Below are 142817 nucleotides of genomic sequence, written 5' to 3' on the forward strand. Positions count from 1 at the left end.
CGGCTCGTGTTGAGCTTCTTGTCCTCCAACACCCCCAGCTCCTTCTCCTCAGGGCTGCTCTCCATCCATTCTCCGTCCAGCCTGGATTTGTGCTTGGGATTGCCCCGACCCATGTGCAGGACCTTGCCCTTGGCCTTGTTGAACTTCATGATGTTGGCATGGTCCCACCTCTGCGGCCTGTCCGTGTCCCTCTGGATGGCATCCCTCCTCTCCAGCGTGGGGGCCGCTCCACACAGCTCGGTGTCGTTGCCAAACTGCCTGGGGGTGCTGCGGCTCCTCATCCCCAGACCGAATCTTTTCAGCAGGAGGGAGCCCCGGTGATTAAGCACCCGCCGGTGCGCGGGTGAGCCCTGGGCGGGGGGGTGTCCCCTCCGCGGGTCCCGGCCCCCCGCTCCGCTCCCGCCGCTGCCGATGCGGGCGGTGTCCGCCAGGCGGCTCCGCGCCGCCGCCGCGGGAGGAGGAGGAGGAGGAGGAGGAGGAGGAGGCGGCGGCGGCGGCGAAGGGAAATTTCCTGCCTGGCTGCCGCCGCCTCTGCCCGCCGCCTGGGGCCGGAGACCGCCTGGGCGTCCCGCGGCCGGCCGCGCCCGCGGGGGCCCCGCGGAGCCGCCGCCGACGGAGCCGGCGAGGTGAGCGGAGCCCGGGACGGCGGAGGGACGGAGGGAGGGAAGGGGGAGAAGGAGAAGGAGGGAAGGACGGACCCGCCGGGCAGCGGGCTGGGGGCGGCGGGGATGCTGCGGCAGGTGCCGGCCGGGGTGGGGGGGGCCGGGGCGGGCTGCTCGCCGCGGGGCAACCTCGTGGCCGCCGGGCGCGGAAGGGCGGCCGGGCGATGCCCTCGGGTCCCCGCGGGAGACCGGGCCGTTCCCCCGAGTCCGCCTCGGGAAGCCACCGGCGTTTGCGTGCTCCTGCCCGCGGCCGCGCTGCCCTCCGGTCCCCCCCGGGCGGGCGGGGACACGCGCGTCCTCTTCTCGGCGGGATGCCCGCCCTCGGGAATCGCCCCCAGGGAGAGGCCGCGGGAGCCGAGAGGGCAGCGAGGACCTTCGGCTGTCCCCTCCCCGGGGGTTGTTACCCCAGGCTGGGTCTCTGGGCGATGGGAGGGAGCATCGGGGCCAGCGTCGCGCCCGGCTGGCAGCATCCCTGGTACCTCGCCTCCCAGCTGGGACGCGCCGAGTCTTGGCTGCCGGGAGCTTCCCCGGCCCCCAGGATGGGGCCAGAGTGGGAACTTCGGCTCTAAAAAGCCACTTATCTCCTTTCGGGGTCATCAACACCCTTTTCATCCTGCTCTTTCTGAGGTGAGCGGGGTTGTGGGCGTAATGCAGTGTTTGGACGAACAACAGAGGGGTGACGTGGCTGTGTACGAACTCTCTTCCTCTCCTTTGGGCAAGATTAGCATTGTTTAAAACCCGTATGGCTTCCATTTGTGCCATTTATTGGTTTCCTATGATGTTGTCCAGTCGGTTCATGCTGCCGACAGCGCGGTGCCCCAGCAAACGCTGTGATTTGGCACCAAGTGGTGCCTGGAGGAAGGTGGTCATGGGGGGAACCGGTGTCGGTGCTGCCCGGGTGGCCTTGGTGTTCTCCAGAGGCCCTGTCCCTTTGGCAGAGCCGATGGGCACGGCCAGGCTCCGGAGAGCCCGGAGCCACTGACAAGGAAAGCGCCTGGGTGCGTGGAGGTAGGTGTAAATCCTGCAGCTCATGAAAAACTTAATATTTTCCTTATATAGGCTGTCAGGGAGAAATCAGATGAGGCTTTCATGGAAAAAATCAAATGTATTATTTCTAAAACCAAAGGTATTGTGTTTTTTCCCCCCCCGTTGCTTACAGTTTTGCTTAAAATAGTGGGAAAAATAACGACGAACCTCACAAAGATAACAAAAAGACAACTTTTAATTGTCTCCAGCCGTTGGATTGTTTTTGCACTTTAATTGTGGGTTGTAGAAAGGGTTAATGGATATCTGCTGTGAGACTGAACAGTGTTTTTTAATTGGGAAAGGGTGTGTCTCTTTTTTCTTTTTTTTTTTTTTTTCAGTTTTTCTGTGAGGTTCCTCTCCTTGTGGCTTATTTCCATGGAGCGAGGTGATTTGCTGTGTGTTCAGCTGCCTGGCTTCTAAACCACTGCCCGTGCCTGATTTCTACGGGGTAGAGGCCGCTGAGTTAAAAGAAATGACATCGCTTGTCAAGCTTTTTCTTTCCCTAAGATTTTATAAGCTCTATGAGAAAACTTGGAAAGTAGAAATAAAGAGGCTGAGAATTGAAAAATATTTATTATGTGCGCGTCAATCTCGGCTTCTGTAATTGTTGTGCTTTGGGGCCTGTAAAAACAAATAAAGAAAGTCGCTTTTGATGAAAATTAATGACATTCAGCTGGAAACTTGATGACAAGCGGGGGGGTAACGGTCTGTAATTAGTGTCAGTGGTGCTGGGGGCTTGCGGGGCAGCCTGCCTCTGCTCTGTGCCCCCAGAGGGATGGGGGTAAGGATGGAGGTGGGACAAGCGAGGCTGTCCCACCTCCCTGCCACCCGGCTGAGGTCTCAGGGCCGTGCTGGCGGGGATGCCAACATCACCTACGGGAGCTCTATGCGAGGGGGAGTGGAGGGAGTTAAGCTAAAAACGTTTGTTTTCTCAAGGGACAAAAATCAGGTGTTCTAGAAACGTGGGAGAAGAAGGGATAGAATATAACGCGAGGAACAAAATGGTGTGGGTGTCGTGTTTGATTGCTTTAATTTGCTCTGACTTTGCTGACAAATAGAAGAATTACACCGGAGCTGTGTCATACCAGCCATCCTTGCTGGCTGTGCTTTGGCTAACATACTCTGTTCCTTAAATGCATTTAATATATTCTTCCAAGTGAAAAACGAAAACTGAATTTAACTGAAAAGCTTCCCGTGCCCTGGATCCCTTTAATAAACCCAGGCATCTTCGCATACCTCAAATCAGTGAGATGCTGCCGTTTGGACTACAGTAATTTATCCTCAGCCTGTGAGGTGCAGGTGCAAAGATGATAATTTTGGCACACTTGGGTCCTAGTTCGCTTTTGTATCTTGCCTCCTTTCCCCTTTTCCACTTCATATGTTTATGTTTATCTATCTGTTATCTAACGCAATCAGGTTTTTCCAGCTGTACGAGCGAAGGGCTCTCTGCCAGAACAGCTGTCTTGAATCCCTTTTTTTCTTGATCTTATTTTTCTTCTTCCGCCCCCCCGTTGCATTCCCAGATTATACGGCCTGGGCGATGTCGGAAATGCACCGTGTGGGCTGAAATTATGGGAAGCTGGAAAGTGATGGTTTGAGGTCTATGTAAGACCTTCCTCTTCCAGGCGGGTTCTCGTGAGGCCGAAGCAGGGCATAAGTAGAGCCGTGGTCCTCATGCGGGAAGGAGGGTGACAGCAGTGGCTTACGGGGATCTTGAAGTTTGTCTTTTCTTGGCGTCATTCTCATAGGACGGTGTGTGCTTCGTTATAGCAAAACCTGCTCTCATCGTTTGTTGATTGCAAGGCACCTGCCTCACGCTGTGGCCGCTGTGTGCTTTTTTGATTCTTCTGTATGACACGTTGTGTCATAAGTTGGGTTGGTTTTATTTTCTTGAGCCATTGAGTTATGGACCAAAGCTGCGGAGCTGTGTTATTGACTGAACCAGTTTTAAAGTATGTTACAGGAACACTTCCACCGGTGTACTTGGTGACCTTTTCCTCTTTCATTTAAGAGGTTACGTGAAGAAAAATAGGTGGATGTGGGTTGACAAACTGCAAAGTGGAAAAGAGCTGTAGGAAATCTGCAGTGCAATGTTGCCTGGTCACAGCTGTCCTTGGTGTCTTCTGAGAAGTCAGCCACGCACGTTATCGGTAAAGTGCTTATATACTTCTTTACTTCTTCATGTTTGATGATGTCCTGTGAATGTGTTCACCAAGATTTTGGAACAGGTCAGTCATGCTGTAGCAAAGAACAAGAGCCGAGGCAAGTGACCATAGGAAGTTCCATCTCAACATGAGGAGGAACTTCTTTACCCTGAGGGTGGCAGAGCCCTGGCACAGGCTGCCCAGAGAGGTTGGTGGAGTCTCCGTCTCTGGAGACATTCCAAACCCGCCTGGACGCGTTCCTGTGCCACCTGCTCTGGGTGACCCTGCTCTGGCAGGGGGTTGGACGGGATGATCTCCAGAGGTCCCTGCCAACCCCTGCCAGTCTGTGATTCTGTGAAGTGCTGAATGGTGTGTAGGGTGAAAACCAGAAAGATAAAAAGGAATACTGGATGCTTGCCTTACTGATATGAACACAGTCCACCCTGCTCACAGAAGGAGTGGGAGCTTCTGCAGGAGAAATTGTTCAATTATATGGAGAACCTGAGGATTATGTTTGTACGTCCTTTGAATGATATTGTCATTTTGTGAATGTGATACTGTATTTCAATCTCTGTTTCCAAAATACTCTTCAGCAGAGATTTATGGCAGGGCTTAGCACGAGGTGGAGATCCTGTGGCTGAAGGTTGTATCAGAGCACTTGAAGGCCATCAGCAATGAATGAAGATGCTTTTGTGGAAAAAAATTGCCTTTATATAGAAACATTAAGGGGAATGACTCTGTATCTGGAAGTACTCTGAAAATTTCTCAGCAAAAGCAGCTGGCAATAAAACAGATGTTTTTGCTAGAAGATGCTATTCCGTCAGTGTCAGGGGGTCGGTAAGAAGGAACCGTCTGAGGGGTGGTGGCTGGTCTCTGCATGGAGCAGAGGTGGGGGCAGTGTGGGCTCTTGTTCCTGCCCAGAGGATGGGGGAAGCAGCAGCGACCTGTCTTCCGCGGGACAAACCCGTGAGCTGAGGACCATGCCATAAAACCTCTGGTTTCGGGAGGATGATGCTGAGGGGAGACCTTCTCGCTCTCTACAACTACCTGAAATGAGCTTGTAGAGAGGTGGGGGTCAGTCTCTTCTCCCAAGTAAGGCGATGGGACAAGAGGAAACGGCCTCAAGTTGCGCCAGGGGAGGTTTAGACTGGAGATTAGGAAAAATTTCTTCACCGAAAGGGTTATCAAGCATTGGAACAGACTGCCCAGGGCAGTGGTGGAATCACCATCCCCGGAGGTACATAAATGATGGGGAGATGTGGTGCTGAGGGACATGGCTTAGTGGTGGTTTTGGCAGTGTTGGGTTAATGGTTGGACTTGATAATTTTAAAGGTCCCTTCCAACCTAGACCACTCTATGCTGGCATTTTAATTTCTATATAAAATGTAGCAATTGAGGGCAAGGTGAGGAGATGGCTGAGTATACAGGTGCATCCTTGAGTTTACTGAAAGGCGTAAAGGGCTCTTAAGAGTTTTGTCTGGGTTGGCAAGAGTGCTGCGTTCAAAGCAGAGGGAGAGAGGCATAAGAAATCGCTGCCTGTTTAAAATGGAAGGTCTGTTACTGTAATCATCGTGTTCGAGTTTAGAGATAACCAACACAGTTTAGCTGATCCTGGAATGTAATCCATATGCTGCATTTCAGAGAAATACTTGTTGTTTTGTTTGTTTGTTTGTTTTTTTAAATTAGTATATAAATAGTGTAGTCAGAACAGGGCAACGCGGCGTTCCTGGTGAATAACGTCTGCAAACTGAAGCTTTGGCACTTGCTCCACATCCAGCGCGTACTGGGATGCTGCGGTTTTCCAGCCGGGCATCCCTGGCACCTGGGAAGCAGCAGCGGAGGAGCCAAACCTGGGGGCTGCCGCCGTGATGCCTGCGGTGAGCAGGGCTTTGTTTCTTGATAGGCATTTCATTATTGATCTCTGGATACAATATTAATGAAAGCACGATCCCTCTGTAACCCAAAATGTAATTTGGTGCCCCATAATCGAAAGTATTGTAAATTGAGTTGATACATTATTAAAGAGTTCTGAATTGCGTGTTCTTTGTGGAGCACCGTTTATGGGCACCCTGTATGTGATGCTCGTTTTATGGGCTGGGAGCTGTCTTAGGGAACGATTCAGATATTGCTTTAACTGATTTGCGATGTGATGCAGCAGAACTCAAGCTGAATGAAAAGTGGCTGTAGCCACCAGGCTGCTCTGCGCAGGGTTGTTGGTTTTGTTTCTTTTTTTTTTTTTTTTTTTTTTTTGCATCCTTTTAAACTGTAATCTTACCTCTTTTACCCATTGCCTCTGCCCTTCTGCACAAGGATTCATCCAGGAGTAGTCTTTGTCCTGTCTGATAACAATGTGTATTGTATAATCCCAAATGCTGTAAGGGTTAATGTTTAAATTTTAAAAAGTGCCTGTATTTATTCCAAATTTTTTGCTGAAATGTAGATATCTTTTTAAATATATACGTACAACAGACCAGAAAACTTGTGTAAGCTAGAGCTGAAATGAGATACTGATAAGACTGAGATCAGGAGAAACTCAGCAGCAGCAATTTATTGAAGTATTTGTACAGGATTTATTTTTTGAGTTATTCACCACATCGAACGTGTTTTTAAGGCATGTGCACAGCGTTGTGCTTTTTAATTCAGTCGACTTACTGCAGGTGTAATAATTCCATCAGCGATATCCTTTTGCCTGCCAAAATCCTCTGCGTTGTCTGCAGAGGATGCCTTTGGGAAACGGAAGAATAGATGGGAGATCCTCTTACTGATAGGAGAGGGTGATGCTGTTGGACTGTAGTTTGATTGCAGTGTGCTTAGATTTTTTTTATTTATTTTTTTTTTTCTTCCGAAGTAAGCCAGCAAAGTGAAGCGGCAAAGGAAAAAGAGCTTCTCGCAGAGATCTGGTGCTCGCCCAGGCAGAAGTGATGTATCTGTGTTCAAAGGCGTTTCCTGGCTAAGGGAAGAAATAAAACTGGAAATAAATTTGTTGAGGTAGTTTGATGCTTGCAATGACAGCTTATTGTACCTGGGAAATGTGGCCCAACTCAGTCGTGGGTTTTTCTACCCATGCTTTTACCCCCTCTTCAAAAGGAAAAAGTGCTCAGTCCTGAACACTTTGGTTATCCGAGATTTTCTTTTTCTAATGTAAAGTAATAATTTTCAGTAAGAAAGAGAGATCCAAGCAGGTAAAACCAAAAACCAGAGCTGCAAATCAGGTAGAGGCGTGATGATATACAACTTAAAAAAAACCCAAAACAATCCAGGAGGGATGTAAGTGGGAGTTTTTGGATTATTGCTGTTGAGAAGAGGCAGGTGTTTCACGCGGGACGGGAGCCAGGATGCCCCCGCAGCTGGACGGAGCTGGAGCAATCGCGCTGCCCTTCGCTGAAGAGAACGCACACAAACAAGGATGCAGCAACATCAAGAATCAGCAGGAAGAATGCAGTCTCGAAAAGGCTTTGGGTCAATAGTATTATGATTTGTTAAGAAAAAGCAAATAGCAGGAGATTTACAAGGGAAGCAAGCGCGAAGTGTGTTACTCATCTGACTTTAAAAAGATCAGGACAAAATAATTAGATAAGCTGGAGGATTAACTTTTCTGCCAAAGCAAGGGAATTAGATGAACTGAGAGGTCTCCTCCTGCTTGTAGGTTTTGTGGCTCCGGAGGCATTATAAAACAACGCGGAATTAAATATGCGACTAAACGTTCATGACGAGCTCTTACTCTCTTGAGGCCAATGGGTTTCAGGTTTCCTGATGGTTGGTTTTTTTCTTTAATTGTTGTGGTTCTTCAGTAAAATCGATACCTCTTTCATCTGAAATAACCTTTAAAGCAAGCTTAGAGAAAATGGAGCGCTGCTGTAGTTCATGATGGTGCCCCTTGCAAGGGACTGACCGAAGACCAGCAGAGTTGGTTATGGGCCAGCATAGACAAAGGCTGAGATGAAGTACGGGAGCACGATGCTTTTAAACAGCGCTTTCCTGTGGACATGGTGTAACGTGGATCGTAAGGAGGACAGAACGGTTTGGTTGTTCGTATAGAGCTAGTACTTCCCCGGCCTGCGGTCTGGCCACCCAAAGGTCACGGTGCCCCATGGTCTACTGGTGTCCTGTCTGTGTACGCTCAAGGGTGGGACCGCGCTCCGTGAGGTTCATGCTACGTCTTCCTTTATCTTGGAATTTGGTCCCAGAATTTGTTACCTCCCTTGGTTTTTTTTTTAATTAAAATTTTTATCAGCAACGCTCTTTGATCAATGAGAGAAAAAAGCCTGTGTAGTCACGACTTGAAGCCAACGATGAGAATTCGTGGTTGAAGACCTTCATGTTGTCAGTGTATTTGATAAAGGATCCGTCAATATTTCCTTATCAAGAGCTGTAATTCTTCAGCTTCAGAGCAGTTTTCACTGCTGCATGGGATGCATTTTTATTTGTTTCTTAGGGGGCAATTCCCTTTTCAGCCAACCTTTCTGTCTTTTAATTTAGTTTTGGTATAATGTGGCAATTTGTAAGCGCATCTGTGTGTAAAATCTGCAAAGAATTTACCATACCTTATTAAGATACTTTCTTGTCTGATCGGCCTGACTGGTCCTAGGTCTGCTTTCGCTCCTGGTGCGCTTCAGTTGCAATTTGTAGACTTCCAACGCGGTAGCGGCGAGAACCTTTCAAAGTGTACTTAAAATTATGCTTTTTCTTAGCAGATTTTATTGCTGAACATGCCGATTTCTTTACCTGTAGCTGTTTCTCAAATGATTTCCAAACTAGTTGTGCAAATTAAAGAATAAATAAGCAAACAAAACCAATCTTTGTCCAATACAACTGTATCTATTAATCCTTCACCTTGCTTGCTGTTTCTTCTAGTAAATTCCATTTTTATTGTCTTTTGCCCTTTAATCTTGTTGTCTTTGCTGTTCATCCTTTGATTTTTTTTTTTTTTAAATTTTTTTTTTTGCTTTCCTAGCCTTAGTTTGTGCTGTAATGTGCTGTACATTGCTTGGGCTACGGTGCCGTGCCTTTCCATGAGTAGTAGCCTATTGATTTAAACCGGCTACGAATAATGTTTGTATCCCGTGTTCTACGGGTTTAGATGTCTCGGGTACTTCCTGAGTTTTTTAATTTACATTTGAGTTTTGTGAATGCGTTCGGTCATACTGTCCAACGCCACTTTAATTACTCAACAATATTAATTTATCTGCTCCCTGTCTTCCTACCAATCTGCTACAATTGGGCAAAGTTTGCAAGAGCAAGACTGTGGTAAAATATCTTTCGTATTGCAGAAGAAAAGCCAAGTTAAAATGATATATGCTTTTCCTGTTAAATACAGGGATGAGTTTAAATGGATTCACATTATCATTTTGTTTGCAGTTGTCAAAAGCTCATTAATTTTAAGTCAAACTACCTAGCTTGCTGCTTCAAATTGCTTTTAAATTACACACGTGCTGATCAATCTTGAAAAGCCGAATTAAAAACTCGGCCGAGGGCACGTTTCAAGGCCACAGATACAACACTTAATTCTAATCTGTTTTTTCCCAGGCTAACCTCCCACCTCCAGCACCTCGCCGGTTCCCGGCAGAACTGGGAGGAGAGGAAGTTTCAGCGACTTAAATATTTCTGGGAAGGCGGGGAGGAAAGGAAGAGGTGGAAACGGGGAACTATATTTAAATAATGACCTATTTGCATTACTTCGTTTAAACTGTTGGAAACAAACTTAGGAAGGCGTGGCGTTGAGATATTGGTGCTATCATAACGTGTGATTTATTTATTTTTTTCTTTTTTTTCCGAGGAGATTTGCTCCCACTCCATGGTAAGTCCCTCTCTGTTTCACCCGAGCACAGCATAGCGTGACCAGGGATACAGAATGATGTGCAGGAGAGCCCTTAGCAGTCAGATTCCTTACTTTTTCCTTTTTTGCTATCTTTAACCAGCAAACTGCAGAAGTTATTTAGAAGTTATGTGTACGTGCGGCTTGATAGAGTTGTAATTTTTTCTGAAAAAGCTTGAGAACTGCTCTAGATAAACTATTTACCCTTGGAATTTGGCCTCATTTACCAAGATCTTCAGAGGAAGAAACCTGAATAATTACCGAACTCTCTGTAAACAGTGTTTTACATTTCCAAAGGCCCTTGGTTAGCAGTTTATTCATTGAAATGAAAGCTTAATGCCTTCCAAAAGAGACTTCAAATTTCGCCTAGCGTAGCTCTGCGTGCAGTTAACATCTCCAGGCTCAGTTCTGCCAGGCTGCTGCTGTCCCATCAACAGGGCTGCACGCTGCATTTTCCTCCAGTAAGGTTATATTAAATGTGATTTCTATTTAAATATAAAAAAAAAAAAGTAGCAGGTTAACTGTGCACAGTATCTTCTAGAATTTTATTTATTTTTTTTTTTGGTGCTCAGTCTGTCCTCATCTACCAGGCTCTTTCCCATCACTTTTAGCAGCTGTAATGTCTATATTCCTGATGTTGGTTCTGCTTACAAAAAGAAAAAAAAAATTAGGAAAAAAAATTGGTAGTGACTGAGCTTCCGTGGCATCTGTATCCTAGAAGGAGAGAAAGCCAGCGTGAAGGAACTGCGGGCAAAGTTTGAAACAGCTTGCACCGTACTGTTCCCTGATAATATCCCGACTTCTTTGGGGCATTACGCTTTCTGACTGATATTTCGCTGCAAGTGATGTTTTCGAGCTGTCAGCCTCTGTGGGAAACGGAGGTACCTCCTCTTCCTCTTTGGGGACTGGGTAAGAGAGAAGTGAAACCCGGGGGCCGTCGGGAGGAGGAGCGCGCAGAGCCTGGGGATGGCGGCCGGTTTATCCCCAGCCTGCCCCTCTCATCCATGCGGCTCTCATGGCTTAAGTAACTAAGACTATGCAGGATGCTTTGGTGCTGAAGATGTTCTTTAAGAACAGTTATGCTCTGTGTGCTTCTAGTGAAATTGGACTTAAAGGTGGCTGGCCATGAAATGCCGAAAGGAGGAAAAAAAGGCGATGTTAGGAAATTCCCTCTGGCGGAGGGCTGTGATTTTTATTTCTTTACAAGAGAATGAGATTGAGATGAACGATGTGCAGTGCTTGTGCTTCCAGCAGTAGATTAGCAAAAGAAAAATCCTCTGGTTTTTGAGGTGGTGCATTTATTTACCTTCGCCCTTGGGGCAAGGTAGGACGCACAAGCGACTTGGTATTTTTGGAGAAATAGCTCATCTTGGATTTCTTGGCGGATGGATAGATAAGAATCCTCTGTTCCCGTCCAGCCTGGCTCTGGTCTGCCGAGATCTGTCCCCTCCAGAGAGAAACTGTCCAGCCCCTTCCGAGCGATGTGGTGTGACTCGGGGCCAGACCATCCCCGAGCTTCGGTCCCCAGGGCACCTCCGTCCGAAGGCTGCGCTGCCGCCCCGCGGGACGCTGCCATCGCTGGGAGCTGTAATCGGAACCAGCTCCAGAGCGTGGGAAAGGAAGGAACTATCCTGCCGGATGGCGGTTTGCAGAAATATGCCCAGCTGTCGAGGGGCCGGGGGGGAAGAAGCGAGGTTTTGTCAAGTTTTCAGCTAGAAATGCATTCACAGCTGCGTACCGGTTTTTGGAGGTTTGTTATACGCTTTTATTTCTTGCCTTCATACCCAAATTTCTATCTATTTTGAACTCCTTAAGTTTAATGACCTCTACAAAACATAGTCTCCTTCTTCAAGACTTCCAGGCTCTCCTCTTACAGCTGGACATGAAGTCGTTGCACTGTGCTGTTTTACAGCCTCGTATCTACCCAACAGGGCTTTGGCCAGCTTTTAACATCTTAAATGATGATGTTATTATGCAGAGCTGTGTTCAAGGGGTGGTGGATTTCTGCTTATTCCATTCACGTACTGCTCAAGGTGCAGTAATGTTACTCACAGCGTTGGTGGCAGGCTCTGCCCATGCTCCGTCCCGCTGCTCTCAACCCTGCTTGTATGTGAGTAATTAATATCCGCATCACTGATTGGATCCATCAGGCTTGGTTTTTCTTAAGCAAAATATGTTTCTGAAGCCGTCCGTGACCCAGATGCGTGACAGTTGCTTCCCCAAAATACGTGTGCTCTGCCTGGGCATGAAGAGCTGCGTTCTCATCCTCATCCCTGGGCTTTCACCCCTGATGCGAAACCCCATAATAACCCTTGCGTGGCTAATAACGGAAACACCGTCTTTGTGACAAACACAAAGAAAGGGCCTGACGTGGTTCAAGTGGTTTTCAGGGATCTGGGCTGTATTACAGAAAATAGCGTATCCTCATTTACTGCTCTCTGTGGGTGTGTTTTATTATGGCCATAATATAGAGGCTGACGACTCAAGGTCATTGGGACAGGCAGACTGGTTGGGATGCGTCAATAGATATCTATTAGTAAAATTTGTGGTAGGATCACTTTGAAGATACTCCTTTTATAAAAGTACATTTATGGAAAATGCTTGTATTGTATTTCGCTTTTAAAAACACTTAAAACCCCAAACCTAAAAGGCTTGTCCTGCAAAGAATGGTGTGCCCCTTTGATGGTACTTTAGTGCTCGGGTTCATATGCCCCCTTATTAAGAGGATGGACAAATTGAAGTTTGGTAGAGAGTAGGTGCTGTATCGCAGCTCCTCGCGTGTGGAGCATCACGGTTAAAACTGGAGCTGGGATATCCTGCCTTCCTCCCAATAGCTGCATTATCATAGAATCATAGAACCATAGGGTTGGAAGGGGCCTCTGGAGATCATCCCGTCCAACCCCCTGCCAGAGCAGGGTCACCCAGAGCAGGTGGCACAGGAACGCTTCCAGGCGGGTTTGGAATGTCTCCAGAGACGGAGACTCCACCACCTCTCTGGGCAGCCTGTGCCAGGGCTCTGCCACCCTCACAGGAAAGAAGTTCCTCCTCATGTTTAGGTGGAACTTCCTATGCTCAAGTTTGTGCCTGTTACCTCTTGTCCTGTCACTGGGCGCCACTGAAAAGAGCCTGGCCCCATCCTCCTGACACCCCCCCTTTCAGTATTTATAAGCATTGATAAGATCCCCCCTCAGTCGTCTTTTTTCCAGACTGAAGAGACCCAAATCCCTCAGCCTTTCTTCATCAGAGAGGTGTTCCAGTCCCCTCATCTTCTTGGTAGCCCTTTGCTGTCCCCCCTCCAGCAGTTCCCTGTCCTTCTTGAACCGGGGAGCCCAGAACTGGACACAGCACTCCAGGTGCGGCCTCACCAAGGCAGAGCAGAGGGGGAGGATGACCTCCCTCCACCTGCTGGCCACACTCTTCTCGATACACCCCAGGATGCCTTTGGCCTTCTTGGCCACAAGGGCACGTTGCACATTATTCCCATGGCAAGGAGGGTGCAATGTGCTCTGCAGCCTCTCAGGGTGATGGTCCTCATGGCCAGCGTGTGGGTGGGAACTCGTATTATTTTTCCCTGTTTGGGAGCAGGTCCAGGGTCCGGCTGGTGCGGGGGTGGTGGGAGGCTGTGCCCCCCCAGCTTCTGGCAGAGCAGGCTCAGCCCTCGGGCTGCCTCGCCGCCATCGTTCGCTGTTTGCATGCACACAGCGCTGTATTTATCTCTCTGAGAAATGGGTGTTCACGCTGGTTGTGTTTTAACGCTACTGCTTTTGCCATGATCGGAATGGAAACTTGATGGTTGGGTCAGTTTTCAAACCCGTATCTGTGTATGAGGCCTGCTGCTCTTGACACACTTATCAGCCCCAAATGTCCTCCTTAATACTGTGTTTTTCCAAGATTAATTTAACGTATTCATGTGTTTTCAAAGGCAAATTATTTGTGAATGTCACATAATTAAAGGCTCTAGGAGCCTAGATACGTGGCTATTTTAAGTATTACTGTGAATGTGAAAACTTGTGTTTCCCAGTTTATAAACTCGGGTACGTGCGCTCCCCAGCGCTGTGCCCCTACACGAGCAGGCTGGTCTACTTAACCTGTCTTCAGTTGTTAGAGGGGACCTTCTGCAGGGATAATTCGGACAACCTGTGGGCTTCTGCCCTGTGCTGAGGGCACTTCCCGTCTTGAGATGCTTGTCCTACCTTGTCCCTCTCTCTGATGAGGGAAGGGAGCATTAACTGGTTGAGTCCTAGTGTTGGGTAATGTACATTTTATATATCTATTTATGCCTATACCTATATAGAGATTGATTCTTACCACTAGAAGAAACTTACCAAAGCCAACAGAACAAGACTAAAATATTTTAAATGTGCCATTTCTAGTATGCGAATAACAATGATAACCCGATTAAAATATTGGTAGGCAAAGCACATGGACAGTGTGAGTGGGAATAAAGCAAGGTGTGATCTTAAGATTTGATTTGAAGCCAAACTTCAGCCTGTTGATGTTTAGTTTCCAGGGGTGGAGGGGGCTTATGTCAGGAAACAGGGCTGTTTGGGGAGAGGCAAGACGAAGAAAACATAATGTGAATTTTAGAGAGGGCTGTGGTGATACCTGGGCCGAGTGGCAGATGGGGGAGGATATGAAAAACCCCCAGAAAGAGCAGGGTGTGATGGGTGGACGCGGGCTTGTGAGTTCTGGGCTTTGCTGGTCATCGCCCTCTTGGTGTAGCTAGCTGTAGGATAGGCGTCGCAGCTGGTGAGGGCGATGGGCTCTCCTGTTTCTGCTTTGAATGACAACCGGGATCCAGAAAACACGTTGCAAATGTATCCTTTCGTGCATTAAAGTCTTTGTTATAAAAATTATTTTTATAGCAAGGTCTGCCCTTGTGTTTTAATGAATTGAATCTGGCTGTGCTGTAGCTTTCACTTAGGTAAGCACACTTCCCAATTGCCTCGCGTTTCAAGACGCTCCCTGGCTTTGATGGCAGTTATTGACACTTGCTTCAAAATGCAAGAATGAAATGGAAAAGCTGAAGTTTTTAAGAAAACGTTGTATTTCTTGAGTATTTTTCAGCGGAGGCGATATGAGCACATCTGTTGATGCTGCCGGGTAGGCTGCTGCTCAGCCCTGACGCGAGGCGCCACAGACGCCCATTGTGTCGGGCGACAGGAGCGGCTCTGGAGCTGGCTCGTCACACAGCGCCCAACACTGCGGCTATTCACGGCCTCCCCTTCAAGGGGCTGACAGCAATCCTCATCCCTCCATAGAAACTAGAATTCTCCTCTGGGATAGAAGCAACAAAGCTCCAGGGGGAAAATGACCGCGTTGAGCACGGGTTTGATTCATCCTGTCAACGGCAAGGCAGGAGCGTAAGGAGAAACCTTCTTCCCTCGGCCAAGGCAGGTGGTATCAGCTCAGGGGTTACGGCTGTGTTTTATATAAATTTATCTTTCTCACAAGTGATGTTTGTGGGGTTTTTGTTTTTTTTTTTTTTTTTTTAAATCTCATTAGGTCAAATCAAAAGGGCACAATGCTTTCCTTAAAGATTCCTTGTAGTACTGGTCTTTTTCAAAATTTATTTATTTGATTTTTTTTTTCTTAAACTACTGTATTGATTATATGTGTATTGATGGATGGTATCTATGGAATATAAATGCAGCTTCAAAATACTGCTGTGATCTCCGGTAGAAGGAAAGGGGAACCTTTGCGGGTAGTTTCAGCGTCTAAAAATCAATAGTAAGAAATGATACAGCGTGTAAACATCGGGAGTACTCCCGCATTTGCTGGGAATTGCTGGCATGCTGGAATTTGCCGCTTAGGAATTCACAGCAGTTGAGCAGTAGCTAATAAATTTTCAGAAGTATTAAAGAGATTCTGTTAATTTTCGGGGCCAAAAAGAAACAAAACTCAGAAACCGCAGAGGCATTTGTGTAATTTCTAACTCTATATTTAAGAACTCCCAGGGGAACCTCTTAAAACCACCAGGTGTTTTCTAGCTTTTTAGGTCTTTATTGTTTTCTAGCTTTTGAGATCTCCCTGGAAACTTATACACAATTGCATCACATGCCTCTGCTCTTTGATCAGGATCTCTAACGCTGAAACTGGTGTTTAATTGCAACACGCGCTCTTTGGTAACGTGAATTTGTGAAATAGTGAATCCTTAAAAAAGCTTCATACCCAGGTCATGGTAGATACGTACTCAAACTCAAGCGGTACCAAGTGGTGGCAATTGGTAATTGTTGTTGTAAAACTAATTTTGGGATTTTGGGGGACGGCAGTGTTGTTGTTCTGTCTCTGTTGTTTTGTTTGTTTTTTTTCATTTGGGTATTTTTTTTTAGTTTATTTTAATTATGACCAAAGTTAAATAATTAAGCAAGGGTGATGTTTATGGCAGCAATTCCCTAGTGTTGCTGAGCCCCAAAATAGGAGATTTCTCGATCCCGAATCCCCGTAGCCCATGTTGCTTCTGGATTGTTTGGCAGCTGTTCATTTTCTTTTATTTTTTCCCAAGGCATGCAAGCAGGTATTGAATACATTTATGCTGTCATGTCTCTCTGTAGGAAGAATGGGCAAACGAGGCACTGCCTGTTTATAAAGTTTCTGGAACGCTAGAATCATTTGTGTGCTTTGTTTCCAACAAACAAAGTCAGGACAATGGAGAAAGGATATTGTTATTGGGCCTCTGGGACTTTACTACTGCATTTTATTTTGAAATAGCTTTTAATATTTCTGACCTGATATCCTGAGCAACGTCAGAAAATTCCAAGTGGACAGCTAGCTTTCCTTATTTTGGAAATGTCTCTGCTTTCCCTTATTTTTATTTTATTTGTTTTTTTACCTTGAGATGCAGGTTATTTTCTTAATGCCAGAACAGCTCATCTGCTGGTGGTGCGCCATGGCATCTGAAAAGTTCAGCAAAAATTAATTCTCAACACAAATCAAACCAGCTAACGTAGTGCCGATGTCCTGCCAGAAGGTGAAGCGGAAAGTAAAAAAGGAAAATAAATTATGCCAATAAATAGCATCACGAGAGGGAGCACTGAACATAGGGTTAGGTGATGGTTGTTGTTTGAGATTGTCTTGAGTGTCCGTCCGTGAGCTTTTGGCCAGGTAGGATCAAGTCTTCCAAAAAACATTTCAGATCTTCCACTTTCGTCTAAATGGACGAGGAACCTTTGTCGTGTTGGATCCTACAGGGGACTAAGATTATGTCATGGCCTTGTGGTCAGAGATCTGAACCCAAACTCTTTCTCCTTCCACCCTTGAGTAACACTAGGTGTCATTATGCCTTAGATAACTGTTAAAACTTTATTTTAAAATGTTGTTTCACGTTAACTGAATGCCCTGGGGCGGGCAGGGATCCCTCGCTCCAGCCTGAAGGGAAGCACTTGAACGGCACTTCGACACAACAGTCCAGTTTGATGCTGTCTGGGATTAATTTAGAAGGTTTGGGGCGTTTTCTGGGGTTATTTTTGCAAGAGAAGAAACAACTTTCTTGCCAGGAGCACTGCGCGTGGGTGGGCTGTGTCTGGGCGATGTTGCACTTCAGTTCAGTTCATCTCTTGGGTGAGACCTTCTCTCCATTTATGTCCTCAATAACATGTTTACTGTTATCATTTCAAGAAAAAAAAATTCTGCTGGTTTTTATTTTCCTTTTACAATGTTTCTGTATAACAAACGGAAGGAATTTACTGCATGTTCTTGCTGAGTTAACCTCAGTTGCCGGTAGCCCACGAGGAGCAGCCAGGAGCCAACTGAGTTTGTGCAGACCCTGTTTCGGCAATACTTCTGCTACCCTTGAAATGACAAGTTGACTCATATTGTGAAATAACGTGTGGTATTGTGAACGTACTGAGTATATTATTGCATGGTATTAAGACACTACCAGGGATAGGTATCTGGGCTAATGTTGTGGCATTCTTCTGTGTTTCCTTTCAAGGCTTAGGCTACGTCATTCTGAGAGAACGGGAAATTACTATTAAAGAGGAGGTAAGAGTTGCCGTCAAAGTTCGTTTTTCAGGATCATTATAGAATTTGCCACATGACTCGAAGAAATCTCATTGGCAAACGCAGGCTTTGGAGAAGAGGAGCTACAGAAAGGTGCTTCTCCTTCCAGTAAATGCAGGAGGAATGGAGAGAGAGAAATCCTTCCTTAAACGCACGGATGCATTTGCTGCCATCAGTAAAAGTGACTCAGGCGTTCTGCACATTGTCTCTAAAAGATGAAAAAAAAAAAATAATTGTAATAATTAGAGGAGCTTATGATGACTCGGTAATAGTCCTCATCTTCCAGCATTCGTGTTGTTATTTAATTTCTGAAGTCTCTGGGCTGAGGCGTGCCGCTTTTCTTTGGTTTCCCCCCCTCAGCTGTAGTTTAGCTAGTGAGAAGCTGCTTAACTGGCCACAGCTCTGAGGTCTCGGCTTCCTGAGGGCCCCGAACTTTAGGTTGAAGGATGAGAACAATCAGAGGTATTTAAAATTAGGCCCTTTCGGTTTCTGTCCCCTAAAACAGATCTCCCCGGGGGTTGTGGTTGCAGTAAGGGGCCCTTCACACTCCACAGGGAGATGTGACAGAGAAACACGCGTGACCCAAGAGACTGCGTGTTGGTTTTCTGCCACATCCCTGGCGTGCCGACAGTCGTTCTTGGTGTGGTTCATCGGTCTCTTGAGCAATTCCCGTCATTGTTGCTGGTTTCTGGACCTGCCTGCCAGGTCCCATCACCGTCTCTGCCCCTCCTGTAGCCTCAACGTCGGGCACGTAGGAGAGAAGAGCACCCCAGCAGAAAAGGCCTTTCTGAGCTGATGGATTTCTAGCTCTGTGGTGTTTATAGTTGAATTCATCTGTGCAGGTCTGTCTGACCACCAGCATTGGAGAGAAAGATTCATCTGAAAGACAAGCTCTGTTATTTCAGCCTTTTGAAGGCAACCAAGACACAGAGGGTGTTTTCTTCATGGTTAACATAGACAGTCTGTGCCAACGGCTGGGCATAACTCTCCACTATTTAAGGACTGGAAGAGACTGAGGCAGCAGAAGAGCCCATGGAGAGTCAAGTCTGCCTCTTGACTTTTAAACGCTTTCATATGTGGACTTCACTCTGGAAAAAAACCATGTGTAATACATGCATTGGATGTTACGGGAGTCTGGAGGTGGCAGGAGTCACAGTGCTGGTGATCATCCGCAGCCTTGAGCAACGCCTGGAGGTCTCGGAAAATATATCAGTGTTTGTTACATGTTTCAGCTTGGAGTTGTAGAACTCCTTCTTCATTATGTTTTTGTAAAATAGTGAGAGTCCATATGAAATCTGGTATTTTTGAAAGGAAATGTATCTGTTTTCATTTCACCCTCCCACCGGTGGTTTTTGTTTTGTATCTGGATTGCTGGTTGTTTATCCAACCTTCAAACGTGGACATCAGACATACTCCTGGAGCCAATAGTAATAATGACTTAAGGAAGAATGAAGTTCACCGTTTCTGTTCGGATAATCATATGGAAGAATAGCTGAAATAAGCAAAAACTGAGAAAAGTTTGAGTTTTCATCAGCCGTATTAGGCAAATAGTGGTTCTGAGTTTCTACAGGAAGGTCTTCGGATAGCAGCGTCCAAGCGAAAAGGTCAAGTCCCTGGAGGACGTGCCCCATATATTCAAATGAAGAAAACTTTGTATAAATGGAGGTCAGTGAGGAGTGGTGTTCCCCAGGGGTCAGTTCTGGGTCCAGTCCTCTTCAATATATTCATCAATGACCTGGATGAGGGGATACAGTGCACCCTCAGCAAGTTTGCTGATGACACCAAGGTGGGGGGGTGGCTGACACACCGGAAGGCTGTGCCGCCATCCAGAGAGACCTGGACAGGCTGGAGAGTTGGGCAGAGAGGAGCCTCATGAAATTCAATAAGGGCAAGCGTAGGGTGCTGCACCTGGGGAGGAATAACCCCCCGCACCAGGACAGGTTGGGGGTGACCTGCTGGAGAGCAGCTCTGTGGAAAGAGACCTGGGAGTCCTGGGGGACAACGGGATGACCATGAGCCAGCAATGTGCCCTTGTGGCCAAGAAGGCCAATGGCATCCTGAGGGGGCATTGAGAAGAGTGTGGCCAGCAGGTGGAGGGAGGTCATCCTCCCCCTCTGCTCTGCCTTGGTGAGGCCGCACCTGGAGTACTGTGTCCAGTTCTGGGCTCCCCGGTTCAAGAAGGACAGGGAACTGCTGGAGAGGGGACAGTAAAAGGCTACCAAGAAGATGAGGGGACTGGAAGAAAGGCTGAGGGATTTGGGTCTCTTCAGCCTGGAAAAAAGATGACTGAGGGGGGATCTTATCAATGCTTATAAATACTTAAAGGGTGGGTGTCAGGAGGATGAGGCCAGCATCTTTTCAGTGGTGCCCAGTGACAGGACAAGAGGTAACGGGCACAAACTTGAGCATAGGAAGTTCCACCTAAACATGAGGAGGAACTTCTTTGCTGTGAGGGTGGCAGAGCCCTGGCACAGGCTGCCCAGAGAGGTGGTGGAGTCTCCGTCTCTGGAGACATCCCAACCCCGCCTGGACGCGTTCCTGTGCCACCTGCTCTGGGTGACCCTGCTCTGGCAGGGTGTTGGACGGGATGATCTCCAGAGGGCCCTTCCAACCCTATGATTCTATGAAATGCGAACACGAAAAGCTCCCTGAGGGCAATAGCTTTTATTTATCCCCTCAGCGTTACAGAAAACAAACTTGGAACCAATTTTTCCTCTTTAAAGCATCACTGCGAGTCTCTGGAGGCTGCTGTCCTCCTTCCTGCACGTTTACAGGTCTCCAAGGAAGGGTCCTCTTTAGTCAGCTCAGTATGTGAAGTTGGAAGTTTCTCCTGCACTAAGGCGGAGAAAGAGTTTGTTCTCATCTGTCCTCAAAGAGAAAGGCAGAAAAGGCTATGGGTTAACTTGGCATCAAAGCACATTTGTAATGAAAATTGGCAATTGCAAGGAGGGGGAAGGTCATGTCTCCTGTCAGATGATGAAGTAGTTACTTGAATCTTCCTGATTGATCGTGGAATGGTCAGGGCTAAAGCAAGGCTGTGCTAGAGCGAAAATGAAGGTGATACTTAAATGTTTCCTGCTGTTGAGGTTTGTGATTGTGAGAATCCTGTTGAGATAAAACTTAATGCCTCAGAAACGGGAGATGCCATCCACTTGACTTGTGTCATCTCATTTGGAACAGGTTTTTTAGGCACTAGTTGATGGAAAAATATATTCTTTAAATAATATTTAATGCAATCTGTCGTGTTTGTGAAGTAAAGTTGAATTATATGGTCTGTGGAAGAAGGGATTGAAGGAAATAACTTATTAACCCCTATTGGTGATCTGACGGTGTGGATCCTGCTCCCGGGCTGCAGATGAGGGTCCCGACCTGGGACCGCCGGTGTCCGGGATGGGTAAGGGGTTAATGCTTCAGTTTGCCTGACGCTGGAAAAAACTACGCTGAAATCTGTGCAGATGGTTCACAATTTACTTGAGCACTAGGCAGAGATGTCCGCAGGACCTGCACGCGGAGGAGCTGCTTTGCTCGTGGCAGTCGGTCCTTCTGGTCTGTTTATCTTCCCTCTTGCCCACAGGGAGCCGTTACGTGAAGGAGATTTTTGGACGGGAAAAGTTACAAACTAAACAGAGAAGACAGAGAAAGGCTGAAGTAAATGAACTAACAGTGTTCTTGTTTTGTCGATTTGAATGAAGGCTGTTGCGGTTGTACGAGTGTCGTCTTCCAGCAGAAATTTGTTAATAGGCTTCTGCCTGTCCTCAGTTACTTATTCATGCCCCTGAGCTGCCACTCACTGAAGATGTGTAATGCTGTTATTTGCGGGCTGTAAATCAGATCAGGGAAATGTTTCCTTCTGGAGGGCTCTTGGTTTCCTATTTTATTTATTTATTTTAACCTAGATAGTTTCTCTGGCTGGCTTGCAGCAGACAGTTATGCCAACACCAGTGGTGGAGCAGTGCAGAGCATCTGAGGTGGTTCTCGGCTATGGAGAGAGGGCAGAAGAGAAGGATGGGGGGGAGAAGGGAGCCTTTGATCTTGGGCATTGTTTTTGTTCCTGTTTGTGTTCATGCCCGTGCTGCACTCTTGCTCTGCCGATGCTGTGAGCTGCGCTTCCTCTCGGCGCGATGTTGAAAAGAAGATCCCCTGTGGCTGTACGGTGTTTTGGGTGGCTGCATCGCAACTGGGGGTCGTGTCTCGGAGACACCACGTAAAGACAAAAATAAAAAGATTGAACAGGAGTAATAATAAATGAATTATTATTACTGCAGTATGAAACTCGAAGAGAACCGTGTTTCCGTAAAAGCCCGGTTGGCTGTGAAGGAGCTGCCCTTTCCTTGGGCGGTGGCAGTAGGTGCCTTGGCCAGTAGTGCCTGTAGGGTAGAGAGACTTGGCGTTGCCCAATAACCCCAGGTTCTGACTTTGATTTGTTGCTTCCCTTGGATATCCCTGTGTGAGATCATGCTCTTGTACCACTTAGCTTGTCACGTTTGTCCTTGGTGTGGCACTTCTCTGATTGTCCCGGGGGAAGTCGCCTTGGTCTCAGTAATCCTTTCAGAACGAGCATATTATCAAACGCTAGCGGTATTACCGGACGTTGCGAAATAAAGTTGTTTTCAAGACATATATGGACACATATTAATGCAGAGCTTAGTCATCAAGTTTTTCTCCCGTTAATTTCTCAAATAACTATTTAAAACTCTTCAATAACAAATACATCTTGGCTATTTAAAAAAGGAAAAAAAAAATCCTCTGTGTATATCTCTGTTATCTTCTTCAGAATTACAATTTCTCCTCCGACACAGAGGGTAAATCCAGAGCTTCTAAAGCAGAACCCTAAAATGTTTGCTGCAAACACACATCCCTTGTTAACTAGTATTTACATAAAACATGCTGACACCACTTTGGGGAGATTGAGTAGGATGCTTTCTCAGCTGTTGAAATTTGCACACGAGATGGAAGATGTTTTGATTTAAAAAAAAAAAAAAGAAAAAGAAAAAAAAAAGGGTTAGCTGAATATTTTTTTTCATTGATTCCCATGTGTCAAAATCAAAGCAGCGTTTCTCCAGGCATTTTGCCCATTTTCTTTTTTTTTTTTTTTTTGTTCCTCTTGTTTGGTTGTTTGGATTTTTTCCCTCAAGGTTGGGATTTGGGTGGGTTTTTTGTTTTTTGTTTTTGTTTTTTTTTTCTCTGAATGGAGTAATTCAATCTCTTAATGAGATGAATACATGTAAAAATGCCTTTTAGACAAAAACGAGCATAATATTACTAGCTTTAGATTCCTGTTTATTTTTAGTAGTATTTGTAAATTCATTCTTTTATTTATCAGTATAGGCAATGGTGAGCTAGGGGCGGCCGGTGGGAGACCTGTGAGACTTCACCAATAACATCCTTCTGCTGTAAGAACAGTGAGGAAAAAGATTACAGTTATAATGTCTATTTTACTTCTACGCGTTCCTCTACCTTGTGAGTTTTCTGATATGAAGCCCTTTCTGCGATAACATTTTAGTATGGGGTTGCTTAGTTTATTTTTGAGCGGTATTTCAAAAGCCTCCTGTGAAGGAGGAGAACTCCCAGCTTTCTTAATCGGTGTTGAAATGACTTCATAAAAGCATAAAATAGAATCTTATCTTTTTTCCCTGCAGTGAGAAAAACCCATTCCCTTTCTCATTTCTTTGTTTTTATTTGCTCCGTGTGGATGCTAGTGCTTCTGGCCACTCAGAAACTAGAGCAAAATCTTTTTTTAGAAACTAGAGCAGAATTTTCATAATAAACCTGATCTCGTGCAGATTCAGAGCCTCCTTTGGGGAGAAGCGAGGGAAGAAAGCTGGAATTAGGGAGGGTTATAAGCAATGTAATTTCAAGGATCCATGTTCTGAAAAGCCTCCACGGATTTGCTACTGCTGCCTGGATTAGGAAGCCCTTTAATTTGCTTTTAATTAAAATGATTTTCATTTATTCTGTGCCTTCTTCAAAGGTCCCAAGGCACCTTACAAACTTGTGATTATATGTATAAAATGCAAAATCCATATTCATGCGATGCTGAGGTTTTGCGACGAAGTTAAGGATGAAAGAGAGTTTTACCCTTCTTTTTTTCTCTTAGTGTTTGTAGAACCTCAGTTCCCCATTACAGTGCAACTTCTCAAGCAGTCTGGTTGGACGTGTTTGATCTCAATGAGATTGCAGTCCAAAGTGTAAACATCGACCTTCCATAAATATCTTATCTGAATAATATATTTAAATAGCCAAGGCTTTATTTTTGCAACCTCATTAAATTGGAGGGGGCGAAAAAAAATCATGTAAAAACCTTTATTTTTTTAAAAAAGGGAAATGGACCTATTGCAGAGAATTCCAAACCAAAATGCAATGAAAATGATGTATTAAAATGGAAACTCTTATATAGCTCATAAGTATAGTTAAGTTCTGATAATTTTCTTTTAAATATCTTAACACAATGTAAATATTCAGAAATCAAGAAAACCCTTTGCTAAAGGTGACTGTACTGCATGACATCTTAATTGCTTACTCCACAATAACTACTGAAGAACAGAAGAAATAGTCATCAACTGGGAAATACGCGTATTTTAAATTACTTTTGTGATGGTTTCTGTCTTTTTGTTTATTTGCTGTGGAATTAAACCTGATGATCAGCATGAAAACCTGAAGGAGTCCAAGGAATAGTGTGGATAATGCAGTCTCAGGGGGGAATTTGATGTCCCAGCTAAGGTGACAATGATGGAGCTGGTGCTGGGAGAGAGGGAGGCAGGAGCAAAGATGCACAAATGCGAATTTTTTCCAGAGGAAAAAATAGAAAACTTGCTTTTATGTTGCTTCTTTTTGTTTCGGAAGAAGCATAAACTGTAGTGGAAGAGATGCTAAGAAGATTTTTTTGTTTGTTTGTTTGTTTTTTTTTCATGCTCATGAATTTAGACAGCTCCAAATTAACGTTGGGACATTTCGTAAGGACCCGCAGCCCGCTGGAGGCAGAAGTCCTGTCTGTGCTTTTGCACGACGTAGGCAGTTGTGCACATTCATGAGTTACCACATATTAAAAACTCATGGTGTAACTGAAATGGAAAAACAGAACAAAGTCCTTTAAAAGCAATTTAGACATATTTATTTCACAATGAAATTGTGTCTTGAAAAAAATGTGTCTTCCACTGTTGAAGAAGCAAACCTGAAACTTTTGCTTGTTTACAGGGAGACAGAAGTTTCACTGTTCAAGTTCGGGTAAGCAAAATGCCATTTTTGACATTACACTGTTGTTTGAGGATATTACACCAGAATCGTGAGCAGCGTATTTTCTTATAATACCGTTTTTGTTTTCTAGATGAATACAGCAGTGTTCGCTCGTACGGAGGAGTTATTCATGAGGAGTTCACAGCACTTGCTCAGGATCTGGCAGGAGGGTAGATGGCTGTGCTCAGCCGTTTGACCAAGGATGAGATATTTTGGAGGGGTTTGGCTGTTAACTTTTGAGAGATTAGAATCTTTGCGTGGATATCTAATGTACGATTTTAAAAAAAACAAAACAAAACGGATGTAATTGTCTACAGCAGGTAGAATTCTGTAGCCTGCTGGCAGACCCCTGCTGAGGCCGTCCAGGTGGGGTAGGAGTGTTGCTGGTGGAGACACTGCGGTTGAGTAGCAAGATGGGATTTTGGGGGGTGAACTTTTGAAAAGTTAGAGTCTTTGCATAGATATCTAATGTATGATTTATAAAAAAACCTGATGTAACTGTCTACAGCAGGTACAGTTCTGCAGGCTGCTGGCAGACCCCTGCTGAGGCTGTCCAGGTAGGGTAGGAGTGTTGCTGGTGGAGACACTGCGGTTGAGTAGCGAGAACTGAGTGATCCCGGTGAACAGCTTCAACTTGCAGCATTTCCCTCCCTAACGGTTGAATGATTCAGTTTGTGGCTTATGGATATTTATTTTTCCGTGTGTTTGGTTTTTTTTCCACCATTATTTCCCAAACCTGTCCCCCATCTCCGTCTCTACAGTCAAAACCGTGAAGTGTCAGTATTATTCGCTGGTATAACTGGTCAATAAAGATGACTGAACATGTGAAGGCTGATATTTGGCAAAATATTAGTGAAACTCGTTGCAAGGCAAAGTGTTTCCTAAGGGTGGGTATGCCGCTGCCTCCCCGCCGTGTCCTCTCCTGTCCTCTGTGCTTTATGGTGGAGGCGAATTTCTGGTGGTTGAGTCTTTCTTCAGACCTGGAGTGGCCTGTTTCCAATAAGAAGTCACTTGCAGACGTGGGCCTGAGGCTCCATGGATTTGTGTTTTCTGGAAACACGTTAGGCAGTAGGAAAGTTGTATTTTAAAAGTACAAATGACAGTTGCAAAGTAAAGCTGCAAAGGCCTTGCTTTTCTTTTTTTTTTTTTCCTTTGTTTTTAGTTGACTCTTGATGTGCATTATAAGCATCTTATGAAACCACTGTGTTCTGCTGCTCTGTCAATGGATTTTAATAAATGACTGGTTTGGGAGTGTGTTTGTCTGAGACCAAGGAACGTGCTGCTGCAGGGTGATTTCTTGTGAAACTGGAGGCCGTTAAGGCAATGGGCTTAGTGGCAGCTATCCACTTATAGCTTTATGAAGCGCCAATTTATGCATTTGTGGTGAAAACCACACCAGTTGTATATTCTCAATGACTTTGCGAGGCATCTGTGTTGCATCTCCTGCGCTTTGTTGTTTCATTTAAGCACAGACGTTAGAAAAATGACTGAATGGAGTTATGTAAAACTTCCAGTGCAAATTGTTGTTTGCTTTGAAATGAGGATGGTGTCGCCTTGTTTTGGCTCCAGGGAGGTTAGATGAAAAGGGCTTCCTAGAGGAACATCAAATACCACCATTTACAGCCGAGTGTGACCCCAAATGCTTTGTGAGAGCTCGCTGCTCTCCATCCCCTTAGTAGTGCTACCACCGTGTGGCATCACCGTGAATTATGATCCCTGGGAAAGTGGCATTTATGCCGCGTCAGTGCCCGTGGGAGGATCTTGGCATCAAATAAAGTGCCATCGTGTTAGAAATCCAGCTGAAGAGACGTATCCTGCCATCCTGATGTGCTGCTGCAGGACCAAAGGGGGTCGAGAAGTGTCTGTATAGTGTCTAGATTTAGCGAACAGCCTTACGGGCTTCCCACAGAGCAGTATTTCCCTCCCTTTCGGCAGCGCGGTTGTATTTTGAAGGCAAGGGGAAGGTGTGCGGAGGGGAGATTCCTGAGATAACCCGTGTAACTGCTGGGGGTTTCGTCTGGATCTGGTCTGGTGCATCTTCACCTCTCTGCTATGGCCAGGAGTTTGTCTGTGAGTTTATCTAAAACTGGATACGCAACGAATTCCTCAAAGTTGTTGTCATCTCGTGCATGCAGGAAAGGAAGTTCCCTAATGAGCTCAGGGTAGAAGGCATTTTCATAATTACTGTTGTAAAATAATAGGAAACACTCATGACTTAACTTGACAGTCCCTGCAAAACCTTAATCTAAGGCCCAGCTTTCCATAGAAGGTTGGACCAGGTGGTCTCCAGAGCTCCTTGCCAACCTCTCAATTTTAAAAACACTGGCGTGTTTATTTGAGGACTTGCAGCCTTTTCAGTAGATGCACTTAATTAATTTTGGGTGGAAATGGGTGCTTAAGAGAAGTGGGGCACCTATTCAAGGTTTTGGGCGTTGTTTTGTTTTGTTTTTTTGAGAGATGGGGAAAGGAGCCCTTTCAATGCATGCATTAGTGCAGGTTGAGTAACCAGCATATTAGAAATAAAAGCAGTTGCACACCCGTCCGGGAATGTCCACGTTGAGCTGTTTGTATTTCTGCTGCGTTGAGGTGTAGTGACATTTGCAAGTTCGTCTCTCTTGAGTGCTTGTGGCAAATGGTCAAAGCACTAGTGATTGGAGTCTGCTGAAATAACTGCAGCTCTTAAAGCATTTTTTTATTCATCAAGAAGCAATTTTTGATGTGTTTTTTTTTTTTTTTTTAAGATGTGGTACAGGGGTTGGATGTTAGTCAACATAGTCCTGATTTTATATTCTGTATACATCTGAAACATCCTAACAAACATCCTTTGTACGTCAAAAACGTAGAAGGCATGCGAAGCCTGACCTTTGAACACAGTGCTTTTTTCCTGTTTACGTTGGCCAAGACCCTTAAAAAAAATTATTTACTTTGTCATGAAGAAGACTACCAAAATAAGTTTACATCTGTGGAGGCTTATGTAAGGTAGATAGTGAACCTTGGCATGTTCTGCGTGCTCTTGGGCTTCCAAGAGATCGTTCAGGACTCTTGTGTGATATCATCGTCTTATCATCGGAGCCACACAGGATCCAAATGAACCGGCTGCTACTGGGCTCTAGCAGGGAGCAAACTCTGAAGTCTGATTTGCACAGCAGCTGTTCCTCATTTAATCTGAACAAACATGAGAGCGAAGGTCTTTATACATATTTTTTTCCCCTGGAGACTTTTCAGCCGTATATTCCTATGTAAGATCTCGGCCAGTGACCTGGATGATGGGATGAAGCGCAGCCTCAGCGGGTTGGCAGATGGGCCCCGGTTTGGGAGGAGGGGTTGCCATGCTGGAGGGCAGGGATGCTGTGCAGAGGGACATCAAAGACCTGGAGGAACGTGGCATGAGGAGCCTCCTGGTGTTGGCCAAAGACAAATTCAAGGGCGTGAGGACGTAAATTATGTGCCCAGAGGAGAGGGCTTGCAGGGTGGGGACATTTTGCATATGTGGATGAGAATGCCCTGATTAAAAGTCGTAGAGTGGTAAGAAGTCATGGATCTTTAATGATTTTCTTCAGATCTTTCTGTTGAAGCAGGGAAGGGTTCCTCTCTGCAGAATAGGAGGAGGAACCTCTGCAGGCATCAGGTATCAAAACAAAAAATTATTTAGATTTGGATCTTCATAGAAGGAAAGGGTTGGGAAGCTGCACAGAAAAGTATGCAGATAAGTTTCACATTAATTCTGCGGGGGGAATAATGTTGGTTTAGAAAGGCTGCTGCTGAATGAATCGCTAGAAGAGCTCCTGTGGCCTCTTTTGGGCAATATTTAGAAAAATGCTTAATTATCAGTGCTGGGAGGTGGAGGGACACAGTCATAGCTCTCGGCCATCGCAATAGACTCCCATGGGTGCAGTGTGTGGTTTAACCGAGCACCAAAACCTCTACGTTTCGGTCGTAAATCACTCTCTGATCTAGACGGCACATGGCAGCAGCATGCGGGGACCTCCTTGCTTCCATCGCTGCTTCCGCAGGTGGCTTTGCAGATCGTTGGGGTTTCTGCCAGCACCGTGAGCCATTGGGGCCCCTGGCTGCAGGGGGTTGGTCCCCAGGGATGGGTAGAAAGCTGGAGGGGCCTTTTCAGAGCCAGCAAGATCTTCTCAAGATCTTTTTATCTGGTGAATTTAGAGACAACCAGTTGTGTATATAGTCAGCATTTGCCCCATCTTCACCAGTTTGCGTTGCTCATGATTGAGTGGTGTGATATCTTTCCTAGAAATCTGACCAGGAAATGTTAACTTTGACCAAACTGAATGACTTTAAACCTGCAGATTTTGTCACCTCCCTATTTATCCTTTTTCCAGATCCCTGAAGAATGGCATTTCTTTTATTTCTGTTGTCCAGGCGCCAGCGCAGCTCCTTCTGAAACACCGTTGTGACAACCAGTAAGTAGTTAGAGCAGAAAGAGTGAAGGGCAGAAAAATGGTTCACCTGCCAGCGGGTCTCCACCGGTGTCCCGTGGTTAAAATACAACGAAGTCAAGAAATTCAATTTTCCGTTTTCCAAAAATGACCTTTTGGATGTTTCTTCCATCGACGACGTTATTCTTAGTGATTACTGTTTGTGAAATAAGGAGAAAAAAACCCTAACTCCCCATTTTTTGTTATAACTTGTGAAGCAAAAGTTTTGCTTTGTTATTGAAGAATCGAGATGTACGGTGTTCTAGAAAATACCCCCTGTGGGTTCATCTTTCACTAGCTCAAAGGCATTTTAAAGAAGGCATTGCCTTATCTCAGTAATGCATCTTGGAAAGTCGTTTAGTGAGCAAATTGCCAGATAATTGCACTGGTGGTAATTGCATATTAAATTGATCTGCTGTTGAGAAAGATGCTGAAAATGAGCTGTTTTTAATCACGATATCAAAATATTGGTTCTGTTCTATTAATGAGCATGCTATGAAATAAGAATTTGTATGTATTTTTTTTAAGGAAGCGACTTAAGCTGATCTGGTTTGGTTTTTATTTTTAGTTAATGCCTTTAGTTGGTTCCCTGAAAGAATCACAGTTCTGTGCCTGTGTGTGTCAGAGGGAAAACAACGTTTCTGGGATGTTGATGAATGACAGCACGAAAGACTTTTCCATAAAAGACACTTTGAGGTATATTTGTGTAGATTTGCTGAAATATTTTTCTCTTTCCTTCGACACTGCTGTTTTCCTAAGAGTTGCCCACCAGCGACAGCGTGCGCTTTGCTTTTCAACCTGTTTTCAGCAGCCAAGCGTCTGCATTAGTTTGTCATTGTACGTCTGCGTTTTCTTTTGCTGACCTGGTCAGAGCAGGTGGTGACTGAGCAGCCGGGAGATGCAGAAAGGCGAGGAGTTTGCCTCTTGCCATGAAGTTTTAAAGCTTTCTTGGCGGTTTCGGTGGTGGCTGGAAAGCTCCTGTTCAGACATGGGAGGGTTCATCTCATAGGATGTTTATGACTTAATTTGCTCTTCTCCCACAAATACACTTTTCTTTATAGTCTTTACTTGACCTATGGACAAAAGGTCTCTTGGAAGCCAGTCTATTTTGATTTTCTGCGTTGTTGGGGTTTAGGGTTGGTTGTGTTTTTTTTTTTTGTTTTGAGGTGCTTTTTTGCAGAGTAGTATTGACTTAGTGTTGACCTAAGTTTAGTTACCGTTGGTGGTGTTGATAATTAGACTCGGCTTTCTGTTGTCCTCTGATACGGCCAAAAAAGACAATGAAGTAGGTGCAAAATCAGTTGGAGCCTGGAAATAAGTTACAGTCCCTTTATTTCGTCTTGTTTATTTTTCAGCAACGCAACTGTGGTTCTTTGGTGGCCTTTCAGGGAAGGTATGTGGTGCACTTGAGCATGAAGGGAGAAGAATTGAGGACGTGATTTCTTTTGAGAATTGCTCCGGTGCTACTTCTGATAAGGCTAAGATAAGTTTTATGAGACAGCTAACTCGCACTAAATTGTACATTAATGACTTCAGCTGGAAAAGCAGATCATAAGCACGAAACATGCCTGCCACAGGGCAGGTTCTTGTAGCTAATGCCTGATGCGATGGGGAAGGAAGGGGTGTTTCGTTCACAGGGTGCGGAGCTGCTCGTAAATGCAGCTTGGTACCATTTCTCTCCATCACTGCATAATGTGTATATAGGATGTACATATATATATATATCTATTTTTTTTGCTGTTGAGAGAGGTGTGTGAGATGGGGAGAAGCCCTCGGCACCCCGGCAGTGCCTCCTGCGCTTGAGGTCTCTGGGATAATCCTCACCACCACAGGAGCGGGCGGTTCTGCCAGGCGTGCTGCGCTCGGAGCTGTATGAGCAAATTATCCTCATTTTCTCTCCTCGATGGAAGGGGCTGACTTGAATCTAGCAAAATCAGAGCTACCCGTCGTTGGTTTTGCAGCTGCCAGTAAGGTTTCTTACCAAAAATTCAGCTCAGCTCTTCCATCTAATGAGGCTTTGAGTTCTTCAGCGTTTTGACGCTTCATCAACTCAAGTTTCTGCTGCCTTTCTGCATGTTCCACCATTAGCAACTGGAGGCATGTTCACGTCTAAAGAAAAAGGCTTTGTTGTGGCTGCTACGTGAAACACACAGTCCCACAAAGCACGTAGGTGAACTCTTAGCTCTCCTCTTCTCACCACCCCGGTCAAAACCAGTGTGAGTGACACCCTTGGTTGGTGTGGCTTCCCAGAAAGCCATTTCCCTGCTTTCGGACGTCTAATAGGCTTTAAATTAGCTTTGCCAGCTCACAGAGCGTGACTATTGGTTCTTTCAAATGCCTGTAAAAAGACAGTTTTCCAGAGCCTGCTGAACTCGGAAAACGGAATATGGTTACAATTGCCCTGACTGGGAGATAAACACCTGGCTGCTGTTTCCAAAGGCACCTGCTACCTCAGGTTTGCGCGTCTTTTTCAAACGCGAAATTTCTGTTCTTTTTCCTTCTCGTGAGATGTTTCCTGAGGCGTGTGGTGGGGGCGGGGGGAAGTAGTTGGAGATGAGCTTTTGAATTTAACCTCATGCAAAGAGGTTGCGGGAGCCCACTCCTGGGGTGGGGGGAGCGGGGACACCGGTGGGACGGGAGCGGCGCGGCGCCGCCGCCGGCCGATAACCAGGTTTAAAGCAGTTGAGGCCCAGTTTCCCAAGCTGGGTTTTCCCATGGCAGGGGGGAGGCAGCCGGCGTGGGAGTAGGTGTGCGTGTAGGCAAGAGGGAAAACTGCAGGAAAAAAATTCCCGGTGACTTCCCCTTCCCTCCTCCCCCAGTATTTGTAAGTAGGGTGTGATGAGACCGAGGGCTGTATGTTAAGTATTTTGTTTACCTGTACCACGAGTAGATTTTTCTCTGTTATTTCCTGGGGTAGAAATACACGGCCAGGTTCTCAGTAGCTGCTCTGTTGGAAATAAAAGAGGGGACGTCACTTTGTTGTGGCTTCAGCCAGTCATTGATCAGCCGGAACGTTTACTTTTCCAGTCACAGGAGGAAAATTTTGCTGTTATAACGTGGCCAGAGCCTCTCAGGTTATTCCATTGAATCTGAGGGATGAGCACTTATCACATGCTAAAGCCGCAAGCAAAATATTCATCAATCAGGGTTTCCATCACCAGGGTGAGACTGTACAAACACACTGAATTTATTCTATAAAAAAGCTCACCCTTTTTTTTTTTTTGGCTGATATATTCTGGAAGACGCGTTTGACAGCCAGCAGCATTCAACTGATCTGAAAAAAATGGATCCCGTGGGGCAGCGGCGTTTGTTCTTGGGCATCTCTGCATCAGTCGGAAAGCAGGTAAATAAAAGGAAAATAAAAGTAATCAGTTTGTATAACGCAATTTAATGAAGTGTGCCTGTATTTCTAGATTGGGGTTGTCCGTGGGACCACAGAGGGGAATTACAGAAGTGTGTCTCCTCTTTTGCCGTGCCGGGGTAAATCTGCCCGGATGCCGCTGGAAGATGCGCGTTGGGGGTGCAGGGGACAGCGAGGGACCGGCAGGGACAGGAGTCCGGACTGGGACAGTGGAAACACAGCTAATTCGCAGGTCTTGCTGAAATACAGCTCAGCTAGCCTATTTAGAGTGAAGGACTGAAAATTAATCACAATTGCTTTTAGTAGGCTGTCCATTGATTGTATAAATTACCTGAAATAATCTCTCCAGGACAATTAAAATTTAAAAAAAAAAAAAAAAAAATAGAAAGGGGACTCCACAACAGCAAAATGTGAGTTACTTGGGTGAAAAGAGCTGGAAATGTAATTTGGAGGATCTCCTTCCTTTGTCTCTTGGGCCTAGATATAAATTATTTTTTTTTCCCCTAAAATGTACACGTGACCCGTCTTTATGAAGCCAGTGCCATGGCTTGGGCTTGAAAGTACAGCGGGACATTTGTGCTTTGAGTGACTGTGGTTCAGAATGTACGGGGCGGGGGGGGAGGTGTGTGTGGGGAAAAAAACAGTCCAAGGTAATGTTCCCTGGACCAGGAAACGCAGAGAACTAGGAAGGTATTTTAAATATTCGCTGCTTTGAAAGATTTCTTGTTTTGGAGAAGCTCACTTGTTGCGGTGTGGCAACCCATTACTCAAAATATAAGATGAAAGTGCAAAACAAAGAAACAAAAAAAGTAAAAATAAGAGTACCTGCGCATTTTTAAATGATGCTGCTTTCGTACTGGAGATTTCGGTGACGGTATTTGAAGCCTGTTTCATCAGAAAGGGTTGTTGGAAGGAAGTGAGGTTGACTAGTTTAGTTTCATATCCTCCGAAGCTAAAAGTGGCGCTTCAGTAATTTTTGGGTCCTCCTGTGTCTGGCAAACTAAAATTAAGTGTTTATGTTTCTGTAGCCTAAGGGAATCTGAGGTCAACTGAAACTTTTGGAGTTGTCTTATTAAAAAGTTTCTGTTTAATTAGCTGTTTCATACTGGCGGTGTATTTTTATTGTCAGAAGTCACGGGAACACACTGTTCTGATGCATAAAAATCTGGCTTGATACTTGTAAAATTGCCCTGCCAGTGACAACTTCGAATTCTTTTCCATTGGAAAAGAAAATCTCTATGGTGAAATGAGCCTGGAGGTGCGTGGTGTCTGCTCGGTTGTTCTGCGGGTAAGTGGAAGTGGGGGGGGGGCAATTCTGAAATAAGAAATTATTTCTGTAATATTCCCTGGGAAAAGCTGAGAGCAGCCACGCGCCGTGCAAGTGTCTGGGTTGGATTTTCGACCCCAACACAAGCTGTGTCTGGGACCTCAGGACCCCTCAGTGTCCCCGTAATCCCATGGGAAGGGACAGAGCCCTTCCTGGGAACCTCGTGCTGCCCGGGCGCCTCCTGTGGGGTGAAACGTGTTTTTTCGCCCCTCCTTGCATTCTCCCCCCACCAAATACACCCCTGCTTGTATTTTATCCTCAACGTGTAATGTGAAATAAGTGACCTAAATGTCACCTAAGTGGGTAACGGGATGCGGAGCCTGTCTGAAGCGCAGGGGAGCGTGTGTTTGTGCATCCTCCACGTGAGGCTGGGACCCACCAGCGGGTTTCCAGGAGCAGAAGCAGATGGCTCGGGCAGACGCACAGCTCTTGCCAGCCTCCTTTCTTTTTTTTTTATTATTTTTTTTTTTTCAGACGATACCATAATAAACACTGGGGCAGGGAAAAAAAAAAGTCATTTTCTTAATTCCAAAAAAAAAAATAAAAATCTGCCCTTTCAGAAAACAACCGGTTTTACACTGGGAGAAGCTTATTTTGGTGGATGCTGCTGGTGCTTGGCAGCGAAGGGCAGGACGTGTCCCTGCCAGGCAGTGCCAGGTTGTGGGCTCTGCTCTTGCTGCTGTCTGCTCTTGTGTTGGGGAAAATAAAGCTTGCAGATTTGGAACTGAGCGTCCTGTCCAAATGCTGGATTTCTATTTTTTATTTTTTAAGTTAACATACTTCTTTACTTCCAAAATAGAAATATAATTCTCTTCGGTCCAAGGTACAGTCTCAGTCCAAAAAGCTATTCCCATGGTAACAACCCACATCGGGCCAAGGGGTATTTTCCACCCAATAATATTTTTGGATGAAATAGGCCAGCGTCTCTAAACGTGATGGTTGAATCTACAACTTTGTTAGGTGTTTCACTCCAGGGAGGTTCCAAAATGGGAGCCTCTTCTGTATTTTCTCCACGCGGTGTCTTAGAGAAAGCTGTCAAGGGCTGGTGGGGAAACACTCTGCCTTTTTTTTTTTTTTTTTTTTTTTTTAAAATCCCCGTCCTCAAAGGAAAACATTCCTTGACACCAAAATCCCACTTACAGAGTAAGGAAGGGAAATAAGCGTTTTGAGAAATCCTTGCAAAACTATGGTTTTGTGAGCTATAACGAAATCTGCTGTAAATACCCCAGGCAGCACTCGAAACTTGCTGGTGTTAAATATTTCCCACGAGCACGCTTCTACATTATTGCAATTGTTATTCTGCTGCTAATCGCATACAATTTTTCTTCTGTTCCTTAGTAAACATGTGTGAGAGTATCAGTTCCTTTTAATAGCATGTCTTGAAAAGAATTGATAAGAATTTGAATGCTCGCTGGCTGTGGATGTTCAGTGCTTTGCCAGGGGTTTAAGATACACGTACGTTTTATCAACAGTTGGTGCCATCCGGAATTCTGGTGGTGATTTTTAAAACACATTCAATAATAAAATATCAGTTTATTCTGCAGCAAGTACGACAGTGAACGCACACCGCTGTTGACGCCAGCTGTCAGTGGAAAGCAAATATTATGTGGGTTGTTTATTTGTAGGCAGCAGAAGCGATGACAGCAACCTACAAGGAAAATCAATAGCTGGATTTTCCATCAGGCACTGCCTCTTGCCAAACCGCCCCTCCTGGATGAAACCGCTTCAAATCAGCGTGTGCTTGCGCGCTTCTTTGTTAATTAATGTCGTCGGTATTCGAGTAAAAAGAAAAAGTGGATCGTGTATCAATAACGGATGGGGCAAATGGCAAACACGGGCGCGGGGGTGGCTGGGTGGCGGAGCATCGGTGTTTCCTACCCCAGCGCGATGCACCCAGGAGGGGTCACCTTCCTCCCTGCCAGCCTCTGCCTGGCCCTTCGGGAAGAGGTCTCATCATCTCTTGATTTATTTCTCATCCTATTTTCCCAAGTTACCGTGCATCTGCCAGTTCCTCTTCCTTCCCTGGGATGCGTTCAACCTTGCTTGAAATTTGCTGCTTGGAATTATCGGCTGATTAAACGCTCCATTGGCCATTTTTTGATTGAAGTCCTGCCCCCACCAACATCTTACTGGTCTCCTTCCATTATAAAAGAAAAAAAAAAAAAAAAAGGAAGTTAAAAAAAGAAGTTGAGAAGGACTTAGGAGGACTTTATTCACGAATAAGCAATGGCAAACTGTAGCCTTTTGGCCCCATCTGCTGATGCTGCAGTGGGGAGTTCTGTACAGGCTGTAATTTTTCTCCCAACTTGAGCTGAAAATGGAATTTAAACCTCTGCTGCAAGGTGGTGTTTGTACCTGTGAAGGTCCCAGAGGAGCCGCCAGCCTTTCTGCTGGCACCAGAGTCACCCCGACTTTTCCTTCCCTGGGTCTTCCTGAGTTTGCTTGAATACAAACGGTTACAGCTGCGTCTCAGGAACCGTCTGGCATCCATCTGCTCCCATCCAGTGCAAGTTTTCCCTTCTCTTAGTCTTCTTTACAAGTGTTGGAAATGCATTTTTCTCTTCTCTTTCACCCGCTGCTTTCAAACCATATTTGAAACAAGTGATTTACTGCGCTCGGGGTCAGGCAAAAAACCGGGACTATAGCCAAAGGAAGGAAGAGCTGTCATTAAGCGTGGAGAACAAGTGCTTTTTGAAGTTCATTGAGGTGTAAATGAACTTATGCTGCACCCGTTAACATCAGTGAAACTGAATAAGCTCTTTGGCAATTGCAGTGAGGACACGCAACTCTCCAGATCCAGACTATCTCAGATATTTTTAGTTGTTCCTTTAGTCATCAGCTTCCACTTTTGTCTGTGCCGGGCCCCGGTGGGAAAATACAGCAGCTCTTTTCTTCAGAAGGGTCATGCTGTTCTAAGGAGATATGCTTTTTCTCTTCTTTTTTGCATAGAGGGAAAAGGCAGGTTTTTGAGCTCTTAGAATTATTTTGGTGAATACTTATTCCCACCAGAAAACTGTAGCTTCCTTCTCAAAGTGGTGACTTTTTGAGAATTACTAGATGTTAAACAGGTCTGAAATGACGAACCATTGCTCACGATAAGCAGTGAGTTGCTCCTCTAACGACATCTCTTCCATCTAAGCTGCAACGCTGGGCAAAAGATGAAGTAGCCACCTGGAGAGATGCCTCCACCTTCTAGCAATCTGCTGGGGTTTGTGTGGAGTTGGGTTGCTACCGAGAGTCCGAGTAAACTAAAACCATTCTTGGCAATTTCCAGTGAATGATGGGATTGCTTTAAAATTACTTTACTTTAAAAACTTGGCTGAACGAGGCCAAGTGTTATATCCAAGAACTGCCTGGTTTATAGGTCTCCATGTGGTTCTGCCTTCTTGCATGTCTCTTGAACGCACGGAATGAAGCAATTAGATTATGGGGCTCTAATTATACTCTAATTATAGATTATAGTGAAAATGTATATAAAGGTTGTAAAAACTCCTTCTTAGCTTCTTTCTGGAAAGAGATTCTGCTCATCCTTGAGGAGGCTTTTTAACTGGAGGCAGGAGTATGGTGCTTTCCTGAAGATGGTGGTGTTGGTGTGCGTGTAGAGGGGAGTATTTAGAGGAGGGAAGAGGTTCCTGAGGGCATCTGCAGATGTGAGGTTGGGTTGACCTTCTTCCTTTTCCCTCTGCTGTTGACTTGGACTATACTCATCTGTATCGCGTTAGTGGCAGTAAAAACCGTGGTGGTGGTGGTGGTCGGAGTGAACTCTGCTCGTCAGATGAGTTCGATTCAGTTGTATGCAACAGCTTTTTGTAGCTCCTTACATCTACAGGTCAATGTTAAGGTGATGAAGAGGAAATTCAGTTTTTTAGTGGAAAGTCTTGGGAGCTTGGACTCTGATGGGGTCAATGTACCAGGGCTGAAGCTCTCCCTAGCTGAAGACCTATATCGTATTGTGGCTGAACCACAGTACAATGACCTTTATCATTTTTAAAGAACTTTCCTGTTCTTCTCCACGTAAAATTTTTCAAAATAGTTTGAGGCTGCTATACCAGTTAATGACCCCCTGCTGACTATAAACAGAAGTGAATGGGAGCAAACACCAGTCACAGCTGAACCTGCCCTGGAATGGAGCGAGAAAGTGGCAGAAACTCACTGTTTCCCATGTCGAGCTGCAGCAATAACCAAACGTAGTCAACTGCCGTCCAAAACCTACAGGCAGGCAAAGTTGGGATGAAAAGGGGAATGTCACGCACAGAATAATGTACCTGGCATGTTGAAATGGTATAAACAAGGTCTGGAGGAAGTAGAACCTTTCATTTTCATTTGTTCTTAGTCGATGGGGTCAGAAAAAACCTTGGTATTGTAAATTGGGGAATATCTACCTTTCAGGTGGCCAGTCACGATGATACAGGTACAGGGTTTGTCTCGGTACAGGGTTTGTCTCCTTCAGAAAAGCAGCTGTAATATCTGCGTGATGTTCATCGATGTGGACACAATCTGTGCACGACTGAAATACAAAATAAAAAATATTACCGTTATTACAGAATAACCATTTGGGCTTCGCTGTCTGGCTTGGCAGTGTTTGAACATATGTTTGCTGTCAGCTTGGCTTGCAGATGAAAACCTTAATGTTTCAAACCAACCGGCTCTTGTGGGCTTAAGGGGAGGTGTAGCAGCCCCCAGAGGCTGGTCTGTGGTGGGATTCAGCAGCGTATTCTTGTTTTGGTGCTGGGCGTTCCTTTTCCTTTAGCTTCTTTAGTATTTTCCCGAGAACGTTTGTTAGACCCTGTGATTATCAGTATATGCTTCTAAAATGTTTCTGTGTTGCTTATTATTTGTTAGTATTTCTGCTGTATAACAGGGTTTGCTAGGCGTACTCGCCGTGCAGAAGTGCCTTTGCCCATTAAGCCGAGGGGGGGTTTATGCCGAAGCCCAGCCGGACGCATCGTGCTGACAGTGCTGGATGAGCAGAACAACCCGAACACACGGTTTTAGCCAGCTTCAACTCAATTGATTTGACCTTTTTTTTTTTTTTTTTTTTTTAAAAACGTAAGCATTAAAAGGAAAGGAGGCAGCTTTTTTTTTTTTTTTTCCCTAATTTTTATTTTCAATCTGTCTCTTAACCCCCCCGGCACTTGTACTGGAAGGGCATTTCATTAAACAGTCCGGTTTGTTGTTACGTGGCAGATTGGTACAAGTGACACGTTGCTGCGAGGGACTGCACATGCAAAGCACTTCATTAAGAATATATAATCAGGTTTAAAATCATTAGCTATTCTCCCGATGACTGCGCTGGTGTCATCTCGTTATTATGAAAGGAAGAGAACAAAATGGAAAAACACAGCTTGGTGGGGGCTTCTTGGTTTGTAGGGGGTTTTTTGACTTGTAAATTAGTCAAGTGTCTCTCGGCACACAACTATTTAAAGTTCGGCATCAGGAATTGTTGGAGAAGTTAGCGCTTACTCTGACTTTCCTTAATTTAATAAAATATTTGCTATTGAAAAGGTACGGCTCTGGGATGTAAATCAGTTTGAGTTGTATTTTCATTTTGGACTTTATAGTCTGAAAGATGAGTAATTTGTAAGTGGTGGGTGGCAATGTCTGTGTACGTATAGACAGGCTATGGATCTCGAAGCAGTCGGACTTGCAGGATGAGAAAAAATTGTTGCAGCCTCATTGTCTGTTGTTCCCTGGAGATCCATCTTCCCCCCGACGATAGCTGCTCGAGGGAAGGACAGCCCTCGCGTTTGGGGACTTGGGGATGTCACAGAAGGGACTCAGCACCTTCCTCCGCCGCAGAGGTTTGCCCTGGCTGTGATTTGTAACCTGCGGTTTGCTGCTCTCGCCAGATATTCCCATGTAAGAGTGGATAAACCCGTCAGTAAATCAGACCGCGGTCTGCTCATTTCTCTTCCATGGGAGATAGAGCATGTTTCCAGAGCACCAACCTGTTTTACTCTTCCAGAAGCAAAGACAAATGTAGTACCCAGCTGATAAGAGGCTTTGTTTCTCCCAAGTAAAGCCCCGTGGGTGATGGGACTTTGTTCCTTTGCCTGCCCGAATTTATGAGTTGAAGCCTGTTGTCCTACACGAGACCTCTTAGTAATGGTGTGGTCCAAAGTCTTCTGAAAGGAGAAAACACGCTGCTTGGGGTGCACCAGAAGCAAGCCTGGCTGGCAGCTAACATAACATGAATAACGTGGATAAATGCGTCTCTTATTCCGATTCAGCAGTAACTTTGCTGGAATAAATGGAGACTGTTCTCAAGTGAATATTTTAGTATGTCCAAGTTGCACAGTACAACAGGAGCAATGCAGACCTTGTCTTGTTGGTGGGAAACTAGAGGGTAAGACATGAATGGGGGTTAGTTTCATCTCTTTAGATGCTTAGGAAAACGTTCCTATTTGGAGCCTATGTGAAGCCGCTGGAGAGAAACCTCCATTTAACCCTTGTTGCAGAGGGTTCTGCTTGGTGGCGCTTCCCTGCCGTTTTGTGTATCAGCTCCTGGCAGTGCCTGGAACACCGGGGTGGTTGTAGCTCCGTGGTCCTGCCCCAAACGCCCCAGCAGAGGACAGTGGCTCTCTGTCATATTGATGGGACTTGGTGGGGGAGCTGCACCCAAAGGGCTCCTCTCCCACTTCGTACCATGACCAAGTGGGAAGCTACAGCAACCCACAGCAGCTATACCGCAACATCGCCATGGCAACCAGCGAAAATAAGGGCCCCTTCTGGGAAAACGAGAGACTTCAAATTTTGTTGCAGCCAAGAATTATTATCAGTGTCTGATTGCAGCGGTAGCACGTCCTTGTTTCAAAGCTTCTCGTCAATAAAAACAAATGGCAATGGCTATTTCTCTAATGCTCGGGTGAAGGGACTTGTGAGCCTGTACTGTTGGCTCAAGAAAAATAAACGGGATTAAGCCAAAAGTATAGGAAAAAATACAGCATTAATTACACTTATAAAACTATTAAGGGCAAGATTAAAAACTAAAAAAAAAAAAGTCTGCTGCACTTCTCAGTTCTGCGCGTAGCCTCCATGAAATGTGCGTGTATAAAATCAGAACACCTTGATTCCGTAAGTGAAGTTTAAGGTCTAGGTTTTTGCTTTTATTTTAAGACATTGGAGGAAGTGCACGCATCCAGTCGTTTTGTGATTGTAAGAACCCTAGTTTTAATATTGGGCTGCTTTGCCAGCCCTCAAGGTATCAGTTCTTTCTAGTTCTTTATACACAAAACTCTCTGAAATTCTTGGGTTTTGGGTTTTGTTCTGGTTTGGTTTTTTTAAACAGGAAATTGCTAAATTCTTTATTTAACAAAACTCAAAAACATGTAAATAAAAATGGGGAATTTGATAAATACAAAAGTAGTGTGCTGTTGAGTCAGAGCTTATTTTGCATAGAATTACCATTTCATGTCCTCTTTAGCTAAGAAACTGAACTATGTAAGAAAATACCATATGATATTACATATGGCATTTTAATAACACCTATTTTACATAGCTTCTGCTTAGCCTAACTGATAAATGTGGAACGTAACATTTCGAAGACATCTCACCACTTCTAATGAAAAGTTGGGTTAGCTTGGCAAGCTAGACCATGCTTTTTTTTTTTTTATTTGATTTTATTTTTTTTTTTAATTTATTTTCCCTTTGAGAAGAGGGGTGAGTCCTCTGCAGTGGGGGGGGGCTATTGCCCCATCAGCACGGGTTCATTGCCCATTCATCAGCTCTTCCCAAGCCAGGTCACCGTGCCGGCACGGAGCGGGGCTTTGCTGGGGCCTTCCTTCTCCTCCTCCTTTAATCACGTTTAGTGACAACTCCTTCTTAAACATGGGTTCAGGTGAAGATTACGGATCTTCTCATGTTATTTCTGGCTCCTGCATTTTAACCATTCATCTGTGTTGATGAGGGAGGGGAGAAAAACGGAGAGTAGATGAGAGCCGGCAGCCAGCAAATGGAGAAGGTGTAGGAGCCAGGAGCGATGTATGAAGATGCCACCCTGCCTGGATTTCTGTGTGTCTATTATAAATGAAGGCTTAGGTGTTTTAACTGATAAAGGTTGATTTTATTCTCGTTCATAATGTGGGGAAATACATGGGTCTCCCAATGCTAGCATCCACCGGCTGGGATGGTTGGAGTCTTGGGTTTATCTTCTGGCTTCACACAAACTACTCGTGTGTGGTAGTTTGAAAACCTACATCCATACGATTTTAGGTACTTAAAAGCACTCGAAGTTGCCCAATGAAATTTTCCAAACTATCAAGGCACCAGACTTCAGATCTAAGAGACACGATTGTTAACCTCCTACAAGGGTACCTGTATACCTGATTTGAAGACCTGATGTGGTGTCTCACACGTATGATATTTAGAAGTAAATATGAACTGGTTTTAAATTATAGATATGGATACTGTGAGTTTATCTGTGGGAAAACTACTCTTCTCATAGAAACGTTAGACTTTGAGGGAACTTGCTGAAATATTTTTAGCCCTCTGCATAATTTGGGAAGTACGAGTTCCACTGTAGTGTATAAAAAGAGTTTCCAAGATTTACTGTGAATTCAGGAAGATAACAAGCAATCATTACTCAGAAAAACATACTAACTTTTTTTCCGTAAGTATAATCTTAGCATTAGGTTGTTTTTAAGAAATATATTTTGGTCCATGAAATCTGCTTTCCTAAGGTGGAGAACTTGGAGTTGGCAATAAAGACCTGACCTCTGCCCCCTTCCTCCCATTACTAACGTTTGAAGCCTGCAATGGTTTTCCTCTGTTTGTTTATACGTGGAAAAAAGTTGACAGTGGGATCTATCAGCTCCATATGCCATTTCCTTCCTGAAAAAGTGGAATTTTTTTTTTTTTTTAATCAGAACGTGTAGATAGGATGAGTATTGAATATGCATAACTTCAATCATTCAAAGCTCTTATTTTAAAAATTATCATTGCTGCTGTGATATTAAAGCCAGGGATTAAGTTGCCTTCATTGCAAAGTAATGTCGCCTAAACCAAATATTGACAATTAAAGAATATTTAAAAATACAGAATGGGAAGTTCTCAGGTTTGATAAAAGAGTGGTTTGACTGAGTGATGTGTAATTTGTGGATCTTGGGCTCAGCTGCAGAGATTCAGCCTTGGGTATTACTTGTCCAAGTAATACCTAAGCAAATAAAACCTTTTCCTTTTTTAATCAAAAGTCAATATGGTCAAACCCTGCCCATAATTCCCATTTGCAGTCCAATGTACTTCCCTGTCACTAAGAGACGGGAAAAGAATCTCCGTCCACACTTCTAAAAGAAAGTTATTTAATGATTACTGTAATCTTAGGTTGTGCTGCGTTTGAACGAGCAAGTCTCCAAGGTCATTTTACAAGTGTTTTAGCAGCAGATATTAGACTTTTCTCCAGTGTTTGAAGTTATAATTTTTTTTCCAAAGAACCGTTCCCAACTTTTAACATCAAACCGGAACGTTTTCAGATGATCTTGAACATTTCTGAGAATGCCCTGTCAATTTGCAGTTGAGTCTCCAGAATTATTCTAGATTATCACGTTACTGATGAGACTATGTAAAATACATGGCTGAAACAGCCCCAAGGAAGAATTAAAGATCATTTTAACGCTTTTGGCTTAAATTTCAAGGGCTTTGCTGGGTTTGCATGAAGAATTTCAATAAATATGTATTGGCTGTGTTAGCTTAAATGGTAAGAAAAACGCCGTGATGGGAACGGATTGTAATCCTTTGGTTACCAAGAATGGAATAGAGAAGTATTAGAGGCTTACTGCTTCCATTGTCAGGGGCGTACGTGTATTAGGCTGCTTTTCACAATGCGATACAGCCTTTCCCCTAAGTCGATGTACGTGTTGCACATAGGGAATCCCTATTTTGGGGTATATCTAAGTGCATTCCAGCAGATGCACTCAAAAATTCTGCACAGCTGCCGTTTTATTGACATTATTCACAATTAAAATAATATAACTAAGTAATTTAAATATGGTCACAATTAAAATAATTTTTATACGGTATATTTACTGTCCAGTTATTCTGCAATGCCAATGAATGTTCAAGTGTTTCCTGTTTGAACTACCTGGAGGTAACCACGTACATTCACCTGCCTTGTAAAGCAACAGATTGCCTGGCTCTAAGTTTTTGTCCTCATTTAAAATGTAATCTTTTACCTTGTCCCCAGCTTTCTTTGGTGCCTGGCTTTCCTCGTATGTGTGACGCCGCCTTATTACCGAGCAAAATTTGGCATATTTTTAGATAAGCAATATATTTCATGTTGATTAAAAGGAATTAAAGATTATAGGCATATAAAGACAAATAAAAATCCTGAAAATGTCTTAGAAATGAGTGTTTGCGCATCACAAAAATATTCTTTGGCAGTTATTTACGTATAAAGACTCATTGTTTTGCAAGTAGTTTTCATTGCGATGATGAAATGAGCCATAAAACTGTACTTTCAGACCCATATATGCATTTTAGAAGTGACATGTGAGCATGTTCCTTTTTTACAGGGTCATAGCGAAGTTGGGTCCCGCACGTCGCAGTTCAGAACGCTGGTGTGCTGGATGCCAGCTGTTACATTTTGGGGGCCGTTTAATTTCTTTGGGATTAATTTTGTTTGTGTATTTGAAATACTAATCCTTCTGAGGCAGTATCTTAGAATTACTGAAAGTGATAAATTTTGCTTGGAACCATCTATTTAGCAAGCTCAAATGCCAAGAGAGCTAAACTGAAGATTTATTGTTTGTCACTGTAGTTACTGTTGAATAAAAAAATGTTAGCACCAAGTGCCATAGATAGATAGACTTTTAGGAGAGAGATCTAAGCTTCACTTTAGCAGGTCATTATGTGTATCGTACTGTTGTTCAGTTTTCTGAGCCAACAGGATATAAATATCCAGGAAGGAAAATAGAAGGTCAAGTGTAAGCCTCTCACATCAAAGGAGGCCATCCGACACCTTCCCCCTTTCATTCTGCAAAGCTCTGATGAGAAAAATGTATTATTTTTAATAATGCAAACAAACCAACCAAAAAAAAGTCTAAATTCACTGGGGCTAGGAGTAGTAGAAGGTGGGATTGAGGAAATGGGTGGATTGAGGGGTGTCAGGGATGGTGGCACAGCCCAGGGGCGAGAGCAGGGGCTGACACTGGATCCTTATGCTGGATTTCCCTGGGGAGGGTTTTTTAAGCTACTTTTTGATACAGCTGTTAACGTAAGCGAGAATGTGCCATGTTAAATATGTTGGTTTGGTTTTTTTTTTTTGCTGCAGATAATGCTTATTTATCCAAGGAAGCTCAAAATGTTATGACACTCGCATGATTGTAACTGCAGTGGGAAACAGAGCTTATTTTCTAAATATAGCGATGATATTTAATTTATAATTCTCTCCCCTTCTTTGGGGCAAGAAAAGCTCGCTCTGCTGCTCAGGTTTCTGAGTCGGTGAATGTGAGTACTGAGTGTGTAGCCAACAATGGAAGTAATTTGTAGACATGGGGGCTATACATAAATTGTCTATGTTCTTCTCCTACCCTGCTGAAATGCTCCGTGATTCTGAGGCTGGGCAATGGGGCAGGACGCATCCATGCCCAGTTGGGAAACCATGCCCAACTGGAAGGGTGGCTGGTAGACCTGATGGCTGTGCTGCCGTCCAGAGGGACCTGGACCCCATGGAGATGTGGCCCAGCAGGAACCTGGTGAAGCTCAACAGAGACGTGCCAAGTCCTGCCCCCTGGGGAGGAATCCTGCCTGCGGGACGACAGCTGGAGCAACGCCACTGCCTATTTAAATCTGCTGTAGGATCTAACTTTTGAAAGCTGCCCTTTGGTCGACTGATGTTATGCATACTTGGCTTTAGCCCTGTGTGGCGCGTTAGCGTTTTAAACCTAGTTTTTTAAACAAGAGCTCGTGCAAGAATGGCTGGCATTTAAAATTCAGCTGCGTGTATGCAAATATTCATTGTGGCTTAATGACTTTGCTCATTTTGAATAAATCAGATTGTGATATTTTTTTAGTGCTATTAAAACCTGCCATCAGAATGCATGCGTGCAATATACTGCCTGTGCTTGAGTTGGGAGTAAAGCCGGTGGGAAGGTCGGTGATAATAAGCTGCGAGGTCTGCTGTTGTCCAGGGGAAACCTTCTACGTCCCCCAGTCAGCTCCTTCTGTCTTCTTGACGTCTCTTGGACTGGATGATCCAGCAGTCCTCTAGGATGGCAGTTGCACAAAGATGAATGTAAATATTGAAATGTCCCAAAATGCGGTAGGTTGGCTTTGCTGTCAATGCTGATGGTTGCTCTTCCCGGCTTTCTTGTTAATAGATTCATGCGTTCCGGACAATTTGCACCCTTCGGCACAATTTTGTCCTTTATGGATGCATAACATAGTAGGCTGAAACACTGTATAGTCAAAAGTAAGAAATAACGTAGCAATCAGCGTTTTGGAAGCAGGTCTGAAATAGATGAAGTATGCTCTTTGCTGAATATTCAGACAATATAAGCCTTGCGAAGGCTGCGCAGCTATCTTGCATATTTATGAGACGATAGTCTGCCCTTGCTAAAGCAGCGTACAGGGGGACTTCCATAGCCGTGACGTCTCTGGCATCTCAGCAGATCTCACAAACACAAAATGTTTGGCATAAATATGTTGTTTTAAGCAGCAGTGAGTAACCTGGATTATTTTTCCGTAAGGTTTTCAAGAAGAACCTTGCTGCAGTATTATTAGTTCACAACAAATACTGCTGTTGAGCAGAAAACCTATTTCTGTGTTGAAGGTGGCTATTTACATTTAGGTGGTGTTAGAGAAAGAAAAACCCTGATGTAATTATTTAGTGAAGCCATGAGACCAAAATGAATAACATGTCCCCGGTTGCCTGATCTAATGATACATTTTCTCAAAGGATGCAGCAGCTCCACCGCAGAGAGATTCCTGTATTTTGGGTAAGTAGCACAGTTTTTGGAGAAGGCGGGGAAGCCACTGACCTAAATACATGTTTATCTGAGAACTATTCCGTTCCAGGGAGGTTTTAAAATAAAAGCCGTCTTAATCTTAGCCCTTAAAAGTAGGGGTTAAAGGGGCTTAAAAGCCCTTAAATCAATAGGGGTTTGGAGATTTTTAGGGTTACAGGACCCAATAAATTTGCATGGGCTTTTCTTGTGTTATTCTGTGTTTATTACATAGTTTCTTTAATAAAATTGCAATTTATCATTGTCGTGGATGGTGATATATTAGTAGTATGAACTTAGAATTGAGGTACAGAACAGATTTAAAGTGCACCATCTTTGACTGAACAGTATACCTAATTTTCATTAATTTTTTTTAAATGGATATTTCAGAGGAGATGGTTTTCTGGCTGTTACAGTTCAAATTTCTTTAAGGCTCAGAAGCAGTAGGTAGAGAAACATTTTTCTTTACTCATGAGGTGCTGCCAATAATTTTTTATATACTGTGACCAGTGATTTTTGTTTTCTCTTCCTGCTGTTCTTGCATCTGTAAGTGGCATCCCTAATGTACTAAAGAGGCTGCAAACGTGCCCTCTGGTGCATAATTTATTTTCCTTCCACTTGAACTCTCTCACCGCAGCCTGTCGGCTGCTCGCTCGGGTCCAAGCTCCCCGTCCGTAACCTGCCCTTCCCCGGAGAGCCCCGCGGCTGCTGGCTTGTGGCTTGGAGGAGGAGTGGGGATGGGGGAGGTAGCGGGGGCTGGAAAGGAGGAGGCAGAGCAGCCGTAGGTGCCTTTGCAAAGGCCTTATTTCCTCTACAAAATGACAATACAAAAAAAAATTGGAACATCAGCTGGGGATTCCATCATTGCCAGCTCCTGCAGCCTTTAACGGGCTGCCCAGGGCAGTGGTGGAGGCACCATCCCCGGAGGTGTTTAAAAGCCGGGCAGACGTGGTGCTTGGAGATATGGTTTAGTGATGGTTTTGTCAGAGTTGGGTTGATGGTTGGGCTAGGTCTGAAAGGTCCCTTCCAACCTGGGCAATTCTGTGATTCTATGATTCCTTCCCTGAGCATGAAGAACTATTTGTTGTGCAGGGCATGGCTGTAGGATGCCGTTAATAAAATATTTGTGAGGATGGAAATCAAATTAAATAATAATTTCAGCAAATTGCACTGCCTGCAAAGACTTTTTCAGCCACCGAGGATGAAGAGAGATATCTTGGAGGCAGAGTAACTTTTTTTTTCCTTGAAGCACGAATTGAGTGGAAAGGAGCAGAGGAGGGTGTAAGGCAGAAACCTGGACTGTCAGAAGGCACCCTGTCCTGCAGATGCACGGAGAGGAGGTATATGTTTGGGGACAGAAGTGTTGTCACATCACTTCAAGGAGGAAAAGGGAAAACAATGCAGCCGTCAGCCCTTATTTAAGGAAGTCTTTCTGTTGACTTGCGTGAGAAATCATGAACTTCAGGCTGTACTCCGCAGGGCAGACACTAGGAGCTGCTCACAGATACCAGGACTCTCAACCCTGATTTTTGCAAATATGTTAACTACAGCACACTTTTTGTCATTTACTGCCCAGCTTTGTTCCTCATTAATTATTAACTAGTTAAGTTCTTACAGATCAGCCCCTAAGGCTGTTGTCGTTGACAACTGGGATGCTCAGATGATGGTACTGGATTTTTTCAGATGGGGGCGGGGGGGGGAAGTTTAATAATGTTCCGGGAATGAAATTTATATTTGCATTCAGAAGAAAAAAATTAGAAGCCATGCAGCATTAGACCAAAGAAGTTACAGAAGAATTATCTGTGTGCTTCTTGATGCATAAAGGCTTCAGCCTTAAGCTTTCTGCCTGAAGTGCACTGCTTTGGGGCAGGTTAATTATAGAAGGCAAATGGACTTTTCTGCGTTTGTCCGTATATTTTGAATTACAGTTGAGAATGTAAATGATTTCTCTAATTAAGAGAGTTTAAGGTTTCCAGTCTTAAGATCCTCGGTGCCCAGGTGCTCCTAATGGGCGGGGACGTTATTACACACTGACTTTCTGCATCTGGGAGAGCCAATAATTTCTAGCAAATTGGAGATGAAAAGGTAAAAAAAAAAAATTGCTGTTGTCGACCTACATGTGCTCTGCAGTTTGGCATCATTTGAGAGATAGTGTTTCTATCTTAGAGATACTGCAGAGCCTTTTTAAACATAGAATCATAGAATGGTTTGGATTGAAAGGGACCTCAAAGCTCATCTCATTCCAACCCATGGGCAGGGACACCTCCCACCAGCCCAGGTTGCTCCAAGCCCCGTCCAACCTGGCCTTGAACCCCTCCAGGGATGGGGCAGCCACAGCTGCTCTGGGCAACCTGGGCCAGGGGCTCACCACCCTCACAGCAAACAATTTCTTCCTGAGATCTCAATGTGGTTGGAGGCAACTGCTGCTGAAGAAGCAGTGACGGAGCTGGCGGTGCCCTGGGCTGCTGGTGATGGCTTGGGCTGGTACCAGCTCTCGGACACAGGGCAGGGGGCACCCAGCCCACCCCGCAGAGCAGTTGCTGTACTGGAAGAATTGTGGGCAGGGTCTATTATCTTTTCTGCATTTAAATCGCTGCTAAATAAGTTTGTGAAGTAGCAGCCCTGTGCATCTGGAATGGAAATAGGGAAAATTGTTATCCTTTATGCATACGAGCAAACTTCTGGTTAGACTTCTTGGATGAGGGATGTTAGGAAAGGGCACTGTATCTGCAGAAAAAGGGGAGCGGGGGCTTTGCTGCTGCTCCATAGGGTCTTTGCCTCCGCAGATGGAACGGGATGCCCTGGTGGGATGCGGTGTGGGCATTGATATGGGACTCAGTAATGGTTTTCTTCGTAAGAATCCCTTGCTTGTGATTCCTCCTGTCTATTCCCTCGTAGACCAGAAACACTTGAGTGTATTTGGTGTTTATTTTTCCCTAAAACTACTTTTTAAAAAGGTGGTTAAAATGCTGTAAGTTGATATTTATTGGTCGGTTAGGTCTTGCGTACCTCCCTTGTGAATAGTAGCACAAAAGCGTTGGTCTGTACCAGCTTTTCTGAATTACTCGGAAAGTAGGTTTGGGTTAGTATTTATTATTTTGCTAGCACCTTAGCTATGCTTAGGGCCGCAGGGTAAAATGTGATTGAGGATGATATTTCATTGCTTGGATGCTGTGATCCTGCTTTTAGTGCCAACTAGCAGAATAATGGAGATGCCATCACAGTGTTTATGCCGAAGATAAATTCACTTCTTCCCCCACCTACTCTGTGAACAGGATTGCTGTACCTCTGCCGAGAGCAGATGTGTCACACCAGCTGCCTCAGCAGGGTACCCGACATGGAAGTTAAAGGATTTTGTTCAGTTCACTGCTGTCAGACAGCTCAACAAGCTATTGCTTCAGGAACTCCTTGGGTTCATAACGAGAATTGGATGGCTGTCTTAGCTCTGTATCAAACACAAGTGCAAAAAATGTAGTGATTTTTTAATAGAAAAAAAGGCACACTTACAGGTACTTAGCAGCTTCTGAGCAACATTATGACAACTGTTACTCAGCCGAAGCAGCAGCGTGCTTGGTGGCGAATGAAACAACAATTAAAAAAAAAAAAAATAAAAAATTGGAAACCTTCAGTTCTTGTTTCGAGCTGTTTTCTCTATTAGAAGAACAGAACTCCTGAAACTGGAAGCACTGTTTCTGAGGAAGCTGTTGCTTCGCAACGCGAGAGGTTTAGAGCGCGCAGCTGGCGAGCGGCTGGGTAGGTGGATGGGCGGCAGCACGAGGTTTGCAGGGGCCGCTTGGGCAGGGGAAGGGCCAAGCCCAGGAGGAGCGGGCGGAGTTGAGAAATAAGAACAATTCATTCAGTGGGGCAATAGGGAACACTGTCAGCAGTAATTTTTCTGAAATGTCTTATATTAAATTTCTTTTCGGTGTTCTTTTAACACGTATCTCGGACGATTTCACTTTCACTCCGTATATTGGACGTTCTGCCATTCTCCCACACAAGGGAGATGGTTAACTGGCTCGTTTGGGCGTGTGTGCTATTTATTTTTTTTTTTTTAATTTTGGTTTGGTGTTTTCCCCCACGTGAATTCTTACCAGTCGATCAGAGCATCTTCAAGCTGAGGCTCAATCCCGTTTCTCGCGGGAATGCACACTAACTAGGAAAGTGAGCAAGAGCCTTGCGTTAGAGATGCTGATACTTCCTCATTCACCCCAGAGAGACCGGAGTTGGCTGCGGGAGAAGAGTCCCCACTGCCAGCTGTAATTTGAAGGGGTGACAAATCATCTTTTATAGCTCATCGGGAGCCTGGCTTGGCAATATGAATGTCATTGCCTTGAGGAACGAACATGAATCCATCAATTTGTAGGGCTATAAAAGCGAGATGATGATGATGAATGGGAGGTGAGTCAGGCACTCGGAAAGGACGTCTCCAGCGGTGTGGCCGTCGGTAGTTCGGGCAGCTCTGTGTCTGTTATCAGTGCAACCAGCAGAGATCATGATCATCGTTGGTAGACTTTACTCCAACTCTCGGTATCTTTGATTTCAGAATCATTTATCTGAAATGGTCTTCAGCTGTTGTGTAATTTGAAGGCGATATCTAGCATCATTTTTTTAGTGTATACAAGTTTACAGCTCAATTTTTAAGCTTAAATGTGCAAGTAGTAGTGCTAAGAAAAACTTGTGCAAAGCTTTATCTGTTTTTCTAAACTTAATTTAAAGATTTATTTTTTTAAAAAAGCTTACTGTCTGTATCATGCAGATTAAACTGAAGAGTGCCTGTGTCCTTTAGTAATCCGTAGGTACAGGGAAAATGAGATACACACAGCGTGGGATGTTTCTAGACCCAAAATCTTGCCTGTTATTTTGTTATCGGTACCTCACCTCCTCCGAGCTATCTATTTCTTGGTCCCGTTGCAAGGAGGCTTTGCTGATAGGGTGTCTGTTCGTTAATTCAAGAGTATTTTAAAGCCAATTAGATAACAGAACAAAACATTTGGCGTGTTTAATTCCAATGCACTGGGGGTATATTGTAATCTGCAGGAAAAGGCTGAGTGGTTTAAGCCACTCGTTTGAATACAGCCCAGGTTGGCCAGTTGCTAAGTTGGGCTTGTAAATCCAACTCGTACCAAACGAGGTGTTCCACTGAGCGAAGGCTTCTCTTCGAAGTCAACACAAATTGTCCAACAGAGCGGCGAGAAGGAGAGCAGGGTGGGGGGTGAGTGTGTTTTGAGTGAAAAGCCCCTGTATGAGAAGAGCAGAGTTTCGACACGCTTTGAGAGCCCAAGAACCGCAAGAGCGAGGGCTGTGTGCTTCCTCCCTGGGTGAAGCTTCGCGAGGAATCTCTGCACATTTATACTTGGGGGGGGTTGGTTTTCCTTTGCTGCCGGCATTTATAGAAATGTAGTAAATGTCGAGCTGTAATCCTGGGTCAGCCAGAGGAAAGGAAACATGTTTTTCCCCAGTGATAAAACATTGGATCTCTCTCTGCTGCATTTCAACACATGTCCGGGATCTCACTGCTTTTTCTTACATTAATTCTATAAATAAATAAATAACCAAACAAATAAACTTACAATATTTATTTTAAAAATGTCTTTTTTAGGAAGTTTGCTACCATTGAGCAGTGCAAAACCTATACTTTTTAGATGACCTGTACAAAACTGAAAAGTCTGACCGATTCCTTGCAATCCTGTGGCATTTCTTGGCTGTGCCGCAGGCTGGTGCCAGGGGAAGCTCCGCGGGGCTGCCTTGGCCGGGCCGGTTCCTGGGGGGTCATCAGCAGAGCCCTGCCTGCTCTCCACTTGCTGCCTGCACAGAGATCATTTGGTTTGGCATTTTCTTGCTGATCGTTCTTTTCTTTGAAGAGATGGATAGATTTTTAAGGTATAATGTTACATTAAAAAAACAGAATTTTGAGTCTTGACTGCTAGAAGTTAATATAAGCAGCTGCATGCTCTGTGCTGCCCTTCAGAGATGTTGAAGTACTTTATTATCGGACTCTATTTCCTTTTTTGGTCTTAATGGTGGCGGTGGGTTTTTTTTTTCATTTCCTTTTAAAACAGAGTTGACTGATTTTTGTCCAATGATCTGAACTTAGAAAATGTTCTCTGAGCTCCCACTTACCGAGTTGGGTTTTTTTTTTAAGAGTATGTATTGTGATTTTGAATGGTATGCAGGTGTTTTAAATGGAAATGCAAACGTTTTAAATATTTAAATTGCGCCTTCCTGCCCTGTCCCTTACTCATTTTTCTCCTATGAAAGAGGTTAATTTTTGGCAGAGTGCTGGAGGGGAGCGGCTGCCTGCGCTCCGAGGATCACACCTGCCTCAGGGAGGACATCTCTCCAAAGGGATGACAGTGATTTGGTTTTTCTGTTTTAATATCTTCCGAAATATTTCCATTTCTCCAAATCTGGGACAAGTTTAAAGTTCGAGAAGGCTTCAAACTTTGAAAGATGCTCCAAGGACCAAGCTCAGCGCAGAACTGTTTTCTTGGGTTTTCTTGTGTTTTCCCCGTCCAGTGCTGATCTGAGCCAAAACGATGGAAAATTCACTGCATTCCCACAGAGGAGGTTTCACTGGTGAATTGCCCTCGTGGTCCAGCGTCAGTGCGTCGGAGACGGTGTTACGGGGAGGAGGTGGGAGTTCTTGCTGCAGCTAACCTCCCCAGCTGCTGCGGAGCAGAGCGTTGGAGACCTTGTTACTAATGTAATTTTTCTATCTGGTGGCTTCTCCTGCCTGCATCAGCGTTTTCCTCTTGGGGTTAACTTTTTTTTTTCCCCTAGCTGTTCCTCTTTTATGATACTAATTCTTCTTTTTTGGACTTGAGCAAAGATAAATCTTCTCCCCCCACACATTCCCCCCCCTCCCCCCCCGCCGCCAAGAAACCTTAATCTTCTGTTATGCCGCGAAATGTTGCAGATAGCTTACGCAGGAGGGATTTTATTTTCTCAGGGCAGAAGAACAGCATGTGTTAACGCTTTCAGCACCGGTTGTGGCGATGCTGAAGCTGTGCCCGGGGTGGCGATCTGCCCTCCTGCAGTGAATCTTCAGGGCGTGGGGGAGTCCCGGGGATGCAGGCACTCAGCGTCCCGGGGATGCTCCCCGTGGTTTCTGTGGACAGGCTTGAGTGCCTGCATCCCTGGGACGCAACACGGGCTCCGAGAGCTGCTGGCAAAAACCACACTGCAGGCTTGGATTTTACATTTCTAATAACTCAGAGGCTTGCTCATTTAATTTTAATAGTAAATGCAGTTTCTATTTATTTCTTGAGACTCTAGGCTGTAAAGAACTTTACTATCCCTAGAAATTTGCATTGGTAATGATTTTTTTTTTTTTTGAGATAAATGGCTTCTTAGCAGGCCTAGAACTTAATAATGGATGAGAAAAATCAGATGCAATTCATGTCCCAAAGCCTTATTTTGAAATTAAGCTGCTGCTGTTGATACCATAAATTTAGCTATATAAAGTGAATATATCTGCTAACTTAGGGAATGTCACAGGAAAAGAGAAATACCGAACACCGGTGACAGATGCTGCAACATATATATATATATGTATAATGCAGGCCCAGCTATTGCTTTAGTTGTTAGTGCAGGGGAGCTGGAAGAGCAGAGCGCTGCCGTCTGTCCCCAGGACGGCGATGCCTTTCAAATAAATAATTGGAGTATCAGGCTTTTGATGAACGCTCAGCAAGCAACTAAATATAAAAGCAGATGTTACCCTTGAGTCTCTGGGCGCGTTTCCGTGTGATGTTAGTAAGATACGACACCAGTCACAAAGCAGGTGTTACATGAAATTATCTGAGGCGTAAGTTCAACATCTGGCATAGCTTGCTTCATTAGTTTTGTAATTGTTTCTTACGCATTTAATTTGCCGCGTAGCCTGGCTGGTCAACGGGACGTGCTTTTGGTTGGAATCTGCAAATTGTCGCAAGTAGCGTGTGGCCATCTATTTCCTTAACCTTTGGTTTGGTTGCTGTTTCACCATCACTGCTGTCAGCCTCAGGAGACCATTAGATTGTATGAAGGATAAATATTACGGGTAAACTTTTAGTAGTTAAACTTTTAGTGCTTCTTTGTAAAAAATGAGTAGCTGGAATATACTGTGTTCAGTTTGGGTCCCTGCTGTACAACAAAGATGTGGACAGAGGGTCCAGAGAAGGGCCACCAAGACGATCCAAGGATGGGGAAGCCTGCCATGTGATGAAAGGCTGAGAGAACTGGGTTTGTTCAGCCTTGAGAAAAGAAGGCATAGAGACCTTCTCACCGCGTTCCTGTATCTAAAGGGTGGCCTCAAAGAAGATGAAGACTCCCTTTTTACATGGAAAAGGCGGGGGGTAATGGGTACAAGTTACTCTTGGGGACATTCCAATGGGACACAAGAGGAAAATTTTTCACACTGAGAACAACCAGCCATTGGAATGGTCTCCCAGGTAAGTGATGGATCGCCCAACATTGGAAGCTTTTAAGATCCAGCTGGGCAGGGTGCTGGGCATCTTGTCTAGACCATGCTTTTGCCAAGAAAGGTTGGATCAGATGAGCTTGAGGTCCCTTCCAACCTGGTATGCTAGGATTCTATGAAAACTGGAGATATATATCTATATATACACACACAGGTTTCCTAAGTGAAAGCTGCAGAGGAAAAAAAAAATGCTACAAAGAGGATGGATTTTTGCCTGTTGTAAACTGCAGTGTGCTGTTTTGAAGTTGATGCTTTCTGTGAGCCCCTGGGATGTACCAAGTGAGCGTGGTCCTCTGCTTGCCTCCTGTGATGAGTGGCTTAGTTTGAAGATCAAGAACACCTGTTGCTGTAGCTTTAAAAATAATCCCCAAAGCGACATTTACTGTGTTGTTCTCTTGAATTTTGAAAGATTCTGGTTCATGCTATTGTCAATGTTTGGATAGAGCTGGCTCAGTGTGAGGAAGCTGTATCCAAACACCTCCAGAGAGGGGTGTTTTCCCAGTGCTGTTTGGGTTCTCGGTGGTGGGGAATGCCAGCAGCTTGGTGGTGGTCACTCTTGCATGGCTGGCAGAGGGGGTGTGGATGGTGTATCCTTGCTCTTGACATGGGGGTCCACATCGGCCAGCTCAGAGGTCATAACAGGAGTTGAGAAGCGGTTTGGGCATGGTTATAGGAAATGCTCTGTTCTTAAAGAAAGGGGAGAGCCTGCGGTGGGGGCCTTGGGGAGTGGTGTCTCTTTAGGCATTATTGCAGCTTGAAGAGCAACTGTTTGTCTGCAGGACAGCAAGGTCCAGAGCTGCGCAAGCTCTGCCAAGGAGGCTGCAAAGAAACAGTCCTTGTAAGCAAAGAGAGATGTGGAAACCCACCTGCAGTGTGTGTGTGTGTCAACTGCAGGCATGGCCCAGCTACTCCTGAAAAGGCTGAGATCCTGGTCCCAGTCTGAGGTGCCCTGCCCTGTATTTACTGGTGCCGCCCTGAAGTCCCTTGGCTGTGTCTGCTTGGAAGCATGTGGGCACCTCAGATTCACTGTCTCAGACGTTGGTTGGGCTCTGCTTGTGAGTTTGATCATTGAACTGGTTCAGATTGAAAAAAAAAAATAAGCCTGCCTTCCCCCTTGTTTTAACCTGATTGGTTGGCAGTACGATGTATGGTTGTGTTGGCGTAAGTAGGAACAAGTTGGGTGGTAGGAAGACAAAAGGTATAAGAATATATAAAGCCTTGTGCTGTCAGACCCTTTGTGATTTAGAGCAGCAGTCAGAGGCTGATAGAGCCCCTGGGGCATTGTCTCTGAGCTGTGCCGGTGCGTGCTGGGAGGAGGAGGAGGCTTCATAGAATCATAGACTCATAGAATGGTTTGGGTGGGAAGGGACCTTTAAAGGCCATCTAGTCCACCTCCCCTGCCATGAGGAGGGACATCTTCACCTAGATAAGGTTGCTCAGAGCCCCGTCCAACCTGACCTTGAATGTCTTCAGGGATGGAGCATCTCCGACTTCTTTGGGCAACCTGGGCGAGGGTTTCACCACCCTCAGCATAAAAACTCCTTTCAGTCTTGGCCAACCCCATGCCCCAATGAACCTGCTGGTGGAGGGTGTCAGCCATGTGCAGGTGTGGTGCAGAGCTGATGAGAGTAATTATAAGCCTTGAATCACATTTGTACCATTTTTTTTTCCTCCAGTTATACAGTTCCTAAAAACTTATATTGCAGCAGCAGCAAGAACTACTTCTGCTCGCAGTACATATCGGACTCGTTAACTGCAGAGCAGTGGAATCTCAGGAAGGATTCTGAGCAGGGAGGAGGAGAGGACGAACAGGTTACCTGAAGCAGCTGGTCTGAGCAGCTCGTGAGCTAACTCCAGTGGTAAACCAGGGGAAGGTGCAGTTCTGAGCTCTCTCCATGCCGGCTTTGTGTTTGGGCTGGAGCTCCTGACCTGTCTCACCAGCGAGCTGACCTCCCACGCCAGCCAAGGGGAACCTTTACTATTAACTTTGGTGTTGATGGGGTCCATTTCAATCTTCTGTTTTAAATTTTACCAAGCAATGGAGGTGACCATGAATAATATAAACCCAAGGCTTGTCTGCTTACCTTTTTTTCACAGATCACAACTGGTTTGCCAGGTCAGCCCTGGTCACCTCTCTGGTGCTGCCTCCTGCCCGGAGGGGCTGGGGGTTCACAGTGGGATGTGGGGCTTTCAGCCACCGAGCTCTGAGGACCTGGTGCGGAGGCAGAGAAGTGGAAGAAGGATCGGGAGCGAGCTAGTGCGCTAATGACGGGACAGAGAGCAGTGTCTGAGTTTCCCGTGTCTGGAGACACCGTGAAATCCACCTTTCAACTTGGGAGTGTTGAGCATTGCTTTCGCTGCAGGGACATTGTTTGGGTTTGAATTTCTGCAGTGCAAAGCCGCGCTAGACTTCTGATAAACCCATAAGGTTTCCAAGCCCTGCTGGGCTGAACAGCTTTAAGCCATAGCACTGCTTCCTTCCTTTCTGTATTCCGCCTTCTTGATGTGTTACGAATGAATCCTCAAACATCCAGATGTCATGTTCTCCTTTTCTGCTTTGTCTGAATTTGTAGACAGGGCACACACTTGTGCTTTTGTTTTTTCCCCTTCCTCCCCTTCTCTCCTCCAAAACAAAACACTTTGCTGCTGAAACACAAGCATTTAATCTGGCCATTATGCGGTATATAATTCCTCTCTATGTATTTTCCATCATATATAATTAACTTTTGTTTTCAAGATGCAATTTTAAATATTCATATAGATCTATTAGAAGGGAGCATCTGTATGATGATATCTTTTCTGCAGCTGAAGAATAAAAGGACCACTGGGACGGAACAAAAGGCAACTTCTCAAGTTAATTGTAAGATTTTATTGGTGTTTCACGCCGTTGCTTGAGGGTTTCTCCTGCGAATCAATCGCAGACTGCCTAATTTATGCGTGAGCCCTGGTTGAAAGGCGTCGCGGATTGATTTGCTGACAATGCACAGGGAAAGGTGACCCTAATTTGTGACTTAAGTCTCCAGCACGGGCCTGTTGGGAGAGGGGGATGCTGGAAACCTGCAAAAATGCAAATGCAAATTTTTGTGTTTGCTTGAAAGGTTCTCCATATCTATTCAGTAAAATGTAATTAATTTGGGGTGCGGGTAGTAATTGTCTAGTATTATAAAGGATATTAATGAGACTTTAAAATCAGTTGAGGTGTTTTTCCTGAAATGATTTTCCTGTAAGGTTTTATAAGGAAGTGTTGGAACTTTTTTATTAGTCGATGGTGATTTTTTGGATTAGTGCCCTGCAAGCACTGGGCTGTTCGATAAGGCTCTTCTCCTTCTCCATGTTTCTGTGTTAATGAACTCACTCCTTTGGCGAGCTCGCAGGTAAAATAGTAAATAATCCAAAATAGAGCCTTGCTGCGGAGATCTTTATTTATCTAATATAAGATCAAGAAGGATTGACAATGAATATTTATGCAGCGAGAGACACATTTGGAGATGAAATAGCAATGTAAAATGGCTGTGCCGTAGACCTAATGGTAGACAACAAGTACTTTTAAAATAATGTGATGGTTTTTCTTTCATTTTCACCATAACAATGTTCTGCGCTTTAATCTCGACTCAGTCTTTCATGGCTTGATCCTCTGCTTGGGCATTGGGCAACTGTTAACGCTGGGGCTGGTGCGAGCATCCCCCGGGGACCATGGCCGTGGTGGGGCGGGCTGGGGCGTGGGTGTGTGATGGTGGCACCGGTGGTCAGGAGTCACAGCTGCCCTGCCAGGTGGGGCCACCACCAACCCCGGAGTCACAGCCGCTTCCTTTCTGCCTACTGCTCTGGGCCACCATGCCATGGGGACGGTGGCCAGAGCGTGGGCTTCCTGCTGACTCAGCACGGGGTCCTGCCTGCGCTGCCCGTGCCACCGCTGCCCCTCTCCTTAACCATGAGCTGGAGCTCGTCCTCGCCACAGGACAAGGACGTGCCACCACTGCCCCATCCCTGGAATAATTCCAGGCCAGGTTGGACGGGGCTCTGAGCAACCTGATCTAGTTGAAGATGTCCCTGCTCATGGCAGGGGTTGGACTAGGTGGCCTTTAAAGGTCCCTTCCAACCCAAACCATTCTATGATTCTTTGCCCAGGCTTTTTATTTTAAAGTTGTAACTCATTATCTGGACGTAATTTCTTCTGTGCTGGGTATCTGTCTCTAAAGTGTCTTTTAGGATTTAGTCTCTGATCTAGAATTTCTAGCAATCTGGGGTAGAAAAGGGATCGACGGGGCAAGGCGAGGTTAGCAGGGAGAGCCCAGGCAATTTATAAACCTCCTCTGCCAAAAATAAGCCGAGGCCTTTTCTCCCACCCTGTCTTTGAATAGATTGCCTCCTCTTTTTGCGCTCCAAAAGCTGGGGTTTATTCAAATGCTCGGCAAAACTCTCTCCTGCGCTGGGGAATGGGGGCCAGGGGAGCGCCGGCTCCTCGCTGATTATAAGCTTTTCTGTATATAAAATTGTGTGACCGGCTCATGATACCGCTAATAGACACGAAATATTCTATTAGCTATTTCATAAATTCTGCGATCAGCAGTAGTTAAAGCATATATTGCTCGCTTTCCGTAAGTTGTTTTGCTAATGACTAAGAGCAAGGCCTAGTTCTTAATTTTCATGCGTGCGGCCCAGCGTTGCAGAAACCGCTGCTGCAACTGGGCACGTTAGCAAAAAGGAAATGGTGAAAGTGGTCATAAAAAAAGGGAATAAGTCGAAGCCCAACTGCACGGTAGAGGTAAGAAAACGTCAATAAACTGAAAATAGTTTGTTCTTCCTGTAAAAATGTCATACGACGGAGACTCGCGTTAGAGGATGACCTGACGAGCCTGCAGAAATATTGGCATCTAAATAGTGCTGACAACTAATTCAGCTCTTTCTTTAGCTCAGGAAGCACCCTTTAGCTCAAGAAGTACTTTCACAGCACCTTTTGTGCTTTGTGTGGCAGCAGTGGGTTGAGAATGGCGGCTGGCGTGTGACACGGAGCATGGACAGCGGGTAAGGTAAGGTTATCGGGCTGGTGGCACCGGGACGGGCACAGGTGGAGGGATGGTGGCATCGAGCTCCAGGATTAGCCTTTCTGGTTTCCAGTTTCTGCCTCTTCTGCTCTGGCTGAAGCTGTCCCGCAGTGGAATTTGGGCTCAGACCTGGCGTTTCAGGTCCAGGTTGTTAGTGCAGCGAGGAGCTCCCTCCCCAGAGCTGCAGTTTGAGGGCAGGACCCCACACCGCTGTTAAGACGCGAAGGAGGGCATCTCTCCCTGGGACCAAAAAGAGAAGAATCAACTTCTCGTGATTTTGCTGGTTTCTGAAGAGACTTCTGGTTTTGTGGAGCTGACGTCGTTCTGCTCCTTTACAGCTTGTACCTTGACGAGATGACTGCCCGCGGTCGGGCTTAAGTGTCACTGTTGGAAATGGTCCTTGAGGGGTTGCGCATATGAATGCTGAAGGTAAGTGAAAGAAGGTAGGGAAGAGCGGTGGCTTAGCTCTCCTTCCCAGCAGAGGATGCTCAGCACCTGCCCTGCCTGGGGACCAGTGGGGAACAGGCAACCAAACCCAGCAGGAGCCAGCGCCGCGTGGTCACGGGGGTGCAGGGAGGGGAACAGGGGCTGCGACATGGGAAGGGCAAATTTTGCCTTCAGATGAAGTTGGGTATTTTCAAACTAGGTGGCTTGTGTGAAATCCTCATCTGAGAACAAGCTGGAGCCATCTCTGGGTTTGTGTTTGGGAGTCTGCAGGGGCCAGGAGACGTGGTGTGAGTGGGCAGAGGGCATTACGTGAGCCCACTGTGGGAAGGAGATGAGGAGGAGCTGGAGGTTTCACAGGCAGGTCAGCTTAACTCTGTTTCCAGGAAAAATGCCAAAACAATTAAATATCAGTAACCCCCTGGAAACTGTTGGAAAGATGTGTAGGGAGTGACATGTCCTGTCAAACGGGTCTTTGTCCTGTGAGAGTGTAACATGTCTTACGGATTCCGTCAGAACCTGTAGATGTCGTAGTGGGGTTTTGTCCCTGCCTCAGAGACAATGCCCTCGCAGAAGCACATTAGGAAAAGATGGATGTGATGAAACCGGTGCTTTTAGAGCAGCTATTAATTGGAAGAACTCTACCCTGAAGAGTGCAGGTGTGTGGCCTTCGCAGCAGCCTGGAGGTTATTATGTATTGTGTCTATTAATGGCTCGGCTTGCATGGGAAGTAGGGTATTAATGGCGCTCAAAGCAATCTTGACTAATTAGGGAAACATTGTGGAGAGGACGGCGTGCAAATGCAGAGCGGTTGCAAAGTCTGAAGCAGGAGTCATCAGCTGCACCGTGCGTGTGGGTGAAGTAGTTTGTCTCCACAGGAGAACTTGGGAGAGGACCTGCCTGATCCATCCCATGTCACGATGCATAAAATATATGAACTGGTGAGATAGTGAACGGATGGTACCTCCGTGTTTTGGGCTGCTGAGGCCTTACCCAGAGCATCAGGACTTTGGGAAGGATCACGGGCTGCGAGGGTCCAGAAGAGAGTAATGAGATTTGCTGGGGTTTGGAAGTGTTGTGCTTGGAGAGGCTGAAAGAATTGCTGCTGTTAATGAGCTTACAATTATATATATTATATATATATAACATAATGAGTTATGGTTCAAGGGAGATACCTGTCTTCAAGTGTAGGAAGCTCAAATGGGAATAGTTTGTAATCCGTCTCTGCGGGTGGGGGGAGAAGGATCAGTGGGCTGACTCTACACCAGGAAAAGAAAATTAAAAAAAATAAATAAAAAGTGAAGGACTGTGGAGTACAGAGCTGAGGGATGCTGAAGAACTGGAGATTTGGATGCAAGCTTCAGACTACCGTGCCAAGAACAGGGTGGGTACGGTCGGTCCAGCCTGTGGTGAGGAAACGGCCTCGGGGACTCAAAAAGGACCTTTTGCTCCACCATATTATTGAGCACTTTGCAGCTGTATTGGTTGTATTTAAAATTAATCCTCTTGCAGTTGTGTAAACATCTAAATAAAACGTGACTCATATTAATTAATAATACCGAAATCATGGGAGTTATCTTAACTTCCTCCTTAATGATTAAAGCCTCAGTTCATGACAAAACAGGTATGAATCTTTAAAAGATATTTTCTCAGGGGATTTGTTTAGTTAACGTAGGGATTTGTGTTTGGGTGGTTTATTTATAATTGAGGGAGCTACAGGAATTTCATTTATTTTTTCAGAAATATTTAAACGCTTTTCCGTACATTAGGTGAGAAAGTTGTGAAATAGCATCCTCAGTGCGTTGACTTTGGAACCATAACTCCTGGTTATGGCAGTCTGGGCTTGAGAGGCAGACAGACAGACAGACATCCATAACGGTACTCATCACATCTGACGATAATGTTGTGTCTACAAATAGTCTAGTCATTGCATCAGCCGGTGGGGGACTATTTTATAAATTATGATGTGCGTGCTGGCTTCATCCGGATTAATTATACTTCATTTATTCTGGTTAGTGTGGACTGGCTTACCCTGGCTCAGTTAAATCACTGCGGGTCTCAGTGCCGGCCGGTGGAGGTGGGTTACGACTACTTCAGAGATGCGCCTGCTGAGGCTGCTGTTCGCTGCGGAAGCTGGTCAGAGAACTGCAAAAATCTGGCAAAAGAGTTCTTTAAAAAGTGTTGGTGGGTAAATGTACATCTGTGCGAGAGAGACCAAACCACGACAATCATCTGAACCTTTTTTTTTTTTTATTGCAGCATGGAAATACAGTTTTGAATTCAAAAATAATTTTCATATCTCTCTTCCTCTGAAGTTGTAGTTCCTTCTCTTTTATCTTGTATGCTCTTTTCCTAGTTTTTAATTTCTGTGATGTACAAACTGACTATTCCAAGTCTGACCTGTGCAGTTTTAAATATGATATCCCAAAATCTTCACGGCCCTTTTATTGCTTCATTGAGAGCCACTCGGGACAGCACGACAAAGAAGTTTCTTTTTTTTTTTCCTTCATTTCCAGAACTCTGGGGCTGCAGATAAGCCATCTGTGGAATACATGAGCAGGATACCCGTAGGTTTCCAAAATGAAAGCTGTGGTCAAATTTTATTATGTTCCTGGGCTTAAACACATCTAAATGTGTTTAAATACAGTTTATCACATAGCATATCTTCATAACTGCTTTGAAGCTAATCCTGGCGAGCGATAGCACCAAAAACCCCAAGCAAAGAGACGCAAACAGATCGCTATCATTCCCAACGCTGCTGCCTCCTGGTCCTGGGTGCGTTTGGGGAATCCGATTGATTGAAAAATCTCTCACCATTTTTAACGTGGCAAGTGTCACTTCGTAATGGTGGCATGTCAACCCCACTGTCAACACTGTCATTTAATCCTGCTCAGAGCGGACCTGCTAATGCAGTGCTTAATCTGCAGGTGACAACCAGTGATTTATATTCACCGGAGATCCCGGCATTGCTAATTGGAATGGATTTGAGCTAGCGTTAGCCATGGGAGACTGGGCTTTGCGACTTGCTCACGATACTGAGAAAGACAGATAGGACCAGCTATAGCGGGTCAGTAGAATTAAAAAATTACTATTACAGAAGTGGTAAATTTTGTCTGTGTTGTTATGTGTCTTTAAACATCACTTTTTTGAACAGACAACGTATTTTCTCTATAAATCCTTGATTAAGCTGTATGTAGTCCATGAATGCGTGGGCCATGGGGATTGCTAGTGCGCTCACCTGAGAAACTGGCCTCTGGCACATCGGAAATGCTCGTTTCTCGACTGTCTGCTGTAAATTTTTGTCACACGCGTACCCCGTGCTGCGTACGCTGACCTCCTCTAACATCAAAATGAAAGCAAATGCAATAATTTGTCTACCTGAATTGGAGACGAAGTGACTAAGCAAGTAGGACAGTCTATCAAGCTTGATTATTCTAAATGGGAATTCATTTTATTCAGTTAATTGGTACTTTGCCTCGCTCAGGCTCTTATGTGTAAGTGATTATTCTAATTTGTACTTTTTTTTAATCTAATTATTTCCATCTCCTTTAAATGATCTTTGTTGCAGGTATTCATGTAGAATACATGAGGAATTGTTATTGTCAGATATAATTTTTTGAACGGTTATATTAAATTATAAATGATTTTAAATATTAGATATTTATCCATAAATTCTCTTGCCGTTCCTGACGAGATCAGAAACAAAGCTTGTTATTTATATGTAGAAAAGACCCAATAGTGAGTGCGCTGTAGACAGTCCCATAAAAAAAAATACATTTTTATGATGAAATTCAACTTTTCATCGCGCGGTGTTTTCAGCCTTGCCTCTGAGGAACAGCCGTGCAGCGGAACGCGCGGCTGAATTTCGAGGAATGCTTCCCAGGCAGGAAGGTCCCTGCCCAAGTTTCTCACGGGGTTGCACTGAACGCACGCCCAAACATCTCAACAAATACCTCAAGTCCTTTTCTTTTTTATACCTGGTATGTTCATTTTTTCTAAAGCTTCTAAATTGTAAAGCAGGTCAAAATATGGGACTTTTACCAAAATTCTGGAAATTTGATTTGGGGCTTAAAGTATAACTCCAAGTAACAAATGGTTATTGTCTGGTTACCCCAAATGAGAGGAATATCGAAAAGCTGTTTCCAGCTGATGCCCAGTGGAACTAAGCACAGGGGCCTTTGATGCCGGCTGCCCAAGGCGGGGACGGAGAACCTGGACTTTCTCCAGTTGTTCTGTAAAAACATAGAATCGTAGAATGGTTTGGGTTGGAAGGGACCTTCAAGCCCACCCAGTGCCACCCCCTGCCCTGGGCAGGGACACCTCCCACCAGCCCAGGTTGCTCCGAGCCCCGTCCAACCTGGCCTTGCCCAGTACTGCTTTCTTACCTGCCTTATGACGTAATGGTGCAATAAAGTCCTGACTAAAAGTGAAGTCACGCAAGAGCTATTCCAGTTAAACTGTAACTCGCGCTGCCTGGGAGGCGGGAGCTGCTCCTGGTGCCTGGGGTTCCCAGCCTGGGTGGGGGACAGACAGCACTGTCCCGGCTCCAGGTAGGGCAACCCCCAGGAGAACACAGACACCGGGGCTAACGGCTCTCCAGAGCGACCAGCTGTGTTTGAGGGGTTATCTGCAAAAAGCAGGCAGACCAAAAGGAGAAAAGGTAGAGTAAGGAGAGAGAGGATGGCTTCCCCCCTTCCTTTTTTAGAGATTTTTTCCTTCTTTTTTAAACTATCAGTCTTTTGGGGCAGGCACTTGCTGTTGTCATGGCCAACGTCCCAGGTGCCAACGCATTTGTCAACCTACAGTGACAATGCTTTCATGTCTCTCATTTTTAATCGTTTTTTTTGTGAATTGGTAATGCTTGTCCTTTAGAATATTACTTTTTTTAGCATGACAAATCTGGGGCATGACCTGAGCTGTGTGAGGCTAAAGCCTGGGGGCAAAAAACCAACACCCAACAGTCTCTCCACCGTCCTGGGTGTTAGATGGCATGTTCCGCTGTTTTATTCCTGCTTTAGGAGGATGCAGGGAATGGGTATCTATTTAACCCGCTCTGAAGTAGCTCGTGCATCAGGCTCCTTGAAAAAAAAGTCAGTGTAGGAGCGTTGACAAAGGTTTTATTGGCTTGTTTTCTTAAAACCCAGGTTTTATTCTTAAGTTGTCAGGTCAGATGAGGATTCGGTTCCACAGCCAAAATAGAAAATTAGCGTGTGTACTAATCTAGTAATCCCTGAAAATAATGCAGTTTTCTCGGGTTTCTCCTGGCTCCTGAGCCGATCCTTGCTCGATTGCGTTGGATTTGAAGTGCTCTGTCTCCTTGGCAGGACTCGAGTCAGCTCTTCAATGTTACAGTGATTTTTTTTTTTTTAGATATTTTTTTAATTATTATTTGTGTCATGGTATCAAGTTCCCTGTCGGACATAGAGGCGTTTATCTATAACAATGCGGACTTAAAACTGGTTGTAACAGGAATCTCTGGCACCTTTTTAAGGCTTCGGATAACCAGAAATAGCTAAGAATCGTTCACTACAAAAAATATTGTTCTATGAAGTTAAAGTTTAAGTGCTTGAAGCCATTTACCCACACGTATCCATGAAATAAAAGCTGGAGGTAGTTAGATATAAGTAGATAAAAATGCATTGTATCGCACGCGGTTATGAAAGCAGTTCCTATTTCTTTTTCCAGGCGGACAGCAGTTCCCTTACAGCAATCCGTGTAATAAATGACAGTGAATGCCTTTACCCGGATCTTTTCCTTTCCGATTTTATCTACGAGAGGCTTCTCTTGTAGTACAGGGTTATCCTTTCTTGTTCAGCGGTGCTTTTCTACCTGCCTGCTCTCTCTGGAGAGGAGTTGTTATTATTTTTTTATCTTTTTTTTTTTTTTTTTTTTTTTAGCAGACACTATCATGACATTGTACCTCCTTGAGGATGGAAGATGCTGCTGTGCCCATGGCGGTGGAGTTTTTTGTTTAAAAAAATAATAAACAGATAGTTGAGGTCCTGTATGTCAGGTACATAGAGAAAAGCTTACAGTTATTTTACGTTCTTGCCTCTTGCTCTCCTCCCCATCCCCCCCAGTGTGAAGAGGAGGACTGGGTTGTATGGAGCGCTTGGTCATGCCAAGCTTGGGCTCTTGCATCTGCCTCTGTGCTGTAGCACCTAAAATTTGCTATGAGTTTTAATCCTTATTTTCTTTAGCAAGCAGGAATACAAAGTGCTTTGGCCAAAAATGAGATCCCGGAGTTTGCATCATCTCTGTAGATGTATTGATTTCTGATTGAATTGCGAGGCATCGACCGTATACTCAAGTTATACTTTATCGTGTTCAAGAGAACAGATAGAAGATCTCTGGCGTGGGGTTTGGATCTGTAAAAAAACCCCTAACAGTAGTTTTGGGAGGAACGTTAGTGTTCCTTGCACTTTCCAGTCTTTTGTAAACCTGCCAGCAATTTTATTACGTTGTTTGGGTTTGGTTTTTTTTATTAAGGAGCTGGCTGTGTTTTCGCAGTGAGCGGCTGAACTCGGCGCTGCACTGAATCCCGTCCAGCAAAGCCGCTGGCCGCCGCCGCCAGGATTCATTAGCCCAAAGGCCATCGGATTGGAGCCGCCTTTGCCAAGGGTGTAAAGCGTGAAAGTTGAAGTGCAGCATTCGGCACCTCGTTCCTGGCAGTGCCTCTCCCTGTTGATGCCGCCCTTATTCTGGCTTTGCTCCAGATTTCCAAATCCTCTTCCTTCCCTTCCCCTCCTGTCAGTTTACGTGAAATGCTGCTGCGTCTTCTGAGCTTCCAGCGTACTGGTGCTCCATAATGCTGACTTGTTAGATTTCGGAAGGTTATATATCGTGCGAAACACAGTGTAGCCGTACTGGGTTTTATAATACAGATTGCTCCCAAAATTACACCAGATTCCGCTGCGGGTCTTTGTTTTGCTGAACACAAAAATTCCCGATGACTTGCAGGTTTTCAGGGCAGGCGATTCTCTTTAAATTTTGGCATTTCTTTTGTTTTTAAATACAGGCTGTTGGGTTTTTTTCCTACGACATCTAAATATTAACTTCTTGCTCAACTCTTACAATGGATAGACAAGACTGAGAAAATGTATTTGTTTAACTCAGCCCAAGTCGGTATAAGAGTTCATATATAAACTTCATGTGTAAAACTTTATACCTGATAGCCCAGGGATAAAACTTCATATCATTGGTGGCAATACGGTCCCTTACTATGGCGACTCTTGTGCTAAGCTATAAATGGGTTTGATTTTATCTAGTTAGACCTGGATAAAGAGATTTCTCGAAGCCGGAGTGTTTTGGAGTAAGAGGATGGGTCTCCTGCCGACAAAGCTGGGTTTGGTTGTCAGACCAGGTCTGCATGTGATTTAACACTGATATGTTTTGCAATAAGCTATTACATATAATTAGTTGTTTAATCCTAATAAAGGCTAGTTCAGGGTTACCCTGGCTGTTGACTGAGCCTGTTAGTGTAAGACATCAAGGCTGCTTTAAATTATAAACAGTCGTAGAAGGGATTGAATGAGTAAATCTGTCAGTAGAAAGCTGGACTGGGGAAAAAAAAAGGGGGGGGGGTTTAAAAATGTAAAGTTTGATGCTAATGATACTTCTTACTATTCTTTCTTCACTTGTTTATTTTAAAGAAAAAAACTCAGCTACATCCATTGAGCTTCCAAAATGTAAGAAGGGAAGCAAGAATAAAGTAATGCTATTAAGTGTGTGCTACTGTGTGAAACATTTATATGCTTTTTTTTCCCTCCAAAAATGTATTTTGTTTGTTTTGTTTTTTTTTTTTTACTTTCATGTTCATTTTTTTTCTTACTCCTGTGTTCTCATAACACTCGGAAGAATTTAAAATAGCATCCTAAAGGCAATGGATAGAAGGCATCCTACAATCCCTTCTGGGAGGGGTTGCCCTGACCGTGCTGTAGCTGCTTTCAGCGGGCAGAAGGGCTGCTCTGTGTCTAACAGAGCCTTGACAAAGCAAACCAATGATGAAGTTAATAGCCGATGAGATTACTCGCTGCCCTTCCTTTAAGGGCCTGTGTGCTCCCTAAGGCAGCTGCAGTGCCTGTGCCCGGCTTGGCGAGAGCCTCCCTCCTGCTGACATCCCTTCGGAGCACGAGAGAATTCATTTTTAGCTCTGTTTCCTTTTTTAAACAAAACACCAGGCGTGTGCTGAGTTCGAATTTAGTCCCAGGTATCGCGGAGAGGCTGGGAATAAGGTTCACTTCTGAGTAACACACGTGAGAATGACAAAAAGGTGGTGTGAAAGCTGTTGTTACAAAAGTTTAGGGTTTTTTTTATATATATATATATATTCAAGTTTATCCAGAGATTATTTCTGGTGGATTATCCCATTTTATGTTGAAAGGAAGGATTTTCTAATGATTAGTCTAATGACTGCCAAGTTCCTGCATTTTTTTTGTCTGTTGTTAGGCAGCACTATATAATATCCTGTGGAAATTGTAATATTGAATGTATTATACTGAAACATCGGGGAGCTTTGTTGTGCAGTATTACGATGGTTAGAATTTTAGCAATGGGAGTAGAGCCACCATCTGGATGTCTTCTGCCATTTGTGAAATACAGAAAGTAATGTTTGTGTGTTGTGCCAAAGAAAATATTTTTAAATCAAGCAAGGAGGGCTAATGGCTGAGATGGCAGCCTCTCATAATTAATATGTTCATTAGGGACTGGATAAATGTACAGCAAATTAATACCAACATTTATTTTTTCCACAAAGACCTTGATTTAGAGGGACTAGAGTATTTCTAGACAAGCTCATTTATCTGCAGCTATTGATTTCCCTGAATTTCTCTATAGTCTTCAGAGCAGCAGCACATTCTCATCGCACCTTTTCTCTAACCTTCTCTACATTGGAAGTGATTTTCTGGTCTCATGAAACCCGAAATTCTCTGTATTTGGAAGGCTTTGGTGAAATGCTTTATAGCTCGCAGACGCATGGCTGTGGCGCATGTGTTCTCCAAAGGAATTATCTCCGAAGCATGGAGTGTCTATAGGAAATCAAGGTAGGGTAAGGAAACTCCAAAAAGGTGCTTGTTACAGGTAATTTAAACTTTGTGGTTGTTACGGGTCTGCTTGGTGGTAAAAGCCCGCCTGGTCGCCGGCCGGAGCCCCGCTGCTTCTCCTCGTGCTCTTTGCAGAAGGAATGATACATGCAGTTACGGCAGCAACCACCAAAAATGCGTGGCCAAGTTCTGATTTGCATTTATTCTCAAGATTCCAACTGCTGGTACTTAGCGGTTTTTCTTCTTTTATATCAAAATGACTTTCAGACTCCTTGCCTCAGTGTCCTCAGCTGCTGTGCTTTACTGATGCAGAGTAGCTTTTCTGGCCTGATTTCTGTCATTGTCTTTGAACGATGGCTGAGCGTTATCTTCCTGTTCTTGGATTAGTGTTGGACTGGTCGGGTTAGTTCTTGGATTAGAATTCTTCGTGAATTCTGAGTGCGCGCAACTGCTATTTTCCTTTTCCCTCTGCATCAAAACTGAAAGTTAAATGATAAGGCAATGGGAGAGCATAAAGTAAGTTTGAAAACTTTCGTCATCTAAAATAAACATTGCTTTCTCTTTTAGCCTTGTTTTGATGTAAGGAGAAAACGTAATAGGAATTTGACCTGAAAATATCTCTTTTGCTTTCATTTTCTTTTAGGTCCAGGATGGAACATTCCTGCTCGCTCCTGCTGCTCTGTGTTAGTTTTCGGTTTGCGCAAGCTTTACCGCCCAATGGAACGGAATTACCAAAACCAACAACAACAACAAGTAAGGGCATCACTTAATTTGTAGGGATGGGAGTGGGCGTGGAAGGGGACTTCGGGTGAGGTCCCCCTGGTGACATAGTCCTGGATATTTTTCCAGGACTTTGACCCCACTAATGAGCTTGCCAGATGACCTCTGTATTTGATCTCCATATGACTGGTGCTGTGCACTTTACTTTCTCTTTTCCATGTGTGGGAAATGCACAGGACAGCTTTGGGAGAGGTAGAGAAACACAGGGTATCTCCTCCTGCCTGGGCTGCAAGCTCTCCATGCCCCAGGGTTTCCCATCATGATGGGACCTGGATTCAGATAATATGAAATAAAGAAATTGTCAGTTAGACAACAGGATGAACATATTTAAAAACCATAGTTCCTCATGACGTTTAGATGTGTTCTGTGTTTTCAATTGATATGAGCTAAGGCAATACTTGAGGAGATGGACAATAGTGCAGGTGTCCTGCATAAGATTCAGTCAGGTGAAAAATGGAAAAGCCTTTTTCAAAGACCTGAGAGCAATCTTGTACTCACTGGTCTACCACAGCATCTTTTATTCATCCTCATTTCTATTTTTGGAATTTCTTCCTCTTGCTTCAAGCCCTACTACAACTACGTCTTAACACATTACAGTCCTGGAGAGGGGCTCCTTCAAGTCAAATAAGGGTTCGTCGGGTTTTTCTATTTCAAATACTGATTCTACTATGATGTTCTCTGATGGGATGATATATTTCATTTGCACATTGTCTGCATCTTTCATAATCCTAGCTATCTTCGAAATCCCTGTGACAGTGCATGGTGTTTGTCAGGCAGTGGTTCCCTGTCTACGTGGTGTCAGTGAGTGACACCGTGCTCGCATCAGAGGGGGAATTTGCTAAGAGATAGCTGCTGCCTCGACTTGTCTGAGAATGTTGGAATTGTTCAGCCTGGAGAAAAGAAAGCTCTGGGGGGATCTTATAGCAGCCTTCCAGTATCTGAAGAGTGCCTACAAGGAGGCTGGAGAGGGACTTTTTACAAGGGCATATAGTGATAGAACAAGGGGTAATGGCTTCAAACCGAAAGAGGGGAGATTGAGATGAGATATTGGGAAGGAATTCTTGGCTGTGAGGGGGGTGAGCCCCTGGCCCAGGTTGCCCAGAGCAGCTGTGGCTGCCCCATCCCTGGAGGGGTTCAAGGCCAGGCTGGACGGGGCTTGGAGCAACCTGGGCTGGTGGGAGGTGTCCCTGCCCAGGGCAGGGGGTTGGACTATATGATCTTTAAGGTCCCTTCCAACCCAAACCATTCTATGAAAATCTGAGGCTGGAGAGCAGTGGAGGTGCAGCTGAGCACTGCTCTGCCCGGGCACAAACAGACCAGGGTTAGGGAAGCATGCGGCTCTACCATTAGGAATGACAGTCTTAGTGTCGTTTTGCTTAGGCCTTTCAAAGTGAACACGTTGCTAATATAAACAAAAATTTAGCTAAGTAAAAAATTACTAATAAATGGCTCTGCTGAAATATTGTCAAGTAGTTTTCAGTACCCTGCTCTGTGTCTGGCGCCTGAAGCAGGAGAAGAACAAGGTACTACTCTTGGTCCGAATATGGAAGAATATGGGAATTGGGAAAGGGAAGTAACTTGTTTGTTGTATCACTTCCCAGAATTTTAATAAAATTAGTAAAAAGGGAGTTTCTCCATAGGTGCTGTTCGTCTTCAAAGCTTAATTCAAAATTGTGTTGAATTTAAGTATGGTAACATGGATAAGAGTAATCTTATCGTGTGTCTTTTAATTAAATCTTAATTTCAGTGATACGATTTAGAAATGATTAGTACGGCTAAACTGTTTTTTGCTAAATATCAAAGCCTTTGTTACTTGCACTGCTAAGCAAAGAAGAGTTTTGTCTGACAGGCAAGTCCGCGCACACTGAAATTGTGTTGCTGTATAGAAAGTTCCAAGATAATAGGATTATCAAATACGTTTGATAGCCATTGAACTAATACAGTGTTTTTAATACAAAAATAAAGATTTTTGATTGAAATATCAAGAAAAGTCCATTTAAAAGAATATGAAAAGGACTGAGGGATACTAAAAAAAAAACCCCAGCTTTCCTTTTGCATGCTAATCTGGTGAATGATCCGAAAAGATAAGATGCTTTTGATTCTGAAAGGAATAGTTACAATTTACTGCATGTCATTATTTTAGCTGACTTGATTTTTTTAAGCATTTGTTGAATTAAAATGTTGGGTTTATTCTTATTTTAAACACGGATGCCTAGTCTGTATGGCACAGTTTTTCAGCACTGCTGCCATTTTGCTTCCTACAAGAGTACCACGAAATTACTGCCCTGAAATTTCCCTTTCATTAAAATCCGAATATTCTGGGGTTTATTGCGTTGCCATTTACTGGAGAAATTGCGCTGCCGTTTACTCAGAGTGCTCAACTGTATTAAATAACTATAAACCAGGATTTATTTGTTTGGATTTGCATAAATAAATGTCTATTTCAAGTAGATAAAACTTTAAGCTATCAAATATGCGTGACAGACTATTTATACGTGATTCTGTCTATAGCATTCAAATAATTTCTGGTTACTCAAATATTAGTTAGTAATCCGGTATTAATCATGGTGAGGATTCTTTTACTTCCTCTTGTATTTTTACTTGTTAAGTATTTTAAATGCGAAAGCAGCCTGGGAGTTGCAGCAGTAAAGCTTTTAAGTCCTTTCTAAATGTTTAAATTTCTTTAGTGTTTACTCGATGAATATTTCATGGGTTTCATGCCCATCTTTACAATTTGTTTCTTTCCACTACCGATGTATTAATGTGCGGAGGTAATGAATTTATCAGATGAGTGGGGGGTTGAAAGGCCTCCCACAATGGTGCAGCTTTTGATGCCCTACTTCTTGCTGGTTGAAACTTTCAAGAAGTTCGTGGGTGTCTTTGAAGGGAACTGAAGCGATGTATAGAAAGAATGAAAATGAAGCCTTGCGATACGATAGCCAGAAGTGGACCCAGGCACGGGGACTTTCACGCTGGGCTCGCGGTGCTTCTTTCATGTGGAAAGTGAGGCATCATCAGAAAACTGAGTTTTGAGGAAGGAGGCTGGCTCGTTTTACTTCGTATTTAGAAGCCAAAGGGATGCTTTGCCGGTAGATACTCAATTTCAAGAAGTAGTTTGAAAAGCAAAACTTCAGAAATAGGTGGGTTTGGATTTGGGCTTGGACTCGATGACCTTCAAAGGTCCCTTCCAACCCAAACTATTCAGTATTGCGATGACGGGGGGGGACCGTGCTCAGTGTGGCATTCGGTTCTGGGATGGCAAATGCAGGCACGATTCTTGCATTTGCTGCTGCTTGCCTTCTCGCGTACTGCAGGCTATGGACACTGGTTTGTCTCCCCTACCTGTCTTTTTCCTTTGCCCGCCCTTTACTTATTTTTATTTAATTTAAGTTTCTTTTTCATATGTACCGAACTCATCTCCTGGTTATCAGCTGCGTATCTGCTTCCTCTCCGCAGCCAAGGCACAGCGAAGCACAGTGATTTTCTGCAGGGTTGGGGTTTTCTCTTCCAAAACCAGCATGAGCAGGCTTAGTCTGGACTTTGATATCCCCGTTGGCATGGGTGGACTTCTCCTGCCCAGTCATCGCAGCAGAAGTTCAGCGGGACCTCAAGGGGACAGGGTGACTTGGTGAAAACGAGAAAGGAGGAGAGGTCTTCTTTTGTTGAGTTAACTTGGAGGTTTTCAGTGTGTAAAAAGCACACACTGATGTGTAAGAGGCTTAATTATAATAAATAAGTCGCTGTCAAATCTGAACAGAAAGTTCAGTGAACAGAAGTTAAGCACTTGCAGAATTGCAGAAGTTTTTACCCCAACAACAAAAAACAATTTAAATACTCTGCTACTTACCCGATACAGAAATTTCAAAAATGCCTGTGTCCACAAAAAGTGCTAAGGACTACCCAAATGCATCGCTTGAGTGTGTCTTCACCTTAGCATCGGTCCAAATGGTGGCATGAGGACAGCCTGCGCCACGCGCATGTCTGCACTGTGAGTAACATCCCAGTGCCCCCAGCAAGGCGGTGACAGGAATGGGTCTGTGTCCCATGGCTGTGTGGGCTTTGATGAGCTGGGCCATTCCCAGCAGTTGTTCTTGGTGAATTTTGAGAGTTACCTGCTCTGTGGGGTGCGTGAGGAGCGTGGAAAGACTACAGTAAAAATTGAGGATGCTTTGTTGCCCTTTGAAACGTGAACAGGTGAAGGAGTGATATGGAACATACTCAACACTCTCATGCATCATAGATTATCTGGTCTGAAATATCCCCTAAATTACTGTGTGAGGTCTTGCGTGGCCACCAGGCAAGCTGCCCGCAGAATCTGATGCAGACTGGACTGAGCTCTTCAGCAGAGACGTCCCGAAGAGCTCCTGTATCCTGCACTGGGGGATGCCTTACTCTGACAGAAGTTGGGTGTAAACACCGACATTGTGGTAAACTGGGAAGTGTTTGGGTTTGTGCCTGCAGGTGACAAAACAACTCTGTTAAAATTTGACCAGGATTCTATTCATAATCATATATTTTATAAGGTGGCACTATTTAAGATTACGGGCGCTGTTTGCCATGTGATGGGTAAGGTCTGTGTCAAGATGTTGTGACAGCAACTCTTCATGTGAAATAGATGTCGGAGGAGGCTGGGGTCCTTTGCAAGGCTGGATATCTGAAACAACACTTCTGACCCAAAGCAGAGGCACGTGTCGCTGCCCAAAAGCCTCTGGGGTCAGATTTGACTGAGCACCGTTTAAAGGACACTTGTGTGTCTGCTGAAGGGACAGCAGAAATGAAGGATGCACGCTGCAAAAACCCCACCTGAAATCGAACCCAAATAATGGGTGAGAGCAGTTTAGTTTTAGTTTTGGAGAGGCGGAGGGTTAAGTTCTCTGTTTTTTGAAAAGAATGCTCAGACCTGTGAATAAATAGAGCTTGCTGTGGGATTTCTCCTGTGATCAGGTAAACAATCTCTCGTCTATTCTTTGTCAGTCGCCAGAATAATTTCAGGTACCTGACTTGCTATCTAGAGCAAACCACGCACCTTACCTTGTTAGCTTGCTTTTGTGGGGGAAGAAAAAAGTGGTTTAATCCCACTTTTATTCATGGGCCATTTTACCGTTCAGGTCCTACTTGCAAAGGAACCCATCCAGGGATGAAGAAAATCAAAGTTTAGGAGAGAGTCGGGGGGGAGGATCACAGGGCAGCTGCTGATGTGCGTACGCTGCTGTTAGTTCCCTTTTTTTTTTCCTGTGGGTGGTTTTGTTTTTGACACATACAGAAAGTGGGAGCATCAAAACCCTGAAGGAAATGATGAGAGGTTGCCAGAAAAGAGCCGTTCAGACGGCTGGGCCAGTGGGACAGGGAATGAAGCTGGGAAGAACCCGTGAGTCAGCCTCGGTGGGTGGCAGGGGAAGCACGAGGGATTGCCACCATCCTCCTGGCGATAATCCTCCTCCCTTGACAAGATGAAAGTCACTATTTCATTGTATTTCTAAAAAAATACCTTTGGGAAGGTTTTTTTGTTTTTTTTTTTGTGTGGCTGTGAACAGAAAGGCCCTGTGGTTTTGGATGGCAGCTGTCTTTGTGTCGGAGCAGTGGAAAATTTTCCCTGGCAGTGGCTGCGGTAGGGATGTGCTTTAGAGGACATCTGCCTCTTCTGCGTGCATTTACTCCTATGTTTCAGCTGTCAATTTTTGAAGCAGCACTGATTAAAAAAATATTTCAGGTCTGTCTTTCACTCTCCCCTTAAAATGCCTCTTCATGTGTAGGCAGTTGTGTTGGCCAAAGATCTTTCAGCCTCTGAGTCCACAGTGGCCTCAGCCCGGTTGTAACTTCTGCTTACAATTTTTAGGCTACATTAGTAAAATTATCAATGTAGGTACTAAGAAAATACAGGTGATAAATGAAAGTTTTTAAAACCACACCGTGCCTTACACACAGGCTCTGCAGAGGCGATGCCGTTGATGTGCCACTGCAAGGCTTTGAAAACAGACATGCCCGTATACAAGGAAAATGGGACTTTTTGTGGTTTTTGACCTAATTTCCTTGTGAAATGGTAGGAGGAAAGGTGAGATCTTGGTGCAGAGAATTGCATCAGTCACTGCAGGGGTGCTTCTCCTTAACTAAGGAACTGTAGACAGTAGTCTGGTAGGAGGTTGAACTTCTCCTCTCCTGGGTTGGGTTGAGGCTTTCTGTGGTTTTCCAGGAATCAGTTTTCCAAAGACACCCCGAAAACAGCAGTTCTCCTGAAAGGAGGAGATGGGGGATTTTGTATTGTGTAATGAACTGAGGGAAATTTTAATTCCCTTGTGACTCAAACTTGTTGTTTTTTTCCCCTTGTGTCATGGGTCTTGACATGGAGCCAATGATGAGAACTAACACAAAACCTCTAAATCCTGGAGGATTTCAAGATATTCGGTCTGAAGCTTCAAAACTTCAAAAGTGGGCTAAAGTGGCTCCTTTCTGCCTGTGAGGGGCAAAAATAGATATTTTTGTTTGCTTTTTTTCTTGTGATAGCTTAGTTTCTATACAGAGTGCAGTATTTCTAAATACCACACAGCTGTTTCTGGTGATGCACGTTCATCCAGACACTCCTTCCAATAGTGACTTTCTGAAACCCTGTCAAGTGATGGTTTCTGATGACAATTTTATCATGCCTGTCACTTTTATCTTTATATACCACTTAAATGTCAAGCTTCATATATTTTATTGCCTTCCCTTTCTTTGTACTATTGTATTGACTTGAGATACCCTCTTTCCTCATATTCCCCAGGTGCACCTATGCCTCTAAAGGATGTTTTTTCCATGCCCTTACACCCTGTTTGAGCATCCAGCTGCTCATAAGATACAAACCAACACTCAAATGGTTTTGCAGCGATCAATTCTGGACAGCCAGTTTATCCATATGAGCTCTTTTCTATACAATTGCAGGTGTTATGTACTCCTAGATACTTACTGTAATCTTGTGCTTTCATGATATTTTACGTCGAGGCTTGTGGCAAGATCTCTTCAACGAGTCTTTGCTGCAAGTAAGCAAAAAAGAAAGAGTTGAGGGAAATTGTGAAAGCAAGAGAATTACTACTGCAGTTCTCAAAGACCGCTGTAGGAATGATGAAGAACTTGTTAAAAGGGTGTAAATGTAGTTTAAAAAAAAAAAGAAGAAAAAAAAACCCACCACGCCACCAGCAACAAAAATTGCCTTAACTCTGTAAGAGTGTACATTGGTAGAAGCCTTCCGGTACCTGAAGGGGGTCTACAAGAAAGCTGGGGAGGGGCTGTTTGCAAGGGCATGTAGTGACAGGACGAGGGACAATGGTTTAAACTAGAGCAGGGCAGGTTTAGATTAGACATTAGTAAGAAGTTCTTTCCACTGAGGGTGGTAAGACACTGGCCCAGGTTGCCCAGAGAGGGGGTGGAGGCCCCATCCCTGGAGACATTCAGGGCCAGGCTGGATGAGGCTCTGAGCAACCTGATCTAGTTACAGATGTCCCTGCTGACTGCAGGGGGGTTGGACTAGATGGCCTTTAGAGGTCCCTTCCAGCCCAACACATCCTATTATTCTAAAACTTACAGAAAGTGCAAACGAAGGAGGTGGAGGAAGGCTGGTGTAACGATGGAGGAACTGGGGGGTCCAGGCTCCCAGGGGACCATCCCAGTAGATGCCATAAGGGTGGGCTCCTGCCTTGGGTGGCTCCTTTGGCTGGAATTGAAAGATCGGCCTCTTCTGGTATCCTGTGGCATGGGCAGTAAATCCCAGGTGTGAAGGCCTCATCCTTCCCACTTCCCGAGGTCTCTACCACTGCTGTCAAACCGACCTGGATTTATTCGTCTGGTTGGAAAGAGAAACAGGTAGCAGGGCTGTATTTTGCTTGCTGAAGGCGGAGGCTGAGAGTTTTGCTTTCTTAAACAAAACGTGTTGGGTTTTTAATGATTTTTGTCTGTTATACATTGAATTGTTCAGTAGAATTATAAGGTTACGGAAGCATAGTGGAACTGAAATGTAGAGAGTCACATACATAAACCCACTATTAACAGAAGGATGAGACTCACAATTTATACTAGATATAATAGATATATTTTTTTAATCTCCATTCGGAGTATTTGTTAAAAGTCTCATCTTTCCTACTTGTTCTTATATTTATATATAATATAATATATATATATATATATAATATAAGCCATAGAAGATGCTGCAGTTCGCACTGTCCCCTCCTGCCTCCGTCATGCTCAGCGTGTGCTTTACAGCCACGTACAGCCAGCAGCGGTGTTTCGGGCTGGTAAATGAGCTGTGTTTAAAACACATGTTGTATCTCTGGAGTCAATAAAATCTCCACGAAGGGTGGCATTCTTGGGTGGTTTCTGTCCGGCTGAGAAACAGCTGATGCGCAAAGGGTACTGCAGCAAACCTTCCGAATGGGCTTCAGACTTAGCACCTTGTACCCATTAAACTTACTCTAACTGCAAGTAAATTCTTTGCTTTGCCAGTCATGCCAAAAAACACCCTTGATGTTCTCAGCAGCAGATAATTTGCAGGTGCTTTTGAAGGGGGGGAAAAGAAAAATGGAAAAGAAAAATCGAAGTTTCGATTTCAGCTTTGCATGTAATTAAATAATTTGTGATTTGCTTTTTGTAAGTACAAGCAGATTATCGCGTAGAAGCCCAGATTTTTGATACCCCAGGCACGGTTTCTGTACCAGACTGGGCAATCGGCGTCTCTAACGTTTCACGTTGGCTGTGTCCAATCCACAGACTCTACAGAGGAGAACAATTTACACAAGGACCTGCTGACTTCGATGCTGATTCTGCTCCTGGTCTTCATCATTTTCATCCTGTTGGCTGGCTATTTTTTCAGGTAGGTGCGTGGGGAGCTCTTGCATGCAGAACTAGCTCAGTCTTGTTTCGATATGATCTAACAAGGAAATGAAAGGCGTACTTACGGTGAGGCAGGAGCCTCCATCGCGGTGTCAGAGGAGGGTGCCGCGGCGGTGGTGGCTCTCGCCGTGAAGATGAACAGAAAGAGTTTCTCCAGAATTACATGGTTGGTAGGGGCTGGTGTGGGAAAATGCCTGTTACCTTTCAGCATAGTTCCTGGGGGTAACGTGGTGTGTGTATTCCAGGTTCAGAAGACACAGGAAAGCTGTTGTGAACTCCGGGGACAAAAAGATGCCAAATGGGATCTTAGAAGAACAAGGTATGGAGAGATTTGCTTTCCTTCTCAGCGTGAGTTTTGTTTCTGTAGGCACATGTTTGTTTGCTAATTAAGAATTAAGTTATTCAGTTATGTTTGCTTTTTATTTATAACATAAATTATAGGATTGGTATTGAAGGGAAAATAGGGTTTTTTTTTAAAAAAAGAGGTCCATATTTAAATGTGTGTATATATAATCTTAACTTTCAGTTGTTGCTTTTAAATAATTTTTCACTGTAAGTTGTGATACGGCAAATGTTTCTCCTGCTCTTTATATATGTTTTGTTAGGAATGCCAGCTGAGAGGGAGGTTTGTGGCACTGCAATCTTTGTATTTAGAGAAAGAATTGCCATATTTCTTCCTAAAGGGTGAAAGAAAAGGTCCTTAACTCCTTGTGAAATTATGGGCTGGTTCCTGAATGTAAAGCGAAACCAGCGAGGGGATGAGACAGGGCAGTGTTGTAAGCCAGCGGTGCTAAAATAAAACACTCTCAGGAGCTGAAAATGTTTTCTGCTGGTTTTTCCATGCGCTGGGTTTATTTCTGTTGGGTGGGTTGCTCTGTCGGGCTCAGCTGAAAGCTGGCAAACGTGGAGGGGCCCTTCATTTCTTGCTTATGAACTATTTTAGCCATAACAAAGAGAAAAACTTAAATGATAAAATGAATTGCCTCTTTGTGCTGGTTCCACATGGCTACGTAGGAACTGAAGAGTGAGTTAGCAAACGCGGTGGCAGTCATAGAGAAAGTCAAACCTCTAAATATACCCGTCACCTTCCTGTTCGGTCGGGGCTCGAGTGTAGGAGCCCCGGGGAGCGTGGTTTGGAGGTCCCCGCGGGGGCCCGGTGCTGGGTAGTGCCCTTGGGCGATGAATGGTTAATGCAGCCACCAGAGAGTTTGCATTTGCAGGTGGAAATCGCCCCGTCATTATCGGCGGGTAGGGAAGTGGTCTGCCTTTCTGGTTGTCTTCGGTTGCAAATAAAACTTGTCTTCACCGAGCAGCGGGTTTAATCCCTCCATTGCTTCCTGCCGTCCTGCCAGGCAGCCCGTGGGGATGCTCAGTTCCCGAGTGGCCAGTTGTATGCTTGAAGGGCCGTGAAGGCAATGGTGAAGGTGTCCTGGGGCTTTATTTCCATGGTGCCAGCCAAGGTCTAGGTGGCAAGGAGTGCCCGCAGCAGTCCCCGTACCAAACCATTGCGTGCTGGGGCTGGGGTGATCGGGGCAATGGAGAGCAGCAGCTCATCTTGGTGCAGAGGTTCTGTTGTCTGCCCAGTTAAAGATTTATTTTTTTTAGCATTATAATCTTTATTTCCCCTTCACAAGAGACATAATCCAGCAGCATCTCTTTGGTGATGGGTGCTAAAAGCCGTCCCTGCGATCCCTGCCCTGCGGTATGCTCTTCCTCAGCAGAAGGAACCTCCTTTTCTAAATAAAACTTGGTCACATCTTTATCCGGTGTAAATACAGAAATCATGAGTTTTACTAATAGTGGTTCTACTTGAATTTATTATGTTCCCAAAGCAACTACTTGGCCTGTGGTTTTGTTGTTTGGGGTTTTTTTATTTTATTTTATTTAAATCAGCTTTATCACTGATTGAAGTCTCGTGTGAGAAGTATGTTTTGGCATCTTCCAGCATAACAATTAATTTGTAGCTGGAAGTAGCTTGTTGCTCTGGACATGCCTGTAACACGTACTCTCCTTGTACTGACAGAACAGCAACGGGTGATGCTGCTCAGTAGGTCTCCCTCGGGCCCAAAGAAGTATTTCCCTATTCCAGTAGAAAACCTGGAAGAGGAGATACGGATGCGATCGGCGGACGAAGGGAAGCTCTTCCGGGAGGAGTTTAATGTAAGTTCTCCCACGTGGAGTGGATGGCTGCATGGCAAAAAGCGGGGGGCAAATCAGAACGCCTGCAAATACTACCAATTCTTTAAAAATGTTTTAAAAATGTTCGGTGCGTGATGCTGATATCTCAGCACTTGCGGGGCGAACGTGCTGGTGCTGTTCCTATGCGCTCTGTCACGCGTGGTAACCCTTTATCTGGACAAAATCTGGAACATTAACTGCTTTATGATATGGTGATGCCAAATTGATAGTATATAAACTGTTTGACACGTGCTAACACTTAAAGGAGGTCTTTAGTGTTTGCCTGAAAGCTGAAGGAGAGGAAAGTTGAATAAGAACCTCTTTAGCATTGATTTTCTTGGTGGTGGTGGTGGAGGAGGGTTTTTTTGGGAGTCTGAGTGTCTCACCTCTATGGGAAGTACTTAGAGGAGGAGACACAGTGTGGCCTTTCATATTGCCCTAGTGAGGTTTGAGTTTTTTGGGGGGTTTTTGGTAATTTGACCTTTTGCGCTTTGCTATCATCCCACCCCTTCCCTTTTTGCAGCACCCTGTGCCCTAGCCCATACGTTTCTATGAAGTGTCTCAACTTTAAGGGTTTTTCTTTAAAGCGTTGCCTTGGTCAGAAAGGAGATTTTATTTCCTACCCGTAAGCCGAGCTTTAGTCACGTGTGGTCGGTCGTGTAGATGAGTCTTAACCGGAGCCTGCGGTGAGGTGCTGCAGAGCCGGTTTCTACGGAGGAACCCGGTGCGCTGAGTCTGCTCTCACATGTCTGCATTCGGGGCCTTTTCCATACTTTTATTATTTCTTTTCACTTCCCTTAACAGCAGAAGCAAGTTGCACGGAGCAGTAGCTTAAATGTCAAAGACGGAGTTGTCAAAGCCGATGCACGCATTGATTAGACAGTCTGTTAAGTTACCTTCTTAATTGGTAGCACATATATATCTGCAATTTGTTTGATGATATATTTAAAACACATAATTTCTTTGCCTTATCAGAGAGGGAGCATTGTGGAGATATTTATCGAAGTCGACAAAACGAATGTGAAAACTAATTTGACGAGATGCGCGCTCGTGAATTTTGACTCTCCTGATTAATTCGTTCCGCGGTTAGGAGCGAAAGAAGCCATCTATTTTTATTCTCAAAACCTGTGTTGCTGGGATCATTTTCTGCACCGTGCTGTGAGCGTGTGATTTTCTGTCTGCACAAAAGTCTGAAAACTGGGGTCCGGCCCCCAAAAGTGAGCAGTCTGAGCAGTGGTGGGGGGTGATGGTATAGAAAGTCTGTGTGGCGCTTGATGTGGGTTTATTTCCTTACTCTTATCTCCTGTGGCTGCTTGTGTGCATACAGGAACTGTTTGCTCAAGCCTGAGAGGGGAGGAGAGGGTGAAAGACAGCTGAAAATCGGGGTGATGGATATTGTAGGATAAACCAGGAAAGCTGACAAACAGCAGCCTGTTATTGCAGCGCTGGAGGGAAAGGGGTGGAGAACTCGGGACCCTTTGGCACCAAGGCATCTATGTGACAACCTCACCTTCAGAGCGTCCTCAGCTCCATCCTCCCGCCACTTGTATTCGCCCCTCGAAGCCATAGCTGCTAAATCCTGCAGGTTTTTGGATGGGTCCAAAGCTGTTGGATTTAAGCAACATGGTCTAGTGGGAGGTGTCTTTGCCCAGGACAAGGGGTGTTGGAACTAGGTGGTCTTTATGGAATCATAGAATTGCCCAGGTTGGAAGGGACCTTTCAGATCACCGAGTCCAACCATCAACCCAACTCTGACAAAAGCCATCACTACCCCATGTCCCTCACCACCACGTCTGCCCGGCTTTTAAATCCCTCCAGGGATGGTGCCTCCACCACTGCCCTGGGCAGCCTCTTCCAATGCTTAACAACCCTTTTGGTGAAGAAATTTTTCCTAATATCCATCCTAAACCTCCCCTGGCACAACTGGAGGCCGTTTCCTCTTGTCCCATGGCCTGTTCCTTGGGAGAAAAGCCCGACCCCCCCTGGCTGCCCCCTCCTTTCAGGGAGCTGTAGGGAGCGAGAAGGTCTCCCCTCAGCCCCCTTTTCTCCAGGCTGAACACCCCCAGCTCCCTCAGCCGCTCCTCACAGGACTTGTGCTCCAGACCCCTCGCCAGCTCCGTTGCCCTTCTCTGGACACGCTCCGGCCCCTCGGGGTCTGTCTTGTGGTGAGGGGCCCAAAGCTGGACACAGCACTTGAGGTGGGGCCTCCCCAGTGCCAAGTACAGGGGGACGGTCACTTCCCCCCCTTAAGGTCCCTTCCAACCCAAACCATTCTCTGATTCTCTGGACGGGAGCTGCTGAGCTGCGGTGGGGCTCCACTGCAGCCGGGGGCTGGGGATGCTCAGCGGATGGGCGTCTCTGCCCGCTGCGGTGCTTGCTTCACATGGCCTGGTCTGACACGTCAGGGATCAGGCATCTCCGGGAACGCAGATATAGGGTCTCCATCGCGAATTTGAAACAGATTTAGGCTGAAAATGGTGAGTCCCATGAGCCAGCGGTGGCCAGGCACATGCACCAGATAAAGAATCATAGAATGGTTTGGGTTGGAAGGGACCATAAAGATCAAGTTCCAGCCCCCTGCCCCGGAGGGTAAGAAGAAGTCAGGTCCCAATTGATTTTTCTGGTGAAAAGAAAAATAAAGCAAGTGCTGATAGACAAAGACATGTAGCAGATAGAAAGGATTTTTGAGCGCAGTTCTCGTAGATTTATGTGCCTAATGGTGTTCTTCAATACTTCTGGTTTTATGCTTAGAGCCTAAATTACCCTTAAGTAGTAGCTTGCACTTGTTGCACTTGTACAGTAGCCAAAATAGCAGAGGCTGCTTCTATTCTCAGTTGCCTCGTTATTTTTTTTATTATTCGATTTCTTAGTGAGCACAGAGCACTAAAAAGGATGTGTTCTTTCTTCACAGGAAAAAAAGAAAGTAAATTAAAAAATAAAATATTCCTTTCTGTATGGTCCCTCCAGATAAGTCTTACCTCTATTTATCATCTGTAACACAAGGTGAGCTTGATGCTCGAAGTTTGTGATGGCTACCTTATTGCCTCGATTTTCAGAGTCAAGTTTGAAAACCTTCCTGTTAAGCATTCGCTTTTGAAATTTTGACTTTTTTAAAATTTAATTTTAATTTTGACTTTTGCTTTTTGAAATTTTGATTTTGACTTGAGTAAGATGTCCCTGCCATTCATTCGGTGATAAAAAGGAGCCGGTGCTGGGGTAGGTCGAGCCTGTTGGAACCGTCAGAGCTGTTCGGATCCCTGCCAGGTGGGAGCAGATAAGGCTGCGGTGGCAGCAGATGACCCAGCGCCACCGAGACTCATGGGCTCCTCGTGATTCACGGGGTGCTGGGAAGGACGTGATGAAGCGCATCCTCGATGAATCACATCCTCCCCTCTGAGGATGGGTGGGAGCAGCGAAACGGGCTGTGTCCTTGCAGCGGGGTCCAAAACCCGCTTCAAGCAGGGCAGCGGGACAGTAGGAGGTTTCTAGCGGAGATGTCAGGGCCTTGCGGGAGTGAGGAGCAGAGGATTTTTTTTTGCCAGAGATAATTACTTTTCATGCATTTTTCACAGGAAGACGCGGAACTCGTGTGTGTGTTTATTGGGAATACGTTGCCTGACTTTTGAAGTTTGAAGAAACCATGTTTGAAGTGTTAATTATTTCTTTTTATGCAAAACGTAAATTAAGTTTCTGTGTTTTCTAAATTGTAAATGTATTTTAATTAGCAAAAACATGGCCTTCATTCAAATAAGGAATTAAGCAGTTTGCTAAAAGCAGCTTTCTTCTTCAACTCTTTTTTTTTTTTAACCTCCTCTCTCCTTTCTTTTACTTACATTCACACGTTTAAGCGAAACAACAAAAAGCAAACCCACAAATGCACGTTGCCATTTCCTCTGTGGTGGAGAAGTCCTCCCCGCACCCCCCCTTTTATCCTATGTCACCCTGACAACACGGATTGCTGCTTTTAAGGGGAAACTCCAAGCCCTGCTCTCTGCCAGGCAAGCGGGGGTAGTTGCTTTAAGCCGTACGGTCGGTTACTGGTTTTTTCCCATCCCGTACATGACTCAGACTGGGCTGTGGGAGATAGGAGAAGGGTGGGAAAAGGTGGTTGGGGGGATTTTACTGCTGGCATTTTACCTCGGTGGGATCCAACCTTCTGACACTGGGGTTTTTTTAGGAGTTCAGTACAAGAAAGTGAATGAGACTCAGTTCTCGTTTACCCCATTTACAGTGAGGGCGCAGCTAAAAGCTCAGGGCAGGAGCCTCTTGCCATGTCCCTTGGTGGATGTTGCCTTTCCCAACTCTCCCCTTGCCCCCATCTCTCCGCCACAGCCCAAGCTTGGTGGTGGTGGTATCTCAGCAGCTTCTGCCATGGTGGTGGAGGGGTTCCGCATCAAGCACCTCCTTGTTTTCATCGTCACCCTCTTCCTCTCCATTTCTTCCTTTCATTTGATTGCTCTGCAAGAGTTTTTTTTAAGCTTGAATATATTTATCTGCAGTCTTAGATCTTGCTGATTACTTGCAGAATTTGACTTGTCCTCATACAGCGACTTTCAGCGTAAAAGAATTGGGATTTATTCCTTTTTCCTTCCTCCTTTTCTGCCAGCACTGGGCCCTCACCTGTGGATCTGGGCAAGATGTTTGATATTTAATGTTCTTAGCCGGGAGCTTATTAACAATCAGACTCTATTTATGTTATTGAACCAACTGTTATTGCTAAAAGTAGCTGTCGGAGCCGGGCTGGCGCGAGCGGCGCATCCGCGCGGCTGGGTCACGGCGCTGTGAATCACCGTGGCAGATGGCAGCTTACAGCAGCAGCTCGAAGTTTAACAATTTTCTAAATAACTGTGATCTCTGGTGGAAAAAATACCCTTTTTTTTTTCTTTTTTTTTTTTTCTTTTTTTTTTTTCTTTTCCCCAAAACTGCTGAACTCGTTTTCTGTAATGAAATCTGCCAGGACGTGGTTTCCTGTTATAGAGTGATGAAAGTTCTTCCGGGAAAAAAAATAAAGTATGTATAATTCTGTTGGATGCAAGGCAACATGTATAAATGCAGATTTTTCCTGAGCCCCGTGCAGTGAAGAGTTAGCTGTTTCCAAACACATTGACTTTTGTATCTTTTTCTTTCCTTTTTTTTTTTTTTCAGTCATTAACACCTGGATATGTGCAGGGAACATTTGAAATGGCCAATAAGGAAGAAAACAGGGAGAAAAATAGATATCCTAACATCCTGCCGTGTAAGACATTACCTTTTCTTTTAAATCACATAATTAACTCTGAGCATGCTGGTAATGGTGTTCGTTTGCTGCAAATACTCAAGTAATATAATTTCACTGATCACAGACGTTCTTCATACGTTGTACGTGCAAAACGTGTCTGTTCTGTGGCACGTGGCTAGTATTGATCATCTCCTCTTTGGTTTTTGTGTAGCGTTATCAGGTGCTGCGCTACAAAGCCTTAGCTCTCCCGGGGTTCTACCAAATTACACTTGTGTCAAGTGGATATTTTAGTGTCTCAGGTTAGTTTTGGGCAATCAAATATGGTGAAGTTTGGTCTTCCAGTATGGCAGAGCTGCAGTCCCGGTGACCTCCAGGTGTGGGAGCAAAGTTAGAGGTTTGCGAAGAAATTGGAGCAATGCAGGAGAGCGCTGCTTTGGGAAGCGTGTGCTTAGCCTGGCTTGTGAGGAAGTAACTTCTCAGCCTGGAGAAGAGAAGGCTCCGGGGAGACCTTATAGCAACCTTCCAGTCCCTAAAGGGGCTCCAGGAAGGCCGGGGAGGGACTCTGGAGCAGGGAGTGTAATGATAGGATGGGGGGGAACGATTTCAAACTGCAAGAGGGGAGACTGAGATGGATATTAGGAAGAAATTCTTTGCTGTGAGGGCGGTGAGTCCCTGGCCCAGGTTGCCCAGAGCAGCTGTGGCTGCCCCATCCCTGGAGGGGTTCAAGGCCAGGTTGGACGGGGCTTGGAGCAACCTGGGCTGGTGGGAGGTGTCCCTGCCCAGGGCAGGGGGTGCCACTGGGTGGCCTTTAAGGTCCCTTCCAACCCAAACCATTCTATGATTCTGTGATTCTAACATATTGCAGATTGATTAACATGCAAGTGTGTTTGTAATGTGTTTTATTTTTCTTCCAGATGATCATTCCAGAGTGATTTTGACACAAATCGATGGAGTCGCACCTTCAGACTACATTAACGCCTCATATATAGATGTAAGTTGACAGTTGTCCACTGTTGGCCAAGCTGCAAACTTTGACTGTGAATTAAATAAGTATTTTCTTGCTAGTGTACATTGGCTTTTCATCTTTTAACTGCTATGATATTTGTTTCCGTAGGGTTATAAAGAAAAGAATAAATTCATTGCAGCACAAGGTAATTTATTCTCATTTCTCTATTCTGTACATCCGATGGCCGTATGTATTTAATTATAGATGTGTTTTAAAGGTTATTTTCAGCTGCGGAACGTGGCCAAATGCGAGGTGGGATTTAGAGGCTATGGTTTAGATGAAATTAAAGCGAGCGTGAGGTAACTCACGGCCTTTAGACCTGCAGATAGTGCTCTGAGCAGAGATGTGCCTTCCTCCCTCCACCCCTGCTTTGCACCTCTTCTTTTTTCATCTGTTTGCTGGGAGGTTGGAAAATGGTGTCCCTTGATAGTACAGTCTGTCTAAGCAGCCCTGATACAGAAATTAGCACGTTCACATGAATTCTTATGCTGTATTTAGTTGCAAATTTTGTGAACTTTGTCACCGTGATCCCAAACACGACGAGATAGCTGCCCCTGCCCTTAAAAAAATACCCCTGTCCTGCCCAGAATGGTGAGCTGCTTCCCCAGAGTGGTTCATTGTCGTCCTTGGCACGGGGGAGAGCTGCAAAGTAGAAATCCCAAACGATGCTCCTGCCGTAGCCGGCTTAAAAGAGCATTAATAATACTTCAAGAGAGGAGGTATCCGAGGAGACTGGATAGCAGCCTTCCAGTACCTGAAGGGGGCCTGCAGGAGAGATGGGGAGGGACTCTGGATCAGGGAGCGTAATGATAGGATGGGGGGGAACGATTTCAAGCTGACAGAGGGGAGATTGAGATGAGATGTGAGGCAGAAATTGTTTGCTGTGAGGGGGGTGAGCCCCTGGCCCAGGTTGCCCAGAGCAGCTGTGGCTGCCCCATCCCTGGAGGGGTTCAAGGCCAGGTTGGCCGGGGCTTGGAGCAACCTGGGCTGGTGGGAGGTGTCCCTGCCTGGGGCAGGGGGGTTGGAATGAGATGATCTTTAAGGTCCCTTCCAACTCTAACCATTCTATGATTCTATGATCTTCTAGAAATGTAGATTTGAGTGCATATGATTGTATAAATGAAAATATGATTATTTTTTTTTAAGAAATATGTGGTATATTTGAAACCTGAGCAGTCTGTAGTAAACACAGATCTGGGTGAGCACCCAGTGTGCAGGGGCTGGGGGTTTTCATGCTGGTCTCCATCACCCGTCTTGAGCAAAAGTATGTGCTGTCTGCAGGACCCAAGCAAGAAACAGTCAATGATTTCTGGAGGATGATATGGGAGCAGAAGTCGGCCGTTATCGTCATGTTAACCAACCTGAAAGAAAGAAAAGAGGTAAAGAGCTTTCAGTTAGCTCTGGGATGTCTCTGTGAGAGCGTGCTCCAAAAGCAGTTGTGGCTGCTCAGCCTCTGGCCAGTCGCGCCTCTGACCACTTCCTTCTCCAGTCCCTCTTAGCACATGTGAGCTGCTGCTCATAAATGTACTTTTAATTTCCAAAATTCAAAGTTATACGCGTATATCTTGAGGAAAAAATTCTGATAGCTCATTTTGTCCATCATATATATAGGCAATAGGACGAGAGGAAACGGCCTCAAGTTGCACCAGGGGAGGTTTAGGACAGAGATTAGGAAAAATTTCTTCACTGAAAGGGTTATCAAGCATTGGAACAGGCTGCCCAGGGCAGTGGTGGAATCATCATCCCTGGAGGGATTTAAAAGCCGGGCAGACGTGGTGCTGAGGAACGTGGGGTAGTGGTGGCTTTGGCAGCTTTGGGTTGATGGTTGGACTCAATGATCTGAAAGGTCCCTTCCAACCTGGGCAATTCTATGATTCTAAAACATCACAGTCCCCACAGTTAGGCACCCCCTAACAAAAAACAAACAAACAAAAAAACCAACCAAAACGCCAAAAAACCAAAACATAAACCAAAACAAAACCAAAAAAAACCCAAACCAAAGCTATTTAGGTCTGCCTAGGTTAAAAAAACAACTTCAAAGCTATTCTCACCTTCTCTGCATAAATTTAAGCATCAATATCACAAGCAAAGCGTTAAACCCGTGTTGTGCCAGATGAGAAACTCTGCAAGCTCATACACATACTTAATAAACTCATCGTTTTATGAGTTACCGACAATGAAAACAAAAAACTGTATGTTTGTATAGGAAAAATGTCATCAGTATTGGCCTGACCAAGGGTGCTGGACTTACGGAAACATCCGCGTGTCAGTGGAAGATTGCATAGTTCTGGTGGACTACACCATCCGCAAGTTCTGCGTCCAGTCGGTAAGTAGCGATAAGGCTCTTGCTGGGTCTTTTGTTTTAATTTTTAAAGCAAGTTGTCACAATGTCAAATATTTTGCTTAAAAGAAATTCAGGGAAATTAGTTAAACAGATTTGCAAATGGAGAAAGGCGTGATCCCTCTCCTGCGCAGGGGAGAAGCTCTGCAGGAGGGCAGACGCAACATCCCTACAGGTCAATGGATTGCAAGGAGGTCTGCTCCATTTCTTCTTGCCTATAGCCAAGGGCTACGGAAAGTCATTCCTTGTGACTGTCGGGGAGGGAGCACAGGAGCAGTGTCTTGACCTTTTTTGGGACAGATGAGTGAATTTGGATATGTTTGGGTATTTGGAGTAGTCTGTGATTATTAGTTGGCCAATGCCAGCCAGCGTTGCAGCTTGATTTCTGTTGTAGCCTTGGTCTCCAACACAAGTTAAGGCTTTAGATCACAAGGGTGATGGTGGGGATGACTTTGCTCTTGTCCACAGTCCGTAGCCTTGTAGTAGCAAATTGCTAGAGATCTTCACCCCCTAAAGGGAGGGCTGCTGTGTGTGCGGTGCGATGACGTTCTAATTCACATTGAAGACTGAAGACAATGCGGGCTGGTGAGAGGTGGTAAACCACGGATAGCTGTGTAGAACTACATGGGGAGCTCAGAACCCCTCAAAACAAGGATGGCTTCGTTCAGCATTAGAGATTCGGAACGGAGAAGAAATCTGCTGATTGAGCATGCAGATCACTTTGGTATGAGCAGTGATCGCTGATAAGGCACGGCTGATAAAAATGCTCAGAGAAGCTGCGCTCAGAAAGCAGAATGGGAAGGAAGGAAGGGTACAGAGCCGTATGTGCTGTGGGTTAGCGGAAGGGCTGGAATGGACCCGGCTGCATTTCACTCAGTGATCTCTGCCGAGTATGTGTTTGTAGGGTTTGGTTACCCACTGATGGAGATCTTACAAAACCACTCGTCTTTCTCCAGTTTGAAAGAAACGGCCTTGACCCTGGCTAACAGACAAAGCCTGGGAGACAGACACGCTTTCTAACCTCAGGGACAGCTTGTGGTTAACGAAGGCAGGTGAAACGATGCTGAGCGCCGCTGTCCTTGCTTCTGTAGTAGCTTCTCTTCGATTCTTGAAGAGTAGGTCAGATCACGGACCTGTCAGTAGTTGGCCATGGGAGGTGCAGCCCTTCTGTCGTTATTCATAGGCGATACGGCAAACGCTCGCCTTTGGCATCTCATGGCGACGCAGGTCCTGAATCTTTAGAGTGAATTTTGTGACTTTCGTCTGAGGCTGCTAAACGAAGTGGCACAAGGATTTTATAAGCAAAAAAGGGGTTTAGGATTGGATCCATGATTAACATCAACTGTGAGTCTTACTCTTTGCAGTCCTATCCTGGGATTATTCCAGTTTTCACTGCAAAGATGCAATTTAATAATATATAGTAATTTTACTCTGTGTTTGTATTTTATGTGCACTGTAAACTTCTAATCCGTGAGTCAGGCTGTCAGTGTTGCAGGAATTAAAGTCATAAATAACCAGAGCAGTTTGTTTATAAATCTTTGCATGGAAAATGAAACGTCAAACTCGGAGTCTGTGTGTTCCCTGCAGCTTCATGACGGTTGTAAAGCTCCGAGGCTCGTTACGCAGCTTCACTTCACCAGCTGGCCTGATTTCGGGGTGCCTTTCACACCTATCGGGATGCTGAAATTCCTGAAAAAAGTCAAAACGTTGAATCCTGCCCATGCTGGACCCGTTGTGGTTCACTGTAGGTACGTATGTGCTCTTCATGCCGTTCTCTTAGCTTAGCCTGGAGTTATATGTACAATATCAAGGGTAAATGGTAATTTTCTATTCGTAGGTTATGAAGTTTGTGTGCGTATTTACGTGTGTGTATATATATAGACGCGCATACATATATATTTATACATATAAAGGGCAATAATACGCTAAGCTTTTTGAGATCCCAGGGTAAAAACTGTTTCAAAAGATTTCTCTCTGCTGTCACTTTAATCCTGAAACACAAGTTGTTGTTTTGGTTTGGTTTTTATCCATGAGTGATATCCAGTGTTTGGTATAAATATGTTCTTTGTCAGAAAAACAGACTTGTAATACAAATCTGTGACCTTTGCCACTAAATGCTCCTCTGAGAATTCAGCCCCCACTTCTCCCACAATAAAATTGCAGTTTGCTGTGTAAATTATCCATTAAATGCTTAGAAAGTTTTGAATAAAGACTTGCATTTCAGAGACTTAAATGCTGCAATTTTAAAAATGTGCTGCATACCAACACAGAACATATTCCCACTCCTTCGGTCACACACACGCCAACTTCCTGCCATTAAAGGCTTGTGCTAAACTGTTTGAAATCTTACGGTAATGAAAGCACAAACAAACTCCAAATCAGTTTTAAAAGAATAATTGCAATCTCTATAGCAACCGTAAGCTCAGAACGGAGCAAGAAGTGTCTTTTCAGGAGCAATTATCATAGCGAGGATAGAATAAAAAGAAAAGAATAGCAGCTTTGTCTTCCTGGGTCTTTGTTTTTCAGGAAATAGTTGTAGGTTCATGTATTTGTTTCTCTTTCTCTCGCTTGTGTCAGACATCTAGAAATACTCTCCAAGAGTCCTTGAAGTGTGTTTTATTGAAAAAGAGCTGTTTGTCCTGACCGAGCCAGCCTTTTTGTCTCTTCATTTCCATCCAGACCTTGCCTTGCCAGGATTCATCTTCCCTCCCGGGTGTCATACAGAAGAGGCTTAAAGGAAAGCATTAAACAGAAAAGATTTTCGTGGTCTCACGTAGTCTTTCCTTTGAGAAACCCACAATATTTTTATAGCCTTTTGCCATATGTTCTGTGGAGACTCGTACGGCGCTTGGGCTTTATTTTGCACCGGCAGGAAATTCTGTACTTAGTTTGATCAGCCGAAGTAGAGATAAATTAAAGGAAAATATAAAATATAATGGTACAACAGAACGTAGTAGTGCCGTTAAGTGCCAGTGCTGGGGGCAAGAGCGGTCCTTCAGCCTGTGTTAGAAATGAAGAATGAGAGAGGTGACACTTAATTTCCGTTGCAGTTCAGGATATGACACTATTGAATTGTTGAAAAAAGGAAAGGGAAACTCATCGATAGTGAGTAACCGTCCATTTTTAGTGGGCTTTTGTAAAAATATCACCCAGTCGTTCTGAGCAAAAACTGCTCAATTGGAATCTGTTGGAAGTTAATAAAACACATATTTAGCATTTGGAAGTAAAAGGATTGTAGATAAAAGGGGGGGGGATTTCTGCCATATTTTTTTTCCAGAAGTTTTCAGAAATATACGTTTTCAATGAGCAGAGAGCTCTGCTGAGGAACAGCTGAGTAAGGGGGGCCCCAGAGGAGGTTAAGGATGGATAAAATCAGAGAACTTCTAAGGCAAATGTCAAGGTTGGTGACATTATCAGCTTTATCAGGAAGAAGCCAGGATTGAGTTGAGCACTGATCTGAAGTAAGGTGTAACCTCGGGGCAGAGGCACGGGGAGGGAACAAGGATGTGTAAAAGAGATCGCGTCTGCAAAGGGAAGAGAACTCAGGAAGTGGGGGACAGGCTGAGCGTGGGGCTCGGTGGGTAAAAGCTCACAGGTTGGAGCAATGGAGGCCAAGTGTGAACTGGTGTTGAGCAGCCCACGCTCAGAAGCGGCTTCCAGGACGCGTCAGGAAGAGGAAGATCTCTGTAAACCGAGAGTCGGGACAGTGGGACTCGAGGTGGACTCGTCCAGGGTGGCAGAGGTCAAACATGAATGAAAGGAAGCGAGAGGGCAGGGTGCCTTGGCCACTGTGGGGTGGAAGCTGGGGGTGGTGGCCTGTGGTCAAAGGCCACAGAGGGGCCAAGGGGACCGGTGTGTGGGAGCGCTCGACTGGGACGTGGTTGGGCAAGGAGAGAGGGGAGCCTGCCAAACCGATGACTGAACGCAAAGGAATTTGGAGGCAGAAGGTTAATAGCAGGCTTGTTCGCTGTGAAGAAGTTGGGTGACATTTCGGTGGAGGGCCGTGGTGCTCCATGGGTTCGCTGGTCTCCATTGTCCCTCCGGCCCTCTGGACTCGGAGGGTTTGGGGGCTTTGGTTTCACGTGGTGTTTGCTGTTCGAAGCGTGCGTAGCCACGAACCAAGTTGCATTATGCACGCGATACTTTTTTTTCTGGTGTTATTTAAAGCCTAATGTTCCCTGGCTGAAAATTGATGTGTATCTTTGGGCACGATGGGATGGGGGGAGAGGTTTTTGTTGCGTTTCGGGAGGCGGTTGTGGACACTACGGCAGTTGCTGTACAAAGCAAGGTAACAGAAGGTTAAAGGAGAGCTATTAATGCCTAGCACAGGATGCCATGCCCTTTTCCTTTGAAAGGAAGAGCCGAAAGTCGCTGGAGTTGTGTAATTTATAATGATCGTGCTCCCTCTCGTGGCTGTTGAAGGATATTAAAAAAAAAAATAAACAAAAAAAAAAAAGGTCTTTTGGGATTGGCAGTGTTAGGAAGTGTAGAACTTGTAACAAGCAATCATTAGCTAATTGTCATGCGACAGTAACCATGCAGAAAAGAACTCAAAATTAAGAAAAAAATATTTAAAATTTCATCTGAGACTGAATTATTCTAGTTGGGCAAGCACAATTTTTTTCCGAAGGTCTTTTCTAATATGATTTTGCTGTCATCATTTCTGAGCTGTTAAGAGGTGACTTTTCATGTTAAAACGTTAGACCACGTTTTGTTGCTATTGTTGCTAAGATAAAAAATGAAATTTGGGTTTTCACAGTGAGTATTTCCATCCAGTATAAACAGCATAAGTTCGACCCGTGTCATTGCTGTAGCAGTTCCTGCAGACTTGGTAGTTCCATAGAGATTTTTGTTTGTTTGTTTTTGTTTCCTTTTCAAGCGCTGGGGTGGGTCGCACAGGCACGTTTATCGTCATAGATGCCATAATAGACATGATGCACGCGGAACAGAAAGTTGATGTTTTTGAGTTTGTTTCAAGAATCCGTAATCAGCGTCCGCAGATGGTTCAGACTGACGTAAGTGGACTTTACTCAGTTGAAATTACAACTTTTCAGGGTCAAAGAAGCATGTGCTTCCATATTTCCACTCTGATATGCATCCCAGCATGTCCCATTCTGTTGCGCACCTGGATAATTAAAAAATGAACAAAGCCCAGTAGAAGGATGGGGCTGGGGAAGAAGATAGAGGCACGTTAGGGCTGTGAAGACCGCTGTAAGGCACATTATCTTTAGGTATCACATCCAGGTTTTCCCATGCACGGGAGAGTGGAATTTTAGAGAATGTGAGTGATATAACAGGAAAACTCTGGTTTACCTTAAGGTATATTTTGATCATTAGTAGATTCTAGACCAAATGAGCTGATGAAAGTGCCAGAATTCCTGGTTTCACTTGCTTGCTTTGCAATATGCTTATCCGCCCCTTTGCTCGTTCCAGATGCAATACTCCTTCATTTATCAAGCCTTACTTGAATACTACCTCTACGGTGACACGGAGCTAGATGTGTCATCCTTAGAAAAACATCTACAAACATCACAGAACGCGGCGCCAAACCTTGTCAAAATAGGGCTGGAAGAAGAATTTAAAGTAAGTCTGAAAGGCCTTTGCCAAATGTCCTGGCTTGAGGGTGTTTCAAATCAGCATTTCTAAGTGTGGAAACACTTAAGCCAAAAAGATACTTCAAAAGCAGGAAGAGCGTAACCTTAAAAGAAAAGGTCCATCAAAACGGAACAACTTGTTTTATTTTGTGCTTGTCTGAATGGGTCCCGCGGTGTCGGTGAATGGGGCCTGGCCTAACATCCTGTTCTGCAAATGCTCATTCAAAGCTACGTCGTCTTACGGACCGTTTCCTATATGCTTTCAGTTTGTTTGTACAAGAAAAATGGAATTATTCTTTCGGTCCGGTACTAGATGCCAGATCAGATAATGCTGGAAGAGGGCGCTGGGTTACGTGCACCTCATTTGCATCTCAGCGGGCTCATTAACTCAGTCCTGACGGACGGCCCAGAGAATCGCAGAGAATTTCCCCATCTTGTGCTGAATATCCAGACCTGCCAGGGAAAAACAAGAAACAAAGCCTTTCTGTTCAGTGGAGAAACCCAAAATGCAGAGAGCAGCCACGCTGGCAGTTTGCGATCATTGTTTAAAACAGACTTTATTGTCCTGAGGAATTAGTTACAACTTTTCCATGACTTCTGCTATGCTAAAATATTTATTCTATATATAGGTCTAAAGCATTAAATGACATATAGGTGTTAACTGGAGTTCATCCTTTCCTTTAAAGGATTAATTTAATCAGAATTTAGGTGCTGGGAAAAGAAAATGACGCAAAAATAAGTCTGATGATATAGCAACAAGTTCAAAAATTAGAAGCGTTGGTGTCTGTCAGAGGGAATGAAAACATGGAGTATTCTACTTTTTACAGAATTCCTAAGTTTGTTTTTGCTGCCCGCGGGCCACCAAGGCGGCATCGCAGTGCAGAGAGCAACGGTTCGTTCTGCCCGGTGTTCTGGAAAGCATTTACGTGGCCCAGGAGCGCTGAGCCCACCTACGCCAAAAAAAGCAGAGCTGTGTTGTACCCGCTACGAGTCTCTGGCAGAAAGTCTATGGATCACAGTGTTATAGAGTAGCTGAAAAGTGATTTCTCACAGGTCAGGGTTGGTTTTTTTTAGTAGTTTTTTGCCAGTACTAGAGATTTTGCTGCAGTTGAGGTACGCTGCTGAAACTCAGTACCTCTCAGATACAGCAAAGTGCCTGAAAATCTGCTTGGAGTTTGAAAATTAATTTAATTTTAATGTAAATTGAATTTATATTAAATAGTTGCTGAAACGCAACTGTGTAACTATGATGGCTACCTGGGAAATCCCACCCCAGCAGAAGCGGTTTATTATTCTTGTGTTATCTCGCGCAATCTTGCGGGTGTGTAATCTATACTAGGAAAAAAACTGCTGGGGCAAGAGCAGTGTTTCTCTTCTGTGTCCTGGGAATGCTGTCAGCACAAACGGAATAAATCATAAGGAATATCGGTCTCTTCACTAGCAAAAGCTTGAAACTGGATAGAGCCGAGTTGCAGGATTCGGTGCACAGCAATCCGTAAAGTCGTGCAACCTCGTTACGCCAGAAACAGGGTGTTGTGCTGCGGGGAGGACACAGCCCAGGACGAAAGGACCAGAGTTTTAATACTTTGAATGGGATTGTAATAATAGTAGTATGAATGAGACGAATGTGAATGCATACGAATTCAGTTTGTGTTTTGACCATAAAGGAAGCGAAGTCTAGAAAAGAGAATTTTTTCAGTACTCGAGAACAATGTGGAAGCGAAAAGCCTGGTGGTGCCGTGCTGGAGAGCCTCTTGGCTTCGCTCCTGCTGGAGGTGAAGGGTGCTGGGTGCGCTGGTCAGGCCGCCCCTGCTTACCTAAGGGCTGGCAAGAAAACAATGTAATTAAAAACAAACAAACAAAAAAACCCAACAGAGACACCCAAAACTTTAAAATCTGCTGTCATTTTACAGCCCTTAAACTTTATGGATATGCTCTGGTCATGTGTTCAGATTCTTAAATATTTATCAGCATGAAAAAAATTACATAACTGTTACTCTTAATGATAATTTATAGACAGGACAATGAAATGGCTTTTGTCTCGCTTTGTGTTGCTGTTTTGTACCCGATAAAGACGCTCGGGAACGCGTTGAGTGCAGGGTACGGTGAGGGAGAACCGCTTCTCTCCCAGGGGGTTCTCACCCTCGCTTGTGTGTTTTATTACAGAAGTTAACAAACGTCCGAATAATGAAAGAAAACATGAGAACTGGCAATCTTCCAGCAAATATGAAGAAAGCCCGAGTCATCCAGATCATCCCGTGTAAGAGCTCGGCTTTTTATATAGAGAAACAAGTGCTATAAACACAAGATTCTCCTAAGTTGTCGTATACGCACTATATCTGTATGTTGACAACGCACCTCGTATCGGAATAGAGCTCTGTTGGGATAACTCAAGAATCAAGGTCCTGCCCGGAGCTGGAAACTGGAATACTGCAAAATTTTAACTTCTCTGCCTGTAAAATTCAAACATTTTCAAAAGCTGTTGTACTGTCCAAAGTGGTAGTTTTTGGTTTTGCATCGTTTTTAGCTAGAACACATTTTTTTGGGTGTTTCCATTGGCCTTCCCTTTGTTTTCATCCTGCTTTTTGCAGGCATCTCTGCTCTGAAGTTTCTAGAGAACGTGGCGATGCAAACAGCAGTATCCTCTCCTTAGAAAAGTAATGCCTGTATAAAGTGTCTGCAGGCGATTTAATGAATTGGTTGTTACTTTATCAATGTAAAATATATTATGATCAGATATTTTTCAGGACAGAATTGAACAATTTAGCAGTTTCACCTTTTAACCCAATGTATTTTCTGTGTGTTCCCTTGCACACTTTAATGTCTGCACCTAAAAATGAAAGTTCCAGCCCTTCCTGGCCCTATCCCGTGTGAATGGAAAAGCTGGTGCCCTCCTCCCCACACTCACTAAATCCTGGATAAGAGCTTTGAGACACTCTTTGGCTTTCAGAGCACAGATTTTGTTGGGTTTGTTCTTTCACAAACGTAAAAGTGGAGCAGTCAACGTACGCTTAGCAAAAGTAAGACTGGAGACTTCTTTTTTTTTTTTTTTTTCCCAGATGATTTTAATAGAGTGATTCTGTCAATGAAAAGAGGGCAAGAGTATACAGACTACATCAATGCTTCCTTCATAGATGTACGTATGCACAATTTTCATGTATTTAAATTGCAAGTCAAATATTTTGCTGTTGCTGATACGTCTTTTTAAAGGGACGCAGTCAACTTGGCTTACGAAGAACGTTAGCTTTTTTGTTTGGGTTTGGCTTACGAGAGTTGCCAAACACTTTTCTTCTCTGGTGTTTTCAATTTCAGTTTAAATGGTTGTGTAATTTAAACATTCTTGTTAGATTTATAAACTAAGGTTTTTATAAAATTGTAACAAACAGGCAGCAAAACAAATGAGCTATACAACTAACATCCAACAGTCCTGTTATCTGCATCAGGTCACTGGATACAAGCATGTGCTCTTGTGACTTAAAAAGGAAATAAAAAGCCCACATTTAGCATGGGGAAAGGCTGCCGTAGTGTCTGGGAGCCAGGGTTTACCTGCGCACACCTGCGTTAATCCCTAACTTTGTTTCCTGTTGGAACCTGGGCAACATCTTCCACTGTGTCTTATTTTTATTTAAGTAAGAGAATTAATTATATCCTTAAGCAGTAAAACCCCATTAGTGATTGAGGAGTGTGGATACTACAGCTGTGAAGATCACGTCAGTGTGTAAATAGAAGTGCAGCTCAAACGATGAGCGAAATGTTATCAACTGCAACTATTAGCTTTACTACAGAATTATCATAATCTCATTGTGAAATCCTGTTACTGCAGAATTTCATGCCTCCAGCCGCTACTAAAAAGTCATAAAATAATACTCAGGACATTTCCACTACCCTGGAGGGGTTCAAGGCCAGGTTGGACTGGGCTTGGAGCAGCCTGGGCTGGTGGGAGGTGTCCCTGCCCAGGGCAGGGGGTGGAACTAGATTTATCTTCAAGGTCCCTTCCAACCCAGACCATTCAGTAATTGTGAATTCAGGGGATTTTTTTTCTTGCGTTTCTGGCAACAAGCAAGAATGGGGTGGGCTCAGTGTCACCAGATCTGACATGAGCATCACATTGCCAAGCAGTGATCTTCTTGCCGACTGTCACCTTCCCTCCCGCCTCACTTGCACTCGCATGTCACGACATAAAGGCCGCCTCGGCTCTCTCCGCAGGGCTATCGCCAGAAGGATTACTTCATTGCCACCCAGGGACCGCTGCCGCACACGGTGGAGGATTTCTGGCGGATGGTGTGGGAGTGGAAGTGCCACACCATCGTTATGCTCACCGAGGTGCAAGAGAGGGAGCAGGTAGGTGTCCCGCACCTCCACAGCAAAGCAGTTGCTGGTAACGCCTGTAGAAGATGAGCATTAATATTAGATAAATTATTTGCTGCCTACAAATTCTTGTGATATGACTTTTTTTTTGCCTTTCCTAAAAATGAGCTCTTGCTTCACTATGGGCCAGTGTGGGCCAATGTCGCTGCTTTTGCTTGAATTGTCCGAAAACCCACCAAAACTACTGAAAATTATGGTTTGTGAAAGGGCGCGGTTCACATTAAAAGCACAAAATTTCTAGTGATGCCTGACATGGAACAGCGGTTTGGGATTTTGGAGCAAAGCTTTTGTGAAAACGTCCCTCCCTGTCGTGCCGGTATAAGCTGCAGTGGCTTATTCTGAACCTCTCCTGGTACATCGTTAATTAACGAAGAGGGTCCTGTCTACCCTCTCTGGCTGCAGTTTGAAGATTCAGGGTTCAACGCTGCAACCAGCGTGACTTTAGTGCTGTGAGATGGTTTTTGATGGTGGTTTTGGGCGGCTCTTTAACAGCATTGCGTTGCTTTCAGGAGTTACTTCTTTTATTCCAATCTATTTTAAAGCAGTACTTGCCACTTATGACTCCTAAGCCCTTTTTTTCTTAATAGTGTATATTATAGAAATATTTTATTACTGTATGGTCATTAGTCTCTCCGTTACAAAGTGTTTAGGGCACATTTATTGTACTGTATGTCACCTCCTATCAGAGATTCATGACACTGTAGATAATTGGAAAAAAATTCAAGGAACTTTTACCATTCTCTCTCAATTTCGCAGGAAAAATGCTGCCAGTACTGGCCATCAGAGGGCTCTGTGACTCACGGAGAGATAACCGTAGAAATCAAGAATGACAGTCTGTTAGATGCCATAAGCGTAAGGGACTTCATAGTTACGTACAATCAGGTAATGTTTTTAAATTACATGAGATTTTTTTGCATTTGAAAGCATTTACAAAAATGATTGTGTAACTTAAATGCTGGAATTTCTAGCAAAGGATAAATGTGGTTAATCACCACCCAACATTGTATATAACTTACATGAAACATTTTTGCTTAAAACCCCATGAAAATTTTGGTCAGTGAAACGTGTCCTAGATCAAAGCGGGGTGTGGGGGTTTTGGTTTGGTTTGGTTTTTTAATGTTTTGTTGTTGCTGCTGTTCATGTGTTTTCTCTCATCTCCCACATCTGCATAAAAGAAAATTTGATTCAATATTTTTAAATCCTATGAAGCATTTTAACAGCACGTGTGCTTGCCTCTGCCTACCGGCTCTTCCTTCATCTTGCTCTGCCACAGGCATGATCCACTCGGAACTGGATCTTCTGGGCACGCACCTCTTCACCTACTGAATCATTTCTTTAGGATCTGATTTGCATTGCTCTTTCTGAAAAACAACAAAAAAATTACTTGCCATTAAGAATATAATTCATTTAACTACTTATTGCATTGCGTATAATCTGTCCACTTAAATAGCTGGCACATGCAAAGCAAAAGGACTTTAAATTTATAAAGTCCGCTGTATTGCCTGAAGAAAAAAGGTGGTGGATTAGGTGTGAAGACACACCGTGCTTCACCAAGCAGAGAGTCCTTGTCAAGGTGTTGACTTCTGTCGCATTAGCGAGTATTTAAAACTCAAATAACAGCATTTTAGGTAATATCCAAACACTTGCACTCCAGTCCAGCATCCTTAGAAGGGTTTGCTGCTGCAGATCTAAGAAATGTGAGTAACTTTTGGATTGTGCCCGAGTCCAGCTAGACTTACATCAGTGGCATTTGAAGCAATGTTAAGTTAAAAGATCTCCTGCAGAGCTGGGGGGAAGGAGGACTGACCAAGCCTTTTTCCTCGTAATGGTGGCATCTTCCAGGCTTCCAGTACAGTGTCCTGAGACTTCACATCAGACTCCTCCACCAGATGTCCCCTATGGGCACGTTGAAAGCACCTGGCATCAGCAGAGACCTCATGTTTTCAACTCTTGGTGGTTTACAAGATGATATAATATACATATATAGAATCATAGAATGGTTTGGGTTGGAAGGGACCTTATAGATCATCCAGTTCCAACCACCCTTCCAAGGGCAGGGACACCTCCCACTAGACCAGGCTGCTCAAAAGATATCCTACATATCATCATGTAGTAAAATTGCCAGAATATCCATGTTGCATCCATACACTATGATAATGCAGTCATGGGAAAGAGCACGCAAAAATCTTGGGGTCATTAAAGTGAAGAGCCTTTGTGCATCCCGGCCCGTCTAGAACTAACTGCCTTAACGCGGGGTTAATAGTTATTGCGACTTTTAGGGGTGCTTTTAAGCAGCAAGCGTAAAGACAAGGCAAATAATTGTTACATTTCAAAATAGGAGGTCGTGTTGTGCAGCAATGGGTGCATTTCAGGAATTGGGTAGTTTTAACGGCATTTTGGATTTGGCCTTTGCGCGACGAAAGCTTTTAACCTCAGGATGAATAGTCTTTTGAGCGTATCCTTAGTACCCCCCAGTGAAACAGCTGTGCAAATCAGAAGGAAAACTGGCGGGGTAAATTATCAGCATAGTGGATGGGGAATTTAGAAACGACCAATATATTACGGACCAGGTTGAAACCAGCCCCCTCGACTATCGCGGTGCAAAATTTATGCTGGGAATGTTGAAGGTAAGAAGCGTGTTTCCATTTCGAAGTAACGCCTGGATAAACCCGTTGTTTGCGTGCACGCAGGGCAACCAGGAGAAGCAAAGCAGGCTCGTTCGGCAGTTCCACTTCCATGGGTGGCCAGAAATCGGGATTCCGGCGGAAGGAAAAGGGATGATCGACCTGATTGCGGCTGTCCAAAAGCAGCAGCAGCAAACGGGCAACCACCCCATTACGGTGCACTGCAGGTAGGACTCGCCTCTTCTCCCCACCATTAGCCACCCGGTGTGCTTTCCCTCCAGCCTGGCTGCTTTTACAGCGGGTTTCGTTTCTGAGGGAGTAGACTGCATCCTTTAAAAAATAAAGAAAAAAGAAAAAACTAGGGTTACATAAAGGATTTGTGACTTATCTTTTGCTAAATTAACGTACATCTAATGGCTGGGAGGAAACACGTACCTTATTAACTTGCCATGTTATAATTTTGCACCTGAGTTTTGCTAAACGCTGCGATTAGGAAAGTAAAGCTGTAGGTTTATTGTTGTGGCGTGTAATATACCCCAGCAACACAGTGCTCAAATGTTCTCTTGGGACCAAAATGTTTTTGGTTTATACAAACTATCAGCAGAATAAAATATATCCCTAATCTAAGCAGGAGGCAAAATGTATCCCTGTCCTTGAAAGCAGAGAGAAAAGAGTATTTACATTGATGCTCAGAGCTGGCTTGGGTAGACTTCACACGTGATAACTAGAATATCTCTTTGTCCTTTCCCAAGTTTTTTTTAACAGTGCTTTTTTATTGCGGCTTTTATATTTTCTTTTTAAGAGGTATATATTGGTCTTTTCCTCTGTTTTTTTTAGTTATATTTTTTCAATGTGGGTTTTTTTATCAGTCTTTTGTCTTTTCCCTTTATGTACTACATGATGACTTAAAAAAAAAAAAAGTAGCAATAAAACCAGTATTCTGCCTTTTCATAATTCATAAATCGTACCTTGCTTTTAAAATATTTTGATCTCCATAAATCGATAAAGCCTTTTCTGTTTTCTGGTCAATACAAAGTCAAGTTGTCAGGGACAGGGTCGGGAGGGGTTCAGAGCCCCCAGAAGAGAAGTTCCTCTGTTTTGGGTTGGTTTTTTAAATAAGTTACGGACCCCAAGGGGTCACCACCCCCCGAGGTGGCTGCGCTCGAGGGCGAGGGTGGCATTTTGTGTTTGATTCTGCAATTTGACAATTTTTAACAGCCACTTCTTTTGGATTGCTAGGGAGTTAAAATTCTGAATGATAATGAAAGTGGGTAAAATATCCAGGAGTTCAGCCAGTAAAATAAGAGGTAAAAGTAACTAATGTCTTTGATGTGCACAAATTAGATATATAAGGACTATCTGAGGTTTATGTTGCTTCTACTTTTCTGAGCTTTTAGACCTGCAGCTTCTCTGAAGCCTTAGCTTAATCGTTTGCCGTGCATTTGTCCTAGATCATTTTTTTCAAAATTTACTGCAATCATTATAAAACGGATTAAACAAGAAAATAAAACCCAAAGCATGCAACGTATTCTAGGATTTTTAATGTTGAGAATTCCCTCCTGTCCCTACTTGGCCAGCCTGTGCATCACAGCTTTTGAGTTACCTCAACTTCTCCGTCAAGTCATACTTGAGTCTTCAAATATAAACGGAACTTTATGAATAAGTAAACACCTGTCATGTCTAAGACTGATTTCTCAGAACGTTCACATGAACTGTGAAAACTTCTGTTCATTTTTTCCAACTATTTACGAACAGTTTAAGGAGCTGCTAAGACAATTCTTAAGTAGAATCAAGACACAACCCTAAATAGTTTAGAAGGGTTTTGCGAATTGACTTGCCAATGGAATCCAAAGTGGAGCTGTTCTAAATCTGAACTCCCTTCCAGCGTGTGTCTGCAGCTGCCTTCTCTTCAGTTCGTGGCTACCTACACGTTTTCTCTCTTCTTTTCTTCTGTTTTTTTTTTTTGGATTTTTTTGGTTTTTTTGGTTTTCTTTTATTTTTTTAAGGAGTTTACAGAAAGAGAATCATAGAATCACAGAATCGCCCAGGTTGGAAGGGACCTTTCAGATCACCGAGTCCAACCATCAACCCAACACTGACAAAAGTCATCACTACCCCGTGTCCCTCAGCACCACGTCTGCCCGGCTTTTAAATCCCTCCAGGGATGGTGCCTCCACCACTGCCCTGGGCAGCCTCTTCCAATGCTTAACAACCCTTTTAGTGAAGAAATTTTTCCTAATATCCATCCTAAACCTCCCCTGGCACAACTGGAGGCCATTTCCTCTTGTCCCATGGCCTGTTCCTTGGGAGAAGAGCCCGACCCCCCCTGGCTGCCCCCTCCTTTCAGGGAGCTGTAGAGAGCGAGAAGGTCTCCCCTCAGCCCCCTTTTCTCCAGGCTGAACACCCCCAGCTCCCTCAGCCGCTCCTCACAGGACTTGTGCTCCAGACCCCTCACCAGCTCCGTTGCCCTTCTCTGGACACGCTCCGGCCCCTCGGTGTCTGTCTTGTGGTGAGGGGCCCAAAACTGGACCCAGCCCTCGAGAAGCGAGTATGCAAAGAGTAGTGCTGTGTTCCCATGAGACAACAAATATTTTTCTCTTGCATTTCAAATGCAGTTTAGTTTTCCATGCTTCCATACTATAAATTCTTAAATTAATTAAAAAAAAAAAAAAAAACAAACCCCAACTTTTTTGGGCTTTAAGGATTTGCTAAAAGCATGTTTTCGGAAGAAAGGAGAGTGAGCCTAGTACAAGGAGCATTAGAAATGCAGTGGAAAGCAACGCATGCGTCTTCTAGCCGTAAATGAATAAGCCGCGTGGGTGACGACGTGTGTGTACAGGTTTATTTCATGACCTCATGCCCTCGTCTTTTGCCAGCTGCAGACCTATTCTGAAATGCTGGAAACCACAGGTGGCTACTAGAGATTAGCTAATGAGAAATAAATCTGAACCCTTTTTAAAAGATTTTGTATTTGTCTTTAATCTGATAAAAGTAGCTGTCTAAAGGGAACGACACATCTCATACTTTGTGCCTCTTCATTTTTCCTCCAAGACTTTCCATGTATCCAGCTGAGGGTACGTGCGTTTCTACTTAATCTTTTCCTAAGGCTTGTGTTTAGCAGATTTTTTTTTGTATTTGATAGAAATAAGGTAGAAGCAATGACAAGTGATTACAACTCACCTACTTAGTGTTAAAACATGTGAAAATTTTAAATTTAATAAATGTAGTGTTTGCGTTATTCAGCAATCCGGTGAACCTTCCACTCCCTTTTACCAATTGCCACTTTCCTAATCCCATTCTGGTTTCGGTAACTGTTCCCTGTCAAAGCCATTGGCTTTGCACAGCTACTGCTTGTTGTTGGTATCAAATAATCCCTAATTACTGTGATTAGGAGAGAGAAAGAAATCTCTTTTTTAGTTTCTTTTTTTCTCTAGCGTTAGGCATAATAAACCAGACAATAATTACTGAAATATATTTTGATTCCATGGAATCATGATCTGAAACAGATATAACGACAAAATGCACTCAGCGAAACACACTGAAACAAAAGAAACAAGTTATTTTGCAGTAAATTAGGTTGCTTATTGTTGTCAAGGCAGAACACTCGACTTAAGTTTCTTGTATGTACCATAACCTCGTAGGTAGTCTTGCGTTAGTTTGTCCTGACATTAATACATCTGTTAAAGAAGTGGCTTAGATCCTAAGAGTCATTAAAAGCATTACAGTTGGATAGGACGTCTTCCATCAAGTTGCTTTGGAGGAGGAGTAGTAGTAGTAATAATAATAATAATAATGCTTTCATATCTGTCCACCGTGCAAAAGTATAAATCACAACCTACTGGAGAAGCCTGGGTTTGACGGCACAGTGCTTCTTTGCCATACAACCAAGTTTTGCAACGGAAAGTGTAAAGATGGTGTTCTCCCCCATCACGAATAGAACGGGGAGCAGGGTGTGGGAGCTCCCAGCGTCGTCTGGCTGGAAGACGACTGCAGCTTTGATTGGGACTCGGACCCAAATGACCGCAGCCAGCTCAGCATCTCCCACTTGCGTACAGAAGCTCTCACTAACGAGCCTTATTGGTTCCAACCTGGCTCCGAGCTCATTTCCATTAATTCTGGCTCCCTTCTAGCATAGCTGAGGTGACAAACTCAACTCCTACTCCCAACAAAATGAGTAGAAGTTGGCTAATAATAGTATTTGGCTATTCTCTATCGCTATTGTTTCTCTTCTAAGATTTTTTTTATGCTGCTGTATGTTAAGCAAATGTGTTTGCGTTGCAGTGCTGGCGCTGGAAGAACAGGTACATTCATAGCACTCAGCAATATTCTGGAACGAGTGAAGGCTGAAGGGCTCTTAGATGTATTTCAAGCTGTGAAGAGCTTAAGACTGCAAAGGCCACATATGGTGCAAACACTGGTATGACATTTAACAATCGGGATCCTTGTCAAAGGATGTGTGTTTGTAAATATTCTTGTGGGAGGAGAACAAAGGATTTTTTTCGCGGGTTGAAATAAATTATGTATGATGGCTCTGTATGAACAAGGTATTATCAGAAATCTGTATTTTTACAGATTGCTTTTATAGCATCTCTAAAAATACAACTTGGGTAAGCATTCTGTGTCTTTTAGGAGCTGGAGACAGTTAAACCAAAATCTTTTGAGTGTTGCAGGTGACAAAACATGACGCAAATGCCTTTTAAGCTGTGTATTAGTTGTCCTTTCCTACCTTCAAATGCCTGGGCTTAAATTGGCTCACAGCTGGTCACTGAAAGGGAGAAATGTCTTTGACTTCTTTAAAGTCATCTACAAATAAAATGTGCAGCTTTGTCCACACACTTTTCCCTACTGAGTAAGAACTTAGAAAATATTTTTTGACGTATGTTTTTTGAAAAATATATAACAATGCTGATATTTCGTATTTTGATGGCAGCTTCCATTCGGTGGTTTGAAACTTCTTTAGAATCAGTAATCTCAAAACACCCTTTTCAGGTAGATGTTTTCTCCATGCTACAAATAGGAAGGAGGAGGTTGAAGAAGTAGAATTGGATTATCCACAGTCACGCTGAGACAGGGATGAAATATTTTTGGGGGGGTTCTGGCTCTGTGAGTTAATAATGTTAGTTAAGGGTGTGATTGCCACGGATATTCCCAGCTGAGCCTGCGGAAAGGCTTCTGCTAAACTCTGCTTTCCAGCGCGAGTGAATTCCAGATGCCAATTCCACTTATTATCGGCGTTGTTACAGATTTTGTAATGCAGCAAACCATGTCGAAGGCGTTACCGGCACGCCGAGATCGGGATGTGTCCCAGGTTTAGGATGCAGAGGAGCAGCCAGCAGAGGAACCTAGGCAGGGGATAAATACGCTGCAAGGGGAGCTCCGTTTCACACCCATGAATGTAGACTTTTTTTAGTGTTCTGGACATTTAAAGTTACATTAATAGAATCATAGAATCATAGAATCATAGAATTGTTGAGGTTGGAAGGGACCTTTAAGATCATCGAGTCCAACCTTTAGCCTACCCTGACAAGAGCCACTTCTAAACCATGTCCCTCAGTGCCCCATCTACCCTTTTTTTAAACACCTCCAGGGATGGTGAATCCACCACCTCCCTGGGCAGCCTGTTCCAATGTTTAATAACCCTTTCAGTGAAAAAATGTCTCCTAATATCTAATCTAAACCTCCCCTGACGTAACTTGAACCCGTTTCCCCTCGTCCTATCACTTGTCACCAGGGAGAAGAGGTCAGCCCCCATCTCTCTACAACCTCCTTTCAGGTAGTTGTAGAGGGTGATAAGGTCTCCCCTCAGCCTCCTCTTCTCCAGGCTAAACAACCCCAGCTCCCTCAGTCGTTCTTCATAAGGTTTGTCCTCCAGACCTCTCACCAGCTTTGTAGCCCTTCTCTGGACACGCTCCAACACCTCAATGTCCCTCTTGTAGCGAGGGGCCCAAAACTGAACGCAGTACTCGAGGTGGGGCCTCACCAGTGCCGAGTACAGGGGGATGATCACTTCCCTAGTCCGGCTCACCACACTATTCCTGATACAGGCTAGGATGCTGTTGGCCTTCTTGGCCACCTGGGCACACTGCTGGCTCATATTCAGCCGGCTGTCAACCAACACTCCCAAGTCCTTTTCTGTCGAGCTGCTTTCAAGCCATTCTGCCCCAATCCTGTAGCACTGCATGGGGTTGTTGTGACCCAAGTGCAGGACCTGGCACTTGGCCTTGTTGAACCTCATACCATTGGTCTCAGCCCATCGGTCCAGCCTGTCCAGATCCCTCTGCAGAGCCAACCTACCCTCAAGCAGATCAACACGCCCGCCCAGTTTAGTGTCATCTGCGAACTTACTGAAGGTGCATTCAATCCCTTCATCCAGATCATTGATAAAGATATTAAAGAGAACCGGCCCCAGCACCGAACCCTGGGGGACACCACTTGTGACTGGACACCAACTGGATTTAACTCCATTTACCACCACTCTCTGGGCACGGCCATCCAGCCAGTTTTTTACCCAGCGAAGAGTACACCTGTCCAGGCCATGAGCAGCCAGTTTCTCCAGGAGAATGCTGTGGGAAACAGTGTCAAAAGCTTTGCAAAAATCCAAGTAGATAACATCCACAGCTTTTCCCTCATCCACTAAGTGGGTCACCTTATCATAGAAGGATATTAGGTTTGATAGGCATGACCTGCCCTTCACAAACCCATGCTGAATAGAAGTTATATTGTCCCCTAGTTCCTGCGGTAAAGCTCCTAAGGTGGAGTTAAGCAGCCAGGCTCCCTGGGGAAGGCACAGGAGGAGTCACCTGCTTCAGCGTGAGCCGGGCAGCAGCCAGGTGCCGTAAACTGCTTAATTTAGATGAGGAGACAGGTCTAAGAATTGATCCTTTTTAAGACCTATGACCTAAAAAGCTTAAAGAAATCACTTTAACTGCCGAGCAGCAATGAGCCTGTATTTGACAAAAGAGCGAGGTATTACTGCTTTTATGTGAAACATAAATAAAAATCAGAACGTACTGCTCCAAGTTAGACCGAGCTGCGTTTACCACTAGGATTTGCATTCTGTGAATTTCTCCGATGTAGTCGCCCGATGGAACCCCAGCCCATCTTAGTGTCTTTTTATTGTTTTTCAGGAACAGTATGAATTCTGCTACAGAGTGGTACAAGATTTCATCGACATATTTTCGGATTATGCTAACTTCAAATGAAAATTCCTGCCTTATTTTTTAATTTGTCTGTATAAATAGTTGTATATTCTGTTAATTTATTCCATGTCATTTTGATTGTTGACTTTACTGTAAATATGTCCTTGTGTTTGCTCTAAAAGTTGCGTTTGCTGTATAAAGTTATTTCTTAAATATAAATATCTTCTAAAGCGAAGTATAACGTTCATATACAGTATATCACTATAAGATGGTATAGAAATCTTTATTCTAAATAACAGTAAATTAATTCTTGAGGGTCTATTCCTTTGAATTTTTCCACTTATAAATATTTATCAATAATGTTATCTCCCAGTTCTTGATACCTTACACAGGTGATTTATCTTTCAAACCAAAAAAAAAAAAAAAAAAAGAGTGAATTGTGGTACATACGTTTAAACTAAACATGTTTTGGCTGTAAATCTGTCGTCGCTATGAAAATAGATGTTTATGTGGGGCCACATTCTGGTAACCTGCTCGTGCTTACTTGTCATTTATTTCATGGATAGTCTCATTAAAGGCAAAGAGACTGTTGGAGTGAAGTGCTATTAACGATTAAGGTGTCAGAATGTGGCCCTTCGTGTGTAATAATGTACAGCCCGACTGAAAAAAATATAACTGCTTTTAAAGTCTGTTTTTAAGAACCTCCAGATTGATGGCAGTTCTGTTTTGAGTCCTACTGTCAATAAGATAAAATCGGTATAAATATCAGATTTGAGTTTTTGATTTAATGTAGCTTTCAAAGTCCATTTATTTTGTTCTTTCCTAAATATGGCACCAGCTTATATCAATTTAGAAAGACTATAATGGGAGTTTACCACTATTTTGCATATCAGAAGAGTATATTTTGCAGCACTTGAACTTGTCTACTTGAAGAGGCTTTATAGCCGTTGTCAGAAATGGATATAAAGCTTCTCTGTACGCATGTGCATAATTTCCCACTTCTTTGAGAAAAGGCGAAAGAGATGAACTCTTATTCTTTGATTCAACTCAACAGAATAATTAACAGTATTTGCTAAAATTTTGAAAAAACCCACATTTTTACTAGCAGTGTAACGCTAGCAATGTGACGTGTGTATCAAAAAGCTCCTCTACGTTCTTACCCTCCCAAATATATTATCAAAAAAGGAATAATTCCTTTATCTAAAAGGGATATATGATTGTATATATAGATATATTTTTAATGAAAGTACTACTGATAATATAATCGGTGAAATAAAGGTTAAAAGTCTTTATTGTAGCCCTGAACAAGATACGCTTGGGGGTTAGAAAATCCAAAAATCACAGGGCATCCGAATGTTGAATAATTAAAAAGTATATCTTTTCCACTCTTTAAAATGCATATATGAATTAATGAGCACAAAGTATGCGAATATGTACTTTAATTACATAACTAATATGCAATAGTTCTGTCTTGTCCAGTTGGTTGGGGTTTTTTTCAATGCAAACATAAAAGCCTTATTTAAAATAAGCGACTTACACTGCTCATTTCGCTCTTCTTCTTGCACTATTTTATCCCGTGACCATTTTTCATTTCCGATAACAAATAGCATTATTCTGTGTAACAATGCAAGGAACGGGGGCGGTGTTCATTCCTCTCCCTTCGGTTCAGACTGAACGGAAAAGGTGCAGTTGAGAAATTTCTAAGCACACTGTTGTGAACACTGCCGATTATTGCTTCTTGTCTTCCCATTGATGCACTTCTGTATTTATTTGTACAGTAAATTATGCACTTAAAAAAGATTGTTTAAAGACTAAACCTTTCTTGCGAGTTGCTGTTAGAAGATACGCTCGAGAGGCAGAAAGTGTCGAGTAACGGAAACAAATGCTGACTAAGTTTACATTACTACTGCATGCTAAAGTTTTATCAAATTTTAAAAAGCCAAGAAATAAATTCGCTGTGGAAACCGATGCAGTGAGGTTTTCAGTATGATCATTTGCAGCACAGGGAGACTCAGAGAGGTTAAATCCCGATAGAAAATAATGCACAAAAATGCCCACCCTTTTCCAAAGAAGCGCGTTTTATGGTCCCATTACATCCCGATGTCGGGATCTTTAGCCAACATTTGAAAAATAATTTATTTGTCTGTTGGGCAGCCTTTTGGGTCCCTCAAATAAAAGCGTGGATTGGGAGTTGCCTCCTCAGCACCGTGGCAATGGTGAGTGATGGTAGGTACAGCAAGCGGTAGGATGGAGTTAAGCTGAAACATCAAATACAAAGTGGGTACTCAGATTTTAGTTGCTAACTATGTAAAGATACCTAGGAGGAAAGAGAAATATCTATAATATATTTCAGAAGTCAGAAATATAGCTACGTGAAGACTTTTTTTTTTTATACTTTGAAAGGCTGGCTTTCCAGTGCTTGTGTTCAGCCAGTAGACTGCTCGTTGCAGCAGCCTGATAACCGGGGAGCTGTGTCTTGGTATAGATATATATCAGTTTTCCTTTAAATTTTCCTATGTTGCATGGAATTACTTTAAAATGCCAAATAGTTGATTAGAAGTCGTACATTCTGATCTGTATGTGGTTTTGGTCACTATGTGACTTGACTGTCTGTTCTCATGTGTTAAGGGAGGTTCCAGTTCACCCAAGCATTTAAGCATTCGCTTTACGACATCTTTATTCCACAAACCATTTAAGTACCATTGGTTCTCTGTTCCTGGAGCAATCCCTTAAGTGCTTTGCTGAATTGGGCCTTAATGAAGAATGCATACTGTAATTACCAGTGTTTTTTAGGGTATTTTTACGTATATCCGTTTTTTAAACTTTTAAAATGAGCCTGACCACCTGCGTTCAGTATTCTGAAATGTTTTCATTTCCCCAGTACCATTTTTAATGTAAAGTTATTGAAACTTTTCTGTATAACCAAATTGTATTTAATTTGTCAAATCTTTATAATATATGTATGTATTATACAGTTTCACTATTATTATTTTCTTTTATTACATTTATAATTTGATCTTGCTGTGTTTTTAATGCCGGTGAATGTTGCTGAATTATTTGTATATGCAAATTGCAAGATCTAATACATTCTGATGCAAGAACAAAGCTTCGTTTTTATTCTCAAACTGCATTACTTTCCTTAAATCTTTTAATTTCATTCCTGTACTGTGTGTTCATTTAAATTAAGTATGCTAAAGGACTTGAAATCCATTATCGAGATAAATAGTTTTTCAGTACTTATTTGCAGCTTTTGGAAGTAATATTCGGTTTGGTGTCTGAAGCATTGTGCGTATAAAGCGCGTATAAACTCGTGATAGCAATCGGAAGGCCGGGTCTTCCCAAAGTGCATTAATAAGTAAGACCTGACAATTCAGAGCTTTGACACGACCCTGCCCATTGCAGCCTTCCCTTTTGGGTACGAATGCGGTGATTCCAAGTCTGGCCCTGCAATAGCCCAACAATAGTTATTTCTCAAGTATATTTGTACAGCGCCTGGCGCCACGGCTCCTTTGCTTCCAGCAAAGCATCAGAGCTGGGCAGAGCCGCGAGGAGCTGGGGTTGAGCATCCTTCGAGGGAGAGGGGGGAGTAAGGGAGAAGAGAAGGCTCTGGGGAGACCTTAGAGCCCCTTCTACTCCCTGAAGGGGCTCCAGGAAAGCTGGGCAGGGACTCTGGAATGGTTTTAAACTGGAAGAGGGGAGATTGAGATGAGATGTGAGGCAGAAATTGTTTGCTGTGAGGGCGGTGAGCCCCTGGCCCAGGTTGCCCAGAGCAGCTGTGGCTGCCCCATCCCTGGAGGGGTTCAAGGCCAGGTTGGACGGGGCTTGGAGCAACCTGGGCTGGTGGGAGGTGTCCCTGCCCAGGGCAGGGGGTTGGAACGAGATGATCTTCAAGGTCCCTTCCAACCCAAACCATTCTATGGTTCTGTGATTCATTGCAGGCTGCTCCGGGGAAGTCTGGGTCCCTGAAAGAGATGGGCTTTCCCAAATGGGAAGGGGAGGGAGAGGACAGAGAGCTCGCTCTCAGCACGCGGAACCTCTCTGTTCTGTTGTACCTGAGCTTAATAGTACTGTGCTACACCGCGGGATCGTACCAACATAAAAATACTGGCTTAACTTTCAACTGTCACCCATCATTAATTGAAAGCCCACTCTAGTTAACAGCAATTTCTTCATTCATTTCAGCAGGCTTTATATTGGACCTCATGTGCCAAAAATAATCAAGATGGACCAGTCTTGTAAGAAGTGTCAGGGGAGACGTATGTAAACCAGGAGTAACTATGCTGAATGATTACAATCCTAATGTCAAGCTAATGTCACTGAGATTTGAAAAGACTGAACGTTATTTGTCAAGTATGATTTAATGAGGTACGATTCATGCATCTGCCCCCCGTTTCACCTGGTGCACCTGACACCTAACATTTGGGAGGCACCTTTTCAGTGTAGGTAATTTTCTGATTATTTTTTCCAAACTTGTTTGGAAGAACTTTTACGTAGCATGCCCTTCTCGTGCGCTGTTCTAACATTCCAAGTGTTCGTGCTTGGTGATAATGCTGCTTTCAACCCAAGTTGAACCATCCAGGAGTAACTGTAGCAACGTGTTTGCCAGCAGTAACTTCACCAAAGTGTTGCTGTCTAAAGGTCGCAGCGTGTGGGTGCTGAAGAGGTGTCTTTGCTTCACTGAAAAGATAGATTTCACTGATCAAGAAGTTGCCTGCAGAGTTTTAAATACGGGGATACACCACACTGAAATATAGAGCCTTTAGGAAATTAGCATTCCGGAAAATATTGCTGTTTCTTACTGTGACACTAAATAGTACCAAGTTAAGAGTAATCTTTTCCATTATGTGTAAAAGCTATTAATTTATTTTTTTTTTTAATAATTCCGGATAAGCAGATAAAATATTTTGTGTGATTGGATTGTATACTTTTAGCAGATATCAAGCACAGTTTGTGACCACTGAAAGTTAACTTTGTGTGAGAACAGACAGATGCCTCTGTGTGGTTTCAGGAAGTAGAAGAATCTCAACTATTAATCAGTTATTAATTTATCATTGGTTAATTTAAATCATTATTGGTAACCATAATTATTGATTACTACAGATCTGCACAATTTCTAGTGTAATAAGGTTCTGCCTAACAGTAGAGTAGAATCACCATTTTTAGATTATTTTCAAGCTAAATAACGGGGATTACAAACTACGAGATGAAAAATGACTTTTTTCCTGTGTTCACCTTAGTGCGCTTCCGTTGGTCTGTTTCTGTATTAAAGATCAACAATAAAAAGGATCTTTGTTAACATACAGCCAATCATAGTGTTTTTGTTAACAGCAAATCTGAAGTTGCAGAAAGGACTTGGAATCACTTGATCCTCGCCTCCTTCAAGCAGGTAACAGACGGCTGTTTAGATACTGTGTTGAGGATAAAGTTTTCGTATTTGCCTCTAACATCCCGTAAAAAGAGATTTCAGGGAGAAGGTGACAGGATAATTAAGATCCAATGAGTAGAAGTGTTTTCCTCACAACCAATATTACTATATCTCATTTTAATGACAAATCTGTAACGAACAGAAGAATCGTAAGGCTTCACTGGGATACAGAAACAATACAGCTACATGGAAAGTATGAAACCTGTATCTTTTACAATCTTGTTTATCTATATGGATTCTATTTAATTACATATAAGAAACAAATTTTATAATTGTGTGCTTCGCCAGCGATTAATTTTGCTTGGCTCATCTGATGAGAACGTGCACATATTTTTTTTCCTACTTCTAAACATTACAAAGAAGTACCATAAAACCCTTGTGCTTCTTTATCGAGATTTTGCATTTCACACCTTGTGAAGCTGAAGGTGGTTATGGTTTTAGAAACTCAGCTTTTAGAAAAAACACACTTTTGTTGTAAACTGTTCAAGAATCATAGAACCATAGAATGATTCGGGTTGGAAGGGACCCTAAAGATCATCTAGTTCCAAGAAATATATTTATTTGAATAGGTTATTTAAACAATATAAACTAAGCAAGATCAAAGACGTATTTATTCCGTATGGGCTGCATATGTCAATTCTAAGCTATGCTTTCCTTAATGTAGAAATTATTCAATGCATCAGAGAATTTTTCAAGCAATTGAACTTCACCATGAATGTTCTTCATCTTCGGTATTAAAGGATTATGTTGTAATGTAGATATTTTAATAAGAGCTTTCTTCTAATCATTTTTATGTATTTTCTGTGGTACTTTGCACAGAGTAGGAAAATTACTAAATTATTAATCAGGTTGAGACTTTGCCAAGGAAGTTCTTCCACAAATAATGTGTTGGTTTTTTTTTTTCCTTTCACCTGTTTCCATCACATTAGAAATTGTTCCAGTGTTTTCATCAGTGTCACATGCAAACTAGTTCTAAATGTTGAACAAAAGATCAGAGTTGTGACTTCATGCCCGTTGGGCAGACACAAAGAAAGCGAAACCCTACCAGTCTGGAAGAGGTTGAGAAGGAATTATTTAGCAGAGTTCCAATAGTAGCAGACTACAAAGCTGAGTTTGTGCTTGTGGTGGCAGAGATCTGCCCCCAGCAGCCAGGATGGGCCGCGGGACATGTCTTTTATGGTTCAGTACAACAGGCAGCGAGTGAGCAGCCAGATGGCTGGCCCTGTCCTGCTCGGGGTCTCTGCAAGAGAAGATTATGTTCCTGTCTTCTTGGAGACAGCAGTACTGTCTTAGTCTCTATGGGGAAAAAAAAAACCAACAAACAAAAACAAATATTATTTTGCTTTTACATTACTTTGCTTCAAAACTTCATACAGGTAGTTTCTAGTTGAGGTTTTTATGGTAACCTGTGGATCAAGTACGAGGTGTTTCCAAGGAAGCAGCACGCGGAATAGGTTTCCTCCCATATTAAGAGTACTGTATACTTTAATAGAGGTTGATGTAATTTGCTGAATACAGTGGAATCTTGCCCTGGTCATAATGAACAAGCGTACAAAACACTGACCCTTACACAAATGGCAGATGAGCAGAAGGACTGAATGGGCAACGCAAAATCCCTTTGATGGTCACTTTTAGGATTAAAAGCGATCTGTTGAAGTTAATGGCAAACTTTCCTGGAGTAGGAATTTTCTTCCCAGATGAGAGAATTTTCACTGTTTTAGTATACAGAGTTGTCAATGTTACGTTTCTTGGTGAGCAGGATACTTACGTAGTATCTGAGAAGTTCTGTAACTTTCAATTGGCAAGTCCGTTGTACAGACACAAAGACATGCCCAGTCCCAGGTATGGACTACAAAGTATTAATTTACATTTAAAAAACGATGTATTTCACCATGACATTGTGTGGTTTGCTTTACAGTCATCTTTCCTGGCTTTGAAGGCTTCATGTGAAAACTGCCTATTAGAAAGCTGGTTTTCAAGATGAGCTTTGATTTTTTTTGAAATACAGAAGTTTTTGCTTAAAAATATAAGTGCTTCACATCACATATAGAAGTTTGATCTTTTGCAATGTCTTTCCCTTAGTAGTTTGTTATGCTGTGTTCTTTCACCGTTTAAAAGAAAGAGAAATGTATTATTTCCAAGTATTTATTAAATGCGAATAGAAACCATTTTGGAAAATATCATTTGTTCATAAACTCACGCAGATTCCTCATACATAAAATAATCTGTCAAAATTAGGTTCTGTGTGTGAGTACAAGCATTCAAAAAATCTTAGGTGCAATAATGTGTCAGTGTAATAAACCATCATTTTAAGAGAGGAAGCCTAGTGCAAAACATTAAATTTTCAGAGATTCATCATACAATAACTTACTAATCTCTAGACTTGAGTTTACACAGTGTGAATAGCCTGAAGTATATATTTTTTCAGTGCCCAATAAAAATTCATGAACTAAATCAAATTGAGAACTCGTCTGTGATGGCAGTGCAACTGAATTCATGCTGATCACATCTACATTAACACTTTATTGTTAGAAGTTGGCGGTTTAATCATCACTTTCCAGGTATAATTCTGTCTGAACTTTTTTCATTTTGGCGGTTCTAGAAGCAAGGCTTATCGTGATTGTTTTGTTTGTGCCTCCGTGCATTTCCTTGCTGTGTCTTCTGGATCCCCTGCCCAAATTACAACTGCATTGAGGGGGTGCTCCTGTGTGTTCAAAGGTAACTCCGTTTTCTAAAAATGGGGGCTGGTGAGTGGTGATGGCCTTTCACTAATTCTAAAGCTGCTGCCTGAATTTAGTGCCTTCTTTACCTAATACCTATATAGTTTATAAAAGCCCTAATCTAGTAAAGGCTTTAACTGGAACTTGTGCTTTCTTAGACTATTGGTTGAAAAAAAGAGTAGTAATACAAATCTGTGAGAAATAAGCTGCATTCATTCAAAAACTTCAAAACTTCATTCAAAAGCTTCCAAACCACCTGTTCAGCAACTAGAACAAATGACCTTGTATAAGGATCTTCACATGAGGAATTAAGATGCTCATTTTTCTAATTCTCTTTATTTTGTTGTTGTTCTAGTGATTAGGGGCCTTTTTGTATTATCGGGCCACTGTCTTCCGCTGATAACCCTGATCAAGTCCTGCAAAGTCTCACTGATCTGTACTGATGGATGTCAGTGAAGTACCTTTATCCTAATTACTTGTTGGTTGGTCGAATAAGTTAAAAGTATCTAAACTACTAGCAAGGGGATTCAAGGACTGCTTTAAAATAAACTATTTTTCAACACATTTTTTGAAAGTTGACGTTTTTACTTCAACATGTATGCAGATGTATTTGTCAGCTTGTACTCCTAGTAAATTAAATGCTCACAGATACAAGTTAACCTCACAGAAAATTTAAACCTTGAAGAAAATGTAATTTTTTCCCTCCTATAGATCTACTGTTGCAACTATTTGTATATCTTCCATTTAAGAGAGCGCCGCTGCTCGTGAAGACAGATTTAAAGGCATGCTTAAAACCTTTATTATAACTTGTGTTTTCCTGTAAGTATTGCTGCGTTTGCAGAGACATTTATCACAAAGGATGTGACAGATTCCATGTGGTAAGTGCACTAATAAACCACTGCATGTCATGCCAGAATATATCATTATTGGCATACTGCAGATTTTCTTTATTTTTTTTTTTTTTTGTAAAATCACCAAAGACCTTGACCAGACGACAATGCCCTTATGATGATAGCAACAAAATTGCTCTTTTGCCATCCAGCTCAGTTTGATCAGGTGTGGGCTGGAAGAGACTGTCATGAATTAGGCTTTCAAAGAGTTTCACTGGTATAAACTGTTTGGTTTAGGTACATTGTTCAGGTATAAATAGGCTTGTAAAGACCCCCAGGAAGGATCTGACTTTAATATCTGTTTATTGGCAGTGATACCCACTGTTAGAATTATGATTTTGTCTGAATGTTTTACGTCTCAAGACAAGATTGTCCAGTAGCAAAAAGCTATTGTGACAAGCTGAAGGTATGATAACAAGGTCATGACTTAACACGCTGAATTAAATTAAAACCCCACCAAAGCTTATAAAACAGATTTCAGAGTAATTTAATTCAAAGGAAAAAAAAAAAAAAGGCATTTAAAAAGCTGCTTACATCTAACTGTACCCACATCTAAAGTACCCTAAAGTCATCATGCCACATAAAATAGTATTTGAGGCAAACTAGATAATTAAATAAAATAGTAGCAATGTCAAAAGGAGTTCCACTTTGTGAAAGATTTGAATAGTAGAATTTTATCCCTTGAAGGACAAAAGAGTGGATGACCTTGTAAAAGGCCTTTCTCACTTTGTATCTCTTCCCCGCGCCCATGCATGCATAGAACTTTAACTTGGAATTAAGGTCACCAGATTCCCTATCTCAGTAATTCATATGTATTATAAAAGTTTAAAAAATTAGGCATCACTCAGCAACTTGTCTGTTTTCCCTTGGAGTTTCCTTCTTGGGGGGGAAACCATAAAAGCGTGATGTTGGGGTAGAAAGAAAGGAATTGAGCAAGGCTGTCTGCTGTAAATTAGTTATGGTAAAAATAAGGTTTGCTTCTTGAAGGAGTCTGGCAACTGAGGTGTTTTAGCTTTGTATGTCTTTGTATCCTAAAAGACAACAACCAGGTTTAAGTGTTGGTTACCAGTTTACGTTTGGCGGCTCATAAATAGAGGGAGAAAAGATCAGAAATTCAAACTTGCCTATGTATGTTATGCAGGGTGTATTTTAAATATAGTCTGTAAGAGTAAATTGCTCTCCTTTTTTTTTTTTTTCCAAATTATTCAGAATTTCTGGAAGCACTTTGCTTTTGTGCTTATTTTAATTTTTTTTTTCTGTTTACCTCTCCAGCAACAGAGGTTAATTTGGCTTAGATTTTTGTGGAACCGCAGCCTGAAAGTGAGGTTTCAGTCAGTCTCAGCAAACTGATGCCAAAAGGAGAGTTTTGCTCCCTGTCCCCCTCAAAATTGGCCTGCCAGGGAGGGGAAGAGTGTTGTCACCTCAGTCTTTGTGTGCTGCCTGGCGAATCTCTGTTCCCTTGGTTTTTAAGCACTTTCCTATATCGTTTCATGGAGGTGAAAACAGCACCTTGCAGTCTCTCTTCTAGAAGTCCAAAAGCTTTCATGACTCCCTTGGACATCAAAAAGAATGAGAAAGTAAAGAGGCAGGTTGCTTTTAAATCTTAATATTGCGCATCACATAGAGGAGACTCTGGAAAATAAAATGAGGTGGTTGGGGCCTGTATTTTATAATTTCAAATCACTGGTACAAATGTTAAAACCACAGGGAGAACTGAACATAATGATGGAAATTGCATGGTCCCAGCATAATCTGCATTTTTCTGTACAATTTTTTTACAGCATTTTAAAAAGTTATCTTGTGTATTCTGGAGAGGGCTATGGTTAAAAGCCTTTACAATCTGAAAAATGTTTCTGATCTGAGATTATATTCAAAGGGCTCAGAGGTACCTTCCCTTCCTCAGCTGTTTTCAAACAATGGTTTCTTCTCATTTTTAATACCAGATTATCTCATTGATTGGAGATTAATTTTTAAATATATACAAACATGTGATAGCCATATCAAAAATACAAGCTTGAACATGGTTGCGGAGGATAACGATATTGGATTTGTCTAGGAATAGCTCTTTCCACCTTTGTGTGACTGAACTGAATTCTGTTTACTTGCCAGTTGTTTTTTTTGTTCCTTTTTTCTTCCATCTTCAAATGCAGAGTAGCACAAACAGCGTTTGCCTTGACTGTGTGTCTTACCAATTCTCAAATTCAAGTCTTAGTAATGGATTCCTGTCAGGGAGCAGAGAATGGGAATCAGTTTTTGTAGACAGATAGATTAAGGTGGCTGATTAAAATGGACTTAAAATTCTCCTTTAGTTTTTACTGCTGCTTTCCTCCTCCCATCCTTCTTCCTTTCTTTTCTTTTTTTTTAAACCCCCTTATTTTTAAGAGTATTTGAATCTAATTACCAAAAGACCTGTGCAGAAAGAGATTCTTAAATTTGTTTAGAAAGCAGCCACGTAAATTATGCTGAAGTGATATAAACTGACTCCGGATCTTTTTTTACCGAGTTAAGGAGTTCTCTTAAGGTTCAAGCAATATTAGTAACTAAAGAGGAGCATATCTGGGACCGATCTGACTCCCCTCCCTCACAGAGGCGCTGAAGAAGCCCAACCAGGCCGGCACCTGCGGTAGGGATCTCTGTTCCGGAGGAGGAGGATTTGAAGCGGGGCCGCCCTGAGGCGGGAACGGCAGCGCCTCAGGCCAGTGCCGCCATTTGAAATCAAACCGCCTCCTTCCTCCCCATTGGGCGCGCCGCGCACCCACGTGACTGCCCTTGCACCAATCGCCTGCTGCCGCGCGCCTTTTCGAAACAAACACCCTACCTTCAGTTCGACCCTGCTTTTCTCCTTCCGCGAAGCCGGTACCGGTTAAGGCTAAAAGAGTCCGGCGGCCGCGGGGTGCCTGTCCCAGCCGGCTGGGCTCGGTGTGTCCCCTCAGCCATGGCAGCTGTCAGCAGGTGAGGGCGGCGGCGGTTCCGGGGCTGTCTGCAGCGGCACCCGTGCTCTTGTTTCGGCGCGGCGCAGGGATACATCCCGCGGTGCGAGGGCCCAGCGCGCGCGGGAATGTTCAGTCGGCGCCGCGCCCTGACAGACGGGGCTGGGCGGGCGGGGGGGGCCGCGCCGCTGTCGCCATTTCAGCCCCTCAGCGGGCTGCCAGCGCTCCGACGGAGGTAGGAGGCGTCCGGGCCGCTGCTGTGCTTGGGGATGCGGTGATGGGGGGAAGCGCGGCTTCGTGGGGAGGAAGGGCCGCGTCCGCCCGGCCCGATCCCGGAGGGGGGTGAGGAGGGATCGGGCCGGGCAGACGCGGCTCTGAGGGGAATTGGGACGATTTGTCCCCCTTGGGGCTCGTACTTCGGCTTCTGCAGCACACGTGGTGCTTTTCGCTTGTAGTAGTTGGTGGCAACTGTGCACGGGGCAGTTTGGGTAAGGAAAACTGAAGGCTCTCGTTTTCCGTAACGTACAGGTAAAGGCTTTTCTTAAGGGCGCTGTCAAATTTGCCCTAGGTGTGTTTTGTTTTTTTTCAACAAGTATTTTATCGTGTGAAGCCCAGCAAAAAAGTTCAGAAGGATCGCTCTTAACTCCATTAGTATGTATAGTATTTGATAGTGGGTTTTATATATGCTTTTTTGAGGATTGCTTGCACTTCGTGGCACACTCATATTTATGTATGAAAGGAATAGCCTGTCTGGCTGTGCAAACGCTGTGGGTTTGGGTTTGTTTCTTTTGTTTTTTTCCCCGCAAGTTAAAGGCTGTTCCTTCTGCGTTCTCTGTACTTGCACGCAGAGATGCACTTGCCATCCTCTCAGCTGTATCAGCAGCCTCTCACAAGTTCCTAGCAACCGCTAAACTTTCGGCCTTCTTTTTCAAGCTGTCTTCCTGCGAGTGCCCCTTCGCGGTGATGCCACCGTTTCCTCCTTCTTCAGGAGGATACTGCTGTAGTCAGTTTGTCTCTGTTTACTTTAAAATCAAGTCTAAGATTTTCCATGTAGGTAAGAAAGCGTGTAATATCTAGATTTAGGTGAGGAAGAGTGATTATTTGCATGAAACCAGCTTTAAGTTTCTTATGGGATGAAATATAGTATGTGTTGCCCCCGAATCTTTGTAGAGGCTCTGATGGGTAGCGAATACCTATTGCACGTGTACAAGTAGTATAACCGACTTTACATGAACATGTGATGACTGCTCTTGCCACCGTGTATAAACATTAGTTTCTCCAAGTATGTAGTGCCTTCAGCTTCCAACTTACGATTACAGTAACCACTCATGGTAAATAGTTCCCGTTTTTCTACACAGGCAACTTGTAAACGGCACTGAGATTCTTCTGCTGTACGTTGGAAACTGTCACTTGAACAGAATTGAAAAAAAAATATTACATTGATTTACTTTCATAAATACGCAAAGCATTATTTGGATGAGTAATTTTGATGTTCTTTTATAGGTAGGATTCCTTACACTTGAATTTGAAGATGCCGCTCTTTGGGAATATTATTGTAATTAAACGGAATGGGACTGATGGAATTACTTTTCCACTCACTGCAAGTTCTTGTTTATTTGGAAGGTGAGAATTAGTTGAGTACTTGCATACATCGAAATAACGTTAGTGATATTTTTCCTGCGGATTATATCTTTTAATACTTATTTGCAGAAATAAATGTTTTTTTATTTGTGAATGATGTTTAGGGGACGGAAGGTGATATTGGACTAAGGTTAATTGTAAGATGAGAAAGCTGAACTTAATTTTTGTTATTTATTTTTGTCCTTGCCTTGCCAAAACTACCTTTTTTTTAAAAAAAAAAAAAAGTTTCTGGCCAAAGGACATCTGTGGGAGGGTTTGAAAGTAATACACAGTTGACAAGCAAGTGATGGTATTCTTCTATCCAGAGGCTGTTTCCAGATAATTGACTGGTGAAGAGAAGCGAGGTATATGGCTTGTGTTCCACCATCTTCATTACATCAGTGCTTTTCTCAATATTTCTTTTTTTTTTTTTTTGCTTCTCCCAAACCATGGTAATGCAATATGTCAGCCAATATCTAGAATTAATATTAAAAACTAATAAGAACTTATACCTCCTTCTCCAATCTTGAAACTCACTTTGACTTACACAGTTGAATGATAGTGGGTTTTGAGCTTGATCCAGCTATTTTACATTAAAAGATAAAATTAATATAATACCTGAACGGTATATGTGAAGACTTGACTGGATGATCTGACTATAAATAGGCTTCAAATAAAATGTTTTTACTTCTCTTAAACTAGGTCTGTTCAGCACTTTACTGGCTGATAGATACCTTAAATAACTAACTATTCGGTATGGGAAGCACTCCAGTGTGAATAGTACTGTTCTTTGGCTTCATCAGAGCTGCCCACGTGGGTGATACTTAATGGTACAAACATTAATTTCTGCCAGCTGCAGCAGTGAGAGGTGTCAGGTATTTCTGTGAATAGTGTCTCTGGTATGAAAGCTGATACGTTTGCTTCTAAGAACTACAGCATGTCAAAAGCATTAGAAATTAGCTTAAAAAAAAAAACAAGAAAGAAAAAGTCTGTACACTTATAGACCCAGCTTTCACTTACTAACAACTTTTAAGAAGGTAGAAGTGGCTATCCAGGTGAGACCAAAGGTCCGTCTGCCCAATATTCTGTTTCTGACAGTGATCAGTAACGAACGCCTCAGAGCATGTGCTCTTAAGAGCATGTGCTGGCATTTTCTAAAAATATTCCACAGGTCTTTGGCAACTTGCAAGTCGGGAAACAAGTAATCTCAAACCACCATATGTCTGTCGGAGACATGTCGCTTTCGGCTTGTTGTGAACTGCTTTTTTCAGAATTGTGGTATTTTACGTATGTTTTCTGGTATGGATTCTCTGAGGTAGAAGTGTGAGCTCCTGTTATTTTTTGCCACAGTTGAAAGACTCAGGTAGTTCATTTTCTTCATATTACCAAATTTAAGAAAGTATCATGCTGCTGTACAATTATTAGCTGAAAAGTTGGGAAATCACCTAATTCTATCGCAGTCAGATTTTTCTGTCTTTTATGTGTCTTGGAACTGAAATTGTATTTTCACCCGCAGGAGAACAGAATGTGATATTCGCATCCAGTTGCCTCAGGTCTCGAAAGAACACTGTAAAATTGAAGTAAATGAAAACAAGGAGGTAAGATATACATATTTTAATGATATATGCATTGCATCGGTGGATCTCATCAAGCTACTGAAATGTTTGTTTTATTTTTAGGCAATATTGACTAATTTAAGTACAGTAAACCCTACGCAGCTGAATGGTGGCTGTTTTCAGCAGCCTGTACCTCTGAAGCATGGCGATGTGTTAACTATTATTGATCGTTCTTTCAGGTAAGCGCCACTGACAAATTAACGCCTTCATCCTAGAATGTGTTCTGCAGGCAAACAATGCAGAGAGCTTTGTGGATGCTCGCTCTCACTGCTGGTTGAAGATGCAGAAGATGGCTGCAGATAAATGGGAAAAATTAAAATGTCCTTTTAACCATCTTCAGAAACAGAAGTTAATCTACTTTATTTCGTATTTTTTTACAAAGTCTTAGAGACCTTCTTCAGAAGGCAGGATTGCTTAAAGATATTATTTTCTTATCACTTTTGTATTACGTTAAGCTAAGCCAATAAAGATAGAATTGCCTAGAGAGATCATTTTGATTTTGTAGTCAGTTTTAGGGGAAAATTTAGAAGTATTTTGATATAGTTAAAACTTTTAAAAGTGATATGTGTATTGTTGGGAGTGGACAAATATTGCTAGGTCATTTATCTTAATAATGGGAATTTAGTTGTCTATTTGACAAAAAATGGTTGTCTTTTTAAATAATTCTTCCAGATTTGAATATCCTCTGCAATCAACTCCAAGAAAGAGGCGTTCTAGGTCTCCAAAAGATGAAACACTGCAGGTAATTTTGTGGCAATTTGTTACAAGTACACTGATATTAGCAGTGGTAAGGTCTTCTATTTTCTTATTAGGAATAATTTTTCAGTTATAGGCTACCTTTCTGTTTGAAAATACAAGTAAACTCCTTCAGATAAATACTTTTTAAGAAATTAATAATTTATTAATTTTAAACTTGCAGTTTCTGGTAATAGATACTTAATAATCTATGATGTTACTGATACAGGTAAGCTATTAAAAATTAATTCTTAGCTTTTTTGAAGGGGGGGGGGATGCAGGAAATGCGGAGTATGGGCATTGGATATTCTTGTACTTTAAATGGGGAAGTTTGCCCTAGAGAATAAGCATTCTTTTTTTCAAAATTAATCTGTTGTTCTGTGCGCTAGTACACTAATGTGTTGTTGGAATTTATAAATATCAAACTAAGCCTATTCTTTAATAATTTATTTTCATTAGTTTCTTTTTTTTTTTTTTTGTTCTCAGCAAAATTTTCTCCTTTAAAGGGGATAGTGTTAGTCTATGAGTACTGTGGCTATTGAAAGTTTTGGGGTTTCTTATGTTATGGTTCTCTTATTTAAATAAAAATCTTCCACTAGGTCTGGTAAGAAGGTGAGAGTGAAATGTGTTTATGTATATTCTTGTGCTACAGCTGCTTTTAGAGCTAATAATTTCAATGATAAAACAAGACCTAAACTCTTGCTTTCTATGGCTTCAAATATGTATTGGTTGTTCTTAAGCTTTTAAATAATTTAGGGTTTCATGTGAATGCTTTTAAGCCTGTTAGCAAACTATGCATATACTTTTATAAACCTAGTGGTTTTCAATGTACAGTAGAAAGCTAAACTGTAAAATATTTGTTGCTCTGCTGTAATATTGTACAAATTTACAGGTTCTTCATGTTCAGCAGGTGGCAGAAGTGGAATCATTACACCAACAAACTTCAGGACCTAAAAGTCTTTGTGCTTCAGGTTAGTACCTGTTTTATGGGGGTTTTGTTTTCTTCTTCCCCCTTAACTGCATTTCTTCTTAGTGTAAGAGGATAAACAAGGTTGAAAAGAGCAAAAGAAATGTATTTTTAAGACTTTTCAATCTGAGTACGATACACCTTGTTATGGCAGCATACTATCTTATCATACTGAGATGCTGTGATTTACCGAAGCTAAGTCCTGCCAGGAGAAATCAGTCTAATTGCATCCTGACAAATGGGCAGCAACAGTTAGCCTGGAATTGGCAAAATCCATGTATATTGCTTTAAGTGATTTGTGCAAATTCAGTTTATGAAGATTGTGGCTAAGAAGGGAATTCAGTAGACCAGCTTTGCAAATGCAATACAAATGTCAGTTGAAACTGATGTGTGAAATAATTGCCTCTTACCTTTTACTTTTCAGTGCCATCAAACAAATATAACATGACAAATTCACCTTTGTGATTAAAACTTAACTTGCAGTTTAAGTCAAGTTAAAACTTAACTGACCTGGAATTACAGCTAGATCCCTTTTGAGCAAATAATGCATTATCTCATTTATTCTTTCCTAGTAAGAAGTTGAAGCAGGTATAATTTTGGAGATAAATAGGAAGGGTTAATTTTGCTGATTGAAATAATAGTTTACAATAGCTGTTTCGTGTAAAAATCTAGACCTACTAAGTCTGGGTAGTTACAGATCATGGACTGGTTAAATGGCAGGACTCCACCTTTCCATCCTTCTTAAGTAATGCTACTTTCATAGGAAGATACAAGGTTTGTTAGATGGAGGCTATTTATCTACAGAGAAGTTTGATTTTTGTGACAAATGTTTATTACAGTGCAAAAAAACCCAGGCTGTTTCAAAGTGTTCCATTTCAGTGGGTTGCTGTAAGCGCATCTGTATTCACAGCATTCGGGTGATAGGTTCCCCAGCACTGTCCTATGATAGAACAGTCTTTGCTACATTGTTCTATTAACTCTAAGGGAACAACATGTCAGCTGAGTAAAAAAAAGACTGACATACTTGGGTAAAAGCTTTCATAGAAAGATCTAATTTCCTGTTCTTTCCCGTGTCTCTTGTCTCCCCTTCACTCCTTTTCCCCTTTCCCAGAAGATAATTAACAGGCTTTTCCTTGTATGTCAGAGTTCCTACCTCCATCTTTACATGGCCTGTTTCCCATCACAGTTAAGAAAAGTCAACATGTATCAGCGTTTGTTTCAGCAGTCATTCATGTTGACATGAAGTAGTGTTGAGAAATAGACCCTGTAGATGTACAGAAGTGCATGAGGTCTCAGCTTCTTGTGGCTTAAAAAGGCAGCTCTTACCAGATGAACTCTGTTAGCTTGCATACACCCTTGCTCATGGAAAAGGCAAAGCGAAGCATGCTAGCTCAGAGCTTCCTTGGGCAGTTTACAGTGGAATGGCAGCACACGTGCAGTCACTTGCTATGGCTCATCTGGGAGGTAGCAGTGATGCTTTATTGCCTGGCTTTACCCTAAAGAAGCATTGTCATTGTTCCAGCAACACAGCATCTGTGTAAACACAGGACAAAAAGCAGACTGAATTGTGGTAAGCCGATCTAAATGGTCGTTTAATTCTATGCTCATAGATTTGTCTTGTGGCAGCCCTGAAAGATATATATGAGCCATCGATTCTGAAGAAAAGCAAAAGCATGAAATGCCAAGTGCCCTATCTGAATATGGAATAAATTCCAGATTAGTACTTTAAAATTTATGGTAAACATTTCAATACTAATGCTTCTATTATGAAAAAGATTGTTAGTGTTAACAGAGCTTCATTTATAGTGCTGTATCCTGGACCCTGGTTGACTGTCTTGGGATAGGAAAGGAAGGAATATTTATCTGTATTTATGGAACTCACATTTGTAATTCTGCAATTGTTAGGTAACTCTGCATCTATATTACTTTTTGTTTTTGCTTTGCTTTTCTCACTTTGTAGATAATGCTGAGTGTGAAGAAAAAAATGCCAATGAAAATAAACAAAGTACAGAGGAAAATATTTCCAAAGCTTTACCCATCAGACTACAAACACCCAAATCTTCACACAGAATACATCAATCTAGTAAAAAACAAAGTGAAATGTCTCCCTTTAGTAAACTCTATGAAAACATGAAAAAAGAGATGAAAGTGAAAAAATCTCTGCAAGAGGGAAATGTATCTGAACAACCTGCAAAAGAAGATGGTAAGAGTGTTCTGCTAGAACCAAGTGCTCAAATTAAATCATGGAGTTGTGTTAATGATTTGGGAAGCCTGACTAAAGAAAAAGAAATAGGCAGAAGTGAAAATATTGAAGAATGTAATATAAAAATGAAGCAAGAAGCAATCGGTTTAGAATGTAACCAGATCTCAGCTGTAGGAAGTGCAACCAAGAAGAGTTCTACCAGAAGTCCTCGAACTTCTCTTTCAAAGGAGGGGTCAAGAGATATTGGTAGAAGTCGTCACTCACAGGATCATAAGGAGCTAAGAACAGCAGACGAATCTAAAGCTATTGAAGTTACAACCAAACCCAGCAAGGATAATAATGGAAATGCAGCATTTTCAGTGAAGCAGTGCTCTATAGAAAGGTTGGATTATGCAGATAAAACTAAAATACACAGCTCTGCAATACCGTTAAATGAACTAGTACAAACAACTAACATGACAAATGTTTCTGAAGTAGATAAATATGTTCTGTCAGCGCCCAGAAGGAAGAGTCCTCGGTCTCATTTCATATCACCTACCAAAGAAATTAGTGGAATGAATCCTGTAAATACTGGTACTCCAACAACTCAACCATGCGTGTTGTTGAAGCGCAAGTCTTTTTCAGAAATTTCAGCTGAAACTCAAAGGGAAGATTCAGCGTGCAGAAATGATAGCCTAAACCAACTGCCTTTGGCAGAAAATAAATGCTTAAAACAAAGACGAAATAGTAAACAACATACACCAGGAAAACCTGTAAAAGAAGAAGTGCTGAAAGAAATTTGTGATCAGGCAAACTTTGGTAACTCAAAAGAGGGACTCTCTGGAACTCCTGCCTCTTCTAATTCCAAGAGTCCCAGAAGAAATAACAGGCAAAGTAAAGAATTCTCAAACAAAAGTGTCCGTTCAGAGGCACTGGCTTCAGAAAAGTTAACATCAGAACTGGCATCTCCTGCTAGTCATAAATCTGAGTCTGGAAGAAAAAGAGGTGGGCCAAGGACCTCTGGACTGCTAACCGAAAAAGCTTCGGAGACAAATGCCATTCAAGAACATCACGAAAAGACTACAGACAGAAAAAATAGCGAAACTGAAGAAGAGCTGGCCAGGAAGGGGAATCGTCAGAAACAAGATTTAGAAGATGCCAGTGTTATAAGGCCTCGTAGATTGTCATCAAAGAGGAGGTCTTCTGGAAGTGCTACTGTACTGAAAGACAATGAGACTGTCTCGGAACTGAATATTTCTGGCCTGTTGGCTGGAGAAGACTCAGGTAAATAATCCCCTGCCTCATTGTTGTTGTACTTGAGAAATTCTCATAGTGTTTTTATGAGAAATTTTCCACTTACTTAAAACATAGAACTCATTGCTGATGTGTTAGTTCTAAAATATTTGTCATGTAATCATATTTGACCATAAAAATACACAATAATACGTATAAAAGTTTACTCAATTGAATCTATTTATCTTTAAGGAATGTTACCTTCTGATATGTTTCCAACTCTAAAATGCACTGTTTTCTATGTGGGTTAAAATGTTGACCTGGATTCTTGGATATATAGAAATACTTTCAATTGTCATTTTTAGGCAAGACAAAAAGAGTAACTCAGAAGAGGAAAAGTGGTGATGTGCTACTTCAGCCTGTAGGAAAAAGAAAGAGAGTGTCTTTTGGTGGTCATCTAAGTCCAGAACTCTTTGATAAAAGTTTGCCTCCCAACTCGCCCCTTAAAAAAGGTGCAATTCCTGCCAGACTGAGCTTACCGTTTGGAAACTCACCTCGTGCTGTTCTGAAAAAGGCTCAGGGATTGAAGCACTTTGCAGTCCAGGTAAACGTCAAGGCTAACGAAGTTGCTAAGACAGTTAAAGTGAACAGAATTTAAAAATTCTAAGACTTCTAAAAATTAATTAAAAATTAGTAGTAAACCTTGTTAGATGTACATTGGGAAGTGGAAATTTTAATTGCAAATTACAATGGTACTTGAAATCAGCAAATTTTAATAAGCATTTTTTGAACTTCTCTGCTGTAGAAGAGGACTCGGTTTACCCTTCATATCTACCTGTCTTTATACAGGAGGTGTGTTTTTATTCACCTCAGATGCTATTGCTCATTCTCATGCATATGCAGGAGTATATTTCTGTTTGTGCTTTGCAGCAGTGTCTACAAGCTCCAGTTTACCATAAATAACAAAACGGAACAGTAGTTTGTCGTCAGACTGTGCAAGCTACTGCTGCATAGTTTGGCTAGAAGTTTGAAAACATTTGCTGTCAATTTAAACTAGTTAAAATGTGTGTAGTGTACTTGATGTTAAAACTTTTTGAATGAAGTAGAATTCTAAAATCAGTTCACTTATTCAAATGAATTTGCACGTGTTTTGTGAGACTGTTTTGAAATCTAAAACTAGTTAGAAGTTTGTTTTCAGAGAAGGATATTTAAGGCTTTTTCAAATGATTTGATGATATTTTATACTTTTGTATTTACTGTCAGAGATGTAGATGAGCATTTGTAGTTCAGGTGTGTGCATTTTATCTTTATGTATTTATTATTTTTTCTCTACTAGGACCTTTCTGAACATTTGCAGAAAGAAAAAATGTCACCAAAAAATTTGCCAGCCCAGAAGTCCCCAGCTGCCTCATCCCCTGCCTCTGGGAAGGCCTCACCTAAATTTACTTCAGGCTCTCCAGCACCTTACACAAAAGGACGTTTCTCTATTTCTCACATCATGACACCGTTACCAATTGCAGAAGAGAAGGATGCTGTTGCAGAAGACATGAATACAAAGGAGAAAAATGGTGCCCGAGTGAAAACACCTAAATCTCCTCGCATTAACCAAGATGAGAAAACCTTTTTAACAGCCACACCTGACAAATTAACAAGAAGTGCACAACTTGCTTTGAAGGTCACGCCCATGAAGAGGAGAAGCGGGGCTGTAGCAGTTTTCAATGCAAAAAGAAGAAGTGGTGCCTCTAGTGCCAATTTACTAGGTTTGTTTCAGCAGTTAATTCTTAATACTAGTTTTAATGCTTTAAAATACAGGAACAAAACTGAAGTAGGCATATTATTTTGTTATGCAGAGGCCACCAAATGATTGGCCTGTCTTTTGATGGTGGTTGGACTTTTGGAAACAACTGGGAATTGCAAAGTGTTTGTTACATTCTTTCACATTTATGAACAAAAAATACTAAAGGATATATAGAACTGTATTTAGAACACAAATCTTAATGTTCAGAAGTTGAAAAATGGTACAGTTAAGGTTCTTCTTGCAAAGTTAGTTGCAGTAGTGATCATTCAAGTCCTTCAAGTTCAAGTAGTGTTGAACTAAATCAAATTGTATCAATTACACCAACTTTGATTTGAAAATATGTGCGTTATAGCCATCTAGCTTCAGTTTATTTTCTTCATGCATTTTATACACAGTTCACAACTTTTGTCCATGGACTGGAATGCACTTAACTGTTGATAGTGGTCTATAACAGATATAATTAAAAAATAGAATAATTGGATGCTAATTTGAATATTTTGAAACTGAACATTTGAATTTGAATGTTGAACCCCAGTTTGAAATATTTTTAACAGTTTTGGAAACTATGATCGGGGAGCTCTGGTTCTTGAAATTTTTATCTTTGAAGAATCTTACAGATAAGGTGTCTTTGGCATCTGTTTTTGTAAATTAAATCAATTTGACTCTTTCAAAATCAAATTTAAAGCTTCCCACCAACCCCACCATTCACCCAGAAATTTTTGTTACTCTTTACTATCTCCATTATTTGTAGTGTCATTTGAAAATTTTGAACAACATACTACATACAATGTCCCAATGGTGGTCTCATCATTAATATTTCATGATGAGATAAAAATCACAGGCCTTCACAATACTTCCTGGTTAATACAGCTGAATGTGGTGTTAGTCTTTTAGCGAAGTGGATTTATTTTCAGTGGCTTTGGTTGGTCCATTCATTTTAATAGTTGCAGAGTACTTAACACATATTAATGGCATACTGGTTTTCACCACCTCTCTGTAATGTAAAAGTGGTTTTCAATTTCAGTCCATCAGTTTCTTCTGTAATGTGAAAAGAACACCACAGTTCTTAAAAATTTGGGATATCTACTTGTATCCAAAATAAAACTCTGTGCTTCCAATGCTTTTTCAGATAATTTCCTGCATGTTTGGCATTTTTCTATGTATCCTGAACACCCTGGCAAAGTTCTTCTTATTTACTCACTTTTCCCAACTTGCGCAGGAATGCTGACAAGAGAATAATAATATCATTTTCCTCAGGAATGGCGTTCCCTTTTTTTATGTCTACTTAAAAAAAAAAAATAATTGTTTCTTTTATATGTTCCCTATCTTTTCATAGCCTATTTCTGAAGTAAATGAGGTAGATGTCCGTCCAACTTACAGCTTCATTTATTACGCAGCTGTAACTAATTCCCTGATACATTCACACTGTACTGTGCACAGAATGGTGCTGTGAGAAAGATAATTGGGAATTTCCAGAGTATGTTTTAAGGAGAAGGCGATATAAGAAAAAATATGGAAAGTCTGTGTAGGTCTAAATGCTGTAAGCAGTGTAAATAATTTCCTGACTACGAAATTCCTTGAGACGGTGGTGAAAGAAAAGCTGGAAAGAAAAGCCGTTTCTCTGATGTTAAATCTCATGCCCCACCAGGGAAAAGTTCAGGTACAGTAATGAAGGAGACTGAAAGGCTCATGGCAATTTTCTGTTGGGAAAAATTACATCACTACAAAAAGAGCGAGGAAGGAATTGGGTCAGGAATCAGTTCTAGGATCTAACATCTATTTGACACTTTTTGTTGTTGTTTTGTTGCGGAAAGCCGTACTGGGTACTTGGACCCTTGCTAAACTTCAGTTGAAATTGAGTCTGCCGATTGAAAGTATTTCAGAGAGCACTTTAATGTAGGTGGTGTCAGGTGATCCAACAACCGCTTTCCTGTCGCTGACTGCAGCAAATCCATTGGAGTCATAAAGAAATAATTGTGAACTTCCACTTATACAGCTGAGAATTAAAGTGGTTATTTCTCTTTTGCTTTTCAGTTGCAAAATCTTGGGCAGAAGTGGTAAAATTAGGTGTTGCAAGACCACAGTCAAAGACTGTTAAAAAAAGTGTCCAAAAAGGAAGATCACTGAAGAAGACAACCCAATCACCAAAGGTAATTTTTTCTTTTTTTTGTTTGTTTGTTTTTGAATAACCACAAAACAGCTTGTAGGTATTTTGCTGTACTATGATGTTAAACGGGTGTTGATGTCTTTGTCACAGTGTATAAGAAATGTAGATTTTTATATAAAAGGAATCTCTTTGTTTACTAACTTTTTTTCCTCCTTCTTTCTCCTTTGCAGACTCCAGAAAGAAAAATAAAAGGTCATTTTAGTACAGGCCACGCTGAGTCACCTGCTACAATAGTTGTAGGCAGAGCTTATTCCACCACAGCCAGAACAGCTGGACAGGTCCCTAAAGTGGTAAAAAATACTATTGTGAAGCTAAACATGAACATGGACGAAAGCTTCACAGGTAAGTTTTTTAAAGTCTGTTGCTCACTCTGCCAACTGTGTAGTTCTTATGTCAAAGCATAGGCTCATTTCTCTGAATATAATTTATAGGAATGACTGAAATGTTTCAAACTCCAGAAAATAAGCGTGGAAAATCATTACCGTTGTCCACTGGTCAGAAGACTGATTTTACACCAACATGTACTGCAGCGGAAATTTCTGAACTGCACACTCCTGAAGAATCTGGTATGTTTGTTATTGAAAAAAAAAAAAAAAAAAAAAGGAGATGTTTTGATGTATTTAGGGGTAGTTAGATGTCTGCTACTTGAGAGAGTGAGTAGTCTCAGCCTAGGCAGACTTGATGTGTTGAGATGAAGCATCTGGCAACCTGTAAAAGGAACCATTGATTTTTATCATGTGTTAAAAGATATTTTTGTAGTTCCAGTTAATTTTTCAGTAGATGTTATTCTCTTACTTGTTCTGTTTGGTATGAAACTTCAAGATGCTGAAATATTGTTTCAGGCAAGTCTTGTGCTGAAGCATCGTGCTTTCTTAATCAGTTGTCTGTGGATACGTCTAAATCCAGTGACAAAGTTTCATGGCAGGGAGAGGTTATTGTGTAATCTTGCAGAAAAAGTCCACTTAAAATTTTCTTAAAAAGCATCAGGTTAGAAAGATTTGTATTAACATGGTACTTTGTTGTGCATCTTTTGCTAATAACCTTGCATACCAGTCATTGATTGTGTCCCTAATTAATTCTTGAAATTAAAATTCTCTTTTATTGAGAATTTAGCAAAACCGAGCATCTACTGAAACACCAAGAAAAATCATTAATAAATCCTCCAATATTTAAAATAATAATAATAGTTGAAATGTATTTTGTTTTAATTCAGATGTTGTGGAAGATAGGCTTAAATATAACAAACCTTATTATAACTTCAGAAGGGAGTCCAGTAAAAAGTGTTTTCTTTGAAAAGACGAACTAGTATAGTGATCTTCATCCTCTTGAAGATGTCCGTTATCAGCTGTTATTTATCCTGTTATTTATTGCTTTCCTTAAATTGGTGGGCAAGCAAGCTGGGTGAGCAATTGGCTGACGGATTGGGTTCAAAGAGTTACAGTAAATGGGGTTACATCAGGCTGGTGGTGGGGTCTCTCTGGGCTCAATTTTAGGGCCAGTGTTCTTTAATGTTTTTATAAATGATCTGGACGCAGGAATTGAATGTACGTTAAGTTTGCTGATGATACTGAACTAGGAGCTGTGGACTCCCTTGATAGTAGAGAGGCCTTAACAGAGATCTTGATAGATAAGAGAGCTGAGAAATCACCTAATGTGTGAAATTTAACAAGAGCAAGTGCTGGATTCTTCACCTGGGTTAGGATAATCCTGGTTATACATACAAATTAGGGGACGAGGGGCTGGAGAGCAGCCCCATGGAAAGAGATCTCGGGGTTTGGGTTGATGGTAAGCTCAACATGAGTCAGCAGTGTGCTCTGGCAGCCAAAAGGGCCAACCATGTCCTGGGGTGCAACAAGCACAGCATAGCTAGCCAGAGGAGGGAAGTGACTGTCCCACTCTGTACCGCACTGGTGCAGCCCCACCTCGAGTGCTGTGTGCAGTTTGGGGCACCTCAATATGAGAAGGACATCAAAATATCAGAGTGTGTCCAGAGGTTCCTTCAGCTTGGAGAAGAGAAGGCTGAGGGGTGACCTCATCAAGGGGGAGAGTGGAAGGGGAGGTGATGACCTCTCTGGTGAGTAGTAATAGGACACAAGGAAATGGAGTGAAGCTGCATCAGGGAAGTTCAGGTTGGACATTAGGAAAAAGCTCTTCACTGAGAGGGTTATTGGTCGCTGGAACAGGCTCCCCAGGGAAGGGGTCACAACACCAAGCCTGTCGGAGTTCAAGGAGCATCTGGATAACTCTCTTAGTCACATGGTTTAGTTTCAGGTAGTCCTGTGAGGAGCAGGTGGTTGGACTCAATGATCCTTATGGGGTCGCTTCCAACTCAAGATATTCTATGATATAGATTTTACAAAAATCTCTTTTTTTTTTTTTTTTTTTTTTTGTTTCCTTGGTGTCAGAAAGGTCAAATTTATGTTCTTTAATGTGAAAATTTCTGATTTATGTCTGGTATTGCTTCAAAATGCAAAGGAAAGTGCAATAAAAAACTTGCACCACTAGAAATTTTAGGGACAACAGAAAACACTAATTTTATATCAGATTAAATAAGAAAAAAATAATATTTTCTTATAGTTGTTTTTTTTAAATGTCTGCTGTGCCTTGTCAAAACTAGTTACCAAATCAATTGTTGATGCACACTTTTTTGTATTTTGGTTTGTAGAAGTTACTAGCTTTTTGAATCCATTTTACTTGGTTATACAGCAATTAGAATGCTTGAATTTTCTGTTTAGTTCTTTTTCCAAATTACAAAAATTTACTACTTATTTTAGGAGAGATGATGGTGTCACCTTTATATGGTTCAGATGCTTCAGAACAGAAACAAGATAGTCCACGCATTAGTCACTTTCTGAGAGAGAAGGAGTCTCTAAAGTCTATGTTTGATGCAGTATCCGCAAAAACTGCTGAAAAAAGAAAAGCTATGCTGGAAGAAAATATTAGCGTGGATCATTTGTCAGTAATTCCGGAAAAACAAGCATGTCGGGTGAAATCTGGAAGTAAAAGGAGTACTCCAAGGCAGAAGTCGGAGCCAGTTGAGGTCATGTCAGGCATCAAGCAGCTTCTAAGGACTCCAGAGCAAAGGTCAGAACTGGTAGAGGCCTTGTCAGGCATCAAGCAGCTCATGAGGACCCCGAAGTGGAAATCGGAGCCTGTAGAGGCCTTGTCGGGCATCAAGCAGCTCATGAAGACCCCGAAGCAGAAGTCGGAGCCTGTAGAGGCCTTGTCGGGCATCAAGCAGCTCATGAGGACCCCGAAGCGGAAGTTGGAGCCCGTAGAGGCCTTGTCGGGCATCAAGCAGCTCATGAGGACCCCGAAGCAGAAGTCGGAGCCTGTAGAGGCCTTGTCGGGCATCAAGCAGCTCATGAGGACCCCGAAGCAGAAGTTGGAGCCTGTAGAGGCCTTGTCGGGCATCAAGCAGCTCATGAGGACCCCGAAGCAGAAGTCGGAGCCTGTAGAGGCCTTGTCGGGCATCAAGCAGCTCATGAGGACCCCGAAGCAGAAGTCGGAGCCTGTAGAGGCCTTGTCTGGCATCAAGCAGCTCATGAGGACCCCGCAGCAAGAGCTGGAACCTATTACAGATGAAATTGCCTTTAAAAGATTGCTGACGACTCCAGTACAAAAGAAGGAAGCAGTGGAAGAAGTGGCAGGTGTTACTTTAATCAAGCAAACTCCAAAGCTGAAATATCAACCGGTAGAAGACATGATTGGGGTCAGCCGTATTTTCAGGACACCAAAGGAAAAAGTTGAACCCATAGAAGATATGTTTGGTATTAGTAGGCTAGTGAAGACTCCGAAAGAGAAGTATCAGCCAGTTGATGATTTTGTGGGTCTGCAAAGGCTTATGGCAGAACCCAGGCAGAAATGTTCTGATTTTGAAGTGGACTATGCTGGAGTTACAGAAATGTTTGATATACCAGAGGAAACTAAGGTAAAATAATTTCTTTAGCTTTTGGAAGGAATGTATTTAGACCTTGGAGCCTGTGGTTGAAATGAATTCATAAGCCTCCCTGGTATGACATCTCGGACGTTACAGCACTTCAAGTATGTCATGCCCGTAACGTCTTGAGGAGAAGATACCTTCTAGAAAAACACCTCATGTTGATTTGAAAACTGTAAAGATGACAGGTCATTTTCCTTGGTAACTCTGTCCACGTGAATGTCCCCCTGCTAGCAAGACATAGCTTATTACAAACTTGAGTTTGAGCACTCTTTTTTTTCCTTTTTTTTTTTTTTTCTGGTCACTTGTGCCTGTTTAAAGCGCCCTGTAAATTGCTTACAAACTATAGTCAAATTCTTTCTCGGCCTTCCTTTTCATAAGCAAGGCATATAGTTGGGGGTTTTTTTGTTTTGTACAGCTGCTTCATAGACTATAGATTCAATTTTAAGGTCCCTTTTTCTTTGGACATCCAAAAGCGTTGAACATTTGACAAAATATGTTATCATGTGATCACTTGATTCATCACGATGCCCCTAAGTCTTTCATTCATTGCTTCTTGAATGGATGCCTGTTTTATAGAAGTAGCTTTATTGCTGTCCCTTTGCCTGTGTTAATATGTGTTTTCTTTGAAGGAACCCTGTCTAAGTAATTACTGAGGTGGCTCTGGGTGACGGTTCAGACCGTATAATTCATGACTTCATCACTCTTGTCATTTGTGATTTTTATTAGCATTGATTTTTAAGTTCGTTCCCAGACCCATAGGTAAAATACTGAGTATCACTGGGCTTAGTGCTCATCAGTGTAGAGCTACGATAAAACACTACAAAATACTCAAATGATTTGGCTTCAATACCCCAAATTCCTTTTGAGCAGTCATTTAGACACTTTTCAGTCAATTTATACTTTTTTTTAACTCTATGCAGTGTTTGTTATCTCTCACTTTAAAGGCTGCTACACTAGCTCACATGGCAAGTATTAAGTTTGATTTATTTGTGTGCTAATTTAAAATAATGTCTGCAGTTACAAAACCAAGTTGATATCGTTTTTAGAAAAAAGTGTTTTACAATACTTTCTTTAACTATTACTGTACATTAATTTTGTATTGGTTGGCTCCATTGTTTCTTGTACTGTCAGACATGCTTTTATTGATTATTTTTTATTTCCTTAGGTCAGATCAGTAAACATTATGGATTCTAAGCAGGAAGATACTGTACCTCCTTGTAATAATTCCGGTCATAAATTTGGTAAGTACAAATACTTTTGTTTTAGCTAGAGGAATAATGAATATACAAGGCAATATATGTTATTATGAAGTTTTAACATACGCTTTAAAAATTCAAAAATACACGGTGCGAAGTGCGCATAGCTTATGGTATTTGTGCAGTCTATTGGTGTAGGAGTAACAGTGTGGTAGTTTGTTCGTGTGGTAGCATTGACATCTCCAAACATACTGCTGTAAAAAAACTGATGTTAAGGTCTCCACTTGAAAGTCTTTGCAGAGAAAGATAATTTTAAGTACATAGCTTAAACCTGTGAATGCTACCTACCAAATAATCCAAGTGTCCTTGGTCAGAAGCCTGGCCTTTAATCTAGGAGTTGGTTAAAATATTTGTTTGTTTATTAATTTTCAAGTTAAGAATATTAAGTGTGATTTGTTTGAGCAAGATGACTCTCTTAGGAAAATCAAAAGTCGCAGATACTTTGATCAGTCATAGTGATATTTAACTTTTGTCTGTGCTCTTTTCTATGTAAAAACTTTGAATGGGGGAAAAAAACCCACTGTTTTAGAAGACAAAGGAAAAATTTCACAAGGTGAAGATTCTCAACAGAAGGAATCAACTAGTGAAAACCAGTCTACCCAGAGACCGACAAGGGGCAGATCACAGAAGACAGTACATCCCGCTTCAGCAAAGCAGCGTGAAAAGGATTTGAATTTAAAAGCATTGCAAGATCTGGAAAAAAAGAGCACGCAAGAGGAGATGCGAGAGATCAGTACTTCACCTTCAGTAACTAAAAATGAAGGAAGAGGAAGGAGAACAAACCGTTGCATACAAGAAGGAATTGTTTCAAAGCACCCTGATCAAGAAAAAGTTGAAACTGTTTCACTTGTGGAACCACCTGGAGCTACTCAAAGAACAAGAAGAGGTAAAAAGAAAGAACCGGAGTTAAAATATCCAAGTGAGAATCTTGAGTCTTGTGGCAAAGATTCTTCAGTGCTACAAAAAGAACTTGCAAATATGAAACAGACTTTGCAGGAGTACGGCATCAATGATGTATTAGAAACTGAAGATGATCCAACCATAAAGACAGTAAGTGTGGCTAATAGCATTCAAAATGAAAACTGTCAGCTGCTAACAGGTGTAAAAAAACCTGAAAACAAATCTAATGATGGTGGTGTAGAAGACAGTGAAGAAATGCTTCTGTCACTTGGGAAGAGGTCTAGAGGAGTAAAAAAAGTAGAAAACACAGAACCACCTATTCCACCTAAAAGAGGAAGAAGAGCTAGAAATGACCAAGTTAAAGAAGCTTCTTCAGAGGACCTTCATAGGACAACAAGGACGCTTCGCAAAGACCCATCAGCAAAGATGATACAAAGAGATGAACCAACTTCGGACAAAGATACTGAGACTGCCACAGCAGGAGGATCTGAAAATGGAACTAAACTTGAAATAAAGGTAACGGAGAAAAGAGTTAAGACTTTAAGAAGTGCTAGAAAGCACTCAACTGAAGTAAAACCAGACACTTGCGGGATGGCAAATGAAAAGATAAAAAACATTCAGAAAACCGAGGAAACTTCAGCTGAAACTGATAGTGAAACACAATCACACATCACAAATGAGATTAAAGTATCTCAGGGAAATGAAACAGAAAATGCTCAGGAAAATACAACAGAGACCTCTCAAAGATTAAAGGCAGAGTCACCTTCTGGAGTGACAAACAGAATGCCGGTTACTGCTCTGAACTTGGAAGCAAACAGGAATGCAGTACAGGAAACAAATAGAACTAGAAGCAGGGGAGGCAAAAATGGCTCTTTGGCGAAAAAGGCTGATGAATTTGACAAAGATGTAAACAATCTAGAACTAATTGCTCCCAAAATTAAGTCAGAAACAGAAATGGACAAATCTCCTCTCAAAGACCCTTTGAGCTCTGTTTGTGTAAAGAATACACACCAAGTCACAAAGGAGCAGAACGACCCGGCTGGCACATCAATACCAGCTGCAAACAGTGACAGTCTTGCTCGTAGCCGTCAAAAGCGGACAAGAAATGAACAGGGAATATTTAAACCAAACCAAACTGAAATCCTGCAAGAGAATCCAGCACAAACAAATGGAACTGCATGTAGAAGAGGTAGAAAAGTTACTTTTGAACCCGAAGAAGCCAGTTCCAAAGCAGTTGGAAGGAAAAGGAGTTTACCTGGGGATGACAAAGGAATGACTTACAAAGATGGTCAACCTGAGACTTCAGAAAATCCTTTACAAGTAAGGAGGAGCAGAAGAAAGCTGGTTGATTCCGTGCCACACATAGCTTCTTCTACCTCAGTGGAAAAACAAACATTAATTGCAGATCATAGTAAAGACGAGGCTTTTGAAAAGGAGCAAGATTCAGCTTCAGAAGCTACTCACTCTTCAGCAGAAGACAATCCACGGAGACGAGGGCAAAGACGAGAGGTTGCTGCAGCATCACAAACATCTAGATCTCTTTCTATGAGAAAAAGACATGGATTGCTGGAAGGTGATGATAAAAAGACGGCTGTGAGAGAAGATCAAAATCCAGCTTTGGGAAATGAAACTTTGCAGGGAAAAGCAAATGCATCAGCAAGGGACAAAAGGAAAAAGATTGATCTTGCAGCAGAGGCAAAAAGTTCATCTTCTCTCCGGAGAAAATGTGGCTTGTCAGAAACTGATGATAAAGAGGAGAGTGCTAATGAAGAACAGAACACGCCTTTGGAAACAGTGTCCTGTGCAAAAGAGAAGACATTAGGAAGGGGCAGAAGGAAAGCGACTGCTCTGGCATCACACACAACTAATTACATTTCTCTTAGAGGAAAACGCGGTTTGCCAGCAGATAATGGTAAAGAAGAAGCCCCTAAAGAAGATCAAAGTGTTCCATTACAAACTTCTGATTTATCCGTAAAAGAAAATCAACGGAGAACAGGCACAAGGAAAGAAATGGCAGTCTTGTTAGAAGACATGAGTTCTACTTCTATTCAGGCAAAACAGGGCTCATCAAAAGAAAGTGGTGGAAAGAATAATTATGGGGAAGAAAAAAAGCTGATTTTGGAAAATTCTACTTCCCAGGAAGAAATGGATCTTTCGAAAGGGAACTCGAGGAAAACAATCACTTCACTGGCTGTTGGTTCCACCTCGCTTCAGGGTTTGCCAGAAGATACTAAGAAGGAAACACCTGAAGAACAGCAGAGTAAACTTTTGGACATGGCTCCATCTGCAAAAGAAAATCCATCAAGAGTGGGCAGAAAGAAAACCATTTCCTCCAAATCCGAAGTAACTAGTTACACTTCTCTCAGGGAAAAACCCAAAGATAGCAGTCAAAAGAGA

At 43.1% G+C, this 142817-nt stretch overlaps 2 protein-coding genes across 10 annotated transcripts in view; both read left to right on the forward strand.

The window, feature by feature from the left end:
- The first annotated feature begins 473 nt into the window (after window positions 1-473).
- PTPRE (protein tyrosine phosphatase receptor type E) lies at window positions 474-110449 on the forward strand. Of its 6 annotated transcripts, none has more exons than XM_074591206.1 (21): window positions 490-626; window positions 29225-29305; window positions 70578-70687; window positions 79448-79550; window positions 79816-79889; window positions 81594-81730; window positions 86894-86984; window positions 87881-87957; window positions 88081-88117; window positions 89254-89351; window positions 90179-90298; window positions 91901-92061; window positions 95193-95328; window positions 95747-95896; window positions 98074-98167; window positions 98967-99043; window positions 100114-100248; window positions 101032-101157; window positions 102966-103126; window positions 107181-107316; window positions 110027-110449. In XM_074591206.1, exons 3-21 carry the CDS (start codon window positions 70585-70587, stop codon window positions 110099-110101), a joined length of 2091 nt encoding a protein of 696 aa, XP_074447307.1. In that variant the 5' UTR covers window positions 490-626; window positions 29225-29305; window positions 70578-70584; the 3' UTR covers window positions 110102-110449. The 6 variants fall into 6 exon arrangements, with proteins under 6 accessions (XP_074447305.1, XP_074447307.1, XP_074447306.1 ...); XM_074591205.1 differs by lacking the exon at window positions 29225-29305 and adding an exon at window positions 32563-32663 and having other exon boundaries at window positions 547-626; XM_074591204.1 differs by lacking the exon at window positions 29225-29305 and having other exon boundaries at window positions 474-626.
- An 11718-nt stretch (window positions 110450-122167) lies between these two features.
- The window catches only part of MKI67 (marker of proliferation Ki-67), a 23185-nt gene continuing 2535 nt past the window's right edge, over window positions 122168-142817 (forward strand). For 3 of the 4 annotated variants that reach the window (XR_012587689.1, XM_074592358.1, XM_074592359.1), the window contains exons 1-15: window positions 122168-122238; window positions 123507-123626; window positions 125140-125221; window positions 125303-125418; window positions 125912-125981; window positions 126867-126945; window positions 128902-130407; window positions 130722-130960; window positions 131693-132116; window positions 134189-134304; window positions 134492-134663; window positions 134753-134887; window positions 137096-138252; window positions 139430-139505; window positions 140050-142817. The exon at window positions 140050-142817 is cut by the window's right edge and continues 316 nt beyond it. Coding sequence is in view for 3 of the 4 variants with exons in the window: in XM_074592358.1 (XP_074448459.1) it covers window positions 123535-123626; window positions 125140-125221; window positions 125303-125418; window positions 125912-125981; window positions 126867-126945; window positions 128902-130407; window positions 130722-130960; window positions 131693-132116; window positions 134189-134304; window positions 134492-134663; window positions 134753-134887; window positions 137096-138252; window positions 139430-139505; window positions 140050-142817 (7032 nt within the window). In the remaining variant the exon portion in view is untranslated. The remainder of the gene's footprint in view (window positions 122239-123506; window positions 123627-125139; window positions 125222-125302; window positions 125419-125911; window positions 125982-126866; window positions 126946-128901; window positions 130408-130721; window positions 130961-131692; window positions 132117-134188; window positions 134305-134491; window positions 134664-134752; window positions 134888-137095; window positions 138253-139429; window positions 139506-140049) is intronic. The other variant, XM_074592360.1, reaches the window with a different exon arrangement.

Source organism: Larus michahellis, chromosome 6, assembly GCF_964199755.1.
Source record: "Larus michahellis chromosome 6, bLarMic1.1, whole genome shotgun sequence".
NCBI lineage: Eukaryota > Metazoa > Chordata > Aves > Charadriiformes > Laridae > Larus > Larus michahellis.

Bases quoted from the DNA above. Each gene is read 5' to 3' on its own strand.
- PTPRE (XM_074591204.1), top strand. From the start codon at position 70,585: ATGGAACATTCCTGCTCGCTCCTGCTGCTCTGTGTTAGTTTTCGGTTT. The intron at 90,299-91,900 runs GTAAGTAGCGAT...TGTTCCCTGCAG, and splicing joins GCAAGTTCTGCGTCCAGTCG to CTTCATGACGGTTGTAAAGC. The intron at 92,062-95,192 runs GTACGTATGTGC...TTCCTTTTCAAG, and splicing joins CCCGTTGTGGTTCACTGTAG to CGCTGGGGTGGGTCGCACAG.